General features: G+C 45.5%; 4 protein-coding genes, 1 long non-coding RNA gene and 1 pseudogene across 9 annotated transcripts; 4 read left to right on the top strand and 2 right to left on the bottom strand.

Moving 5' to 3' along the window:
• The first annotated feature begins 6568 nt into the window (after positions 1-6568).
• Positions 6569-39047, top strand: ORMDL3 (ORMDL sphingolipid biosynthesis regulator 3). 3 transcript variants are annotated; one of them, XM_028702743.2, is made up of 5 exons: positions 6570-6757; positions 18364-18421; positions 22529-22720; positions 29510-29661; positions 31560-39047. In XM_028702743.2, the coding sequence occupies exons 3-5, from the start codon at positions 22547-22549 to the stop codon at positions 31693-31695; spliced, it is 462 nt and encodes a 153-aa protein (XP_028558576.1). In that variant the 5' UTR covers positions 6570-6757; positions 18364-18421; positions 22529-22546; the 3' UTR covers positions 31696-39047. The 3 variants fall into 3 exon arrangements, with proteins under 3 accessions (XP_028558574.1, XP_028558576.1, XP_028558575.1); XM_028702742.2 differs by having other exon boundaries at positions 6619-6757; positions 18367-18421; XM_028702741.2 differs by lacking the exon at positions 18364-18421 and having other exon boundaries at positions 6569-6757.
• A 7302-nt stretch (positions 39048-46349) lies between these two features.
• On the bottom strand, positions 46350-47521 carry LOC114581993 (developmentally-regulated GTP-binding protein 1 pseudogene; annotated as a pseudogene).
• A 370-nt stretch (positions 47522-47891) lies between these two features.
• GSDMA (gasdermin A) lies at positions 47892-65441 on the top strand. Of its 2 annotated transcripts, XM_028702738.2 has the most exons (12): positions 47893-48647; positions 50314-50419; positions 53310-53558; positions 54530-54719; positions 55499-55664; positions 55779-55872; positions 56930-56968; positions 59481-59534; positions 60898-61064; positions 62053-62203; positions 63029-63102; positions 64451-65441. In XM_028702738.2, the coding sequence occupies exons 3-12, from the start codon at positions 53342-53344 to the stop codon at positions 64676-64678; spliced, it is 1380 nt and encodes a 459-aa protein (XP_028558571.2). In that variant the 5' UTR covers positions 47893-48647; positions 50314-50419; positions 53310-53341; the 3' UTR covers positions 64679-65441. The 2 variants fall into 2 exon arrangements, with proteins under 2 accessions (XP_028558572.2, XP_028558571.2); XM_028702739.2 differs by lacking the exon at positions 50314-50419 and having other exon boundaries at positions 47892-48647.
• LOC114581995 (uncharacterized) lies at positions 53875-68451 on the bottom strand. Its single transcript, XR_013390409.1, has 3 exons — positions 68326-68451; positions 62921-63064; positions 53875-55847 (listed from the first exon to the last, which is right to left on the bottom strand). It is a non-coding gene; the product is annotated as an uncharacterized LOC114581995 (long non-coding RNA).
• On the top strand, positions 68387-79093 carry PSMD3 (proteasome 26S subunit, non-ATPase 3). Its single transcript, XM_028702737.2, has 12 exons — positions 68387-68677; positions 71245-71435; positions 71855-71992; positions 72439-72575; positions 72683-72873; positions 74380-74483; positions 74638-74752; positions 75518-75637; positions 76132-76235; positions 77186-77341; positions 77602-77652; positions 78580-79093. The coding sequence occupies exons 1-12, from the start codon at positions 68497-68499 to the stop codon at positions 78655-78657; spliced, it is 1566 nt and encodes a 521-aa protein (XP_028558570.2). The 5' UTR covers positions 68387-68496; the 3' UTR covers positions 78658-79093.
• A 25387-nt stretch (positions 79094-104480) lies between these two features.
• On the top strand, positions 104481-116307 carry CSF3 (colony stimulating factor 3). 2 transcript variants are annotated; one of them, XM_028704080.2, is made up of 5 exons: positions 104481-104820; positions 107550-107704; positions 109551-109658; positions 112424-112570; positions 113531-116307. In XM_028704080.2, exons 1-5 carry the CDS (start codon positions 104805-104807, stop codon positions 113681-113683), a joined length of 579 nt encoding a protein of 192 aa, XP_028559913.2. In that variant the 5' UTR covers positions 104481-104804; the 3' UTR covers positions 113684-116307. The 2 variants fall into 2 exon arrangements, with proteins under 2 accessions (XP_028559913.2, XP_077773406.1); XM_077917280.1 differs by having other exon boundaries at positions 104812-104878.
• The last annotated feature ends 8419 nt before the right edge of the window (positions 116308-124726 follow it).

The following is a 124726-nucleotide window of genomic DNA, read 5'->3' on the forward strand; positions in this document are numbered from 1 at the left end:
GCATCAATTCTTCGGCGATCAGCCTTCTTTATGGTCCAGCTCTCATTTCCATACATCACTACTGGGAAAATCATAGCTTTAACTATACAGACCTTTGTTGGCAAGGTGATGTCTCTGCTTTTTAAGATGCTGTCTTGGTTTGTCATTGCTTTTCTCCCAAGAAGCAGGCGTCTTTTAATTTCATGGCTGCTGTCACCATCTGCAGTGATCATGGAGCCCAAGAGAGTAAAATCTCTCACTGCCTCCATTTCTTCCCCTTCTATTTGCCAGGAGGTGATGGGCCCAGTGGCCATGATCTTTCGTTTTTTTGATGTTGAGCTTCAGACGCTCTCCTCTTTCACCCTCATTAAAAGGTTCTTTAATTCCTCCTCACTTTCTGCCATCAAGGTTGTGTCATCTGCATATCTGAGGTTGTTGATATTTCTTCCGGCAATCTTAATTCCGGCTTGGGATTCATCCAGCCCAGCCTTTCGTATGATGATAAAGCAGCCATTGAATAGCAAGCTCTGGACTGGATACACAGTGAAATAATCATACCAAGACTTTTATTGTGAGACAAAGAGATCTCTTATCAACCCGAGATAAGATTAATGCAGGTAATCATAGGGATACTTGCTTGGGAGCAAGTCCCATAAAACTCAGTGAGACTCCGGCTGTATACACAACGTATATTCAAAGCAAATGTCCTCCCTGCAAAAGAATCCTAAGAATGGTTGTTTGTTAAGGGTACTGGGAAGTGTAGTTCCATGAGGGCTGTACTATAACTCCCAGGATTCTTTGCGGGAAGCCATGTGCTTAAAATATATGGGGTGTGTTTGCGTGTGTTACATTAATAGAATCAGATCCTAAAACATTTTTAGGGGGGGGGATAAAATCTGCCATAATGTTTGATGAGACTCCAGGAATGATTCATGTTCAAATGTTTGTACTTTTTTCCTCCTTTTTTTTTTTTTTTTGCACCCTTAGAAATATCTGGGATGAATGTACTCAAAAAAACAGCGCCAGGAGGATAGTCATTTCCTGTTGTCTTACAAACTATATTAACCTTATTCAAAGCTCTCTCTCTCTCTCTCTCTCTCTCTCTCTCTCACTCACACCCACACCCACACACCACTCCCCCCCCAGTGGCGGAGCCGGCAGGTGGGGTGGAGGAGGGTGGGGGCGTGGCTGGCACGCATCCTGGGGGCACCCCTCGCACCCCTGTTCCTCCGCCAGTGCTCCCCCCACCAAAAAAAAAAAGCAGCAATACAACATTAGAAGCAAACCCTTCTGGCATCATTCCTAACCTAAAGTAGATAATGAGGTTAACTACATGAATGAAATTAACTGTGCATATCTTTTGTCATGTAATTAGTGGCAGAGGGGAAGCCTGAACAGTAGGGAGTTTAACTCCACCTCTCCCTGTCCTAATCCTTACTTGCTACTACAACAACAATTGCCTATCTGAAGTTGCTATTTGCATCCAGGGAAGGCCGCAGTGCCATTTAATGCTTGTGGTGAACAATTAAAAAAACAAAACAACATCTACAGTATTCAACATGAGTAGGGGCAGGAGTGGGGGGAAACTTCCTAGTTTCTCCCGAAGTTAGGAACACATGGAAGTGGGGACAAGGCTATGACACAGTGGCAGGCAGTAAGTGGAACCCCTTTGTTGATCACAGGGCAGTGCAAGCCCGCATAGGAGTGTTTAGGGGTCAGGACATGCTCTGAACTGTTGCCATGAGTCCTTTGTGGATCATGGCTGTCCTGCCTTGAAATCGCTGCAGCTGCCGAGTTCCTACAGAAGCTTCTGACGACAAGCAGAGTGGTTGCTGCTTCCAGAAGCTGGGCCATAGGTTAAAGAAATTACACGAGCATTTTACTACTCTTTCATAAATCCACACACTTCCCGTTCACAACTGGCTGTTTTTCACGCCAAAGCACTTGGTGAGTGTTCAACGGCTGAAGCTCAGCAACAGGAAGGCCTGGAAGTCCACAAGCAGCCTAAAAAAACAAGGTGAACTGTAATTAAATGTACCTGAAGGAGGAAACCAGATACCTATTTCCTATAAACAGACATGCCATTAAGTTATTAGAAGCACTTACAGACTCTTTCAAAAAACCTCCATGAACATGTAGCCTAAATTAACCACATTAGTTAATTAAAACAAGCAAACAAACAAACCTAAATCACATTTCCTTTTTCTCAAATCATCATGGCTGTACCTTTTCCTGTGCATGTCTCGTCCTAGATCTCACTACAATGAAGCAAGTGTTGAGATTTCATGACACCTTACATTTAACCCCCCTGCCCAAAATAATCATAGGAACTGTAGTTTGCTAGGGGGTTCTGGGAACGGTAGCTGTAAGGGGCAAACTACGGTTCCCGTGATTATTGGAGAGGGATGTGTGGAATGTGTTCAGAATATATAGTGAGAGCCAGTGGGGCATAATGGTTAGTGTGTTGAACCAGGAAGACCGGGGTTTGAATCCCCACTCAGCCATGATGCTCACTGGGTGACCTTGGGCCAGTCACCATCTCTTAGCCTAACCTACCTCACAAGGTTGTTGTGAGCATGGAATGGGGAGGAGGAGAACCAAATACAATGCTTTGAGCTCCCATGAGGTTAAAGGTGGTATAGAAATGTAGTAGTAGTAGTAGTAGTAGTAGTAATAATACAGTGGTACCTCGGGTTAAGAACGTAATTCATTCTGGAGGTCCGTTCTTAACCTGAAACTGTTCTTAACCTGAGGTACCACTTTAGCTAATGGGGCCTCCTGCTGCTGCCACACCACCGCTGAGCAATTTCTGTTCTCATCCTGAAGCAAAGTTCTTATCCCAAGGTGGTTCTATTTCTGGGTTAGCAGAGTCTGTAACCTGAAGTGTCTGTAACCTGAGGTGCAACTGTAATAATAATAATAATAATAATAATAATAATAATAATAATAATATGTATGTATGTAACCCAGGTCAGTGAAGGAAAGGGCCTATTGAACCCTTGCCCCATCCTTTAACTCTCTCCCCTTGTTTTTTTCTTTTTCTTGGCTGGACTTTTTTAAGGTTACTGGAGAAAAAAGGTAGCTGGTGAGAGGTTAGGGACTGAGCAGGATTCCACCCCATCTCCTTTCCTAATCCCTCTCAATATGAAATTCCCACCCACTCCAGCTTAATGCCTTTCTGGCATGATCCACCAGCCCAGTAACCACCCCATCTCATTAGTTAGCCCCACAGAGAAGACTGCAGATTTCCGTAAAGAGAGAACAATGGTCTCTGCATGCCCTCAGCAAATCACTTCAACAGGCTCCTGAGTTTTAGTCAAAACCGGTCTGAGCCATAAAGCCAGTGGCGGCCTTGGCGGGACTGTTTGGAAGGACATTTTTCCCCCTGTAGGGAAAGGGGAATGAAATGTCAGAGAGCAGCTGGAATAGTAGCAGGTGGGGGGTGGGGGGCTCTTCTCATTTCTAGGAAGGCCCCAGGATTCCTCAGCTGCTTCTCTTCAAAACATAGCGGGGTTTGGTATTCTCCCTGCGTGAATTCCAGCAAATGAAAGGCAGGCTTCTCTGAGGCGCGACACTGTGAGGTGCGGACAGGGAAGAAACCACAAATAAATTACCAGCGGGTATTGGATACCATTCAAGACCAAGGTGGTGAAAGATTGGCTAAATGAGGCAAGCGAGGACTAAGAAGAATGCCACAACCGAGAAAGCTGCCTTATGTTGAGTCAGGCCAAGGGTCTTTGAAATCTTCTGAGGAGGCCTTTCTCTCAGTCCCCACCATCTTCACAGGCACATTTGGTGAGGCCACGACAGAGGGCCTTCTTAGTGGTTGCCCCCAAATTGTGGAACTCCCTTCCATGGGAGGCTAGGCTGAACCCCTCTCTGCTCTCCCTTCCCTGGCAGGCAAATACTGTGGTACCTCGGGTTACAGACACTTCAGGTTACAGACGCTTCAGGTTACAGACTCCACTAACCCAGAAATAGTACCTCGGGTTAAGAACTTTGCTTCAGGATGAGAACAGAAATCGTGCGGCGGCAGCACGGTGGCAGTGGGAGGCCCCATTAGCTAAAGTGGTACCTCAGGTTAAGAACAGTTTCAGGTTAAGAAGGGACCTCCAAAACGAATTAAGTTCTTAACCCGAGGTACCACTGTACTCTTTTTGTTCAAGCAGGCCTTTGGCTGCTAACTCAGCTGTTGTGGCAGGGTCTTTTGAGGGAGGGTACTGCTTCGAAATGGTTTCCAGTGCGACTTTGAACAATTTATTCAATTGTTTATTCAATCTACCTGGGGATGATGATGATGCTATTTGTATCCCTCCCATCTGACTGGATTGCGCCAACCACTCTGGGATGCTCAAGAGAAATCAACAGGTGCAGCTTTTCATGACACAGGCCAGAGGTTGCCAACACCAAGCAGAGTCTTCCCTGGCACCCAAAGGATTCCCCATGCCCCACTGAACCAAGGCTTGAAATATTCATTTAGCTGGGAGTTAAGAGAACAGGTTGGGGGGGGGTGCTAGGTTAGGATGCATGAGCAGTGTCCACAACACTTTGCAATGTGCCACGGGTTCAGAAAAGGTTGGCAACTCCCAGCATAGGCAGAAATGAGCATGATCACCTCCTGACACCTGCAAGTTTAACAACTGCTGAAATTTGTTGTTGTTGTTGTTTAGTCGTTTAGTCGTGTCTGACTCTTCGTGACCCCATGGACCAGAGCACGCCAGGCACTCCTGTCTTTCACTGCCTCCCACAGTTTGGTCAAACTCATGTTAGTAGCTTCGAGAACACTGTTCAACCACCTCGTCCTCTGTTGTCCCCTTCTCCTTGTGCCCTCCATCTTTCCCAACATCAGGGTCTTTTCCAGGGAGTCTTCTCTTCTCATGAGGTGGCCAAAGTATTGGAGCCTCAGCTTCAGGATCTGTCCTTCCAGTGAGCACTCAGGGCTGATTTCCTTCAGAATGGAGAGGTTTGATTTTCTTGCAGTCCATGGGACTCTCAAGAGTCTCCTCCAGCACCATAATTCAAAAGCATCAATTCTTCGGCGATCAGCCTTCTTTATGGTCCAGCTCTCATGTCCATACATCACTACTGGGAAAACCATAGCTTTAACTATACTGACCTTTGTTGGCGAGGTGATGCCTCTGCTTTTTAAGATGCTGTCTAGGTTTGTCATTGCTTTTCTCTCAAGAAGCTGCTGAAATAGGGCCAGATTTAAAAAAAAAAAAAAGGTTGGCAGTCCTGTTTGCTTGTTTGTCAGTAGTATTTTCATGCTGCCTTTCCAGACCAAAGTCCTCCCAAGGCAGATTATGTACAAATTTAGAACATGAACTACAGATAAAGATCAATTAATTAAGATGATAAAACTAAAGCAATAGTCTAAAGCTCTCTCTACAGTCCAGCATGTCAAGTCCAGTAAAACAATTCAAAACCGTTTAAAGCCGAGACTGCAACAATTTAAGCAACATAGTTTTTGGCACATCTCCTTTCACAGAAAGCAAGAGTGAAACTAAAGGGGTTTCAAGGCCTGTTTGAAGACTGATAAGGATGGGAGCCACACAAATGTCCCCTGGGAGGGAGTTTTGCACTCCAAGAAGGCTCTGGGCCACTTCAGACTGGTGGGGGGGGGTGTTTGGTGGTTATATACTGAAACATGTCACTGATGCAACAATAGAGCATTCGTGGTGGATTTATAGTGGACCATCCACATGAATCATTCTGCTTTATCGGTTGCTTTGCAATGATTCCCCAATGGTACCACCTTATTGCCATCTAGAGGGCGACTCCTGCACTAAAGCTGAAGGAAAAGCCCCACAGAATATCTGCAAGTATAAAAAGTTACAGGATTTCAGCAAGAAGCTATGGGGCATGTACCCATTGGACACAAAGCACTATGTCTGTCCTGGAACTTTTGCAAGTGGAAATAGTAGTGACAATGGGATTGTGTATGGCCACACATCACAAATGTGTATAACCTCACGAGCATAAATCATCAGAAATGTACCATAAAAAAGACGTCTGTGATAGAATGCAACTCAGCTTTCACTGGAGGTTGATGTCTCTGCACTGGGGAGAGAGTCTCCAAATTTCCTAGGCTGTAATCGCCTCTACTGAGAATTAAGTTTCACTAAATTAAACTGGAGCTTACTCTCAGGCAAGTGGAGTTGAGATTGCAGCTTTAGGCACCTCCTCAGTGCCTATCCTGCCTCCCCTAGCCTTGCCACGGGGGGGGCTGGGAATCCCGCATTTTCCTCGTGGCATGTAGTTCCATTCAAACAGTGCATCTTACCTCTTTATAAGCATGCCAGGGTCAAAGACTAAAATGCAACCCTAAAATTGACTGAAGGTATCATCATCATCATCATCATCATCATCATTTTGTACAGGGGATCACAGACAGTGCAATCTAATAACTGCACCGCCTGCACAGACGTAATCCCCAGAAGTTAGTTGAATGGGGAAAGGCGGCGCAGGATTGCAGCCAGAAAACACCTGCGAGCCCGTAGCTCATTGGAAGGAATTTGGGACTAGCGGCTCCCTGGAGAACTACATTTCCCAGCATGCTCCACCGTCCGCTGGTGATGATGTGTCCGGAGAGGCGGTGCTTGCGAGAGCTCCTTGCTGTGTTGTCAGCTCTTGGGAAGAGAAGTGTGAGCTACGGGGAGCGGGGCTTTCGAGGGAGAGGAAGACCCCCACTTCGTGCACCCCCTCCGCCCCCCACCGCCGTTGCCTTTCCAGGCAGCCCAGATCTGGGGGCCACGAAGGAAGGAAGCCGTCCCTGCTGGTAAATGAAATGCATGGGGGGTGGGGTGGCGGTGGGGCAGAGAAAGGGATCCGTCTGCTCCAGCCAAAATCACAGCTGGGGGGCGGAGGGTGCTTGTAAATATGCCAAGGAAGGAGTGGGCGGCCAAGCGAAGGAAGTTTTAAAAAATCTGGGCCTGGAGGGGGGAAGCACCTCGGAGAGGAAGGGATGCAAATATATGGTAAATGGGAAGCGGTTCTGCACAGTTGCTTCGGGGAAACGGTGTGTGGGTTAAGAACAGCTGCTGTGGGTGTTGATAAGGGAGACGGTGTACGTGTGAACGCTTTGGAGCGCTGCTCTCGTTCAGAGAAGCTGGTGGGTTGCTTTTAAAATGTAGCCTGGGGAGGAGAACGACAGAGTCTCTGAAGTTGGGAGTGACGTGCTTGCTCCCGCTTTGGACATGCTGGGCCTAATTTAAGAGTGAGTGGAAAAGTCTAACCCAGCAGAAGCGGGTGCTGAATGTTGTGGGTTCGAGATACGCACACACCTTTCTGGGTATCTGAGCCCACGATTTAGTTTGGAGCCTGGGAATTGCTAGTGTCGGCCTTGTTTAAAACTCCTGCACCGAGCTTTGCTGCTGCGTTTTAGCGTGTGCACCTGTTTGACTTAAGCCAAGAAGCCTGAAGGTTGTCGGGAAAGCATGAGGAGTTAGGACAGGAAGGGGAGAGGGGATGGAAATCTCCCCAAGTGTCTGCAAAAAAACAAGCAAGCAAGAGCAAGTTTCACTGAGGTCACATCCACACCAAACATTTAAAGCACACTCAAACTGCTTTAACAGTTGCGCCTTCCCCACAAATAATCCTGGGAATTGTAGTTTTTAAAGGGTGCTGAAAGTTGCTAGGAGACCCCCTTACAGAACTACAGTTCCCAGCATCGTTAACAAAGTACAGCCCCCAGGATTCTTAATGAGAAACTATGGCTGCTAACCTATGGCATGGATGTGACCTAGATGGCTATGTTGTATTCTAGAGTTTTGGGGAGTTTGTTTGTACAGAAAATGTGTACAGCTCTCTGTAATGTTGTTGGAGGTGTGGGGAGCATATGTGTGACTTCCTTGGAACACCCAGCTTCTATATAGGACAGGAAGCAGGTTTCTCTTTCACCATCTCTGATACGTCTGCTGAAGCAGCCAGCTCTATCAGCTCATCTGCCTCAAGGCAGTACTCCATTTCACCCCGAGATTCATATGCTGATGCGATCAAAAACCCCTGTGGTGCTATGGATAAAATTAAATATTGCCTTTGCTCAATGTACCTCCCTTTCCCATATGTTCTGCAGCAGAACATAGTGCAACATCTTTTGTGGTTTTTACTGGGTTCCTTCAAGAGCAAGTGTGGACCGTATTGAGTTTGTGCCATGAAAGAGTGAGGTCCAAACCATACACTTTAAAAGTGCTCATATGTCACTTGAACAGTCATGGCTTCCCCTGAAGAATTCTGGGGAATATAGCTTATTCCCCTGAGGAATTCTGGGAACTATAGCTTATTGAGAGCGCAGAGATGGGAGACCCACCACAGAGCTACAATTCCCAGCACTACAGTTTCCCAGGATTCTTTAGGGAAAGCCATGACTGTTGAAGTGGCGTAGGAGCGCTTTTAAGTACATGGTGTACAGGGCGACTTCACTCTTTGATGGCACATCAATATATGTAGGGTTGTAGATGTGCCCAACAATGTAGGGCAGTAGAAACTAATAGGCCAGTGTTGTGGCACCTTAAGACGATTTGCATTGCAAAGAAGCTAACCAAAGCAAATTGGAATCTATTTGCAAATTGGAATCTATTTGCAATGGGTTGGAGAATCTGGAGGCAAACATTGCAATTTATATGCAATATCTTTAGCCGAAAGCCCCAGAGCAGGAAAGGATCGGGAAAGTGAAACCATTAGTGGAACTTCCCTACAAATCTGACCTCTTATCCATATTCTCAGTTCCAAGAGAAGCAGGACAAATGTTGACTATATATGGCAGAAATGTTATTTTTGGGAACTATTCACAATCGCTCTCACCCAGTCCTCCTTGGAGCGTTGCACATCGTTTTCAAACCATTGTGTTTATGTGGCGGGGGGGGGGGGGGAGAGATTTGAACAAAAGACTGGATCCAAAAAAAGCAAGGGGGGAAAGCAGAGATGGTTATTTCAGCTGTCACTTAGTTTGGATATAGTCTTGCAGTGGAGTAAGGTGGCAGAGGATATACTGTGGCAGACTTCAGGAAAGCAGATCACTCCCCAGTGTAAAAAAACCAAAAGGGCTATTGTCACTTTACGCATGCAGAATGTCCCCGGGTTCAAGCCCTGGGTATCTCCAGATGGTGCTGGGAATGTCCCCATATCTAAAACCTTGGAGAGCAGCTGCCAGTCAGTGTGGACAGGTGGTCTGACTCGTATAAGGTTCTTAAAAATGAAAGGCTTCCATGCAAACAGCTTATTAGCACACTGGAGACTGGGCTGGACTAGAAACTACTGTAGTTGTTTACTTGCAAGGCTCTATGAAAAATGGCACCACCCGCCCACGTGTAGCTCCAAAAGGAAAAAGGCTGCTGTAATAACTGTGTAATGACAGACAAACTGCCCTGTGAGGAATATGTACTAGAAGGCAACTTTATATATCTGGTAAATAAATACTGACTTGGAATTCTACCCTGCCTCATACTTTCGCTTGGGCAGCCCAGGTTATAGATTTGGGTCTAAGAAGTGGGAATTTACTAAGCTGGGAAAGATAGGTTTGGTTTATTTTTTGTGGGTTGGGGGGTACCTTAATCCAACATGTGGTAGATGATGTGTCTATTGTTTGCTTTGGATCCTTTCAAACAACCTAATTCCTCTTGATTGACTGCAAAAGACAATGCCTATTGAGAATAAACTTGCTTGTCCGAAACTAGTTCCGCTTCATCCCCAGTGTTTGGCCATTCCTTTTACCCCCAATAAACCTTCATGATGTTTTTTTATTTTATAGCTGTTGAAATCCGTTTACAATCGCATACCTGTTGGGGGGGGGGAAGGTTTGGAAATTGAGAATACGATGGGCTACAAGGAGGCTGCTATTTCTGGAGTTTGAAACACGACCCTAACTTCCTTTATGGAAGAAATCCTATCTGTGAATGCACTGTGTGCTGCCTTCGCTTCCTCCATGCCCACAGTATAGCTTTAGTGGGTTGTGTATAGTCTTAGTCCTACGCAAGAGTAGACCTACTGGAACGAATGGGCATGGCCAACGCTGGTCCATTATTTTCAACAAGTCTTGAGCAGAATGCTGTTGGGTGTGACCCAACATGATTCTGTTTATCCAGACGTTTTGGGTTCTCTCCAGTCGAGTGGGATGGCTAGAGTCATGCTGCAAAAAGGTCACTTAGAAAGAGCCAAGTCAATAGTCCAAAGAGCACCAGCTTGAGGCACAAGTGATGCTGCAGTTAAAGAATCACCAGCCACCAGAATAAGAAGAGCCCTTAATTATCCTGTCCTATGGTGCACTTTGCAAGGATGAGACGAGCAAATAAGTGTGACTACTGCACCATGCATGGGCAGAGGCGGTGGCAGGACAAAGGGATGGAGGAGATCTAGGGACACATGACACAGCTGCAAATTGACTCAGACCATTGGTCCACCCAGCATTGCAGTGTGACACTGCAGGATCTCACCCTGCCCTGCCACCAGAAAGGTTTTTAATTGATGGTTGAGCATGGCACTCTCTGCATGAAAAGCCTGTGTTCTGCCATCGAGCTAAGTTAAAGAATCCTCAGTCCAGGCTCCTCCAGCACAGCCAAACTCTGGTTCAAGAGAGCTTTAAACTGCATTTAACTCGGGGGGGGGGGGTTACCCAGCTCTTTGAATGGTTTGGTTGCCTTTTTTAGCACCTTTTCCCAACGCTACGGTATCCTTTTTGAGGCGACACCAGAACTGTGCAAGGTATGTGCAAGATAAGGCATTATTGACATTGGAAGATTCGTTTTCGATCCCTTAGAATGAAACTGGCCTGGTTCCTCACAATGATCGGTCATAGTTTATTAAGCTGAGGTTTATTAACTCGTAGCTTGTTTGACCCTGCTCAGCAGCTTAACGGTGGTTTGTTTGCCACCAACAAACCATAATCCGAATGCATAGTTTCTTGTTTCGATTACAAGCGTTTTATTTGTTTTAACTAGGGTTTGGTGTTACGTGCAAACCTGGCACCCTTCCTTAACCCATGGTTTGTTTAGCCAGGCCACCCCAATCCACCCTGGATGCTCACAAAGCTGCAAAGACATGAAAACAAAGTAAAGTTTGGAGGAACGAGCTGTGGTTAATAATTGTCTGTGGGACAACTTGCAGTTAATCATGGTTTACTGTCATCATATTGTTGCAATAATATGGTCAGATGTTTATTTCCTTAAAAAAGAAACCACCTTTAAAAAGTTACACAACCCATGTTGTTTGATTAAATTGGTATCCTTGCTCAGATTAGCTTGCTCAAGCCTAGTTAAATTTGCATAGAACAGTTACATTATGTCAATACAAAATGATCCTCAACTGAGACTGATGAATTAAACTCCCTCAAATAAAAACCAGGACTTAAGAAATCAAAGGCAGTTGCTTAAACAAACAGCTTAGCAAATAAAGACATCGAAATGTTAGATCTGGAGGTTTCAGTTTTTGGTTGAAATAAGCTGCCCAATATAGTCTAGTCTCAATACTCTTGTATTTTGTTCTGGTTGGCTGAAACACAAGTTGCACAAGTTTAGCTCGGTGAGCGCAGAGGCTGAGCAAAACCAAAATACCTTCAATAGGAGTATATACAAAGACCACTTAAAACAGATTTGTGATCCATGGTGCTGTTTAGGGAGCCTGGGGCATACATGTCTCTTTCCAACGCCACTCTGGAAACTACAACAAAATGTTGCAGTGTGGAGTGTTCCCTGTTGAGAATTCCAGCCATTCTATTCCCCCTCATTCCCCAAATCGTTGGTATTCCACGCTCACTAAGCATGCCTAGTTCTTATTGGAGCTGTTTCTGGGGTTCCCACCACCCCAGGCTTTCCTTTCCTGAAGTTTGTATCATAAAAGGTTTTGGGATTTTTTAAGTTCTGCAAACTTTGGAGTTCTCCCAAGCCTGCTAATACTTTCTTCCTGTTAGCTTCAGAGCAACAACACTCACGTCTGGAATGTTGGAAACACAGTGGTACCTCGGGTTAAGAACTTAATTCGTTCTGGAGGTCCCTTCTTAACCTGAAACTGTTCTTAACCTGAAGCACCACTTTAGCCAATGGGGCCTGCCGTGCAGCCGGCGTGTGATTTCTGTTCTCATCCTGAGGTAAAGTTCTTAACCCGAGGTACTATTTCTGGGTTAGCGGAGTCTGTAACCTGAAGCGTCTGTAAGCTGAAGCGTCTGTAACCTGAGGTACCACTGTAGAGGGAAACAATCAAAGCCCTGCAACAAAATGTTGCAGGTTATCCCTGGTAACCTGAACCTGCAGCTGAGGGGGTTGAAAAATAAAAGTTACCATCAAATGCATATGCGAGTTCCTGTTCTAATTTGGTCTTCTACTTCACGTGCAATGGAGAAAAATGTGGGTTTTTTTACATTTAAAAATGGAACCAGTCTGCTTGCAAGTTAATGGAGCATGAGGTTTCTGCAGGCAGCTGGGTGCTTGGCTTGCTGTTGGAGGCCAAATAGTCCCATCTGTGGCCTGAAATACAGCAATGGGTCTACTTTACAGGGCTGCTGAAAGCTGTTCTTCTCCAGCACAGCTCTCCAAGCTGCAATAGGAATGTAGCAGTGAACTACACTGCGGGGTTGTTGTTGCCCAACTTGCAATGTGGGGATTAAAGTAGCAGACACCAATGCAGATTTGTTGGAAACCAATCAAGAGTCTGGCCTGCAGTATTTGATATGATTGTCCATAGGACTGTCCATAGTCACTCTCTCTCAGATGCAGCCAATTTCAGCCTGGAAGTATAAGGACAGTGGTCTTGCATTTGCTTTGAAATTTGCATTAGCGGCGTTGGAAACTATTCCATTCGTTGCTGCCTTTTTGGTGCGTGAGAGAGAGAGAGACAGTGAGGAAAGTGGACAGACACACTGATACCTAGCCCTAGCTGAGTTACAACCTTGGATTTCTCTACTGGCGTCTATGGGCAGTTCTCAGTTCTGTCTCTGGGGACATTCGAAAATAGCTGCTCAGCGTAAACCAGGAAGTGACCTAGCTGGACTTGTTCCTTCTGCCCTTTATATCAGGGGTGTGGGACGTTTTTGGCTCCACAGACCATAGTGTTATCAAGAGCGTCCTCGCAGGCCAAATTTGACAGGTGGGCAAACTACATGAGTGAGAATTTTGAGAATATGCCTGCGAGTTTTGAGATTGTTCTGTAGGCCTGAAGTTCCCCATCTTTCCTTTATCTGTCCCTGCAGTCATCTTCCAGCCAGTTCATTCCATCTCCCCACCACTGCCACACCCCTGACCTCTCAATATTCCATGGCATTTGGTTATGATGGGCCCGTCTAACTTCTGTGTACGCATGCCTAGGATGGCATTGCAAACGGCCATCTGTGCTAGTTTGCATGCCAAAGGAACAAGTCCTGTTGGTGTTCCTTTAAAAGAAGGGACTCATCACGAACATTGTTATTACGAGGCATTAAAAAATAGCCACTTTAAAAAAAAACCACACCTTTGCTATTTTAGAGTTTCACGCAAAATGATCTCTCTGTCTCTCACTCACTTCTCCCCCCCCCCTCCCCAAATACACAACACATGACAAATAAGTATAAATGTGTATCTATTGAGAAATTGCTTGGATCCAGGGTCTCCTGTCCTCATTTCATGCTTCAATGCAAAGTTAATAAATTCAGTGCCTCATCTGTCCTTGTAGTTCTCTGGTTAATGTAACCTGAGACAGGAGCGCATTCATCAGGCATGCTTGCTCTGGTGCCAGCTGTTTCCAGCTGTTTATTTGCTACCCACCAGCGCCACTTGTGCTCTCACTATATGCAGCCAGATTTACCATTCTGATGGTTCCTAAGACTTTTAATGAACACTCTTCCTTAAATGGAGTTCACTTCATATGTAGCCTTGTCGCCGTTGAAAGCTTTTAACACGATCACTTATTTATCCTTTGCAATCAGAGGCTTTAAAAATTAACCACAACAAACACTGTCAAAATAGGCCGGGTTTTTGTTTGCAGTCCGAATCTGAACATGAACAAAATCTTATCGAAGAACCTGCTTCTCCCAACCCCTCTCCAAAAACATATTCTGAAATGGAGCTGGTTTAGAATGGTGGGAGAGGCATCCGAAAAGCGAAGAGCAGGTCTTTTGGAGAGAAAAAGTGAAATTGGTGTGATATAGGGACATTGCTTTCCCATGCTGTCATCTCTGGTTGACAAAGGTTTTGAAGCGTTCTTTCTCCCCAGCCTGCCCCAAAACACAATGATAGCAGGATGAGTACCCCGCTGTCAAAAAAACCTCCATCACACCACATTTTAGCTTGCTTTCAAAACGCACACTGTGAATGCTTGCGAGCTGAGCCAGGAAAGACCCCACTAGACCATAGCTGTCAACTTTTCTCTTTTCTTGTGAGGAAACCTATTCGGAATAAGGGAATTTCCCTTAAAAAGGGGGGAAAGTTGACAGCTATGCACTAGACCCTGCGAAAACAAACAAAACTATAAGCTCCAGTGTCTTCAGCTGATATGGGAGAGTTCCCTTTTGGATCCCAAATATGGTTCCACATGAGTGGAACGAACCACTGTGTGCCCCCATAAAAATAAAGGGCCCTTAGAGCCAGCCACTACTTGCCATCTCTGAATGTCTTCTTGATGGCTGTGGCAGTCCTAGAAGAGGGATGGAGGACTACCTGTGGTTTTTCAGGTGTTCCTGGATTCCATCTCCCATCTCCCATGTTTCTGTTAACTAGAACAACATCCTCAATGACCATTTGTACCACTTTCAGGCTTCGGGTTAGCTGTAGCCATTTATTTCCATCTTGGCCATTGGCCTTGTGGTTGCTGGGGGGGGGGGAGTGGGTTTTGGGAGTCGCAGCAGCGCCTGAAAGGCCTAAGGGGTCCCTATCCTTGAGGAAAACAAGAAAGCCAGTATAGCTTCCCAGAATAGGTGCTCTGTCTGGCTCTCCAGGTACAGATCGAGCTTTTTCCTGTGGCTCATTTCATTTGCTAAACAGGCAACATCAGTAGGAATACTGGGCATTAAGAATGCAACTTCAGTGCCCTAAAATTCAGTTCAGCCCAGAGGATCTAGCTGTTGCGTTTACTTAAACTGCACTGACATGAGCAGATCCATGAATGACTTTGCACAACCAACTAATCCTGATTTGTAATGGGCTTGCTCCAGATGCAAAGAGGCCTGTGATAAATCAACTTGTTTCAACCTGAAAAGGTACTATTTAGGTCTTATTTTTGATGTGCTGGACCAGCACAACAACCCTGCCAAAACGTTAATGGAGTTATAGCTATCTATAGCCCTCCCATCAGATGTCAATGAAATAAACATCTATCTAACTTTTAGAAGACATCTGAAGGCAGCCCTGATTAGGGAGGTTTTTAATGTTTGATGTTTTATTGTGTTTTTAATATTCTCTTGGGAGCCCCCAGAGTGGCTGGGGAAACCCAGCCAGATAGGTGGGGTATAAATAATAAATTGTTATTGTTATTGTTATCTATTGCCAGTTTTTACAGTGGTGCCCCGTAAGACGAATGCCTCACAAGACGAAAAACTCGCTAGACGAAAGGGTTTTCCGTTTTTTGAGTCGTTCCACAAGACGAATTTCCCTATGGGCTTGCTTCGCAAGACGAAACATCTTGCGAGTTCTTGCGAGTTTGTTTCCTTTTTCTTAAAGCCGCTAAGCCGCTAATAGCCGTTAAGCCGCTAATAGCCGCTAAGCCGCTAATAGCCGTGCTTCGCAAGACGAAAAAACCGCAAGACGAAGAGACCCGCGGAACGGATTAATTTCGTCTTGTGAGGCACCACTGTATGGTCTACCCATCACCCGTTGGTCCACAGGCAGGTTATGCAGGTGGTGATGTAGTCTAAACCACTGAGCCTCTTGGGCTTGCTGATCAGAAGGTCAGTGGTTCGAATCCACACAACGAGGTGAGCTCCCATTGCTCTGTCCCAGCTCCTGCCAACCTAGCAGTTCGAACGCACGCCAGTGCAAGTAGATAAATAGGTACCACTGCAGCGGGAAGGTAAACGGAATTTTTGTGCGCTCTGGCTTCCGTCACAGTGTTCCATTGCTCCAGAAGCAGTTTAGTCATGTTGCCACTTGACCCGGAAAGCTGTCTGTGGACAAACACCAGCTCCCTCGGCCTGAAAGCGAGATGAGCGCTGCAACCCCATAGTCGCCTTTGACTGGACTTAACCGCCCAGGGGTCATTTACCTTTTGCCTTTACCTTACATACATTTTTAAAAAATACAACCCAATCAGTCTTCAAGGGCAGCCCCAAGTACAGTGGTCAAGTTAGACCCTTCTCTGCAGAGGAAGGACCATAGCTGCTAAACCAGCTGTCGCTGGCAGTAAGCGCTTCTCGTCACCAAAGCTACTTGATGATTCACAAGAGTTTTCAAGGATCTCTGGTATCAGTGCATGTGTAAGCAGCATATTTTGGGGTGGATGGGAGTGTAACTCTTTACATTTATTTATTTTATGCTTATTTATTGCTGCGTTCACTTCATAGGAATTTGCAATGGTCAGGATTTGCGGCGTCAACTCGCACGTTTGAACAGCTCGCTACCCTGCCAAGCTAAACGTCGCCTGGCAACCTTGGCAAGAGTATTTCCCACCCTGGCAAGGCCACAGGTTCTTGGCTTGCCTGTCTTTCATCCCAGGATAAGCAGCTGCATAAATAAAAGTAGCATTGCTTTTCCTGGTGGGCAGAGCAGAAAGTCCATCTTATCTCAAGTGATCATTTTAAGGGTTTTCTTGCATTGTTTGCAAGGGGCAGGTACATACGGTGTGACTGGTCCCCACTGGGAGTTCATGCACGTTTGGGTTTGAGGTGTGGCTTTGCTGGCAGAAGAAGCCGGACTGCCATGTTTTGAATGATGGGAAGAAACAGCGGGCTTCAAGCCCAAACTAGAAAAAGTCCCACTCAAAGCAGATCCATTGAAATTCATGGACCTAGGTTAGTCGTGGCCATTAACTTCAATGGGCCTGTTTTGAGCAGAAAACTAGCATTGGATCCAACCCAGTGGGGTTAAATACCAAAGCAGATGCAGTACAGGCGGTTTAAGGGAATGGCTGTGGCTCAACTGGAACGACTGTAGCTCATCGGTAGAACATCTGCTTTGCATTCAGAAGGTGCCTGTTTCGACTTGTGGCATTTCCAGGTAGGGGTGTGTGAGATCCATGTTTGAAACCCTGGGGATCTGTATACACCATACTGTTTCCTACATTGCAGGGGGCTGGACTAGATGACACTGGGGATCCCTTCCAACCCGACAATTCTGTGATTCTATGACCTTGCTGGACCAGAGGTCTAACTCTGTATAAGGCAGCTTCCTTTGTGTTTCAAATATATAGAGAGAATTCAACAGTGCTTAGTTTCAGTTTTGGTTGTTCGCTAGTGTTGCTAATACAGTGGTACCTCGGGTTAAGTACTTAATTCGTCCCGGAGGCCTGTTCTTAACCTGAAACTGTTCTTAACCTGAAGCACCACTTTAGCTAATGGGGTCTCCCACTGCTGCCGCGCCACCAGAGCACAATTTCTGTTCTCATCCTGAGGTAAAGTTCTTAACCCGAGGTAATATTTCTGGGTTAGCAGAGTCTGTAACCTGAAGCGTATGTAACCCGAGGTACCACTGTTTTGTTTTGTGGATTAGGAGTGCTGTATAGTGGTACCTTGGTAGTCAAATGGCTTAGTTGTCGAACAAATCGGCTCCCGAACATCACAAACCCGGAAGCGAGTGTTCCGGTTTGTGAACGTTCTTTGAAAACCGAACATCCGGCGTGGCTTCCAATTGGCTGCAGCAAGCTCCTGCAGCCAATTGGAAGCCACGCCTTGGTTTTCGAACCGTTCTGGGAGTCGAAGGACTCCTGGAACGGATTAAATTCGAGAACCAAGGTACCACTGTAATGCTTTGTGAATTTTATCATACGACTTTTCTTGCATTTGTGCTGTTTCGCCTTTTTGTTGTTGTTGCTTTGTTAATAGTGTTTCATAGAAGGCAGTTGTGTTTTACTGGTGGTTTGCAATCGTTTCGCTGTGGTTGTGATGTTCTGCTATGTTATCACTTATCGTATATAAGCCGTTTGGGACTCACCTGAGAGAAAGGCGGAATAGAAATGTAAGAAACGAAACGAGTTGTTCAATAAACACAGCAAAAGGGGAGGACCTTCTCATTTTAACAGCAATACGGGTGCGTGGGTAAGGGGTGCTAAATCCCACCCACCTACAATTTACAGTACCACCCTGCAGCACCTCTTCCCAAGCACCATTTGTCAATCAGTCCATCACTAATGGCTGAGCCCAGACAGAGATTTGGGAGTGGGGAATGGGGTTCTGCGTGCTGCACACCATTTTTCCTTTTTTTGTTTTGTTTTGCTTCTAACAATGTATTTTCCTTTCTCTCTCCTCCACCACCCTCACCCCGCTTTCTATTTAAGCAGAACGGGAGCTGTCTCTAGTTCCACTCTGGTACGTCAATTCTGCCCTGCTGGAGAGGTAAGCAAGGATTAAAGTTTGACAGCTTATCAAACGCTCTCCCATATTTGCGCAAGTCCTTGGTTGGCTGCGGTGGTATGAAACCTCGGTCAGGAAACCGCTCCGTTGTGTCTGTCTTTTACGAGCAGAAAAAAGAAAAAGAAAAATTGCTTCAGCAATCTGAACTTTGCTCTCCAATGCAAGGAGATGTTTTCCTGTGCAATCCCAGTTTTGAAGCCTCGGGGGACAATTGAAGTCCCCTCCCCACCTAACCATAACCACAGAGCTAATAAAGGCTAGGTTTCAGGGCTGTCAGGTCCTTACCTCTCCTAACACACATTTGCCTGCTCGGGGACACGACTTTGCGCCGTGCTGTAGTCATCAGTAAAACAAAACTCCACTTGCAAATTTTTAAAAAGCCTCATAAAATGCTTTGCCGAAACAGGTTGTTAATTTTTATAGCTCGGTATTTTCTCTCTCTTTCTTAATTGGTCTTTTAAACTAACGCCCAATTGCTGCCAGAGTTCCGGGATAATAGCTGGAGCCTCTGCAAGGCAAATGTTCATGAATAGAGAGGGGCGATGGTTGTGTGTGTGTGTGTGTGTGTGTGTGTGTGTGTAGAGAGAGAGAGAGAGAGAGAGAGAGAAGCTCTTGGACAGAAGTAGTGTCTGATAATGCCTTTTATTGGCCTGCTTCATATGCTGATCTCGGATCAGAAGGGTGAATAAAGAAATGTTGTTGCTGGTCACATTACCTGTAGAACTCCCTTTGGGAACGAAAACTTATGCACCAGGTATCATGTTCTTACTTGTACAAGAATGTGAACAGCAAGTAATACAGGAAGCAGACTGAGTCAGGCAATTGGTCCAACTATCTCAGTATTGTCTGCACTGACCGCTAGCCGCTCCTCCAAGGTTTCGGACAGGGAAATTTCCAGTCCTACCTGGAAATGCCGGGAATTGAAGACACGACATTTCATACACAAAGCAGATGCTCTTCCACTGAGCTGTGGTCCTCCCTCCGTGTACAAACTACTAGATCAATGGGGAATCCACACTGCAGTGAACAAAATCCATGGAAATGCTGTCCAGCTATTGATTTTTCAGGTGTACAGTGGCACCTCGGGTTACATACCCTTCAGGTTACATACGCTTCAGGTTACAGACTCCGCTAACCCAGAAATAGTACCTCAGGTTAAGAACTTTGCTTCAGGATGAGAACAGAAATCGTGCTACGGCAGCGGCAGGAGGCCCCATTAGCTAAAGTGGTGCTTCAGGTTAAGAACAGTTTCAGGTTAAGAAGGGACCTCCGGAACGAATTAAGTACTGAACCCGAGGTACCACTGTATAAGAATGGGGGAAACCCAAGACGCCAGCCAGAAAAGTGGAACGTATGAATATGTACGTTAGAAGCAGAGAACCGTGTCAGTCCAAGATTATTCTTTCTTAAAAACAATATTGGTGTCTGGATAACACCACTAGAAAAAATGCTCTGTGCTTAAAAATGGGTGAGTGGGTTGTGTCCTACTGTCAAGCAGGCTGATGTGCAGGTGAAGGACCTTGTTGGGTAAATTCAGCCTAGAATGGGAGGTTCTATAAATAGCTACAGAAAATGTGTCTGACTTTGCATCCCAGCTGCGTAGATAGCAGCCCACAGACAGGCCAGATGTTTGGGATCTGACTGAGATTACATGAAGCTTGAAGGACAGAACAGCTACAGAAGCAAGTGCTCTCGCTCTCTCCCTCTCCCTCCCCCCCCCAAAAAAAAATTAAAGTGGCCAGGACAATGCAGAAGGCAGAACTACAGCTCAGGCCCAAGTCTAGATGCATTTGTGAACATCTGGTGTCCACGCTGCCTAATGATGCAAGAGGCCGGACTGCAGCTGCCTTGATAATTAGGGCACATTCGCTGTAGAGAACAGATAATTGAGACATTTTGGAAATGGGTGCCATGGGAAACTCCTAGGATAGAGTAGGAAGAAGTTAAGTGCAATGTGCATATTCTGACAGCTGCGATTGCATTGCATGCAAATTGGATGCTCATTTATGGGACTGCTTTGTAAGGATTGCTGAGAAGAATTTAAGCAAAGCGGAGAGTGGCTGTATGTAGCTCATTGTAGGAATACCTGCTTTGCAAACGGAAGGTCCCAGATTTAATCCTCAGCATTTCCAGGTAGGGATGGGGAAGACCTCTGTATGAAATCCAGGAGAGCCATTGCTAGCCTTTGCTAACCTGGTGTCTTCCGAGTGTTTGAGACTATAACTCTTTGGCCCCAGGCAGCACATCTGGAGGTCGCCAGGTTTGTGAGGGCTAATGTAGACTCTACTGAGCTAGGTGGGGCAGTGGTGTGACTCTGGAGTAAGCCAGCATCCCATGCCCATTCAAAAGTGTTGCATGGATGCTGAATGGCATTACTAAAGAAGAGGTCGGAACCAAGGCAGTTTTCAAACTTCTTACACCTTCTGAAACCTGTGGCTGGTCCCTATTTCCTGTATAACTGTGCCCCTAGTCATGCTCACTGGAGAGGCGGTGGAGATGTCTTTTTAAAAATATTACGATGCTGTGTGTGTGTGTGTGTGTGTGTGTGTGTGTGTGGCAGCGGAGTCTGTGCGCTGGTCCTCGCCCACCCACCCCCCAAAGTTAAATATTGAGCGGGAGATGGATGTGCCTTGACCTTAGCGCATAGAACATGTAAGTGCCGGTTGCCAGAGCGCCATCCCTTCCTTGCCACCCCTTTCGCCAGCCCTCTTATCTAAATAGGAAACGTTGCCTAATGTGTGTGTTCTGCCTTTGAGTTGCAGCTGTTCTGTCGTCAGGACAAGTGGATTCACTGTGAGAGCAAACATTGCTCCATCTGCTATATGCATGTATTCATTTACTCTGCAATCGGAGGCTCTGCCTTGCGCTGGCAAGTTGTGGCTAGGGCCCAAACTAGATGGGGCTAGCCAGCCCTCGTGCGGCTGATTCTTCACCCCACCCCACCTAAAAATAAGCAACTCCTGCAGGGGTTGAACCAGATTGCAGCTGTGGTGCTTTAAACCCTTTGCACTTTGCTACAGTCAAAATTTGAATTGGGCTGGGTGTGCGCATGCACTCGTTCCTTCTCTTTGCAGCAGGAGGGAGGTTTCACGTGGTGCAAGCAACAGGGATGGGCCCCCTCTTGATTTGGAGCATAACCACAGTGGGGTGCACACAGGGTTGGAGATGATCTTCCCCATGCCAAGGTATTGCTCCAGCTCCCCCCCTCCCCCCCACTTGGCTATTTGTTGTGGGAGAGGGAATCGGCCATGCAAGGGTTAAAGATGTGAATGACTTCATGCCCCGCTTGGCCCCGGCACACCTTCGTAAGCCAGAGCACGGCAGGGCATGCTGTTCCAAGGTAAAGACACGCCGTGTGCCGCAGATAAAATCAATACGTAATGGCAGTGTGCTTATGTGATTGTGGTGACCGTCAGTGTGAGGGTTGTGGGTGTTGCGTGTATTTAAGGATGCCTCGATGTGTTTTGATCGGCTGGAGAGTTCTAATCCGAGCTCTGTTAATGATAGGACCCTATGCACCGTCCCTGCGGTGGTATCTGTTATGTATTAAAGTCACAACTCAATAGTATCCATAGGAAGGGAATTACAGGATGGCCTCCCAGGTCTACAGGAAGCCAACTGAACAGGGATGTGGCTGCCCAGATGATCTTGGTCTGCAGCTCCCGTCTCCCCTGATCATTCACCCTGCTGGCTGGGCTTCTTGGGTGGCTGAAGTCCAGCAACATCTGGCACATCTGCTACTGAGCATCTATAAGGGCCGTCACCTAGCCGCATTCTGAATCAGCCTTGCCCCTTGGTGGGATAATTAGGCTTAACGATATCAGGGTTGGTTTATGGAAAAATACAAAAACTGACCCAGGCCAAAAACAGATGGAGCCACCTGTTCCAGGGTTGGAGAACCCACAACTCTCCGGACCTTGTTGGACTACAGCCCCCATCTGCCCTAGCTGTGGCATGGATGATGGGAGCTGTAGTCCAGCAACGTTCCAAACGGCCGCAGATTCCCCCAGCCCTGGTCTTTTTTCCCCCTATTTGGGAGCTTTCCCTCATCCTGCTAACCCATCTGTGTCCCTCTGTGTTCTCTTGCAGGGCCGCCGAGCTGGAGAGATGAACGTGGGCACAGCTCACAGCGAAGTGAACCCAAACACCCGGGTCATGAACAGCCGGGGCATCTGGCTCTCGTACGTCTTGGGCATCGGCCTTCTGCACGTGATCCTCCTCAGCATCCCCTTCTTCAGCGTCTCTGTGGTTTGGACTCTGACCAACATCATCCACAACATGGTACGGGGAGCCCCTTTGGGAGCAGCTTTGAGTTCCGGCGTTGGGCATTGTAGGCAGAGGGTGCTTCTGCAGGCAGCGCAGGGAGGGGGAAGCCAACACAATTCCCACCCCCTGTACTCCCTATAACACAGGGGTGGGGAATCTTAGGCCCAGGGCCAAGTACAGCCCTCCAGAGCTCCCTAACTGGCCCTTTTCTTCAGCCCTCCAAGAAATGGCCACCTAGGCTATATGAATGTCTGGTGTCTAGACCAGGCAGCCGGCAAGTATCCATCTAGATGCAAGTCTGACGCTATCAGCTGGATTGTCCAGAGAGATCCATCAAATTGTCAGTGCCAAGGATGGGATTGTTGCTGTGAGCATGCAAGCTGAGCAGACAGTCACTATTTTAAAAAAGTGTTTGTGGATTCATCCTAAGCATTGTTGTGCCTACCTGCCAGGTATAACAGACATTTATTTTTTATTAGGGTCTTGGTGGTGGTGGTTTTTATATCTGCAAACCAATCCACTTTTAGTCGTGAAATGCTTCTAACGGAGACCTCTTTTCTGACTTCATTTATCTTGTTCTTGCAGTCAGTGTCCATTTTACAATATCTTAAAGATACAGTACTGCAAATGTGCCCCCCCCACACACACATATACAGGCACACAGCTGGCTCAGCTTTGACAACCTCAGCATAGGAAACTATGTGATGTATTATGCCAAGAACCAGTGTGGTGCTTGCATGCTCCCTGCACCACCCCCATGCACCGGCTTTTAGCATTTCTATCACAATTACTTTAAACCACTTCAATGCCTGATCTGGGAAACCATGGATTAATCTTGGTTCACTCACTGAGTGTGGTTATACCACAGTTTCCCAGTTCAGGTGTAATGGGAAACTATGGTTTAAATTAACTCTGGACCACTAAAGCTTGCTGCAGGAAGGGAGTGGGGGGTGGAGCACAGGGTTTATTAAGGATTAGTAAGCCGTCTGAATTAGTAAGCCGCGGTTCGAATCCCCGCGGCGGGGTGCACTCCCGTTGCTCGGTCCCAGCGCCTGCCAACCTAGCAGTTCGAAAGCACCCCCGGGTGCAAGTAGATAAATAGGGACCGCTTACTAGCGGGAAGGTAAACGGCATTTCCGGGTGCTGCGCTGGCTCGCCAGATGCAGCTTGTCACGCTGGCCACATGACCCGGAAGTGTCTTTGGACAGCGCTGGCCCCCGGCCTCTTAAGTGAGATGGGCGCACAACCCTAGAGTCGGACACGACTGGCCCGTACGGGCAGGGGTACCTTTACCTTTTTAAGCCGTCTGAGAAACCTCATACATGCTTCTACCCCACCTCCTGCTTTTGTTTTGTGCAAACCTGAGACTGTTAAGGGGAGAAAATCCTCCCTAAACCCATTCAGAAAACAAAAAGAACATCCCAGTTTGAATATTACACCAGTTTGAAAGGTCATGGCTTCCCCCTAAGGAATTCTGGGAAGTGTAGTTTGTTAAGGATGCTGATAGTTAACAGGAGACCCTCAACAGAGCTAGGCTTTCCAGAGTTCCCTGGGAAAGAGGGATTGATCATAGGGGGTTTCAGCAACCTGAAAACAAACTGCAATTCCCAGCATTCTGTGACAGTTCACAGTGCTGTAGTACAGTTTTAAAGGTACAGTGGTACCTTGGGTTACAGACACTTCAGGTTACAGACTCCGCTAACCCAGGAATAGTACCTCCGGTTAAGAACTTTGCTTCAGGATGAGAACAGAAAACGCATGGCGGCGGCGCAACAGCAGCGGGAGGCTCCATTAGCTAAAGTGGTACCTCCGGTTAAGAACAGTTTCAGGTTAAGAACGGACCTCCAGAATGAATTAAGTTCTTAACCTGAGGTACCACTGTATACTGCAGATGGGGAACTAAAGCTCACAAAACAGGCTGCACAAGGAGCAGGTGTGAAACTACAATTTGAAATAGCCATAATATAATTTTAAGGATGATGACTATGGTGTGCCTTAGCAGGGGCTCATTCTCCCTCGTCCTTAACATTGGTCCATATTTCTGGGCATCTCCTCCCCCGCCCCAAACCCTCAGTTAACCTTAATCTGCTTAGCCTAATATCCAGACGCTATCTCAGCGCAGACATGGCAGCCTGCTGGCTTATGCCCTGTGCTCAGAGTGGTGCATCATTTTGCATCTAGTCAGGGGCGGTGGGGGTGGGGAGCAGCTCTCCCGGCGGGTCACCCCATCTGCTCCGCATGCAATTATTTCTTCACTTTAGCAGTAAAAACAACTGAGAGTGACAGCTATGTGCTGTTTGGCTTCCTTCCCCTCTGATATATTTAACGTGTCGCTGGCCCTGTAGGGTGTCTAGATCAGGATTGTTAGGAGGGTTTTTTATAACGGCGTCAGCGTAGAGAGATGCACTTGCTGTTTTTTGTTTCCACACAGTGGTTGTATTCCAAAGCATATGCATTCATCTAAATCCAGGGAGTGAGGAAACTCAGGCCTGGGGGGCTGGATTTGGCCCTCAAGACATCTCTGCCTGGCCCTAACGTCCCTTCCCAGGCCACACACCCTTCCCAGGCTACACACCCTCACTCAGCTGACTCTGCGCCCTTGTCTCATGATTTTTACTGGACCGAAATGTGTCTGCTTGCATGCCTGGATGTAGGCAAGAGTTTGGCCTCATCCACCACTGGTATGTGGCCCTTGGAAGACCCCCCCCCCATGACAGAATGCGTCCCTTCATTGCCCCTGATGTAAGGTGCATCTAAGAAAAAATGTGGCAAAAAGAGAGAGAAAGATGCGATAGTGTTGGAGGAGGCAACAAGACGGGATAATCTTGACTGGATTTGTAGGCTGATGCACACACACGGGGTCTCTCTTTCTCTCTCTCCTGGCCACCTACTGCGGAACAGCGAGAGAGACCCTAGCCGACATTCAGCCGGACCCCAGAATGAGTGAATTGACCTCAGTACCCACTGACATCAATTGAGCAACTTCGTTGTGACTCAAGTCACCCATTGGTTTCAATGGGACTTAAGTGCCACCACCTTATAATTTGGATCCACCCAATGATTTCGCGTGGGAAGAACTGAAATCAAAGAGGATAAGAGCTGGAAAGAATTAACACAAAGGAGTCCGGGCACCTTGGCACCGGTTATCGCCGTGCTTTGTTATCATTGCTTCATGATAGGATGAGCTTAAGATGATTTGCAACTGGGAGTCGCCCGCTCACAGATTTTATCTGGTGCTTTTGTTCTCTTCCAAGGCTTCCCCACCCCCGCTATGTAGGAAGCAAACACTGGGCGGCCGCCAGATTAAAATTCCAAAGTGCAAGGGTTTCTAGAGTGCTTCTGTATCCTGTTCCGTGAAACTCGAAGCTTGGTGAAATTGGGGCGTCTGCCGCTAAAGGATTGTTATTTGGGCAGTTCATCCTCCTCCTGTTTAATACGGACATATGGATTTCTCACACCCAGTGCTTATTATCACACCCATTTACTCCATCCAACTTAATTGCAAAAAGCTACAGCCACCCCTAATTTGCTTAATACCACTTTAGCAAAAGCTTCCCAGCACCTACTGCATTAATTGGAAATGTGGGGCGAGCCACACTTCTTGTGCAGAGCGGATAATTATAATAATAATTTATTATTTATACCCCACCCATTTAAAAATACATTAAAACCTCAGTCATTAAAAACTTCCCTGAACAGGGACGCCTTCAGATGTCTTCTAAACATCAGATAGTTGTTTATTTCCTCAACGTCTGATGGGAGGGCGTTCCACAGGGCGGGCGCCACTTCTGAGAAGGCCATCTACCTGGTTCCCTGTAACTTTGCTTCTTGCAGTGAGGGAACCGCCAGAAGGCCTTCGGCGCTGGACCTCAGTGTTTGGGTAGAACGATGGGGGTGGAGACGCTCCTTCAGGTATACTGGACCGAGGCCGTTTAGGGCTTTAAAGGTCAGTGCCAACACTTTGAATTGTGCTTGGAAACGTTTGCAAAGGTGTTCAGGGTAATGGAGGCACACTGAATAACGATGCACCCTTGTGCATTTTTTCATAGCATGCAACCCCTGCTAGGTTACAATGAAGGCAGGGTTGTCTGGCTTACAAGCATAAGAGCCCCGCTGGGTCAGGCCAAAGGCCCACCTAGTCCACCATCCTGTTCTCATGGTGGCCAACCAGATGTCTATGGGAAGCCCACAAGCAAGGCATGAGCCCTCTGCCCATTCGTGAGTCCCCCCGTGGGTGGTATGCAGAGGCAGGCCACTTCTGACATTGGCGGTAGAACGTAGTAGCTGTTGATGGCCTTTGTGTAATCCTCTTTTAAACCCAGCCGAGTTGGTGTTCATCACTACAATATGTGGGAGTGAGTTCTGTAGTCCACCTATGCTCCGTCTAAAGAAATGGCATTCTTTTGTTGGTGGCGCAACCACATCTGGCGCAAGTGGGGTGGAGTTGCCAAACCCCTGGCAGGCCACGATCCATGACTGGTGGGCTGCATTTCGATTGGTCGAGTCGAAGCGTGGAGCCCTGACATACAGCTGTATTAAATTTCCCACACCACACATTTATTCATTCATAAAATTTTGTACAGTGGTACCTCGGGTTACATACGCTTCAGGTTACATATGCTTCAGGTTACAGACTCCGCTAACCCATAAATATTACCTCGGGTTAAGAACTTTGCTTCAGGATGAGAACAGAAAACGTGCTCCAGCGGCGTGGCAGCAGCAGGAGGCCCCATTAGCTAAAGTGGTGCTTCAGGTTAAGAACAGTTTCAGGTTAAGTACGGACCTCTGGAATGAATTAACCTGAGGTACCACTCTATATCGCTTGATTGTGGGGGAGGGGGGAGAACTCAAAGCGGTCTACAAAGCAGGTAAACCAATAAAATCATCACTTAAAAATTTACAACCATAATTTAAAACAGCATTTCCCAAACTTGGGTCTCCAGCTGTTTTTGGACTACAATTTCCCATCATCCCCAACCACTGGTCCTGCTAGCCAGGGGTGATGGGAATTGGTAATCCCAAAACAGCTGGAGACCCAAGTTTGGGAAATATACAGAAGGTCAAAACCACAACAGAAATAGACTGAAATAAGTCAAAACTCATACAAACTTTCTAAACATTTGGGTAGGCATTTCTGCATTTCTAAACTAAACAAGAATGTCTTTGGCAGGTGCTGAAAGGAATACAATGAAAGCACCTGCCTTGGTATCAATAGGCAGGGAGTGCCAAACTAAACGAGTTCTTACAGATGCGGTGTCGGGTATTATGTGGCACTTTATAGAAGTGCCAATTCTGTTGATTGAAGTGGTCAAGTGGGCACATACGGTAGCCTAGCTGCTATACGTCCAGAATTCCCCAGACATATCCGGGATTCGTCCATCGGAAATAGCTTCCATACGGAATTTCCGAAAATTGGTAAAAATGGCAACCCGAGTCAGTGGTGGTAATTTGTTGGCAAATTTCCTTTAAAAAAAAAAAGCCCCAAAACTTCAAAGCTCAACAACTTTGCCCACAAAAAAGCTCAACAGCTTTTATGTCCGGACTTTGACTTTTTGAAATATGGCAACCCCAACATTTGGGTAAGATGACGTCATAGGTAAACAGGTCCCAAGGTGTTAAGAGCTTTATATACTAATAGTAACACCTTGAACTCTGCCCAGTGGCGGATCGACAACCAGGGCAGAGCCCTGAGCACAGGTGTTACGTGCTGAAAAGGCATTCTGCACTAACTGTAGCTTCAGGGTCAAGGGCAAAGGAAGCCCCACACACAGTGCATTGCAGTAATCTAACCTTGAAGCAACCAGTGCATGAACTACTGTGGCCAGGCTCTCCCGGTCCAGGAGCAGCCCCCCCCCCCTTTGTGTATTACAAATGGCAAGCTACCTCCTACACACCTGTGACAAGCACATGTGCGTCTCAGTTGCCGCTGCCTGCTGCAATAACCTAGGGCAGATTAGGAATTTGCACACAGGGCTGGCTCAAGGCATTTTGTGGGTGCGGTGTGAAATCTGAATTGGCACCCTCTCTCTGCCCTGGGTACCATTGGCCACGCAGACGCCAATAACCGGTGTGGCACAATTCGTGACCTAGAAGTAGATCTGTGTAGGAAATCTGTCTTGCATAGAGCGCCGGCCCTCTGAAAAATTATGTATGTGACACTTTGCCTCCAAAAAAGAGCAGGGAGGGGGCTGCCTCTTGAGGCCCCAGTTATATTTTTATGTGCATTACAGCATCTGATTTTTTTAGCACTGCTTTGTAGGCAGCAGTAGTGGCAACAGCTCCCCCTGCCAGCACAAATGTATAAATGACGTGTTCCATGCTAGTTCACTGCTCAATGCTTCCTCTTGCTTTTTTCTCCTTTCTTCCTTGGATCAGGTTAGCCGAAGCATTTTAAGGCTCCAAATACTGCAGCTTCTTTCCTCTGCCACGTTTTTAAAGGTCGGTCAATAGTCCTCTTTGCGGCACTGCTTCTAGTGGACTTCAGCCAAGCACCTTAGATCGAGGGTTTGTAGTAGAATAATAATTATCCTAAATTAGCACTGTATCTGCACGTTTGCCCTCTTTCCTGCTAGGCTACCCTTGCTTCTCATTGAAAAGTGGTTATTCATTGGCTGTGCAGGAACCTTTCCTTCAACACAGCACATCTTTCGCAAGGACGTTGCTGCCTTTTCAACCGGTTAAATCGGGACCCGAAAGAAGAGAGAGGAAGAGATGAGCGAAGTAGCTCAGAATAGGGACGGAATATTATTCCCCACCGCCATGTAGCCCTTAAAAACACACGTGTGTGTTTGTGTTTTCTTACAGAGCATGTACATTTTCTTACACACTGTGAAAGGAACGCCTTTTGAGACGCCTGACCAGGGCAAAGCCCGGCTGCTGACTCACTGGGAGCAGATGGATTACGGGGTGCAGTTCACCGCGTCCCGCAAGTTCCTGACCATCACACCAATTATACTGTGAGTGTAAAAGAGGGCTTGGGACTGTACTTATAAGGCTAGGTGCAAATCGCTTCTGGATCAGGCCAGAAGCCTGCCAAGCCCATCATCCCATTCCCACAACGGCTAGTCTGATGCCTGCGGGAAGCCCGCAAACAAGAAATGTTGCTGTTCTCCATCAATGAGTATTTGGAGTCATGATGCCTGAGGTTGGCATGAAACCACATTGACTAGTAGCCATAGGTACTTACCCTCCATGTACTTGCCTCACCCTCTTTTTAAGGCTGTCTAAGCCCTAAGCCCTGGAAAAGACCCTGATGTTGGGAAAGATGGAGGGCACAAGGAGAAGGGGACGACAGAGGACAAGATGGTTGGATAGTGTCTTCGAAGCTACAAACATGAGTCTGACCAAACTGCGGGAGGCAGTGGAAGACAGGAGTGCCTGGCGTGCTCTGGTCCATGGGGTCACGAAGAGTCGGACATGATTAAACGACTAAACAACAACAAGTCCTAATGGCCACCCCCACAACTCATAGCAGGCCAGTTCCATAAATTAACTCCACACTGTGCGAAGAAATGCTTTTCAGACCCACAGCACTCCTTCCTATCCTTGTGCCCTTAGAGCCGTGTTTCCCAAATTTGGGTCTCCGGCTGGTTTTCCCCAACTACAACTCCCATCATCCTTGACCCCGCTGGTCTTGCTAGCTTAGGGATGATGGGAGTTGTAGTCCAAAAACAACAGTACCTTAACATTCTCTGGGTAGTGAGCAATACGATTTGCAACATTAAAGAAAAATCCCTGGAAAAATGAAAAGCTTTTCACCTGGCACCCAAAGAATATACCGTATTTTTCGCTCTTTAAGACGCACCAGACCACAAGACGCACCTAGTTTTTGGAAGAGGTAAACAAGAAAAAAAATATTCTGAATCTCAGAAGCCAGAACAGCAAGAGGGATTGCTGCGCAGTGAAAGCAGCAATCCCTCTTGCTGTTCTGGCTTCTGGGATAGCTGCGCAGCCTGCATTCGCTCCATAAGACGCACACACATTTCCACTTACTTTTTAGGAGGGAAAAAGTGAGTCTTATAGAGCAAAAAATATGGTATATAAGATGTATAAGACTGAATCAGGTAAGTGTTGGAGATGTAATGAGACTGAGGGTACTTTCTATCATATATGCTGGACCTGTAAAAGGGTATTGGGAAATAATTCATAATGAACTGAAAAAAATGTTTAAAAGTACTTTTCCAAAAAAACAACAACAGAGTCCTTTTTGTTGGGGATAACTCAGACAAAAATTCCTAGGTGTTGGAAAAGGTTATTTATGTATGTCACTACTGTGGCTCGTGTTTCGTTAGCCCAAAAATGGAAAACGAGCGAAGTCCCGACTGGCAACTTAAACTGATGGAATACGCACAGCTTGCAGACCTAACGTATAGAATAACAGAACAAGAAGAACATAACGTTTAAAGAAGACTGGAGAATGTTTATTGAATATATGGGGGGGGAATTGTGTACATATGAAAACGTGGGCAGCATAATTAAGATAAATTCAACAGTGCAAATAAGTTTTGATGGATGTAATAATGGAATACAGAATGGTTTAGTTTATATAAAATGTGCAGGTGTTTATGCTGTGCAAAATGAACCATGGAAAGAGAGGAAGGGAAGTCATTGATATTTTAAGGTTGTTTAAGTGAATATTCTAAAAGGTAAAACAGAAATTTAATAAAAATTATATATCCATAGAGAGAGAGATTATATGCATGATATAAAAATGTTGTGTGTGTGTATGCATGATACGGGCATCCAGCAAGCCTCCCTAGGGAGGGCATTCCATGTTTCAACTCTCAGCGTGGGCTAGTTGAGGGAACTGGGGCATACGCGATTCAATTCTCTCCTCCTTTTCTTTCCTCCGCAGTTATTTCCTTACAAGCTTCTACACTAAATACGACCGGATACACTTCATCATCAACACCATCTCCTTGATGAGTGTCTTGATCCCCAAACTACCCCAACTGCATGGCGTACGCATCTTTGGGATTAACAAGTACTGAGCCCAGGTGTCTTTTATATTCCCTTCTGGTGAGCTGTGAGAGGCCAGCAACGTGAGAACCCTGTTTCCTTCGTTCCGGCTGCGTCTTCAGGATACACTTCCACACAATGGCTCCTTTTTAAAAATTTAATTTCTTTTTAAAATGAGCACATGTTGCGCAGGATTCCAAGATCCAACAGAGAAGGCAGACGGCTCAAACGATGCTTGAATCCTGGGTGTAGAGTTTAGCTTGGAAGAGAGACAAGGGCTGGGGGGGGAGCTTAAAACGTATTTATTATTATTATTGTTATTATTTTATTTTTCAAGAATCTGAAAATAGATGCAGACAACACTGAAATTTGAAAGGTACTCATAGCTTGCTCTCTGGGTAATGGAAGACATCCAGCCCAGAAGGCTTGGACAGGTATAGAAAGGTAGGAGCCTATGGCAAGGCGATGTTTAGGATGATAGCAAATGCACTTTAATATAAAGTTGTTCCCCTTTGGAGGGGAGTTGTGACTTGCTCATCGAAAGGGCTATATCAGAAATTTTGAGATGCACACTAGGTATAGATTTATTTGTGAGTTTGGAAACCTTAGCTGATCATTTATAAATACATTTTAATTATTTGGTAGGCAGTTGGGACAGATTCTCATTCTTTCTTGCAGGGGCATGAACCAGGTTTTCCCCCCCAGTTACAAAAGCAATGCTCTTCAGAGTCTTCTTTGAAAAGCCTTTGCCTATATATATATATATATCTCAAAGCTTTTCCCTCTCTGAGGTTGAGGGAGTGGGGAACTCCACATGGCAGGTTGAAAACACAACCCAGGGACGAGAAGAAAGAGGGAAGAAATGTTTTGACACTTGCCTTGCAGTGGTTGCCACATTTCGACAGTCGCAACTGCCTCATTGCGGCGTTTCTTCTGGATGGGAGAGCCAATGGCTGAAAGACCGGTCTCTTGAAGCATGGATGGCTTATTTTGACATTATACAGTAACGGCGGTGGAGAAGACACAAGATGAGGCCAAAGGACCCAGGCCCCATTTTCAGCATAAGTTGATTAGGGTTGGTTAGGTACCACTCTTCGTCGATTCATTTGCTGATTCATGCCAGCACTGGGGTTCAGAGAGAGCTATCTTGTTGCTGCCCTCTGTGATGTCTAACTGAGATGTTGCTTGTTTCCTGGGCAGCCTCCACCCATGTGGCTTAATGGGCTTTTGCTTTAGTGCCCCACTGTGTCAGAATAAAAAAACCCTCTATTGCTCTCTGTCACCTAGAATGCAGATATTTTGGTATACGTCTGACTGCTGGTTGGCCTGCTTCCTAAACACCGGTACAGCAAGGAGGAGGGTTTTCTCCTGCTAATGGATTAGTAAGTGGGTTTATTTCTTTCTGATGCTTCTGTTGGATTGGGGGGGGGGGCGGGCGGGAGACAGAAACAGACTCTGAGAGCTATAATACATTATGTCATGTAATCGCCAACAGCCTTTTAAGGTGCAGGCTGCAAATCAATCATGCGGACATCAAGAAAAACGTGTGTTAAGTTTTGATCATCAAGATCATAGGTATGTGAGTTTGGTTCTTCTTGTCAATGTTGTGTCCTGTAAAAAAACAAACAAACGATTTCCCTCCCCTTATCCACCCCGCCCCAGGAAATGCACACATTGCTAGCTAGGATATGAGTTTTATGATGGGATTTAAACAGCCTGAGTATTTCCTGGAATCTGTTTCTCAGGCTTGTTAGCTTGGCAACTGAAATGTTTCCTTACCCCACTAAACTGGGGAGGCATCTAAACATTTGAGGCCGGTGCCAATAATTCGTAAGCTGTTTTCCCAGCTTTAGAACTGTTTGGGACACTTCCCTGAAAGGAGGCGGAGGGCATTTTAAACACCACCTCTGCTTTTGGCAGTATCTAGAAGTGATGGCAGGGAAAGCCCACCTGGTTTCTCAACGGCCACATTAGCAGTGGTGATGCTGTTGGGCTTTGCAGCAAGCAGAGGTTCTGGGTTGGGCAAAGAGGTTTAAAAGCCTTCCACCAAGCCCAGTATCATTAAAGGGATGGGAGTTGCCCCCTTCTTTCTCTTCAGATGTCCTTCCCATTATCTGATTTGGTACAATCTACGTAATAAAACAGATGATTTTAGCTGAGGTTCCTGGATTGCAAGGGCTTGGACTAATTGACTCTTGGCCCCTTCCAACTCTACAGTTCTATGATTCTATCCCTATCCTTGACCAGCGGTTCAAGGCAGCTCAACAGACAAAAATAAAAGCCGCTTTACACCTGCAGCAAAAAATGTAAAGGACAGTTAAGTGGCTATCCGGGGAGGCAATGTGTACTAAAGTCCACAAAGCTTCAGAGACAATGATGCAAGAAACAAAGGAGATTGAAAATGTGGAGGCAGAGGTGGTGAACCTGCGGGACCTCCAGGTGTCGGGGGACTACAACTCCCATAATCCATGAACATAGGCCACGCCGGCTGTGGTTGATGGGAGCTGGAGTTGAATGGCACCTGGAGCATGTTCCCCACCCCCAGTATTGAAATAAATACAGTGGAGCAGTGTTTGGCACAGCTGCAGCCAAACGTTGCTTTTGGGCTTGTCACCTGTATGTTTTAGCAGCCTTTGTGACTAGTAATCTTGGAATCGAAGGTCAGGTTCTGGTGTACTTGGAGCTCTCCCTCCAGACACAACAGCGAAGAGCATCAGCCCTTGCAGTTTCCTGTCAGTCAGAGACCTTCTCGGTTGGCCAGGTAGAAGGACCAGGTCCTGGTGTCTACCTTTGGTTGCCTGACAGAGCAGGACCTTATTCCTGGTTACTCCTGAGGCTGTAGTTCCTTAACCTGATGGAAGTCATCTAGCCCTTGCCCTAGCCTAACAACTTGTCATGTTGTTGTTGTTTTGATTGGCACTGACAGTTATAATTAAGTGTAGATACGTGAGTTTGTGAATTAGGAAGGCGATAGTAGCTTCGAAATTACGGACAGGCAATATATACCACTGTTGATGATGACTGGTGTGGACCAGAGCTTGTCATCTAGGCACAGAGAGGGAGGCAGGGTCTTCCGGGTGTAATTCTTCTCTGAGAGAAGCAAGTGGCCTTCCCTGCTCAAGACACCTGCCAGCAAAGTGGGCTAAGAGGATTAACATTGTAAGCTTTTCACCCAAATCCCAGCGCTAAGATGCTTTGACCTCCGTTAGAGCCTGTATTTTTTAACTTCCTGTCTAAGGCAACTTGAAAGCAAGGTCCTTTTTAAAATATTCATGAAAAAGGAAGAAAACCAAATTTAACGAAATGTGAAAAATATACCGAGGCCGGGGAACAGACTTGGCATTGGGTTCTCAGAAAAGCGGGGGTAATAGGCATTTTAATTTTTCTTCTTCTTGAGTTCAGTTCAATTAGTAGCTTTTTCCAGCACCAGATCTCCCCATTCTACCTCCCATTCTTTATTCTGTAGAAGAAAAACAGCTACTAATATGTCAAAATAATAGTGGAATGCTGAACAACCACTTCCCAGTTTTCATCAATTCAGTGGAACCAGATGAGCCCAGGTTAAAAGTTGAAATTCAGCACCGATTTTAATAAATTTTAATCAAACGCACAATTTTAACCCCAGGTCTTGCTTTGATGAGGAAGCAAAAATACCGGGGGAGGGAAACAATCTGCTTCAACGTAGATTTCTGCAATAGAAGTTGTGCTCATTACTTGATGATACGTGTAACTCAATATATGGATAACTTAAAGGGCTTGTGTATTTTTTAGCACTATTCCAATATATAGGTGGTTAAGGCCTTAAACACAGATCTAAGTTGCACTCTTCCGAAAAACAGAATGTTCTTTTGCAAGGGTATAAATCAGTGCCCTACTAAAAAGGAAAAAATATAGAAAGAGCTCATTAGCACTATGTCTACACACCAGCCAATTTTCATGTCATTCATTGCTCTGCAAACTTCTGCTCCTACCACTTCGTTTTCATTATTCTGAGTACTGAGGGGATTGTTCAGAATAGCCCGTTCACCAGCCACAGTGCTCTCAAGGTATTCTAGGCCTGCCTTAGCAACCTGAAGTCCTCCAGATGTTTAGGATGTCCATCAGCCCCAGCCAACAGGGCCCAGAGCTCTAGGATGAAGGGAGTTGTAGAGCAACAACATCTGGAGAGTACCAAGTTGGGGAACCAGCTGTTCCAGGCCGTGTCTCCCGTTGTCAGTAAGAGTTCCTGTTACAGTTAAGCAAAGGGGGTGGGTTTAGCTTTATGAAAATCTAAACAAAACCCTTTACAATGTGAGCTGCCAGCTCACTCTTCTGCCAATAGTTATTGCTGCTAGAAAAGTGAGCTCTAAGAAAGCTTACGTTGTCCAGGCCAAAACCATATGAGAGAATCAGCTGGCAGATTGTTCCTTTACATTAAAAATATTAAATATTTGTAGAAACTTTCAAAACCAAGTGGAGAAAAAGAGAGCCTGGGCTGTGGTCAATCCTATATGCTCATTTGCTGAGGACTTGCTCAGTCCTGGCTTTGTCAAACAGAGCAAGCCCAGTTAATATGGCATGAAACCCATTTGTTTTCCATACTCCCCAATGAAGCTGCTTCTTGGTGCTGACACGAGAGTTCATGCAGTTTCCTTGTTGACCACTTTCTGTAACTCGGTACTGTAGAAAGAGCTGCTTTGCTAAGTCTTGGCGCTCTCCATAAAGAAGAAGGTTTCTGTATACTATAAAATTTAATAGTTGTGGTTTCTGTGGGCAGCAGAACTTATTAGAGACGATGCACCATCCTATCATTTTTAATAATTTGGAATCACTTCTATCAGTAAATTGTTCCCCTGTGTGTGTCCCTAATGGAATCTCCCTGGCAGAGGGCAGGGGACATGCATAACTAAGGATGGCAGGGGACTGGGGAGGTATAATTGTCTTGGCTGAGTTGTGTTTTAACCAACCCAATTAGGCCCACTGGGCCTTTTACGAAGAGCCCCAAATCCGTCCTCAGTTTGCCTTGGGAGCAAACAGAGATTGAGCCCTTCCTGCTCTTCTAAAGGAGGTGCTGGGCGGGCGGGCGATAGCATGCTCCCTTTAATTCACTGTCCCAAAGGCCAATCTCTTCCACCAGCACCCTAGTAATCATTTTGAAGGGGACTCAGAAAGCAGTGCACCATTTGCAATATTGTCTCGGGGCCACAAATCTCTCCCCACCCTACATGGCTTTACGGGATAAATAAATGCTCTCCATCATTGAAGTGGTGAGTGGAGAGGATGGGATTTCCCACACAAATGTTGCATGTGAACACATTTCTCTTGGAATAATTGTAGGTACCAAGGCTGCTTTGCCCAGGCTGGCGTAATTAAGGTATAAAATGCATCTTGAGCCTGGTGCATCTCAGAGACTGAGCAGAAAGGCCATGCACTGTCTAGGGTTTCTGTTGTCAGGTTCTGTGATTAGTGCAGGAACAATCTGAAACATGGGCCTGTGGTGGTCAAAGCTTCAAGTTATACTAAAATCATGCTTGGCATTTCCCATGTGTATGCAATAAAAAGCTGAGGTTTACCCCTTCTCCCATGTGCTACTATCCTCCTGAAAATTACCCCTCTGTGAAGTTGACCCCCCCCCAAGCTGCCATTATCTGCAAACAGCAGCTTCAGGCAAGAAGTGTGTTTTCAGTGATTGAATGGTGCAGTAAATTGCACCCCCTTCCCTGCATTATGGTCCCTATCTGGAATCACTCCTTCTCGCACACAAAATAAATAGATTGTAAATAAAAAGACACGGGGAATCTCAACACGGGATTCAAGGACTTAATGTAGCATGTTGATAGAAAGAAAATATGGAGCCTATCTGAAACAAATCAAGGTTTTCTTGTGGCTTTTGACGTGGACACTATGGGGTCTGTGAACACCCAGGACAATGCACAGAGCAGCCTAGAATAAATGAACTTTATTACGGTCACAGGCCAGGATAAAACACAGAGCAGCCTAGAGGAGAACAACCCCACTCCTAGCAAGCAGCTTCCATAGCGTGCAGGTTCCACGGAGCAGACTGAGTAGCTGTGTGCTTTGTGCCAAGTCTGGAGCCAAAGTGCTGGCAGATACCTAGAACAGGTGGACCTCCTGGCCCTGATGGGCACCAACTTGCATCACCCTTGACCAATGGTCAGGGTGATAATGGGGGTTGTAGTTCAGCAGTACCTGGAGGTCTGTAGGTTCCCCCTCCCTGGGCTAGAGCAGATGATCAGGGCAGAAATAGTTTCTCAGAGCGGAGTGTAGCAGGTGTGAAACGATTTGCAGCAGAACTGGATTTGTTATTTGATGATCATCTAACGGTCAACAGAGTTGCTAGTGTCCCTACTCAAATTGCCTGCGGTTCCTTCCTCCAACCGGCACCTAGGGTGGCTTGGTGAGTAGGGAATCTGTGCCTGAACGGCTGTGCTCCTGATCTGATCCCTACAACAACAACAACAAGGCTGTTCCTGATCATGAGAACCTTTGTAGCAGCAGAAGTAATGATGGAACACGCAATCGCGCAATGGCCCACTCAAAGATCAGTGGAAAGGAAGCAACGTCTTTCCAAGTTGCCACAAGAAAGTTTTGCTCAAAATAAGTAGAACTGGGTTGTGGGGCTGCAAATGGCCTGCTCCCACCCAGATTTTTGTACCAGGTAAAGCATAGTATCATATGGGCAGGTCACGTATATGTGACCATGCAGGGAACAGTGTAACAATGATTAAAGGGTCCCTGCCAAAGGGGCATATGTAGCATTTCTGGAACTCCAGAAATGGAAGGAAAAGGGAAAAGACCAATGAGCTCTTTTCACGACTTAACAGCAAGGTGCTGTGTTTACTACAGGAGCTAATACTTGTGGGTTTAATTGCTAATTTGGCATCAATTGGTTGGTGAGGTCTAGGTTTTTCTCTTAGCTTTATAGGCTGTTTACTTCATAAGGGTTTAATTTTAAAAAAAAACAATAACTATTTTAAAGGTATGGTAGTAAGCTCTTTAGGAGGGCATGGTAGCTGAGTTGTTGCCACAAACTGCATTTTATGATATGTCTGTGGATTGTTCTTTAATTGTAGTGAATTAACCTATTGTATTGATTTACCATTATCTGTGAAATATAATTTTTAGAATGTAAGTGTGAATGTTCTTTTCAGTGAGTGTTAAATGTTTTACACCTTTGTGTCGAACATAGAATTACGGTTGTGTTGGTTTTATTTTTTTTATCTTCTTTTGTTTTCTGGATTTGCTCTCGTTTTGTCGTGTACATGTGAGAAAAGAAAACTTTCATCTGGAGAACTTTCTAAGACAAAGTGTGAATATTATTTTTATGAGTCCTTTCTACAGTATTCAAAGACAAACCAATTAAAAAAAATCAGTATTCATGTAATATATCTTGAATGTATTCCTTGAATCTGTACAAATATAAAAAAAGCTCTAATGTGTCAATGAGCACTGTCCTGCTCTTCCCCTGAGTAGGGGAGGATGCCTGAAAAAGACAATGGTGTTTTGACATTGCGTTGAAGGTTCTTGGCTGCTTCCAGATCAGGGCCTTTTTGAGTCGTTTTTCATCCTAATGATAGTGACGTGGGAAGCTGCCTTATACCGAGTCAGATCATTGGCCCACCCAGCTCCGTATTGTTTATACCAGTGTATCCCAAACTTGAGTCTTCAGTTGGTTTTGAACTACAACTCCCATCATCCCTAGCTAGTAGGACTAATGGTCAGAGATGATGGGAACTGTAGTCCAAAAACAGCCGGAGACCCCAAGTTTAGGAAACACTGGTTTATACTGACAGGCAGAAGCTTTCCAGGATTTCAGGGAGGGGTCTTTTTCTAGCCTGACCTGGAATTGCCATAGGAGCTTCTCAATGCAATGCAGATGCCCTACCTCTGAGGTAAATACAGATGGACCCAACGACTCTTCCCCCTCACACATCTTTTGGCAACTTGCTTGCTCTGTCTCTCTACAAGTCATCACCATTTAACACACACACAAAAATCAAGGCACAAAGCACTTGCACATTAGTACCCATTTTTTCAAAATGTGGAAAAGCAACCCATCCAACACAAGTGGTAGAGGAGCCTGTGAGGAAGGAAGGAATGGCAGACTTGCTGCAGCCTTACTGAATGAGGAGATTTGTTGCTGGCACAGAACATCTGAGGGAATCAAGAAGAGCATTGATAAAGACCACCGAAATTTCTCAGGGGAAAGGAACGCCTTTCGAGTTTTCGCTGGGTTTTCCTGAAGAGCCAAATTTTGTGGTGCGCTTGAAGGTTCCGCTGAGGAAAATTGCCTTTCAGTCAGGCAGCCAATATATTTTTATTCTGCCAGGCTTTTAAGATTTTTTTAAAAACTGTGTTTAAATTATCCTCCTTTTTATGCTGCCTTTCAGCAATCCTTTTAAGATATTCTTCTCAGTTGTTATTGTATATATTTGTTGTAACCCACCTTGGGTCACTCTGAGGGCCAATAGGCAGCATATAAATGTTATCTTACAAGAGCCCAAGTAATTTTTTTTTTTGGGGGGGGGGACAATAAAAATAGGCTTTTAAGTTTTAAATTGATAATAAAAAGTATGAAATGCCACAAAGAATGCACAATATTATATTCTTGCTCTTGATCTTTCATGTTTAAAAGGAAGAGGCAGTTTAGAAACTGTTATTTGGTATAGACACACCTCTCCAAGAGAAATTAATAATTGGAGCTGCTGTTGTAGTTAATAGGCAATTACTTATTCCACACTAAAGAGTCATTTTGTCAACATTATTCTATGCACGGAAAATAAAAACAAATAACGTTACAGTTGCTATCAAAAGAAGGCACCCTTCTCCTAGCTTTCAGTATAATGAGCTTCTCAGCATGACTATATTCAAGCAAAACTCTTAGGAATCAACTGTCACAATGTGAGTGAAAACTTTATAAAGGCAATGATGCTAATACGAAATGAGACAACATACAATTTCAGTGCCTGCAATCTCCCCATCAACTGCAGGAGTTTCAGATATTAAGAGTAAATTCATTAGCTTAAAGCCACCATTCTTTAGTCTGTCAGCATAACTATCTCAAATGAGTTATGCAATTTGAGTGAACAGAGTTAGGTTTAGGATGATTCAAGTTCCAGGACAAAATTCTACTCCAGCTCAAGATACTGTATACCTACGCAAATTTCCTCACCATCATGCACCTAAATGATCATGACAACATTCAAATGCCTCCTGTGAAATATGCTACGGTTTGAATTCTTCAGAACTTATCAGCTTTAAGGGAGAAAATCATAAAACCTCGGGGACAATATGCTGATATTTATAAATAAAGCAAATCTTTCTTTTTTTAAAAAAACTAATGTTACTACCCCCCACCATTAATAATAATAATAATAATTTATTCCCAGGGGTTGACAGCCTTGAGCATGCTCAGTTCCAACTTTTCTGTGGAAACTTTTGGGCCACCAGGTGGCAGCCACATAAGCATATCTTACAGCCACCAGTAAGAAGAGTTTGGATTTGATATCCCACTTTATCACTACCCGAAGGAGTCTCAAAGCGGCTAACATTCTCCTTTCCCTTCCTCCCCCACAACAAATACTCTGTAAGGTGAGTGGGGCTGAGAGACTTCAGAGAAGTGTGACTGGCCCAAGGTCACCCAGCAGCTGCATGTGGAGGAGCGGGGAAGCGAACCCGTTTCACCAAATTAGGAGTCCACCGCTCTTAATCCCTACAAGTAAGGCAGATCCTCCTCGCCTGTCATTTCCGGTCCATCTCACTCACCTTCCAAGTGGGTCACCAACTTCTAAGAATGAAGAAGCAGCTTCTGTGTCCGCTCTTTTTCTTCACACACACACAGCTATGGCGCTCTGCCTCTGCAGAGTTACTGCTGTGGACCATATGTGAAACCCCAGATGACGGATCCCATTATAGTTGGCCACTGGCCATGCCTATTGGGGCTGATGAGACTTGCAGCCCAGGGACTTCTGGCAGGCCATGGGCTAGCCTCCGCTGTTCTATACCAAATGGAGGGTCCCTTATCCTGTACCCTGTTCCCACTTCCCAGGTTCCTCCCCTGGTGCTGCAAAGAAAGAAGGATGGAAACTTGACCCAGAACTCTCCTTTTAGGAAAGAGGATGCACTGCAACATTTTGCTGCCCAGCCCGCTACCTCCATGTCCATGTCATTTTCAGTAGGCCTACTCAGTTTTGCGCAGAGCATTCTTGCACCAGACATAAATTTTCAGTTGTGCTGGTCTTTCCCTTCTTGTTTCCTGGCGGTGTCTTGTTTTGCTGCATACGCAAAAGACAAAATCAATCTTCCAACACGGTATGAGTTCTATTTTTCATCATCTCTTTCACAGTGAGGCAATGAAATAAAAAATATACATGAAATGTCCTATCTATAGTTCGTTTGTTTGCTACATTTTTATCCCACCTTTCGTCCAGGGTGGTGTACATAGTTCCCCACCCCCCATTTTATACTTACAACAACAGGTTAGGTTAGGCTGAGAGAGGCAGTGATTGGCCCAAGGTTCATGGCCAAGTGGCGATTTGAACCCAGGTCCATCCAGCACTCTAACCACTGCCTCAGGCCGTACTTCTGTAATTGAGGAGATAATTTTGCTTGGTCCACAGACCAGAATTGTGAAATCGGGTGTTGCAGCAAACCACCTTATTTCCCTATAAAAATTACAGTATGGGAGAATGTGAGCAAATGTTTCAACTGAGCCACTTTTGAAAGGACAAAGTGTCAGATGCCAAGGTGGCTCAGTAAATTGACCTCCCATAATTGCCAACATAATTGCCAACAAAGGTCCGTATAGTTAAAGCTATGGTTTTCCCGGTAGTGATGTATGGAAGTGAGAGCTGGACCATAAAGAAGGCTGATCGCCGAAGAATTGATGCTTTTGAATTATGGTGCTGGAGGAGACTCTTGAGAGTCCCATGGACTGCAAGAAGATCAAACCTCTCCATTCTTAAGGAAATCAGCCCTGAATGCTCACTGGAATGACAGATCCTAAAGCTGAGACTCCAACACTTTGGCCACCTCATGAGAAGAGAAGACTCCCTGGAAAAGGCCCTGATGTTGGGAAAGATGGAGGGCACAAGGAGAAGGGGCCGACAGAGGACGAGATGGTTGGACAGTGTTCTTGAAGCTACTAACATGAGTTTGACCAAACTGCAGGAGGCAGTGAAAGACAGGAATGCCTGGCGTGCTCTGGTCCATGGGGTCATGAAGAGTCAGACACGACTAAACGACTAAACAACAACAATTGCTGATGGCAAAGCATTGGGGAAGTGCTATATGAAAACAAGCAGTACAACAGAATTTCCTTCCTATTTTATAACATTAAGAGAGTTGCTGGGGAAATAATGCAATTGCAAAATAATGCTATTTTACAGCAGTTATTCATGTCTTCTGTATCACTTCTCCCTCACAATTTTGCCAGCTGACTTGTTTCCTTCTTCCTCTGTACTAGTCAAGAGTCTATTTTACACCATTTATAAAAATGTCATGACTTAGCATGGGGGGGAGGAGAGAGTTGATTCAGCTCACATTTAAATCCAAATGCTGTATATCAAATCTGCACTTTCCAAAATAACATGATAGCTGAGTTTTCCAACCAACCACCTTTTCCCCCAAAAAATGCATCATATTAGGTGAAAGTCTTTGCAAAAAAGGAACACAAATGTGTAATCACACAAAAAGTATGTTGATTAGAAGAAATTCACACTAAAACAGGCCTAGGCAAACTCCCATCATCCCTAGCTAACAGGACCAGTGGTCAGGGATGATGGGAACTGTAGTCCCAAACATCTGGAGGGCTGGAGTTTGCCTATGCCTGCACTAAAATGTTGAAGTAGTTTTCATGGGGATTTTTTTTAAAAAACAATAATCACAAATGTAGAGAAATGTAATTAAGACTTGTAAAATGAGAAACAGAGAAGCAAAACTGATGGATTGTTGCATCCGTAGGCATGACTCACAAATTTACTTCACCTAATTTCTCAAAGTTGTGTCTCATGTTCCCTTGGAAAGTTGAGAAACACTTGCACAAGGCTGAGGAATGCAGAGCTGCCACCAAACTGTGCTGAAAGCAAAACTTTAAGGAGGATTTGAGCCTGCCATTTTTGTAGCATGTCTTTTAAAATTAATTCTTAAATTTCCACTAAATGCATTTTTTGTTTGTTTAAGTGCCATCGCACAAGTATTTTTAAAGGATTTTGAAAGGCGTATGTAATAAAACACTTTGCCACAAATGAACAGACTGGTTAAAAATCACCTAAATTTGCCATAGTAAAGGTAAAGGTAAAGGTACCCCTGCCCGTACGGGCCAGTCTTGCCAGACTCTGGGGTTGTGCGCCCATCTCACTCAAGAGGCCGGGGGCCAGCGCTGTCCGAAGACACTTCCGGGTCACGTGGCCAGCGTGACGAAGCTGCTCCGGCGAACCAGAGCCGCACACGGAAACGCCGTTTACCTTCCCGCTAGAAAGCGGTCCCTATTTATCTACTTGCACCCGGGGGTGCTTTCGAACTGCTAGGTTGGCAGGCGCTGGGACCGAGCAACGGGAGCGCGCCCTGCCGCGGGGATTCAAACCACTGACCTTTCGATCGGCAAGCCCTAGGCGCTGAGGCCTTTACCCACAGCGCCACCCGCGTCCCTAAAATTTTTTTGCCATACATGCTGCTAAAAAGGTGTTGGCTAGAAAGGTAATAGTGGACCGCAGGGTTCAGCCAACCCAACGTGTCACTGAACACATCAAAACACTCTTTTCGGACAGAGGAGTAGCACTGAGGCAGCCAACGTCTGCAGAGTTTGCACTGCTTTTCCATTCTGTGACTCCCAAAAATGAGATATTGTGACTTGTAAAACAAAAGAAAATAAAAAGCAGCAGAAGGAAAACAAAAGAGAAAAAATGATTTTATGACCATGCAATGTGGATCAACAAAGAGTAGCCATTCTAAGGCATATGGCTAGTATGGAAGCCTCCTTTATTAGATAAACAACAGATAGGTTGAAAACAATGGGTGTTGAGAGAGTTGGCAGGGACCTGATCAATCCGTTGCTGAATGATGTTCACATGCATTCCCCTCCCCGATTCCGCTGTTGCCTTTGGCCAAACAGGCATTGAAAGTTGGTGTGGGACTACGAGAACCTCTCTGACTAGAGGCAAGGCTGGGATGAACTAAATTTGTCGGTACCATGATAGCCCTGCTATATTACTTTCCACTCTGTTACGGTGAGGGGCAAACCCCTATCATCATTAGCTAACTCTAGTAACCTTGCACAGCAATTCTTTCCCTGAAGTGAAGCAAGATTTTTATTGTAACTGCTATAATCCTTTTTCTTACCAGAGCCAGAAGGAAGGATTGTGAAATCACTGCTACGGTTGATGGTAGCTCAAAAGCCCAAGGTTTCATCAGCGTGGGAAGGGGAGAAGTGGAACTAAAATGCACAGCATTGAGATAAAGGTTAACACCAGCTTGGTCTTACTTCACTGCTACTTGCTGTGATTGATGGAAGTATATAATTCCTAGATTTCATAAGCATGGAAAGAGTGAAACCACATTTCACAGTTGAAATAATGAGGGGGGGGGGGGCGTTTCGAAAGCCTGGTATCAGCACACTGTGCTATAAATGCAAGCCAGAACTGGAAGGGCAAAGCAGAGAGGCCAAGACAATGGTACCAGTTTTTAAAAGTGATCTATTAATTCCATCTACTCCAGAGCTCTCGGTCATACAACACATTCAGGGATATAGTTGCCGAAGACAGTTATTGCATCAGCCTAGTAGCACAGAGGGATAGCAGAGAGCAGCAATGGTGGACTGCTTCTTTTGGCTTGCTGCAGACATTTTGCCCCCAAATATCTCTTTCCTTAAAGTTCTTACAGTTTTCCTGCCTCTAGTCCTCCAGTCCTCTCTCTCCATTTACTCTGCCCAAAGTTGAGTGACAGGCAAGCTGTTTGGCCTGATTACAAGGCTTTCCAGCCTTATTGGAATGCCCTTGCCCTTTCTGGAAATTCCACGATGCAATTTGAGCCCGCTGATGCTTTGCTTATTTATCACAAGCTTCCAAGTAGATAGCTCACCTCTTGGCTTCTCAAAAGCAAAATCTTGTTTACCAGAGATAAGCTGCTAAAAGCTATCGATGGCTAAGAAGAGCTTCACTCATTTGTTCAGCTTGCGATTACATTAAAAATAGTAATGTTATATGGATAATAAAAGTATAAGGGTAATGTATACATGAGTATCAGACATATTGTACAAAATAATATCTGGCTGATTATGGTCTCTGCCTCTTATTTTGGGCAGGGACCTGCCTGCTTCTCTGTGATGCTTGCTTTGGAGAGTGCTAGGTCCTCCTCTGAAGAGGATTTCTCTAAGAGGGACACTTCAGTTACAGAGTGTACAGATTTGAAAGGTTCAGAATGCCATCTTGTTTCAAAGTGCTACACCATCCTAGGAACACGTAGACCAAAACTTGTCCCTTAATCTCAGAAACAAGTCCATGCCAAATTTGGTTACGATATCCTAAGAGGTGTTCCGAATGCATAGACAACAGACAGACAGACAGACAGACAGACAGACAGACTGATTGATTTATAAAACCTTTCCAAAATATAGAGATAATATAGAAAGATTAACATTTTAGTCCCTTAGAGTTAGGAATAACACTTTCTTTATTTCTTTTTTTTTAAATTGCCCAGTAGAGCTTTTTATTTCTTCACTATCTGAATGACATCTTCATCCTCCAAGGTATGATCCTTTCCAACTTTCTGTGGGTTGTGCTTGACCGATGAGCCCCACACAAGTGCATATTTAAACTCTTTAATCAGGTTTTTGTGGATCTTCATGCAGAAATCCTCCACTGTGGTCCGAGAGTAAGGCAAGACTACAGGAGAGCTGTAATCTGGTAGCTGCCCTTTGGGCTTTGTGTAAATTCGCACAAGTTTTAGGTAGTCCCAGATCTTCTCCAAGAGGTCATCAAAGTTCCACCGGTGGTGAGCAGAGATTGGAACACAGTGAGGCACTTTGTAAATTATGTCTAGTTCCTCAAGGGAGATCTGGTTAATTTTGTTCAGCACATAAATGCATGGGATGTAAACTCTGTTTCCTTCAACCACATCGATGAGGTCGTCTGCAGTAACATCACTACGCAGCATGACATCAGCATTGTGAATTTTATACTCCGCCAAGATGCTCTTCACAGTTTCAGTATCCAGCTCACTCTGTGGGCAGGTGGCTGTGAGATTGATGCCTCCTTTGTCTTTCTTCTTAAAGCCAATGTTGGGAGGTTTGCTGTTCAGTCGGATCCCAAAGCCCTCAAGCTCATTCTCAATTATCTTCTTGTGTCCCAGGGGCTTCAGGACATCCAGGACTATCAGAATAAGGTTGCAGGTTCGAGCAACTGCAATGACCTGGCGACCACGACCTTTCCCGTCTTTTGCACCCTCAATAATTCCTGGAAGATCCAGAAGCTGTATTTTTGCTCCTTTGTATCGAATCACACCAGGCACCGTGGTCAGCGTGGTAAACTCATAGGCAGCGACCTCCAAGTAGACTCCAGCAAGGTTGCTCAGCAAAGTGGATTTCCCCAAGGATGGGAAGCCCACAAAACCAATTCGGGCATCGCCAGTCTTTGCAACATCAAAACCTTCTCCTGGACCACCCCCTCCACCTCCCTTCGGGGTGATGAGCTCTCGGCGCAGTTTGGCCAGCCCCAGATGGTGAGCTGTGGCCTTATTCTTCTGTGTGTGGGCCATCTCGGCCTCTATCTCGGCGATCTTGGCCAACGTCGTGCTCATGATGGCGGTGGCGGCGACAGCGGTGCCTCACGGACGGCTCTCCTCAGGCCTGTGGCCAGGAATAACACTTTCCATTCCAACATTTCTCAGTAACTTCAAGGGATGCAGACCCACAGAGAAAATCAAGCTCCACCCTCTATGCCTCCAGCCATTTTTAAAATTTGGGTTTTCGGCTTTATCCAATTGATTTAACACCGATGAGATAAGCGAACAAGCACGTCTGCAGATATTCTTGAACTACAACTTCCATCCTCCCTTCAGTGGCGTAGCGTGGGTTGTCAGCACCCGGGGCAAGGCAAGTAATTTGCGCCCCCTAACCTGTGGATTTGCGCCCCCTAACCCGTGGATTTGCGCCCCCTAACCTGTGGATTTGCCCTAACCCCAGATGTTGCGCCCGGTGCGGCCGGCCCACCCTGCACCCCCCACGCTACGCCACTGCCTCCCTTAGACCATGTTGGCCTGGGGCTGATGGGTGTTGAGAGTCTAACCACAACTGGAGGGTCAAGGGATCCCTCTCAATATCTCTGTATCTCAACACCTTTTGAAATTGAGCTAACCTGTTACAAACAATGGTAAAACCTTAAATCCTTATCACCTTACTTGTCCCTTCATTTATTCATCTGTCAGCATGATTGAATAGTGAGGGACAAGTCTGTCAGTTTTCATTTCTCACTGCTTCTGATTTTTCTCCACATTAGTTTGTGATTTAAAACAACAACACTCTAATGAAAATTTATCAGCATTCTAGTGTAAATTTCTCCTATTGCTGATATTTTGTATGCAATTTTTTCTAATGTGCATACTATTACAAAGTAACTTCTCCGTGTGTGTTCAGCTTGAGCATTTTTTAAAGAAATTGCAAATTAGGGAAATTTGCTTTAAAGGTGAACTGATTTAAAAGGAAAATTAGGTAAATTTGCTTTCAAATGTGAATATATGTTGTCCTCCTCTCTAGGAAGTTTGACAGTATTAGCCAAGAAGAGAGGGAACTAAGTTACTGTCACAGGCAGATAATTTAAAGTAAAATTAAACCAAAGACATTCAAAATCTGCTGCAAAAGGAAGTTGAATTCCCCCGCTTATTTGCAACAGAAGTGTCGAAAACAGAAGACATGATACGCAGAAGTAGTTGTGATTGCTTAAAAACAAGGAACCATCCTTTTCTGAAAATTCGCTGTCCAAGTACAGGAGAGGTAAGAAATATTCAGAGTTTGCAGTAAGAGATTTGAGTGGGGGTGGGGGGCTGGCTTTGAAAACGTATTAGCTGTTTCTTTGTTCAATCTGCTGTTGAAGCAGAGATCCCTGTGATTCTTAGTGGCAGGTTCTCTATGGGTTTTCCCCCCAGTGACCAGTAAATGAAGCAACAGCAAACAAGGGGAATCACTTTTCCTTAAATGTTACAGTTGATAAGGTTTGGGTTCTCTCATCACTCGGCAATCTCAGTCTGTGAAAGGGACTACTCAAACAGATTGCTGAAGAGGACGCAAAAATTAGCCATCTGGACTGCTTCCAACATATTTAAAAACATAATAAAATGCACAGTTTAGACATTCCGACCCCAAATTTTTGAAACTATCTCCACCATCACCTTACCCAGATCCAGCCTTAGCGCTCCTATCCTTGGAGCCTGGTACCAACTTCATCCACCATGCATAAATCTCTTGTGTTTATGCTACTTGCCACAGCCAGGAAGTCGTCAGTGGTTTCCCACTGGAAATCTGACTCACCTCCTTCCTGAGAGGAGTGGCTAGTGAAAGTATGGAACAATTGCACTGTCAGAACACCTGGCACACAAACGGAGAGTCCTTAATGGTTCATCAAGAATAGACCACTTTCATTCGACTTGGTATAACACTTTCTATGTTAACTCACCCACACAGCCCACTAAAGCCCCTGCTCCACAGGGTAAATATGTGGAGAGGCTTTACTGTGAACTAATTTGACTCACCTTTCTCTTATATGTGATAAATCCTGATTTCGCCCTCCCCTCTGTATTCTCATTTCATTTGTCTATTTTTACATTCATTATTCTTACTGCATTTTGTATGTGCTTATGTCAATAAGCATTCTGTATGAGAAACAACAACAGCAGCAACGTTTCTTATTGGGGTTTTTTAAAAAAAATAATAAAATATTAAACAATAAAAGACTTCCCTATGGAGGACTGCCTTCTGGTGACTTGGCGGGGGGGGGGGGTCAGATAACGCCATACCCTACATCATTTCTCTGAAGAAAATAGGGACGTCTTAAGGAAAAGCGGGACACTCTGGAATCAAATCAGAAACTGGGACAGCTTCGGAAAATCCGGGGCTGTCCCTGGAAAATAGAGACACTTGTGGAGTCTGTTACTTTAATATTTTAGAGTTGGGCACAACAGTTTATATTCCAGCATTTCTCAGTAACTGTAAGGGTTGAAGATGCATGGAGAGAATCAAGCTCCAAACTCTGTTTGCTCAGCCTGCTTTTCTAATCTGATCCCCTGCTTGCTAAAAACTGGCTTTAGCATGGATAACAAGCACTCGCAGATTTTTTGGACTACAGTTCCCATCATGCTCATTCATGCTGGCTGGGGTTGATGGGAGCTGGAGTCCCAGAACTTTTTTGTACTGACTGACTCGCTCAAGATTCTGTTACACAGCGCCTTTTGAAAGTGAGCTCTTCTGTCCTAAACAATCTTAAATTCTCATTATCACCCCATTGGCTCACCTCCCCTGTCCCCATGACGGATTTGTGAAAGCATTCCTAGGAAACTTGGCAGCATTGACGAAAAAAGGAGTGAAATAAAGTAGTGGGAGTATCTAACTCCCTGAAACAGAAACCGAAACCGGAAAATCATAATCTGTTTTGATTCCACAACAGTATTTGCAGCTGAAGCGTGAAAATCAACAGGAAATATACAATTTCTGAAAGCCAAGGAACCAGCCTTTTGCCTTTTCTCAAAAATTGCTGTTTAAGTACAGGGGAGGTAAGAAGCGCTGGATGTTTCTATGAAGAACAATAGATCGGTGGGCAGCTGAGTTATTTCCCTGTTGCTTTTTTGTTCGGCTGAAGAAGGGGTCTCTCTTGTTTTTAGGGACGGGATCTCAGTGTTTTTCAGTGATCAAAAGGAAATCAGGGGTGGCTGCTGATATGTTTGTGGTTATCTGATCTCTAAATAGTCTCAGGCTGTGAAAGGATTTATTCAGATGGCTTCTTGAAGAAGCAGCAGCAAAGAAAGAAAGAATAAATTAGAAGCCAGTGTTTAAGATGCCTCATGGGTAGCCTGAAGCATTTCCTTTTAAATTTCTCTTTCAGAAATGTTCTCGTTCCTCCCATTTGTCACAGGGTGGAGTCAGACAGTGCTGCTGTAGTTCTTTTCCCAATGTTAAATACAGTTTTCCATGTTTCTGCATCAGTTTGTCACTTTTTTTAAAAAAAGAAGCCTAATAAAAATTCATTGGCATTTTTAAGGCAAACGTCTTTTAATTTACACATTTTGTATATATTTTTACCCAATCTACCCATTTTTGCAAGCATTTCCCCCTAATATGATGCATTTTGTATATAGTTTTAGTTGTGTTTTGGTTTGCTTATTATCACTGCTTTTTCCTGGGGGGGACGCAGGGGGACGCATACCCCTAAACATTTTGTGAATCTTTGTACTTTTGTCCATTTACTGTATTTATTTTTCCCAATTTGAACTATAAAATGGTGATTTTCTTGAGTCAAAATGAGAGTACACCTAAACATATTTTTTGGGGGGCGGAAAAGCACTGCTTCTGTAAAATCTGAACTGAACCAACTCTTTTCTCTATCCAAACCCCAGTGGCTAACAGCAGATTGCAATTTAAATGTCCTACAGACCAATCCCATGCATATCCAGTGATTTTCCCCCCAGGGAGTACTCAAGGGTATGCAGTACCTGCACCTCTTATTGTTGTTGTTAAAAAGTGTTTCACTTACTGTAACAACTTCATGGTGAGTTATTTTTCAAGAAAAAAGCACTGTGCATATCTACTCAGAAGTAAGCTCCATTGAATCCCACTGAATTGCAGCCTTAGTAGATTAATCTGTGTTTTTCTTTTGCTGTTATTTATGCAGCTTTGGGGGTTTTTGTGTTTTGTTTTATGTTTTATTTTTACTCATTTATTCTAAGCCGTTCAGAGAATGTCATTTTAGCAAGCAGCATTGAAATGGCGTAAGTACATGATGAAATAAATAAATGCAATACAGTACAAGCCCCTGGTCCACCAGGCTGGAAGGGGATTTGAGAGGTGGAAGTGTCCCTCTGCGCAGCCCCTGCCTGCCTCTGCCAACCTCGGCCAACACAGAACCGGCCTCAATGTACTCACCCAAATAGCAGGTGAGCAAACTTCCTGTTGCTGGTATCCCTGTTGGCAAGGAGGTGGCAGGACTGGGCTAGCAAAGGATCCTGAGCTGGCCATGCTGCCACCATATGATGGCAACATGTAAGACTTGGCACATCCACACACACACACACATATATAAATAATAAATCATTTTCGTATTATAGGGGGGAAGTCAAGGGCTTTCAAGATTATGAAGATATAGAACTGGGATGTTGTTGTTGTTGTTTAGTCGTTTAGTCGTGTCCGACTCTTCGTGAGCCCATGGACCAGAGCACGCCAGGCACTCCTGTCTTCCACTGCCTCCCACAGTTTGGTCAAACTCATGCTGGTAGCTTTGAAGACACTATCCAACCACCTCGTCCTCTGTCGTCCCCTTCTCCTTGTGCCCTCCATCTTTCCCAGCATCAGGGTCTTTTCCAGGGAGTCTTCTCTTCTCATGAGGTGGCCAAAGTATTGGAGCCTCAGTTTCACGATCTGTCCTTCCAGTGAGCACTCAGGGCTGATTTCCTTAAGAATGGATAGGTTTGGTCTTCTTGCAGTCCATGGGACTCTCAAGAGTCTCCTCCAGCACCATAATTCAAAAGCATCAATTCTTCGGCAATCAGCCTTCTTTGTGGTCCAGCTCTCACTTCCGTACATCACTAATTCCGTACATCACTATCCTATATATAGCATAACAGTTAGGAAATTCCAACAAGCTGAAGAAGTAAAGCAATGTACTTGACAGAGGTGCCTTGAAGGATGTGTGGTGCATCCATTCTGGGCGGGGGGAACCCCTCTCGGGACCCCAAGATCCTTGACAATTGCCTTCTATTCACTAATACTATTTTAGGGGCAAGATGTTGGAGAGGGTAGCGGAAGCTGAGCTGCAGGCACTTCGGGAGGAAACCCATTACAGTTGTACCTTGGAAGTTGAACAAAATCCATTCTGGAAGTCCGTTTGACTTCCAAAATGTTTGGAAACCAAGGCGCGGCTTCCGATTGGCTGCAGGAAGCCTGCAGCCAATTGGAACCCGCGTCCGACATTCCAGCTCCAAAGAACGTTCACAGACTGGAACACTCACTTCCGGGTTTACGGCGTTCAGGAGCCAAAATGTTTGACTTGCAAGGAATCTGACTTCCAAGGTATGACTGTATCTGGAACAATTCCAATATAGGTTTTGGCTTGCTTTTGGCATGAAATTGGTCCTGTTCAGCCTGAAATGTGCATTTTTCTTGGGGAATGGCTTTTAATTCCATTGACCGAGGTATCCTCCTGGCATCATCTCTGTGAATTGGGGGATTGGAAGCACCATTCCACAGTGGTTCCATGTCTCCCTACATGACTGGCCTCAGGGAATAGCATTGGAGCAGAGACTATACACCTATTTCAAAACTGCTTTGAAGGCTGGAAGGAATTACTGTTTGGAAAAGGGGAAGGCATTCTGCAGCAGATTGCAGCAGATTGCACAACACACCCTACACAGTTTACGTGTTTGTTCCTCTTCTCGTTGTTTCTCCATCAAGGTCAAACAGCAAGTCTTGCATACATCTCAGAAATGTTGTTTCATAAGGCAACCAAATCTTTGTCCAAGGAACTGGACCCAACAGGAGATTTGATCCCAGTACGAAGTGTTATAGACCAACAGCACTTTAGGCCTCTCTGCCTGGTTCAAAGAAAGAGAAAGCAGTCGTGGTGGCAGACCAACCGTTTTCAGAGAACTGAATACAAGCTAAGTGATGTGCTGTTATCGGGAGACCATGCTGCAAAGCTAGGTAATTTCCAATATTTACAAAGCTATACGTACACATTCAGAAGGAAGCCATATTGAGTTTAATGGGACCAGGTAAGTGTGTAGAACAGAGGTGGAAGAACCTCTGGCCTTCCATTTGTTGCTGGCTTCCAACTCCCTGAATTTCTAGCCATGGACCATGGTGGTTGGGGCTCATGGAAGTTAAGAGTCCAACAACTTCTAGTGGCCTACAGATTCCACACTCTGGTTTAGATGATTTCAGGCTCATTCTCCTTCACACATTCTTTACAGGGCTGTGTGCATTCCATGATTTGGCAAGAAAAACGCAGGGTGCGTAATTCAATTTCATGAGCATTTTAGCATTCTTTTAGAGCGTATTTCTCATCCCATTTTTCTCAGTGGTTTGTGGTAGTGCCATAGTGTTTTGAAACCTTTACTCACAGTTATGCTGTTTTATCATTAGTTTTGACTTGGATAGAACCATAGAGTTGGAAAGGAGGGAGCCAACGGTCATCTAGTCCAACCCTCTTAAGGGAGTTCATAGATGGCAAATTTCCAACCCCCTCCTTCCCACTCTGCCCCACAAAATCTCTCATAGAATCTTATTTATAATTAATGTTATTCTGCTTTCCATAATTATATTCAGGGGTGTTTTTTTCAGCTGGAACTCAGTTCTGGCACCCCTCATACGAGAACAATGAGGCATTCATGATGAGTTCTGGCAACTCTTTTTCTAGAAAAATAGCACTGATTATATTGTTTTTAAAAACCACTTATTGGAATCTTCAAGCCTTAACACCATGGCAAAAGCATACTTTGCATTAAGGAAGGAGATACTGGGTTGCCCTCCAGTATCTCCAGGGCTGGGAAACTCAGAGAACCACAGCTAGACAGGGTAGAGAAGACAATGAGCCAGATGGACTAAAGTTACGTTTGTTGTTCTAGTGTCCCTTTCGTTGTCATTGATTTTTCTCATTTTTTTTTAATCTCCAGAAGTCCAAGATTCAGGTTCAGTCACTGTTGTGGACCACGTCGATGGAAAGGTGGAGGGAAATATTGGTGGGCGGATTGAAGAGACAAGAGTAGAAGTGGTGGCGGCTGTTAGTATGTCTCATTCGAGGTCTGTGAACGTGAGAAAGATATATGTCCACCCCCAGCTCCTTGAGTCTGCAACAAGAGATGGGTAAGGCTGGAAGAAAACAGTTTTGGATATTGACCTCATATACCCAATGGAACTCAACACCACCCATTACACTTTCTAAGAGACCACCTCCTTCCCTACAGACCCTCTCATATGTTAAGATCAGTAGAGGGGGCCCTTTTGGTTGTTTCACTTGCTTCAGAAATGTGGGGGGGGGGGAGGCAAAGGACATTATTTGTGGCAGCCTCTAAGCTGTGGAATTCCCTCCCCACAGAGGTGTGTCCAGTGCCAAAATTTTTAACAAAAAAACCTGGATGTACAATTCCAAAATATAAGATAAAAAACAAATAAAATAAAACCTACATACAGCAACAGTGTTTGTGTTGTGTAGGCTCCTATGATGTAAGTAATGGGCCCCGCCTGCTAGCCTGCTCCCTGCAATATCACTGGTTTGCTCATTTCTATATACAGTCATACCTCGGGTTACAGATGATTCAGGTTGCGTTTTTTCGGGTTACGGACCGCCGAAACCCAGAAGTACCGAGGTACCACTCACATAAAATACCAAGCTACTGAGATGCCGGGTAAAAGTGACATGGTCACACTCCTGTGTCACATTTCAGCAGGGCAATCAAGGCTGATTCAGTCCCAAAACCATGCTTGGACTCAGAGGAAATGGGTCCAGAGTGAAAAAATCCTGTACAGTATTTAGAACGACGATATAGATTGCAGAAGATGCACTGCATGTAGTTTGTATATGTGTTGCTATTTTATGCACTTTGCTCTGTTGGATAACGGATGCATATTTTCTTCTTCTTCAGGAAAATCAACTTGCAACATGAGTTCATTAAACAATCAAAGATGATTCAAAGGGACCTGTTTGTCATCAATGAGGCAGTGGAGACCGTGGAAGAGACAGAGTTCAGGGAATCCAGCAATGCTGAAGGCAACATCTTTTACGACACCTGCATCAATCTGAAACTGAAGGTCAGGTTCGAGTTGCGGCCTTTCATTAAATAAGGGGTGGGGGACGAACACGCACATCCTTGCAGTCAAATTTTGTTCCATGTGGTTGATCCAAATTCTTCTTTCATGTTCTAGGGTGGCAGAGGCAGTAAGAAAGCAATCATCGTTCCCAAATCCTGCATTCTGGCATTCAGAGCCAAGCAACTGTTATTTGGAGAGAGAGATGCATGTAAGATACTTTTTGTTTGAGACCTAGACCACTGTGACTTAGCTGCCTTGCTGAGGTGGAACTCGTGGCGAAGAAGGGTTCCTCAAGCAAAGCCTCTCCCACCTTCTCCCTTGCCCAGCGGCGACACAGCAGCCCTGCAGTGCTGCCTGTGGGTCTTATTCTCCAGTAGTTGCTGCCACCATCCTCCCACTTACTCCTGCAGCCCAAAATGGGAGAGGACCTGGGATGCACCAAAGCAATTGCCTTTAAAAAGGCTCTGAGTCAGGGCACCCAGCACTCCTCAGTTCAATCCACACAGATGAGTCTTGATGCTGATATTCAACACAGCGTCCAGTTCTATCTCAATACTGGCAGAAATCAGAAGTGATTTCAGTGAGACTTATAAATGGGCCCTGAAGTGAAGGACATGAGACAGGAGTTGATCATGCAGGTGAGCTATGCATAAGCAAGCTGCCAGCTAGCTCTGCAGAGGCTCTTTTTATTAGCACAATATGCAAAACCAGTCAGATACATTTGGGACTGTGCCCTTTACACATCTTCCAATCATGCGATCGTGGGGTGGTACCAAGTTATTTTGGCACCTGTTTCCACTGCGTTACTTTCCCCTTGAACAGTGTTTAAACAACGGAGACAAAGGCCACAGACAGGGCACGGCAGACTACTAAGACAGCAAAAGGTTAGAGGACATGGCGTTCAGACAGCTGTGGCTTGTCTGTGGGCGGAAGTGTGCTTCACACCCACATTCCTTTAGGGCCCAAAATGTCTTGGCTCCTCAGAAAAATTAACTTGTGGAACGAAGGTTTCTCATCTCCCCCATAGCCCATCTCACATTATTTCAGAGAGCCTGTTTGTGGGGCACGGAGGTCGTGGGAATGGGAAACTTTCCTTCTGTGAACTTCCTTAATTTAGCCATCTTAGGACCCACTGTCTACTTTCCTTCCCAAATTTATATATCACTGGTAAGAAATAAATGCTCACACATTTGAATATTAAAACAAAATGCCATTATTATTCATACACTTTATGTAAACTAGTACCTTTTTGCTCTTTCTCCCAGCTATTTCACACTATCCATCCAAGGGAAGAGGAAGTTTTGGTAAGCACATTTTAGGAGTTCCATTTTTATTTTTTTACAGACGTTTGACAGTGTGATAGAGATGGCTTGAGAGTGTCATTGCTGTATTCACAGCACATACATTTTTCTCTGGCCTAATGTAATGTCTGAGAAAGGGGGGGAAATCCTGTGTTTTCATTTGATTCAACTTGAAGCAGGGAATAGTTGGCTGTTGTAGCAGGAGGTCTTGTGAAGCAATGACAACAACACCATGGGTAACAGGAGCTGAATCATGCCAACTTTGGCTCTTTGAAAACTGTCTCTATCCTAAATTAAAATATGTTCTTAACAGATATACTTGATGGCAGAGAAATCCAGCATCTAATAGAGATGTGTGGTGATGGCAGTTATGTACATTGGTATGAAATCTTTATTTTCCTGAAATGTAAAGGAACTGTGAGGGGAAGGATCAACAATCTCTATATGTACTTTCTCATTTCTCCGGATAGAATAAAATGTGTTCTTGTCACATACGAACTGCAGTGCGGTCCTAAGCATATTTATTTAGATGGGCCACTGATTTAAATGGAGGACAGTTTCTGGATTTCATTCTGTGGAAAATTGGTTTGAAGTATTTTTATACCACTTCTAAAAGTTGGAAAGCTTCTCAAAGTGGCCCATAAAATAAAAGCATGAAAAAGTAGCACAAGTACATGCACATTAACTAACTATGGTAGACTCTGTACTAGATATGTTAGACTACACACCTAACTGAAAGTAAGCCTCATTGAACTTCAATAGGATTTTATTTTCAGTAAGTGAATATAGCATATGATTGCCCTGTAAACTTGCTTATCATAACACTGATTTGTGAATTACCACTGTACTTATTTTACATATAATTTTAAAAAAGTATTTTACATTTAAGGTTTAATGTAAGTAAGCAGTTATTAAAAATTTGCATATACAGTGGTACCCCGCAAGACGAACGCCTCGCAAGACGGAAAACCCGCTAGACGAAAGGGTTTTCCGTTTTGGAGGCGCTTCGCAAAAGGAATTTCCCTATGGGCTTGCTTCACAAGACGAAAGCCCATAGGGAAATCTCCGGGGACCTCTTTTAAATGCTAGCAGTGGGGAGCAAAGCCTTTTCCCCCCCTCCGGCCTTCAGAAGAGGTCCAGGAAGGCTGGCGGGGGCCGAAAGGCTTTGCTCCCCACCGCCAGCATTTTAAAAGCAATCCGGGATAGCAGGGAAGCGCTTCCCGGTATCCCGGACGGCTTTTGAAGGCAGGAGAGGTCCGCGAAGCCTGGGCGCGCTGATCTCGGCGCGCCCAGGCTTCGGCATGCCGGCAACTCTCCGCAAAGCCTGGGCCAGACAGCTTTTGAAGGCAGGCGGGGGGGGGAGCAAAGACTTTCGCCCCCCACCAGCCTTCAGAAGAGGTCCTGGACCTCTTCTGAAGGAGGTCGGGGGGCAAATGTCTTTGTCCCCCCTGCCTGCCTTCCCAGGAGAGCGGAGAAACGCAGCGCGTTTCTCCGCTCTCCCGGGAGGGCTTTTAAAGGCAGGCAGGGGGGACAAAGACTTTCGCCCCCCGCCAGCCTTCAGAAGAGGTCCAGGACCTCTTCTGAAGGCTGGCGGGGGGCAAAAGTATTTGTCCCCCCTGCCTGCCTTCCCAGGGGCTTTTAAATCGCCCCAGACAGCGGAGAAGTCCTCCGCTGTCCCGGGGCGATTTTAAAATGCCGCCCTGCCAGCATTTTAAGATCGCCCCGGACAGCGGAGAAGCCCTCCGCTGTCCCGGGGTTTTTTAAAATGCTGGGGGTGGGAAGAAAAGCCCTTGTCCCCCCCCCCCCAGCCTTCAGAAGAGGTCGGGGGACAGACTGTCCCCGGACCTGGTCTGAAGTCGGTTTCCCTAGGAACGCATTAATTGATTTTCAATGCATTCCTATGGGAAACCGTGCATCGCAAGACGAAAAACTCGCAAGAAGAAAAAACTTGCGGAACGAATTAATTTTGTCTTGCGAGGCACCACTGTATCTGAAGATCACAGGGCGGTTCACAAAATAAGGGACACAAATTACAAAGAAAGACAAAAAGCAAACCAATAAAGCCCCTCCCACAGTTAAAAGGGCAAAGAATGTTTATAATCAGCCAAAGGCCTGGTTACAGAACAGTGAGAGCATTCCACAAACAGACTTGTCAGAGTCTGTTGTTGTTGTTGTTTTGCATTTCTTTCCCCATTGACCCTACATTTCTCCCCCACCTGCCTACATCCATCTGCCCTCTTATGATGTTGCTGGATCACACCATCTCTGACTATTGGCCAGGCTAGATGGGGTTGGAATCCAACAACATTTGGAGAGTCACAGGTGAACGCTCATTGTTTAAGGTGCCTGGAGACTCTGTTGCGTTACCTAATGCAACTTTTAAAAACTTCCAAAATAGACCATGAAAAGTAGTTGGGAGCTTCCAATTGTTCACCATGCAGCAGTTAGATTATTAGAGGTGTGCTCATACTGTGTCAATACATTAAAATTGCACTGATTCCCTCTTTGTTTCCAGATGGAACTATTCGAGTATGCGGAAGTAGACAATGTGATTCAATTGAGAGAAAATGTAAGTAGATTTCAGAATGGTAGGTTGGAATTAAATGTGGGTCTTGAGGTGGGAAATCTGAAAACTACTGTTTCGGCTAACTTTTTAATTGATTACCTTTTTTTTACATTGCAATGCCTCAGTAAATATGTTTTTGAAGATTCTGAAGGAAGACAACAGATCTTGTCCCGTGTGGGATTTAAAAAACAAATGCCACTAATATTTAGGCAAAATAAAACATTCATTGTTTTTATCAAACTTATTTTATCAAACTTAAATATTATCCTGACCTTCAGATATAGAAAATGTTATACGTTCCTGGACACCAAAATCAAATACTTGGCAGATGGCATCAAGCATATTTATCTCTTGCCCTGGGCAAAAATGTGGAGGGGGAATGTTAACATTTCCAGAGTACCAGCATCAAAGCTGCATGTACCATGGGAGGCAGGCACTCCAAGGCTTCTCTAGATGACCTATGAGGTTTATGAGTTTGATGCAGCCTTCATCCTAGCACCCTCTAGCTATTCTTGACTACAACTCCCATCAGTCCCAGCCAGCAAAACTGATTGGGGGTTGCAGTCCAGAATAAATGTTAAATGGCTTAATTGAACAATAATTTGCTTTAATTGAAGTTTTTTGGTGGGCCCCAAACTTTTTCGTAGGCTGTTGGGAGTTTTGTGGGTCCTAGGCACTGTTGGAGATTCATTCCCATGTCTGCAGTCATGGGATTGTTGTCTATCACATGACGGTGTATGTTTTCATTCCACAGTGTGGGAAGTGACAGAGACAGGATGTTTTGTGTTACTTTGTTCCATGAAGTGGGACTATTGTCCTTTGTTCTTTCTCCTTGCTATCTGATGAGAAAGAGGCAGGAGCTAAGTCAGGATGCTCCGAGTGTATTATATGTAAATAAACGTAGATTAGCCAAATGCTGAGCTACTGAGTTCTGTTATGCAAACTCTGATTACTCTGCGGATCCCTGAGTGTGCTAATGCATTAGTCGCTGCGATGTTCGGGCAGATTAAAGCTTTTGAAGCTCCCAAATGATCGACCAGGAAGGAAAGAACATGCCAATCGGGCATGTGTCTCTGCCAGGATTCTACACGAGAGTAGGACGCTCCTAAGAGGCACTGCATAGATACAGATAATCCAGCCCTTCAAGGGGCTAGTTCTAGTTTTGATCGGAGCAGTAACACTGAGGGAATTAGAGTTTCTTATTTCTAACCCTACCACAACCTCCAGCATTGCTAGTAGTCCTACAGGGAGAAAAGGTATCTTACAGGTATTCTGAGGTTATTTTCAGTAACATGGAGTAGTATCAAACTTGTGAACCCTATGTTTTGTCCCTTCCCCTAATCTCTAATTCTGTCCATACTGCCAGTGATCTCAGGAATCATCAGAGAACATAAGAGTAAAGACATACAGCAGGAAGTTAAGACAGAATTTGTAATATTCTCTTCATTATCTGCGATGCTGCGTGGCAAATTTCTAACTGGCTTCCTGGTGATAATGAGAGAGAATGACTTGTTGCAGGAACTGGAGCTCCAGGTAAAGTTTTTTTAAAAAAAATTTTTTTACTTTGGGATTTCATTTATATATCACTCTTAAATTAACATATTGCAGAGTGGTTCAGAAATAATAATGTAATACACACAAAGAAATACTAGTACAAACCAATTCATTACTTTTAAAATCTTCAGAATTGTTCTGTAAACAAAACAAAACTAAAGCAGTGAAGTGAGGTGTTAAATAAAATGTTCAACAGATTAAATGTTCCAGACCTGAATTAGAGACTAAAAGGCCCAGGTTGAGGGGGAGGGAATGTAGCAACAGGTAGACATGGCCTCTCAACAATCAGGGGTTTGTATGACCAGTTATAAATGGGAAACACATCTGAACCACTTAGGGAGAAGTAGGACAAAAAAATAAAACCAGTGGCTGTGTTGAACATTAGGAAAAGGTTTTTCAGGGTGTGGGCGAGGGGTTTGCAACTGAAAAGATGATTTATCATACAGTTTCCAGTTGCTGGTTGAGTCCTTCCTTCGGATCTGGCAGTTCTCTTATCTCTTGCTTTCAATGGGGTGTGCATGAACTTGACTGCCCTCCTTTAACCTTGCCCTATTGACACGATGGGCCCCTCTCATTACAATCTTCTACACACACACACAAAATATGATATATATATAGAGAGAGGTACAAAAATTATCTACTGTAGTTACCCGATGTCAAAACTTTACTTATTAGCAACAGTCCAGTCTATCATTAGGCCCTCAGCTCCCCCACTGCAATACTACCTGCCCAATAGAGTCATGCTTTTTCCTAATGTTTCTAGGCTTTATGGATTGTGCCACATCTAAATAAAAATGGCCAAATTGTCCAAAGTCTTGATGTTCACAGCCATTTACAAATAAAGCGATACTCATCACCTACCAAGCCCTACTTTTGCATATGTGCTACGCATGGCCAAATCTCAGGTCATATGTTAATATACCCACCATTTGACATTAACATCTTTTGCTGTAACCTAAACTCTCAGCTGGAAGAGGCTCTTGAAGGCACCGGTCAATTCAAGCTGAAGGCTGGCAAGCCAGAGCTGAAAGACTTGGTGGAGAATTTACAAGATTCCAGTGGGGCCATTTTCGCTGACCTTGTTGCGGCAGTCCTCTACTTCCTTTACGCTCTAGATGGTAAGCATTATCCCTCTCAAAATATCAGAATCAAGTATTTGACTTGAATGGAGAACATTTCAGCCCAGGAATAGCTGAAAGTAAGGATGGAAGGACAGATCATCTTTAAGACAGATGCCAGAACTCAAGGTGGTTGAAAGCTCATACCTGCCCCACAAAATTTGAGATATGGCGGTATTTGCTTATCATTTTCTAGTTGGGATGCTCAAGGAATTCAGTCTTTGCAAGCTCCAACCTGATGAATGTGCAGCCTGGACCTTAGCTATCCATAAGCTTTTACACTTTTTCTTACAGTTCTGATTATGACAGACAACAATGGTTCAATGATTTGCAAATATTCTTTTCCATGTCACAACTACGTAAGACAACTAAATGGGTTACTTTTATAAATTCAGAGTGTTTGGGCTAGGCAGAGGTATCCTACAGGTAGGATTAAGGATTATCAGTGGGCAAGGCTCAAACTGTAGGACTCCCACTCATCTCAAACAGCCCTGCAATCTTCAGGACAGATGCTGGAGATGCCAGACTGTGAGAACAGTTATCTTCCATGTATATATTGATCCTGCACAGCTCCTTTGCCAGATGTGGACATAATCCTCCCCCAAAAAATGAGCTCTTAGATTCTCTGATCCCTAAACAGAGCACTTTGAGAATATTTAAGGGAGATAGCCGTAGAGGAAGACAAGTAATTATTTTGAGAACAGTGAGGCAACTTACAGCTGCTAACTGAAGATCCTCAAAATCTTTGCCAGGTCTCTGCTTTGGCCTTGCATTTCACAGAATGGAACCCATTCCTGAAACTGACAATATTCCTCACTTTTCCAGAATTGACAGAGGAGCAGCTGATACTCCTGGTAGAATCTGTGGAGAAGAAGATTGTTAACAGTCAGCTTGCACTGGTAAGGGAGAATTCCAGTTAGTGCTTAAGGCAGAGAGAGAGACCACTAGAAGATACTTTTCCTGGAAATGGGCGAGGTTAAAGATATGCAGAATGTCACTACTGCACATTCACAAGTATAAGGTTTGTGCGCATCCTTGGCTGATCCATCAGATCAGCACACATAACTCTTCCATATGGCTGTGAGTAAGTATTGTAGCAACAAGTCAAGCTTAGGAATTATTTTTTTAAAGGCAGCAACCCTTTGTGTGCTTACTGAGGAATAAGTCCCACTGAATTTGGAGGTGTGTGCTTTCTAATAAAAATGAACAACGTAATACTTACTGTACAGTATAAACTCACAACAGGAATTCTACAGTGATGCATGCTGCACCTTTTGTTAATGTAATGAATTGAATGGGCATAGCAAAAATGGAATTCAGTGTTAAACAAGTGTAAAGTGATTAACATTAGTGCCCAAAAACTAACCTCACATAAATGCTAATAAGGTCTGAATTGGCCAGGAAATCAACCTTCAGGTTGTAGTGGATAGATCAATGAAAATATCAACTCATTGTGCAGCAGCTGTTCAAAAAGGTGAATTCTGTGTTAATGAGCAATAGGAAAGGGATCAAAAATAGAACTGCCAGTATCATAATGCCATTACACAAATCTATGGTGCAACTACACATGGGAATATTGTGTACAATTCTGGTCACTGTAGAAGCTGAAAAGGTTTCAGAAAAGGGCATAAAACTGATCAAGAGGCTGGAGCACTTCCACAGGGAGAATAAGGTTACAACATATGGGGGTTTTTAGTTTATAAAAAATGCAAGTAAGAGGGGAACATGATAGAAGTGTATAAAAGTATGCCTGGCTTGGGGAGAAAGTGGATGAAGGCATACATACACACACAACTCTCATAATACTAGACCCTGAGAGTCATCTGATGAAGCTAAATATTGAGAAATTTAAGACAGACAAAAGAACTATACTACAGAATTTGCCATCCACAGGTATAGCAATGGCCATGAACTTAGATAGCTTTAAAATGGAATTAGGCAAATTCATGAAGGGTAAGACTATCAAGGCTACTAGCCATGATGGCTATGTACTAGCCTCCAATGTCAGAGGCAATATGCCTCTCATTATCAGCTCCTGGGAATTACAAGTGGGCAGCTTGTTATCTGTAGGCTTCCTTATAAGCATCCGGTTCACAACTGTGAGGACAGAATGCTGGACTTTGGCCTGACTCAGCAAGACTCTTATATCCTCATTATGTCTATTGCTTTTCAACACTGATACCATTCATCAAGTAATGGTATTACACACCAGGAAGTTCTGATTTTGCCTTTTTCTTGTTTGCAAAGGTCGGAAGCATCCTAGATGACTTCAGCAGAAGAGAAAAAGTGTTTACCATAGAAGCCAAGTTCTTAAGCGAAGAGGAACTGAATATAACTGGAGCAATCATCGAAATGAGTGGAGTCACGGTGCAAAAAAATGGATCCAGTCTTGCTGGGACTGGAAGTCCTGATGCTTTCTCAGCTCTCTGTGCACTATATGCAGCTCTGTATGCACTCAGTACCCTGTCTACCTAGGTATCTATGTGTTCAGAAGTCAGTCTCACTAAAGTCAATGGAGCTTACTCTCAGGAAAGTGAGTACAGGGTTGCCGTGTTAGTCTTTTATCCTCTTTGCATTCTGACCCTCTAGAATCCCACAGTATCCACTTTGTTTACGTCTTTAAGTCTAATGCTTGTTCATGGATAGAGGCCATTGCTTTAATTCAGTGCCTCTGCTGACTCCCTACTATCTAACATGTATAACTATGGATCAGTTCAGATTTAATGAGGAGCCATGGTTTCCTTCCGTAAGAATGAGCTGAAGATTGCCCCTTCCACCTTCATTTGTGCCTGCAAGAAGACTGAAGATTTCTGATATTCTAACCATCTTCACTCAGAGCCATAGAACAGCCTATTGGAATGTGAGTAGTATTTCTACATGTGCCTTGATTATCTTCAAAAAATACTAGTATGAGAGTTTTGTGGAGTTTTGTTACTACTATCCAGAAAGAGAGAAAATGAACAGATGACCTAACTCTTGCAGAAGTTGTGTGTAGTGGCTGCTGGATCCAGATTTTAAGTCAAAACACATACTGTATTAAAGATCTCTTTTCTTTTAATGTTGGTGTTTTATTAATCAGCAACAGTTAAGTGGGAGAATCGGGTCTCATCCAAAGCTATTTACAAATCTTACTTGCTACTTTTTCCTCCATAAGTAATTGCTACATTATAGTCACAAAAGTGAAGGAGCCATAACATCGTTTTGTTACAAACTTACAAAATAAAACATGGTCTTTTGATATAGTGTCTCAGATTATTACGTTACGTGTTTTTGTTTTGCTGTAAATCACCCTGAGATTCTCAGGTGAAGGGCAGTATAATAAACAAAGTTAATTTTCAAAGCAGCATACACATAAAATCCAATCTTTTTTTGCAAATGGCACAGGTACGCCATATTTCACTTTCATCCAGAATTTTCAGTGCAACCTTAACTCTGGCATAGCAAAAATTATGCTACAGGTTCTCGGCAGTAAGATCAATCCTGTTTAGCACCTGCAGGTATTTTTATCTTTATCCATACAGAATCAGAAGTGTGGCCTGAAGCTGGAACTTTCTCAACAGATGGCTATCCAGTCTCTGCCTGAAGACCAGACAGCCAACCACCCCTCTAGGTCCAATTGCCAAACTGCTTCAAACATCAATATGTTTACTCAATTTTTAATCCACACTTCAGTTCTGTGGGTGGAACTTGATATCCGTGATAGGGAGCTACTACCACAAAAAATGGCAGCCCTGATTTAAGTTCTGTCTCAGCTCATTGTAATGCTACTGATCTTCTATCCACCTATTTCCCTGGTTTTGCCAATCTTAGCCAATGAGGTGAAGCACAGACAGGAACGAACCTGGGATTGGCTTAAGCAACCTTGCCCTTCATCAGTGGCAGATGCCCAGCAGACATCTGAAGAGTGGTACTTAAAAGGTGTCATCCATCTGGTGGCTGTTTGTGGTACAGCTCTAATGAACATAGGTCCTTTCTTTTGGGATTATGTGAGAAGTGTAGCAGCAAATACAGAAGAGTAAAGCAATAAATAACATGTCAAGGCGGTGAGAATGCTCTTTGAAGACTAAAGGTATATGCTTGGGAGAAATTACAGTCTGAAACTCAAAAAACAGGAATGGGTGGGAGAGGTTTAGATGGGTTCTTCTAATAATTTTCAAATGAATAACTGGAAATGGAAGTTAAGGAACCTGAAAATGTTGAAAATCTGGCATGAGAATTACATTAGTGAAAGGATCCTGACAACATTTAAGTTAAAAATCAGAATCTTAAATTTGTAGCAGTGAAATAAGAGTTGATAAAATAATTTATTTTTGTTGTACTGTGACTGTATTAATAATTTCCTTGAGCACCCTCTAGTGTTGGTACAATGGAAATGTATTCACCCATCATTGCATGCTTAGATGTCAAACCTTCTATGATGGACCAAGCAGATAATGTGGCTGGTCCTATTGGATCAGCATTAGTTCATGTCTGTGGCTCAAATCAAGATGCTGGTCTTTACCTTTAAATCCTCAATCAGCTTGGGACCTGGGTGGCTTAATGATTTCCTGCTCCTCTATGTGTCCTTCCATACAAATAACATATTCCTGCTGCTGATAGTTTTTAATGTTGTTTATTGGGGTGGTTATTTTAGATAGGAAGGGTTTTTGTATAATGCAGGGGTGGGTTATTGATGTACTTATGCAACTTTAATAAATACTAATAGACTACAGAGGATAGTATTACAATAATTTTACAAGCTGTAGAGGGGTGTAGAACTAAGTTGACAGGTGGAGGTTACAGAAAAGACTGGGGACAGATGAGCATGTTTGGTTCATCATGAAGAAAGCACATGACGGCAGGAGAAAGGGAGCAATTGTGTATTTACAATAAAATAGACTGGCTCTATTTAAATGAATTCTGTCCACAGTACAGTGGTACCTCGGGTTAAGAACATAATTTGTTCTGGAGGTCCGTTCTTAACCTGAAACTGTTCTTAACCTGAAGCACCACTTTAGCTAATGGGGCCTCCCGCTGCTGCCGTCACACGATTTCTGTTCTCATCCTGAAGCAAAGTTCTTAACCTGAGGTAATATTTCTGGGTTAGCGGAGTCTGTAACCTGAAGCGTATGTAACCCGAGGTACCACTGTATTTCAAAAGCATCCTTCTCCCGAGTTGGATACTATACTTGGCCCTGCTTCAGCACTGATCTTAGCCTGCTGAGGGAGAAATGTAGTCCCCAACCCAAAGACCAGGGAAAGGAAAAGAAGAGAAGGTCACTGACTGGCCCAGCTGCAAATGCAAGGCAGTGAAGTTTGCTGGCAGATTCCCGAGTTTAATGCGGCCAGCTTTGTTCTCTGTGCTTTCTGATGCAGGGGGGATCCTCAACTCCTCCCGGAATAAACGGTTCTTTTTTTATTAAAAAAAACAACAACCATGCACGATTACTTATGCAGCACGACACTCAGCACCCTTTTGTAAAACGATAATTTTTTTAAAAAGATGTAGAATGATTTTTAAAAAAAAGCTTTAAAATGATGCAATGTGAGGCTGCAGTCCTGTTACTTACAAGAGAGTAAGTATGCATAGGATTTCAACGTTAATGAATCCATTGTTTTGGGGCTTGTTATTATTTGCCCCACAGAGGGCGGCGGGTTTCCACATTCTTTCTGTCTCACACACTGCAAGGTTTTTAGCGGAGGCAATTTGAAAAAGATCTATTATTTGATTATTGATGTAAACCCCCAAAACGTATTTTCTATAGTTAAGTTTTTACCTCTATCTTCAGTACGTTTTATTTATTTTTTTATTGCCATGGCTAGTGGCTGATGCAAATAAAGATTCTTCTGGTTCTTATTTCCACACACCCGTTAGGAATATTGTAAACCGCCCTGGAATCTTTTGATAAAGGGCGGTATATAAATTAAATCAGTAATTTAAAAATTTATTACTGTTTCAGTTCGAAGGCCCTTCCCACCGCCCCTCCCGCTTGCTTGCCTGGCTGCCGGCCTGCCCCCTCCTTCCCTCCACCCGCTTTCATGCACTTCCCTCTCGGCAGGGGAAAGGAAAAAAAGGAAGAGGCGCAACCCGGAAGCCGAGGCGCGGCGTCGCAGCCCGCCGTTCTCTCTCTATGGTTCCCTACCATGGAGACGCGGGGTGAGGGGTGGGGACAGGGAGCCAGGAATCAATCCATTCGTCCGCGTCCGTCGGTTCGGCAATCGGCTCGTCGAGCCTGCTCGGCTTTTCCCGTCGTCCTCCGCGATAGTTGCTCAGTCACGGCCGTAGCCGGTGTGTGTGTGTGGAAGGTGAAGCCATGAAGCAGGAAGGCGGCTCTCGGCGCCGCGCCGGGTCGGAGAAGGCCAAGCCGCCGCCCGCGGAGCCCCCTCAGCCTCCCCCGCCGCTCGCCGACGTTGAGATGCACGAGGAGGCGGCCCCGGCCGAGCCCGCCTCGGGGGAGAAGTCGCAGCGCGAGCTCGACGCCGTCACGCTCGAAGGTGAGGTGGGGGGGAGGGGGAGGCAGGAGACGGGGCGCGCGGGGATGGGCGTGGCTAGAACGCCTCGCGGCGGCGGCGGCGGCAGCAACCCCCACCTTGTGGGTTCGATGAGGGCGTGGCCAGCGGAGTGCCGAGCGGCTATTGGCCGGCCGTGTTGTGTACCTGGAGAAAGGTGGAGAGGTGTCCATCCACCGCCGGGCTGGAGAGGCGGGGCTAAGCTGCAGCAACGCCCACCTAAAATAGCCAGGTGTCCCGTGGGAGGGGAGACTTGGAGTATACAGCGCGGTGCAAGGTTTGGGGGGGGGGCGTGGGGGGTTTAGATAGACATAACGTGCAGTATTCCCGTGTACTAACACCTTGGCCACCTGTGTAGCTTAGGGAGGGCAGCGTGTTAGCAGGTGTTTAAAAATGTGCGTAAATGCGGAGAAGATCCTGCAATCCCAATATCACCATACCGGGATTCGGGGCAAGGTAGTGGTTTTTATATATCCCAAGTCTACATCATGTTTACTTCGGAAGATTTCACCCGTCTGCTTCCTGCTCTGCAATTTGCATCCAAGTAAACATGTAAAGTCATCACTTGTGTGCTTCTTGGAGGAAGAGATTGAACACACACAAAGTTCGTTGCCATCAACAACAGGTGATGTGCTGCTCCAGTTTCCATCTTCCGGTTGTGTTGGGTTAGCAGGAATGGACCCTGTAATATAACACTGTAACACTGGAATTCCTTCTCTAAAAAGACTTGCCTGTGCTCATCCTTGCATACTAATTTACATATGTTTATTGAAAGTTCATTGCAGAGTGGCTTTGTTTGCTGCTGCTAATTTTCTGTCATTGTATGTGTATGACTGGGCTTACTCTGTTTTAGATCTTCTTTTGTTTGGTTGTTATGAATCTCCCTGACAACACAATGAAAATAAAAAAGCCGTTGTTAACATTTGAATTCATTTTCTATAAACATCTTCATTTGGATACCTATTTGGGTGGCATATTGTGATCTGTATGTGTATATTAAGATGGTTGTATTGCTTGTTGCACTGTGAATGTGAGCTGATAATTTTCTGCTTGCTTTGCTTTTTCCCTTTTTTGTTTTTTCCCCCTTTAATAAATGTGCAATAAAAATTATTTAGTTTACAGCAAAGTGTGGAGAGAGTAGGCTGGTGAGTGGACCTGCCTGCTGGAAGAAAGTGAGCATTACTGAACCACTCAGCAGCGCTTTTGTAATCTAGATATTGATTTCATGCCAGTGACATATTGACTAAGGCTGCAGTCCTGTACATAGTAACCTGAGAGAAAGTCTCATTGAACTCAGTGGAGCTTTCTTCCGAACAGACGTGTATAGGATTGCACTCTGACCTCTGTAGCACAAAGATGGGCTGGTTTCTATATTGTTGCGGCCGTCCAAAATGTGTTAAGTTTTTAAAGCAAGCTTTCATACTTGGGAACACTCCAACACTACATACACTCAAATGGATAGTGTAAGTGTAGCTTACAATTTTAAAAGATGGAGGAGAGTGGCTTTGCAGAGGAAGAGAGGCAGAAGTGTGTCAGAACTGAGAAAGCAGGGCCATCAGATGACCACAGGGGTGCATCCTGGGCATCCAGAGCAGTTCACTGCAGAGGAGCCTCTGCTTTAAGATCAAAAGTACAGTCGCATCTTCCACCAGCCCACTCCTTGCTGCAGAAGCTATGGGTTATTGTGGCAAGTCTTCATTGGATGTACGAAGTGGGCACAAAATTGCTTGCAGCGCCATTCATGGGAGTCAGTGTGGATTGGAATCCAGTTTACACATAAATGGTAATACACTGTTTATCTTCCCTGTGAGTACAACAGGGATTGGCTAAAGTTATCCCAAATGAGGGATATTACTCATTTGACTTCAAGAAGTGCTCTTGAATGCACAGCCTTAAGAATGGTTTTACCATGGTAATCCAGTGGGTCTCTGAAACACTGTTTTTCATTGATATGCTACTTCTACCAAATGACATGTTTACTTCTCTGTAACTCCCAAACTGGCCATAACTACTTTGGTAGCATCCCTGAATCTCACCTTGATTCTACTGAATCTGTCTGGAGCATTTTCAACATCGGTACCTCGCGCATTTTGGCAGCTTCTAGCATCCCACCGCTGATGCCTACTTAACATTGTTTTTTCACCTGACCCAGTGCTACACCAGTACAGACAGTGCTATCAACAGAGATAGGATGTTAAATCGCCATCATAGCACCACATAACCCTAGTAATCAAGCACATACATTGCTTATGTAGACTCATCCACCTAAACTTACAGTTCCTCCAGATATACCCTTCCTAGCAAATAGCTTCCTTTCATTGATTAGGAATCTGAGTTAACTTGCTGTTTAGAGGCGCTGAGACCCTTGTTTTAGAGTCCGTAGGTTGCCTGATATAACTCTAGGTGTATTCTTGGGTTTTGTGGTTTCAGCTCTGTTTTGTTTTGAGGTTTTTGGTCAAATGTTCAGTTGCTCTAACCGTTGGTAGGAATTGACCACCACACCATATAGCTTAGCCTATTCATCTAACGGTGCTGTTTGTTGACCATTGCAGACATTAAGGAACATGTGAAGCAGCTGGAGAAAGCCGTATCTGGGAAGGAGCCGCGCTACGTCCTGCGTGCCCTGAGAGCATTGCCCTCCACTTCCCGACGCCTCAACCCCAATGTGCTCCAGAAAGCTATCAATGGCTTTTTCACATCTAACAGTGCTGTGCGGGACTTCCTCATTGGCTTCCTGGAGGAGGCAAGTCACAAAGCAGGTTCACAGGAGGTTTGGGTACTCTTACCAATAAAGCGAGATGAGCGCTGCAACCCCAGAGTCGTCCGCAACTGGACCTAGTGGTCAGGGGTCCCTTTACCTTTACCTTTTTTACTGAGGCTTGGTGCATGTTTTGGAGAACTCTGACTTCGGCATCCTTCAAATGATTCTTTGGGGCCCAATTCAACATTGCTCTGTGGAGCGCTAGTATCATTTTGGTTTGCTGCTCAGTGTTGCCTGTGACTGATTTCAAGATTTACTAGCCATTCAGTTGCAATAAGTGGGCAACATCTGGTCTCCTTAGGCATTAATCTGTAGCATTCTGTGAGAATCAGAAGGTGGAGTGGGATGACACCTCACTGCTCTGATCACCTCTCTCTTTGTCTCTATGTCACACTTTATAGCTTATGGACACGGAAGCTGATCTGCAGTTCCGGCCCCGCACAGGAAAGGCAGCCTCTACTCCTCTTCTGCCAGAGGTAGAAGCATATCTCCAGCTACTCCTGGTCATCTATCTGATGAATAGCAAGCGCTACCAAGAGGTAATGAACCACCTGCTCTTGTGTGCCTCATTCCCCAGTGGAAAGCAAAGAACTGCCAGTGTTCGGATACGGATCTAGAGGGAGGGCAGAGAAATAAGCGAGCAAAATTAGACACTATCCTTTGTCACTCAACCCAAACCTAGCTAGACACTTAAAAGCTGTAGCTTCAAACCCAAAATTGTAACTTAGAACACCAAGTCTTGGTATAGACTTGGGTGAACTCTGGAGATGAGCAAGGGCTCCGCTAGGCCGATTCTGACCCAGTAATTTATGGCAGCCTGCTTTGCTCCCACCAAGAATATCCATGAGGGGTTCTTCTTGCAGACCTTGTTTCAAAACTTGTGTTTTTAAACAAGCACATGTTGCCCTGGAGCCCTAAGTGTCACTGTGAGGAACTCATCTATGCAGCCTTGCAAGCCCACCACATGAATTCTCTCTCCATCCAGGCCCAGAAAGTTTCAGACGATCTGATGCAAAAAATAAGTCCTCAGAACCGCCGAGCCCTTGATTTGGTGGTGGCCAAGTGTTACTACTACCACGCTCGCATCTATGAGTTCTTGAACAAGCTGGATGTGGTGAGGAGGTAAGCTTTTGATGTTGCAATTTTCTGGCCTCCTTCTTTCCTCCTCCACAATATTCTTACCCCAAGCATTCTCCTGACACAGCCTCTCTCCATTCCTTCTTTCAAAGCTTCCTTCATGCCCGCTTAAGGACAGCGACACTTCGCCATGATGCAGATGGCCAGGCTACCCTCCTGAATCTGCTGCTGAGGAACTACCTTCACTACGACCTCTATGACCAGGCAGAAAAGCTGGTCTCCAAATCGGTGTTCCCTGAGCAGGCAAACAACAATGAGTGGGCCAGGTACCTCTACTACACAGGTGAGAGTTGGCACTACACCACTTTTTGAGATCCTGGGTGGCCTGGGGTCAAACATGGAGCTCAAAATAGGCACCTGTGTAACTGGTATTATGTCATCATATCTCTCCCCAGCCCCCCAAACACAAAAAGTGAAATAGCCGATCCCTTGAAAAGCTTAGGCATGCTAGCCTCTCCTATAATTTACCGTATTTTTCGCTCTATTAAGACGCACCAGACCATAAGACTCACCTAGTTTTTGGAGGAGGAAAACAAGAAAAAAAATATTCTGAATCTCAGAAGCCAGAACAAAAAGAGGGATCCCTTACTTTTCCAAGAGGTTTCCTGTGCAGAACATGAAATCCCCATTGTCCCTCTGATTTCTGAGATTCTTCAACAGTTACACAAGTTATGATGATGCCAATTTCAAAACCAGATAACACATTTGATACTTGTTTGTTGTTGGCACTGACATCCAGGTTCATATGTGAACCCATCAAGAAACCTGTAGTTTAAGTCTTTTAATCTCAGGGTTGTGGGTTCGAGCCCCACATTGGACAAACAATTCCTGCATCCCAGGGGTTGTACTGGATGACCCTCATGGTCCCTTCCAACTCTACAAATCTATGATGCTAAGGTTGGTTGGATTAAGATTCTGACAACAGAAAAAACTTTAACATGTTCATTTTTCCAGCTGCTTAAGGCTTCAGAGCAGAGCAGAGCAATTTCTCCCTGCCCACTGTGCTTTGTGTTAGTGTTTTTCTACAAAAAGCTATTTATTCACTTATTTTCACACATACTGCTTTTCTTCCAAATGGGGAACTCAAAGCAAATTACAGTTTTAAAAGCATAATGTGGTGAAACAAATACCGAAAATTCAGCCCTAAAAACATGTGCAGGGGCTCCTGGCACATGCATTGCCCAGAGACAGGAAGCTGCAGGAGGCGCGAAGAGGCAGCTTAGTCACTCATCAGCTGGGTTTTATATTTGCTGCACTCCAGGGAATGCAGCTGAGAACCTTCAACTCTCCATCGGCTGTCTAAGGCATAGTATACTTGCAAAAGGGAGGAAGTAACAAAGTGATGGACATTAAAAATGTAAATGAGAAAACAGGTCACTATTTTCATCTGCTATTGTTATGCTGCTCAGTATTCAGTGAGACATAAGGTGGAGAGGGTAACAAAGCTTTGATTCACCTGGGACAACAAAGAACTTTGGGCCAGACTTGGCTAGGGTAGCTCAGATTTGCCAGTACATGAACCGAGTGCCGTTTTTGCAAAGTGTAAGTTCCCTTCTAGCCACAAACCACATGGAGAATAAAGATGGGCAGGATCGGCATAGGTGGCACAGTGCCCAAGAGTGACTGTAGCAAATACGCCTTTCTTAAGGAACCTCCTATCCCGTTCTCCACTCCACAGATTCCTGTGCAGTGCAAAATCAACCCTGGGCGGAGGTGTTCTCTGGAGGCAGCTTTATCTTGTTATATCTCTGGCAAGCCGTTCTAGTGCTGATCTTCTATCCTTTTCCAGGACGCATCAAGGCCATCCAGTTGGAATATTCTGAAGCTCGAAGAACCATGACAAACGCCCTGCGGAAAGCGCCACAACACACAGCTGTTGGCTTCAAACAGACGGTGAGTGGGGACTAGCACCTCCAGGTGGCGCTGTGGAGTAGCGATGAAAAGGGAGTGCGTCTGCTACTTGTACACAGAGCTCTCCGCAGTCCCGAGTCTTGCTTTGTGGTTGAGACAGCAGGACAAAATTGCATCTCTTGCATCTGTGCCCTAGGTCCATAAGCTGCTGATAGTGGTGGAGCTGCTATTAGGCGAGATCCCAGATAGACTGCAGTTTCGGCAGCCGTCTCTGAAGAGATCTCTCATGCCATACTTCCTCTTGACGCAGGGTAAGTGGCGCAGCTGGTGAAGACACAGCAGCCCAACGGTACTGCAGCACTGGAATCCCAACAAAAAACCCTAGAATGTGGAATAAACACTCTTTAGTAACAATGCAATTCTTTCCCCCCCCCCTCCATTTTAAGTGATTTCAGCATCTCTCTTACTAGACAGTCCATTTGAATATTTATTTCTTGCATTTGTATTCCACCTTTTATCCAAGGGGGGTGTACATGGTTCTCCCCCTCCTCATTTAATTCCCGCATCAAGCCTGTCATGCTCTTACAATCAGTAACCTCTTTGATTTGAAAGGTGTTGCACTAAATGTTCTTGTTGTCTTTTCACATAAGGTGTGCATAATACAGTGCATTTTTTTAGCAGAGGGAGGCCCTTGTGGGCACAGAGCAGTGGCCCACTTCCCATCCTTCAAGCACCACCAGCCATGCAAAACTGGTGGGGACAGTGTGCGCACGGCATTGCCCACCCACAAGCACTTAAAAAGTCAGGGTGATGGTTTGTTTGAGTTTGCAACACATAGCCCTTGTACTTTGTACTCAGTTTTGTGGTGTAGCCCTTAGACACACTGCACAGTAATCCAAGGCCTCAGCAAGGGGATAAATTTACTGGTGTGCAGGAGAGGGAGTTAGAATTCCTAGGCTGCAGTTACTTACACACGTACATGCACACACCACATGTATGTGTGTGCATGCAGACCATACATCTGTACACCATGTTTCGCCTTTGTCATCTCTTGAATCTCTCTTCTTTCCTCGCAGCTGTTCGGACTGGGAACCTGGCCAAGTTCAACCAAGTCCTTGATCAGTTTAGTGATAAGTTCCAGGCCGATGGGACATACACCCTCATCATCCGGCTGAGACACAATGTGATTAAGACAGGTGAGCGACCACCAAATCCTCGAGTCATGATATGATATCACATCTCATGACAACATGGGGGATTGGGTTTGGAACGGTGTTTGAAATCCCAACTCGGCTGCACATCCACAAACATGGGAAGCTGCCTTCTTCTGAGTCAGACCACTGGTCCAGCTAGCTCTGTATTGTCTACACTTAACTGGCAGTAGCTCTACAGGATTTCGGGCAGCGTTCTCTCCCTTTCGTACCTGAAGACTCTTGAGCTTTGAAGCTGGGACCTTATTCCTGCAAAAGCAGGTGCTCTGTCACTGAGCTTGATCTGTCTTCACTATAAACTTCTGGGTTGCTACTGAATGTATCACCTTCCTTTGGGGTGTGCCTGCTCCTGCTCCCTGCTCCTGCAGAGGCTACCCCTTGAGCCAGAGGGGAAAGATGGCAGATACCTGGTAGACGCCCCTTAAGTGTGTTCACCCCATTTGCACTTTTTAAAGGTTGCCTTCCTGTCTCTTGTGTAGGTGTCCGCATGATCAGCCTTTCGTACTCGCGCATCTCCTTGGCTGACATCGCCCAGAAGTTGCAGCTGGACAGCCCAGAGGATGCTGAATTCATTGTTGCCAAGGTGAGTGCCTGCAGCGTTGCCTTGGTTACTGAGTTGAATAGGAATCCCTATTTACCCTCTCACTTGGTGAGGCTGTTAAAGCTCTGACCACCTCTGGGTCCTCAAACAAATGCCATGATGTATCTGCCAAGGATTAGGGGTTTATCCTTCAGTATCTCACAAGATACTGAAAAATACCAGGGGTTGGGCCACCATAATCCAGATAACTCTAAGCTCTGATTTCCCCGGCATAGAATATACAAGCTCTAAATGTGTGCGCAGGAAATATGTGAGGGACCTTTCGGCAATACAGGCTGTGTCAGGTAAAGGCTCACACTCGTTTCTCCTCCTCATTCGGCCCTGTTTACTATTAGCCCGTCTCTGCCCACAGTCTACACAATGAGCAACTGGGTGAGGCAGTTTCAGCCTCAGTAGCAGGCTATGAATTCCCTCAAAGTTCCAAAGGATTGAGAGGTTATTGCGGTGTGTTTTGTGTCTTAGTTCATGTGAACTAATAAAATAGGAATCAGTTCTGAATGTGTGGTGGTGAATGCTTTTCCCCAGAAAGACCCACCATAACCCAGCTGGAATGTGAGGGTATGGCCTTTTGGAAGACTTGCTTGTCTCTCAACGCTGGATTAAAATCTTAGCCTAGAATCATGGAATCATAGAGTTGGAAGGGACCCTGCTGAGGGCCATCTAGTCCTACCCGCTGCAATGCAGGAATCTCAGCTAAATCATCCATGACAGGTGGCCATCCATCCTCTGCTTAAAGGCCTCCAAGGAAGGACAGCTTCTTACCACCAGAAAGTTCTTGAGCCGGAATCTCCTTTCTTGTAACTTGAATCCATTAGTTCGGGTTGTAGCCTCTGGAGCTGGAGAAAACAGAATCATAGAACGGAAGAGTTGTCTTGCCTCTTGTGGATGTAGTCACTGGAAGGCAACTGACGATGTGCTGCCTTGTTCCCCAGGCCATTCGGGATGGCGTGATTGAAGCCAGCATCAACCATGAGAAGGGCTACGTCCAGTCCAAGGAGATGACTGACATCTACTCCACACGGGAGCCCCAGCTGGCCTTCCACCAGCGTATCTCCTTCTGCCTCGACATTCACAATATGTCTGTCAAGGTAATGGAGCAAGTGTGCAGCAGTTATCTTACAGCGGGCATTCCCGGGCCTGCCTGCATTTGCACTGGATAAAAAAGTGGGACTTCAGTCCTGCTGTTGGAACTCTTGCAGCGTGGTCCTAGGCATGTTTACTCAGAAACAAGCCCGTTGTTTGCATTGTTTGTACTTCTGCCATTGAAAGTCCCTATGGCAAAGTTTCTTGCCGTGAGGCCCCAGTTCATAATTGCCTGCCTTTTCTTATTCCCTCCCACTGTTTCTAGGCTATGAGGTTCCCACCAAAGTCTTATAACAAGGACCTGGAGTCTGCAGAGGTGAGGATTCCCAAGCCATGTGTACATTGCACTAAAGGGATTAAAATTCTGTGCCAAGAAAGCTGGATTCTCTGACCTATATAAACTATGTAAATCAAGCATATTTGCACCATTTAATCCATCGTGTTTGCTCTTCTGTACAATTTATTATAGTTTCACTAGACAGAGAAGGGGCAAGGACACTGAAGCCCTGCTAAAATACTTCAGCAGCTTTCTGTGATTGCCACAGATACCACCCGCTTGCTTCCAAACATATTTTCATAATCAAAGGCTAGATTTTAAAAAAATGAAAGTTGTTATTGGAAGGAGTTAACACATCTTACAGCTATTTGAAGTTTTTCTTGCAGCAGATTCAGGCACACCTGCCTCCTTGCTTTCTTGGGTTTACATTTCCTTGTTTTTGTAAATACTTTGGGTTTGTCTTTGCTTGTACAAAATCTGAAAGAGACTCGTTAGTTTTGTGTGCTGATGTACTTGTTTAGGATCCCTTTTAACACACACCAAATGCGCAGAGAGGCATGTCTGTGGGGGGTGGGGTGAGGCAGACTAGCCTCTGTGACCCCACAGCCTCCCTTGTTCATTGTGGGTGGGTTTTCAACATTTTGATGCTCTAAGTAACTAAAGTGTCGGGCAAGCCACAGGAAGAGTGCCGCTTGTTGTTTCAGCGTGGCCAAAATAGTAGCCAGCAACATAAAAGTGTGCATCTTTTACGACCTCGTTCGTTCGGAGTAAATAGCCCCAGAAACATAGTTCTCGTTCAGTTTAAAGATATAGTTCCCCTATAATACATATTTACCCATAGGAACTTTAAAGAAGAGAAATGTGAGGTTGTATGAGATGCCATCCTTTAGCTCTCCTTTTAGGGAAGTGCCTTTTCATCTCAACCTGCAGAGCTCCCCGTTCACACGGTTCCCTTTTGCTTTGCAGGAGCGCCGGGAGCGGGAGCAGCAGGATCTAGAATTCGCCAAGGAAATGGCAGAGGACGACGATGATGGTTTTCCTTGATGCTCTGGGGGATGGCTGCATATATATTTTTTCGTTTTTTTGTTTCTTGCCCAATACAAACCATTGTCTACTGGCTGAAACCCAGAACTTGCCTTTCTTTCTATATCCTGCATGTTTGGGGGTGGTGCAGAGGAGGGGAAACCAAAACCTTCTTGCTGCTTGTGGTGGAGGAAGCAGCACCCCAGATTAAAGGGGTGGGCCTCCCTCTAAACTAAAGGCCACTTTGTGGTTTTCAGTCATGGATGTACCCGCAAGGGCCTAAATGAATTCACAGTTGTCCTTACTGGTTTTTAGGTGGACGGATGGGGGTGGGGGAGACGAATCTGGTGGCACTGTGAATCACCTCTTCAGCTCTAGCTGGGCAGAGCAACTGCAGTTGGAGATTTTTGTCAAACTTTGTTTAGGGCTTTTAAATAAAAGTTTGGGGGAAATGGAATGTGCCTTTTGTCCAGGTTGATGTTCAGTGCAGCAGTCTCGGGGTCTTTAGAAAGGTGGGAGCTTTCTCTGCTTAGTAGACGATGGCCTGGAAATTTGAGAACTCTGAAGTTACCGGCAGCAGAATACTGGCGTCATTAGAAATCGGTGAAAGACAAAAAAAAAAAAAAAAAGGAACAAGCAACAACGGAAAAAATGAAATACATGAAAAGTTAAAATTTCAAACAAATGGGACCACACAGCCCACTTTCACCATCTGGAATAATATGGTATCTGCAAATTTGGCCGCCTGATTGCTCACCTTTTCTTTCAGATAAGTTGTGAACATTTGTCCTAATACCAATTATGAACTGGCGCTGATACAAATAGGTTTTCCCAAGGATCTGTAACTTCCTCCTTGTGAGAACTGTCCATTTACTAGTACCTTCCATTTCCTGTTCTTTAACCAGTTACTAACCCATAAGACGAACTGCCCTTTTATCCCATGACTGCTAAGTATCCTTGGGAGCCTTTGGTGAAAGTTCCAAGAATATCATCAACCCCTTGATATGTTTGGAGGCCTTGGATTATGCCTGTTGAAGATGTCCCTAAGTTGTACTAGCACTGACTACACATGTCTGCAGAGGCCAAATCTATTATTTTCAACCAACCTACTCTCTGAATAAAGCAGCATTTGTTAACTGATGATGCTCATTTGTGACAGCTGCAACTGCTAATATTGATTCATTTATTAAAAGGCACAAAAGCAAGGCATGCTCCCCTTGCCTAACCCTGCACACAGGCTTACTAATTAATCCTTAATTTGAGCCAGAAACCTATTTCCAGTGTTGAAACCTCACATCTACATGCTGCTAAGTACGCTTAAATTATCTGTGGCTTGCTTGTGACTTTGGCCACAAGCTCTCAGGGCTATCTAAAAATGTAACACATAAAAAAATAATTTTTCCAACTTGTCCAAATTTATTGTGTTATTACTCCCAAAACATTTTACTTTTCATTTATTACGTGTACGGAATGCACTTTTATTGATAATCCCAGAACATTCACTGAATAATGAACACCAAGGGGGGAAACTTCCCTTTTAAAATTTGGCAATATCCTCTTTGGATTTAAGAAGCTGCTTTAATCAGAATCGGGTCTCTGGTCCATCTATTTAGGCCTTCGCTTCTGCAACTGGCAGCAGTTTAGCGACATCTCAGGCAGGCAGGCAGGGAAGCATCTTTCTCAGCCTTGCTGCCTTTGACATCATTGAACGAGGACCATCCACATGCTAAGTGTTATTGTCAGGGGTTCAGGAGCAGAGGCAAGGGCAAGGGAGGAAACAGAGAGCGAAGGGGAGGAGGCAGAAGAAAGGAGGAGCGATGACGACGACCCGAGATCTCCGAGTCTCTCCAGTGAGTCGGAGGATTCACAGAAAGGAGCACCAGTGGCCAAGGCAAGGGGGGAGTTTAGGGGGGCACCCCAGGGAGATAGAGCCAGAGGGGAATCAGAGGAGAGCAGTTGGAGATCGGGTCCAGCGTCACCGCCAGAGAGCAGGGAAGAGGAAAGGAGCCAGGGGGCAAGCGCTGGCAGCTCACAGCAGGAGGGAGGGCACGAGTCAGGGGTGGCCACACCTCCATCTGGGAGCGAAGAAACGGTTAGACGGAAGGTGGAAGGTTGGGCGCGCGCGCCAAGTTCAAATGCACAGGAAGGAGGCGCAGTAGGCAGCCCGGAAAGAGAGCCGGGTCCTAAAGCCCGGCGCAAGGAGACAGGAGAGTCCGGGGGGTCAGCGTCCGAAGAATCCCGGAAGGAAGAGACCCAGGGGGGCAGAGGGACCCAGAGAAGAACAGTCAGGCGGAAAAGGTGGAGCAGGGCTAGGATATTAAGTTGGTGTACGAGGGGCGGAGATTCAGACGGAGCTTCGCCGATCTAGCTACTAGACGTAGGGTTGCACGCAGCAGCTTGAGAATGGAAACTGTAACTCAATAAAGACTTTTACTTAATGACCGTTGGCTAGCGTGATCCTCTGTGAGCTAGGATCTTGAAGCAACCCTGACAGTAAGCTCCGTCTCCCGAATTGTGGGCATCTACAGCCTCGAGGAGAGGAGAGAAGCAGGTGCCTACTAGTGAGCTCACGAACGGCAGCCGACATGACGGCTGAACAGCAGATAGCGGAACTCAGAGAAGCAGTGTCACAGCTGAATGCCGAGGCTCTCGCATCCAGGAAGAGAGAGGAGGACGCAGCTGCCGCCTACAGGGATCTCCAGGTCAGGTTGGAAGTGCTTACGAAGCAAGGGCAACAGACACCCAAACCAGAGGGGATTGGGTTGGGGAGACGCACAGGCGGTCTGGTCTCTCACTTCGATGGGAACCTGCAACAGTATCCCAATTTTAAAGCAGACGTACTGTGTGCACTGCAACTGCTGAGTAAAGATTTTAGAGATGAGCAAGAGAAAGTGGGGTTCATCATGTCTTATTTGCATGGGGATGCCAGAGCATGGCTGCGCAATTTATGGAGGGATAACGATCCGGCGCTCCAAAATGCGAATGCCTTTATTAAAGCGATGGATGCGTGTTTTTTATCAAGCATTGACGTGGATCTTGCTCGGCAACAGATTCATGGACTGAAGCAGGGAAGGGCCAGCGTACGGCAGTACCATGCCCGCTTTTTCGCCTTGGCCAGTGCCCTAGAATGGGACAGAGATGCGACCCCTGTAAGAGACCTTTTCTGGGAGGGACTAAACAGCTCTGTAAAAGATGAGATTGCGAGGGGGGAGAGACCCCGGACAACCCAGGAGGTCGTGCAGAGGGCGCTGGCAGTGGGGGTACGGCTGGAAGGACGTCCGTGGAGCAGGGACGAAGGGCGTGGAGGGCGCGAAACAGCCAGGGGCTCCTCCTTCTTTCCCAGAGAAGCAGCACGTACGCAATCCACGCCTCCGCCAGGGGGAGGAGCTGAACCGATGGAGGTTGGAGGTGCCAGGGCTCAGTCAGCAACCAGAGCCCTAGCACCAGCAGCAGTGAAAGCGAAGCCTCCTAGAGGGAACAGGAAGTGTTACGTCTGTGAGGAGCCAGGGCATATGGCGAAAGAGTGTCCCCAGAGGCTCCACAAGCTCACTGCAGCCTCAGCAATGGCGACTGCAGCAACGCAGCAAGGAGAACCACAGCAGGGAAACGACGCTGTCTGGCTGGAGGAAGAGGCACTGGGGCCCAGCCAGACGTATTAATGATGCAGTCCCCAGAGATTTTACAGCCCGTGAACCCCCTCCCGCCCAAACCAGTGGTGAGGCTCACCGCGTCGCTCCAGCTGCCCAATGGCATCACCATGGACGTGCCAATCACCATTGACTCAGGCAGCAATGCGGACTTTATGGGGCAGGACTTCGTCAACCAGCATGCTATACAGTTGCTGCCGGCCACACTGCCCCTGCAGGTGGTCACGGTGGATGGCAGGGAGCTGCTAGGAGGGCAAGTGGTGCAGCAGACGCCACCGATGGTGATGCGACTTGGGAATCACCAAGAAGTCATCAGCTTCAACGTCACTCAATTGTCGGACACGCCCATTGTGTTGGGCATGAGTTGGCTGGACAAACACAGCCCAACGCTGGCTTGGTACCAGAGGCAGCTGACCTTCGGCTCTTCCTTTTGTGCTGAACACTGCATCGTGCCCAGGCAGGAAGGAGAGGAAGAAGAGTCACAGCTACTGCTAGGCACGCTGCAAGCGATTCCCCACAAGTACGCAGAATTTTTGGAAGTTTTCTGCGAGAAGGAGGCAGACAGGCTACCCCCTCACAGGCCATATGACTGCAAGATTGACCTGCTGCCAGGGGCGGCGCTGCCCAAGGGGAGACTGTATTCCATGTCAGAGGACGAGCTGCAAGAACTCAAGGAGTTCATAGATCATAATTTGGAGCGCGGTTTCATCCGAGAGTCCAAGGCGGTGGGAGGCAGCCCGGTGTTCTTCGTTAAGAAGCGGGATACGCCCCAAAAGAGGCTCGTAGTGGATTACAGGACCTTGAACAGTGTGACTAAGCCGTCGGACTTCCCCATGCCCCGAATTGACGACCTCCTCGCAAAGGTGCGGAAGGGCAGAGTGTTCACCAAATTGGATCTGCGAGGTGCGTACAACCTCATTCGCATGCGGGAGGGAGACGAGTGGAAAACAGCCATGTTCACGCCACTGGGGACCTACGAATATAGAGTTATGCCTTTTGGATTGCAAAATGGCTCCCACGTTTTTCAAGCATTCATGCATCACGTGTTGGCGGGACTTCTCTACAAGACGTGCGTCTGTTTCTTAGATGACATCCTGATCTTTTCGGAGTCGCAACAGGAGCATGACAAACACGTCAAGGAAGTACTGAACAGGCTGAAGCACCATAGGCTCTACGCCAAGCTGGAGAAGTGCCAATTTGACGTGACGGAGGTGGATTTTCTGGGCTACAAGCTGTCTGACAAGGGGCTCGCCATGGACAGCGCCAAGGTTCGAGCGGTGTTGGATTGGAAGAGCCCGCGCAACCGGAAGGAGGTCCAACGGTTTGTCGGCTTTGCGAACTTCTATCGCAAGTTTATCAAGGGCTTCGCTATGCAGACGGCGGCCATCACTGACACGCTTAGCTCCAAGAAAAAGAAGTTCATTTGGACAGAGCAGGCGGAACAGTCCTTTCAGGCACTCAAGCGTCTCTTCGCGTCGGAAGAGCAGCTGCTTCATGTCAACCCCAGCAAGCCAATGAGGGTGGAGACTGACGCCTCGGACAGAGCCGTGGGGGCGGTCCTGCTGCAGAAAGACCCGCAGGGGGTGTGGCGACCGGGAGCGTTTTACTCCAGGAAGCTCAGCAAGTCCGAGCAGAACTACACCATATGGGACAGGGAGTTGCTGGCCATTCATGCAGCGTTCAAGGCGTGGAGGCACTTTCTGATCGGCGCCAAGCACACGGTGCAGGTTTGCACGGACCACAAGAACCTAGAGCACTGGCGCACGGCACAGTTCCTGAACCAGAGGCAGATACGTTGGGCTGAGTTCTTCGCGAACTTCGACTTCCGAATAGAGTATGTCCCGGGGGACACCAACATCATGGCGGACGCTCTCTCCCGCAAGCCACAGTATCTGGAGGAAGCAACGCCAGCGGCCGCCATGCACATCTTCGCACCAACAGTGTGGGCGTGCGCCGCGGCAACCGTGGATCTGGAGGCGGTGCGACGAGCGTTGCAAGGGGACTCCTTCGCGCAAGCAAAGATCTCAGAGGTGCAAAGGGGCAATGCAGCGGCCGACGGTTTCCAGCTAAGAGATGGATTGCTCATCCGTAAAGGGGCCATCTACGTGCCGGGAGACGAACTTCGCGCCAAGGTGCTGCAGCAGCTGCACGACGCGCCCACTGCAGGGCACTTCGGCAAGGAGAAGACGGTGGAACTAGTAGCCAGGGATTTCTGGTGGCCTGGAATGAGAAGGGAGGTCGCGGACTACGTGGCGAGGTGTGACACCTGCCAGAGGGCGAAGCCAGTGCTTAGACCGCCGGCCGGACTGTTGGAACCGCTGCAAACTCCGGCCGAACCTTGGGAGAGGGTGGCCCTGGACTTTGTCACGGATCTGCCCAGCTCGAGGGGCAAGACGGCAGTGCTGGTGGTGGTGGACTTGTTCTCCAAGATGGCACATTTCATTCCGTGTGCGAAGGTGGCCACGGCGGAACAAACCGCCAAACTGTTCATAGACCACGTGTTCAAGGTTCACGGTCTGCCACGGTCTATTCTGTCCGACCGGGGGCGGCAGTTCATCTCAAATTTCTGGCAGCGGCTGATGGGCTTCCTGAACGTCAAGATCAACCTGGCGTCGGCGAGACACCCGCAAACCAACGGGCAAGCAGAACGGGTCAATGCCATCATGCAGCAGTACTTGAGGTGCTATGCAAATCAACAGCCTGCGACGTGGGTGGATTACCTGCCGCTCGCCGAGTTCGCTTACAACAACACGAAGCACGTGTCCACGGGGGTCACACCGTTCTTCGCCAACAACGGGAGGCACCCCAGAACCTTCCCGGGACTGGAAAGGCTGGGGGAAGGGGAGCCGCAGACGGCAGATGCGTTCGCGTCGGAACTGCAGGAAGTCCACGATCAGCTGAGGCGCCACCTGGAGCTGGCCAAGCACGCATACAAGGTACAAGCGGACAAACGCAGAAGGGTTGGCGAAGAGCTACACGTGGGGGACTGGGTCTGGTTAGCAGCCCACGCAGTGCCGGCCAGGTCGTTGGCCAAGAAGAAACTAGGGCATAAGCAACTGGGGCCCTATCAAGTCGAAGAGCAGGTCAACCCGGTGGCCTTCAGGCTGGCGCTTCCGGAGGGTTCCAGAATGCATCCGGTATTCCACAGATCGGTGCTCACGCCCTACAAGGCACCGCACAGGTTTCAGGAACCCGGAACGGCGCAGAGTCCGGCCAGAGACAGAACAGGGCACGCAAGAGTGGCACAGAAGGAGCGCATCAACGAAGTCACAGAGATTTTGGATTCCAGATGGGGGGAAGAAGGGGTAGAATACCTTCTCGCCAGGGAGGGCACCCCGGCCAGTGCGAACAGTTGGGTGCCGGACTACGCCTTGGATGAACCTCTGCTCAAAGACGAGTTTCATGCCCTCTTCCCACATAGACCGATGCCAGCAGACTTTTTCGACGACTGGCTTTTCACACCCACGCTTTCGGGCAGCACGTTCCGGGGGTTCGACTCTGACGAGGACCCGATACGAGACGTCCGTTCCCCGGAGGGGTCGCCCTCGGGATCTGCCTCAGAACCCTCGTATTGGTGGGACGACAAACCAGAGGAACAGTGGCGCAGGAAGTGGCAAGAAGGTCCAGGCCGAGCAACGCCGCCTGGAGGAAGCGAGGGAGAGACGGACATGGACATTTTCGGGGACGATCCAGGTTTCGAGCACGGCGGCACAGAGATGGAAGCAGAGGTGACCGTCGTCGACGAGAGAAGGGAGGAAGAACCGGAAGACTTCGGAGGGAGGCCCGCTACGGGAACCGAACGGTACCCGACATTCGTCTCCTTGACGCAGCAGCACCCAGCTCCAGCACCGGAAGGAGGGGAAGGGGGAGTGGGGGGCTTCGAGGGGGGGATGGATGTCAGGGGTTCAGGAGCAGAGGCAAGGGCAAGGGAGGAAACAGAGAGCGAAGGGGAGGAGGCAGAAGAAAGGAGGAGCGATGACGACGACCCGAGATCTCCGAGTCTCTCCAGTGAGTCGGAGGATTCACAGAAAGGAGCACCAGTGGCCAAGGCAAGGGGGGAGTTTAGGGGGGCACCCCAGGGAGATAGAGCCAGAGGGGAATCAGAGGAGAGCAGTTGGAGATCGGGTCCAGCGTCACCGCCAGAGAGCAGGGAAGAGGAAAGGAGCCAGGGGGCAAGCGCTGGCAGCTCACAGCAGGAGGGAGGGCACGAGTCAGGGGTGGCCACACCTCCATCTGGGAGCGAAGAAACGGTTAGACGGAAGGTGGAAGGTTGGGCGCGCGCGCCAAGTTCAAATGCACAGGAAGGAGGCGCAGTAGGCAGCCCGGAAAGAGAGCCGGGTCCTAAAGCCCGGCGCAAGGAGACAGGAGAGTCCGGGGGGTCAGCGTCCGAAGAATCCCGGAAGGAAGAGACCCAGGGGGGCAGAGGGACCCAGAGAAGAACAGTCAGGCGGAAAAGGTGGAGCAGGGCTAGGATATTAAGTTGGTGTACGAGGGGCGGAGATTCAGACGGAGCTTCGCCGATCTAGCTACTAGACGTAGGGTTGCACGCAGCAGCTTGAGAATGGAAACTGTAACTCAATAAAGACTTTTACTTAATGACCGTTGGCTAGCGTGATCCTCTGTGAGCTAGGATCTTGAAGCAACCCTGACAGTTATGTTCTACCGTGTAGCACTGGTATTTGCATTCTTTCCACCATGAATTGATATTCTATAGGGGAAAAAGCAACTAGCTATAATCTCCCTCTTCTTTAAGTTTTCTTTATTTTAAGACCTGCCATCCACAAAAGGACTTTTTAAAAAAAATGGCACCAGTGTTTGTGGACAAGTGTATCGGCCGCCTGGTTCCCTGCTGGGTGCGATGGTTGTGGTCTAGATAGACTGACTGATAACAAGTGGGAGGAATCTGCAGCAAGGATTTATATAGTAGGCACCTATGACACTGGGAAATGCCATGTGATTCTAGAAGCAATATATAGGTTGCTAGGTAAGATGTTGAAATCCAGGACATTTCAGATGCTACCTGTTCCAAGTGTCATGGCTGCCTGCTTCCTCTCTCATATTCAGCGCTGAGATTCAGATCTGCGTTAAGCCATAGCTGCGCTTTGTATCTCAATGGGGTGGGTTCTGTCTTCACGTTGGTTAACAAAATCCAAGACAATGAGCCAGGATCAGACCCTTGCTAAGCTAGATGCAATCCATAATTGTGCCATAGGAGGAACTCTACTAGCCTGTGGCTTCAAAAGCCATGGTATAAGTTTATAGCAGTGATGGAGAACAATCACTGATGATGATGATGATGATGTCTGACTTCCAACTCTGATCAGCTGCAGCCAGCATGGAGTTGGAGTCTTAACCATAGCTGGAGAGCTGTAGGTTTCCCAAGCCTGTGAAACCAACATGGGGAAGTTGTGGTATGCTAAACAGGAACACTGGTAATAGGAATAATGGAAGCGTGATGGGCTCCAGAGAAGAAGTGGGATACAATACAGATTCTATAGAACGTTCATGGAAGGGTGTGTCAAGGGTGATACGGTTCTTTGTGTCAAAGAGTGCATAAACGAGAACATTTTAGCAGACTGGGTAGTAATACCAGACTAAACATAATTCTGAACAGACGAGATCCTATCAATTCTTATCCTGGACCAAAAAACTGTGGGTGAACTTCAGAGTGAGAAAAGTAATTGGGCAGTCAAAGGAGAAAGTGCAATAATGGGTGACACCATTACCCTTACATAAGCTAAGTAAATGCATGTTTGGGTCATGATAAAGGCACAACATATTTAGAATAGATGCCCTAAATGTGACAGTGGGGTTGGTCACCCAAAGGAAATGACCCTGGACTCAATCCCGAGAGGTGACCAGAACATGGTGTGAGATGTAAGAGTTGGTGAGCCCATTTGGGAACAGCCGCTAGAGTGCTATCAAATTTAAGGCATACCGGTATGTTGCTTCTAGCAACATCACACGTTTTTCCATCACATCACTGATTTCATGATGTCAGCTTTGCTGAGTGAAGCCTGATGTTGCACATTTCGTTGCTCCCCTCCCCCGGGCATCCTGGGGGGAAATTTTAGACAGTCCTGGATTTCCCAAGATGGATTGATCACAGGATATAGAAAGGATATGTCTCCAGGCTCTGTCATGCGAAAAGCTTTCCCTGATGATCAGTTTGTGGAGTAATAAAAGCACAGGGGTCTTGGAATTTTCCTCAAGGTGGCGCTTCCAGATATTGCACAAACTCTGGTGACTGTAGGGATGCTTCACACGTTATATTACAGGCACACCTAAGGCAATAGTAAGTGTACGCTTGAAAATGTAAACTGAATATGGCAAACCAATAATTGCCAAGAGGTACTCCCATCACAGGACAGACTAAAGCATAATAAAGTCACTACGTATTGCTGTGTCTAGAGCATGTTGCAGAATCGTTGTTGTTGTTGCTGGCTACCCATCGAGAGACAATGGAGTGCGCCTCTGGGGCTGATATCAAACTGCTGTGTTAGCAGCACCGAAGTGACACGGAGATCCTGGGCTGCCCAGTCGACACAACCCCCTTTTCGCCTCACTGATGTGGCCCTAAGGAAAGCACAGCAATACGTTTGGCGCCAGCTTGGCTGCAGGAGTTGCCAGAAGGAGGCATACAAGGCACCATCCAACCATCTTAGGGACTCCACTCCAGATTTGTGTAGGGTTTAGAAGAAGAAGAAGAAGAGTTTGGATTTGATACCCCACTTTATCTCTACCATAAGGAGTCTCAAGTGGCTAACAAGCTCCTTTCCCTTCCTCCCCCACAACAAACACTCTGTGAGGTGAGTGGGGCTGAGAGACTTCAGAGAAGTGTGACTGGCCCAAGGTCACCCAGCAGCTGCATGTGGAGGAGCGGGGAAGCGAACCCGGTTCACCAGATTATGAGTCTACCGCTCTTAACTACTACACCACACTGGTTCTCAGTTTACTCCTTCCAAAGATATTCTGCAAGGCAGCAGAGGTTTAGGATGAGAGTTCCCTTCTCCTAGATAAACTACGTTCCCAGGTGGACAAGTCCCATTTGCTCCTCACTTCCCTCTGCAGCATGTGCAGAAACTACTTTCTTGACCATCTGACCCACTATTGGAACACTGTTGCAGGATACGCCCTCAATAACACACCAATCTGGAGAGGCCCTTTCAGGCTGCAATCCTGCACATACTTACCTGGGAGTAAGTCTCATAGAACGCAATAGAACTTGCTTCTGAATGGGCAAGCATAGGATTGCACCGTTAGAAGCTAATTACTTCCCTACGCTGAACTATTGCTTACATTTGTCGAACTTCTTCCCAACAGATATGGGAAAAGACCCCTCTGTACAGGCTTTTAAAGCATCATTGAAGACCACTTAATTGAGGCCACCTTTAACCGAGATGCTGATTAGACATCTCAACTGCTTATGAAGCCGTAGCGCTGCTGGTGTGAAATGGATTTCAATTGTTCCCATTGGTTAATTACTGAGAACTAGTATCGCAGACTCTGGCAGCCAGCTGCGGCGGGAAAGTTGACATGTAAGACGAAGATGGCAAGAGGATCTTGTGGTTTTTAGCTATAATGCTATAAGGAGTATGGGGGGGGGGAATGGACTATTAATATACAAACATTTAATGTTACATTATTTTAAGATTAAAGATTAGGATAAACAAAGAGGGGGAGGATTTGCTGAACTAACAAATTGAACTGGAATACAAAAAGGGAGGTGTGAGGAGGTCCGGGAAATAAGCAAATGAAAGAAAGTGATGTAAAGATGGAATTGTGTTTTATCTATTTTTACTTTGTATTTTTCTTTTTTCTTTTTTCATTTTGTAAAATTCTAATAAATATCTTTTTTAAAAAAAGAAGAAGATGGCGAGAGGATCTGGCTCAGCTTTAGATTTTGATGCTAAATGGTTTAGCGTTCCACGTCAGATGGACTCCAGCTTCCTATCTGCAGCCACGACATGGAAGTAGCGCTTTTGCCATGAACCACATAATATTTGCAAGTTCATTCTCAGGAAAGCTTCGATTTTCACTCACCAGTATTCCCCTTTCATCTGTATTCTGATTCATCATTTGCAGCTGCCCATCCACCACTTCCGTAGAAGCTTTGATTTAAGATGATTCACCTATATATTTGTCTATTTTGCTAAATAAGGGGGGGGGGAGCTGAGGATGTTGTCATCAATTGCTTTGTTTCTGCAAGTTTCACAATCACAGCACTTCCTTCGGCCTCACTTTTCTTAAAAATATATTCATACGTTTTTTGGACAAATCTACACATTGGGGGGGGGGGGGGCTTGCAGAAATGATCACATTGCCTGAATGTTGGCAAATGGAAAGGCAATAGGGGGCAAATATAGCATTTCCCTGTTTAAGTATTGCTGCATCTTTTGAGAGGGTGAGAAACGTTAAGAATGATTCATGTTTCGTTTACCAGATAACTACTTAAACAAGGTAATCTGCTGATGAGCAGACTTAGCCAAACACCTCTCCTTTCCTTGGAAGCAGATAGATTTGTGTCTGTGACGTCCATACCATTTCTCCCACATCTCACTCAGGGTCAAAGCACAGCTACACACTAAAAGCTCTCATTCATTCATTCATTCCCCACCCTTTCACTGAAGGCAGCTTATAGATGAAAACAAAAACCGCTTTAACCATAGAAAAATCAAACATTAAAGTACAATTAAACATTGATAGAATTAAAACTATCCATTTATTTCTATAGATATATGTATGCTTATTTTTAACATTAAAAAAAAAGTTCAAATTATTTAGGACCAACTGCAGATTGGGGTGGGAAGGGTACCTCTGGAAATAAGCACATTGCTTAAATGGTGTCAAAGGCAAAAGCAGTGGGAGCAAATCCTTGTTCAATTTAGTGGTGTAACATTTCCCCCCAATTTTGGTATCATTGCATTAATGTTTTAATATGTCTTCCAAATATATATACACACACACACACACACACACACACACACACACACACACATATATATATATATATATATATCTGAAAATGTCTCATAGCATTAAATTAGTCTGCACCAGGCGTCCTATTGGGAAGACCCAGTTCTCTGAGTGCATGTTCTGGAAGTTGGGCAATAGGGACAGTACAGGATTCCTATTGGTGTACCGACCTCCCCGCTGCACCAAGGATTCCCTGCCCGAGCTGCTTCAGGTTGTGGCGGATGTTCTCCTAGAGACACCTAGCTTGGTTGACCTGGGGGATTTTAACATCCATGCCGACACGACCTTACAAGGGGCCGCTCGGGACTTCGTGGAAAGCATGGCCTCCATGGGGCTGTCCCTGAATAAGTTTGGCCCAACTCATAGCCGCGGACATGCCTTAGACTTGGTGTTTACCTCTACGGATGTTGGTGATCTGACATTAACTAAAAGCGAAACAAAAGAAGTGCCATGGTCAGATCACTTCCTGGTGCAACTGGACTTCTCCGCGACCCTTCCCCTCTGCAGGGAGGTGGGACCGATTCGGATGGTCCGCCCCCGCCACTTAATGGATCCAATTGGCTTCCAGAGAGTGGTAGGGGATGTTTTATCCCAAGTTGATGGCCTTTCAGCTGATTCCCTGGTGGCCCGCTGGAATGCGGAGTTAACCAGGGCTATTGACTGTCTGGCTCCGAAGCGCCCTCTCCGATTGCATGGAGCCCAGACAGCCCCGTGGTTTTCCCCAGAGCTGAGGGTGATAAAACAATCGTTGAGATGGCTAGAGTGCTGGTGGCGGAAAACTCATTCTGAATCAGACCGGACACGGGCTAGAGCTCAACGTCGAGCCTACCAAGTGGCAATGGCGACGGCGAAGAGGGCCTTCTTCACCGTCTCCATTGCATCTGCAGAAAACAGCAGCAGGAGACTTTTTCAGGTGGTTCGCAATCTATCGGAACCACCTGCACCATCGGGGCCTGGTAGGGACCCCAAGATCTCCTGCAATGCTTTTGCAAAGTTTTTTGCAGATAAAGTCGCTCAGATTCAGAAGGAGGTAGACTCCACCGTGGGAGCAGGGCCAGGGCGGGAGAGTGCTAGAGTTCTGTCTAGTCCTGTTACATGGGATCAATTGCAATCTGTTACCTCCGAGGATGTGGACAGGCTGCTTGGACAAGTGAAACCGACCACCTGTCTCCTTGATCCTTGCCCATCCTGGCTGATAAAAGTGAGCCGGGAAGGGCTGGGTGATGGGCTCTGCGGGGTGGTGAATGCTTCCCTCTGTGAGGGAGCCTTCCCAGACCCACTGAAAGAGGCAGTCATTAAACCGCTTCTTAAAAAAAACATCTTTAGACCCAGCCAATTTGGCCAACTATCGCCCAGTCTCAAATTTACCATTCTTGGGCAAGGTGATTGAGCGGGTGGTTGCCAGACAACTCCAAGCACGCCTGGAGGATGCAGACCATTTGGATCCCTTCCAATCGGGATTCAGGCCTCACCATGGGACTGAAACTGCCTTGGTCGCGCTGGTTGATGATCGCCGGCGGGCTAGGGACAAAGGTGAGAGCTGTTTCCTAGGTCTGCTGGATCTCTCAGCGGCCTTTGACACCATCGACCATAACATCCTTCTGGACCGTCTAGAGGGACTGGGAGCTGGGGGCACTGTTATACAGTGGTTCCGCTCCTTCCTCCTGGGCCGTGTCCAGAAAGTGGTGGTGGGGGATGAGTGTTCAGACCCCTGGGCTCTCACTTGTGGGGTGCCTCAGGGTTCCGTCCTCTCCCCCATGCTTTTTAATATCTATATGAAGCCGCTGGGAGAGATCATCAGGGGGTTTGGACTGGGTGTTCATCAGTATGCAGATGACACCCAGCTCTACCTCTCCTTTAAATCAGAACCAGTGAAGGCAGTGAAGGTCCTGTGTGAGTGCCTGGAGGCTGTTGGAGGATGGATGGCGGCTAACAGATTGAGGTTGAATCCTGACAAGACAGAAGTACTGTTTTTTGGGGACAGGGGGTGGGCGGGTGTGGGGGATTCCCTGGTCCTGAATGAGGTAACTGTGCCCCTGAAGGACCAGGTACGCAGCCTAGGAGTCATTTTGGACTCACAGCTGTCCATGGAGGCACAGGTTAATTCTGTGTCCAGGGCAGCTGTCTACCAGCTCCACCTGGTGCGCAGGCTAAGACCCTACCTGCCCGCGGACTGTCTTGCCAGAGTGGTGCATGCTCTAGTTATCTCCCGCTTGGACTACTGCAACGTGCTCTACGTGGGGCTACCTTTGAAGGTGACCCGGAAACTGCAATTAATCCAGAATGTGGCAGCTAGACTGGTGACTGGGAGTGGCCGCCGGGACCACATAACACCAGTTCTGAGAGATCTGCATTGGCTCCCAGTACGTTTCCGAGCACAATTCAAAGTGTTGGTGTTGACCTTTAAAGCCCTAAATGGCCTCGGTCCTGTATACCTGAAGGAGCGTCTCCACCCCCATCGTTCAGCCCGGACACTGAGATCCAGCGCCGAGGGCCTTCTGGCGGTTCCCTCATTGCGAGAAGTAAGGTTACAGGGAACCAGGCAGAGGGCCTGCTCAGTAGTGGCGCCTGCCCTGTGGAACGCCCTCCCACCAGATGTCAAAGCAATAAATAACTATTTTACTTTCAAAGGACAACTGAAGGCAGCCCTTTTTAGGGAAGTTTTTAATGTCTAATGCTGTACTGTTTTTAACATTCAGTTGGAAGCCGCCCAGAATGGCTGGGGAAGCCCAGCCAGATGGGCGGGGTATAAATATATTATTATTATTATTATTATTATTATTATTATTATTATTATTATTATTTATAGAAGATAGGTTTTTTAAACAACAGCAGCAAACTCTGAATCCTTTTGCCCTCAGCCCAGATCTCCTGCCCCTCTCTTCCCTTTTCTCTAACTTAAAAAATACAAAACCCTTTGCATACATTGCAGCTGGGTGCAATGCAAAGTTCAGTGCTGGGGAGATTCCAGGTACCTGCCATTGCAAGCCACAGGAGGGGCTACGCCACACATCACCGCTGGTTACCAAGAAGGAGAGGGGCAAGGCAGCAGGTATCATGGGCTCTATGCCTCCAAGCAGGATGGGAGTGGGGGAATGGCAGGATCCGTCGGAGGAGGATCTGATCCAGATCCCAAGGGGTGGGGGTGGAGGAAGTTCAAGGAGTGACTTGGATAAATGTCCTGCCCTGGGGCGGCTGGGTGTCCCAAAAGCAGAGGGGGAGCTGTCCAAACCAGTCAAGTGCTGAGGAGCTGGTGGGCTGGCCAATTGGTGGAGCCAGCCAGATCAGAGGCAGAGATAGTTAGCGGGTTGGATTTGAGGCCCGTCACCAACAGATGCAACACCCCACCCCAATAGAAGAACTCTCTTGCAAGCACAGTTTTCTTGCTTGGGGTGAGAATCACGCGAACGACTCATGCCTTAAAAGAGTGAGGAGAGAGCATGCCAAGTATTGGGACCAGGTCTTGCGCTTATGCCCATCCGTGTCTCCTAGATTCCGCCTATGTACCTTTTGAGCCATGTATCCTGATGCTCAGGCAGTGTGCTGATTTCTTTCATAAAGCCTTCAGGATTTACCAACCCGTGTCTTTCACCCAAGGGTGGGGATCCAGGGTGGGGAGTGAGGGTGCTCAGCTCAGTGCAGCGCCAATACAACACTCCCGACGTTGCATTTGCACCATGCCAACCAAACTGCCCACTGCCTTGCTCTCGCCCTCAGTTGCCAGAAGCAAGGTGCGGCGTTCGAAGGCTAGAGAGCAACATAGCCCCACACCACACCACCCTACTGGCTACTCCTGCCCAAAGGCATCCATGCACATTCCTTGACATATGCAATGTTTATGTGTATCTGTGCCATAGGCCTGCAGCCCACATCCTGTAAGTACTTAGCAATATCCCTGGAGGCAGGGATAAGAGGACACCTACTAGAAAGGTGAAGGTGTGCCAAAGGGGTGAAAGGTTCCCTTGTATTCAGAAGCCTTTCTCTTGGGAATTACAGGGATAGAACTAGCCAAATTGTATAGAAATTTATTCCTGCGTGCGACCACAGCGGCGAGAATGTTACTTGCCCCAAAATGGAAAGAAGCAGAAGTCCCCGCAAAGGAAGAAGGGATACAAAAACTTATGGAATATGCAGAAATGGCAAAACTTACCAGAAGAATAAGAAATCAAGATAACAAACATTTTTATAAAAGAATGGAAATGGTCTATTGAATATTTACCGATAAATTGTAAACAGATAAAAGCACTGGGTGGATTACTGTAATAACCTGCAGCTACATAAGAGTATATATTTAAAGAAGATAAATAAATGAGTAAGTTAAGTTAATTGGGACATGCAGAAGATATTAAAAATAAACTTAAGGAACCGCAGAAAGAGGGGGAAGGAAGTCAAGTTTTTAAATGTCAAAATGACTGCAAAATCAGTGAGATAGACAGATAGATAGATGATGATAGATAGATAGATAGATGATAGATGATAGATATAGATGATAGATAGATAGATAGACAGATAGATAGATAGATAGATGATAGATAGATAGATAGATAGATAGATAGATAGATGATAGATAGATAGATAGATAGATAGATAGATGATAGATAGATAGATGATAGATAGATAGATAGATAGATAGATAGATAGATAGATAGATAGATAGATAGATAGATATAGATGATAGATAGATAGATAGATAGATAGATGATAGATATAGATAGATAGATAGATAGATAGATGATAGATAGATAGATAGATAGATAGATAGATAGATAGATAGATATAGATGATAGATATGAAAAGTATAAAAGTATATTTTTAAAAAAGGTTCCCTTGCATCACTGCACACGCTTAAATCAAAAGAGTATCACTGTTGTGATCACTATCAGCCCGACTGCACCTAACTAGACATTGCAGGAGCACATGGATGCCACCAACCTCCTTCTTCTTTCCCTGTCTAATTAGTAGTACCTAGCAATACAGGTGCCTGATGTGATGTCACTGCACTTGGTCTTTCCCTGTTTCAGCTCCATTCAGAGTGTGGGAAACGTTGAGAATGATGGTAACACTTTTTTTTTTTACTAGGCAACTACTATGACAGTGTACTGTGATTACTACAGTGGTAGTTGTGCTTACTACTACAACCCTCCTTTCCTTGGAAGCAAAGAAATTTGTGCAGTCTATGCATAAGACTTCTCCCGCATCCGTACTCAGGGTCAAACTAGAATTCACACGAAAAGCACCGCTGCTGCTGAAAAACGTTCTCTCTCTCTCTCTCCTCCCCCTCTAATATCTAGGAGAACTTGATACCTGAGAATGGCAATGAGATTGCACCCACCAACCACCAACCCCTGACCTCACATTCAGCATCAGTGTGAAGGGGCTGTACACATATGTAGAAGAACACACAGGGGGAAATTATTGTGCAAATGGAAAGCTGATCTTAGCACTACGTCGGAGACAACTAACTGTCTTGCTACCAGCCCTCTATCTTGCCAGAACTGCATCCTCCGTGTGACCAGACTGTGGAACTGCCTCTCAATCTTGCCTTTGACCTGCTAGATGTGCACCCAAGTCCCTGGCCAGTTTGTGGGCCTTGCTGCAGACTCTTCTCCAGCCTGTCCTAGCCTGAAACTTGTGGAAGTGAATAAATCTGTGCACTTCACGGTCACAGCAGAACATGATTGTTGCAGCCTCTGGCTCCTTCCACAATTCCCTGCATTGGGGTACGAGGCACCTCCAAAACCCAGCACTCAGTTAAATCCCATGCAGTCACAAGTCCTTTCTGCTTTTGGTATGACACCAGTTCCTTATTTGCTCTTACTCACTGGCACAGGGGCTGTTTTCAGTGTGCACATGTGGTTTTTTAAAGTCTGCTTCAGTCATATCCTCTTGCAGCTATATCCTGTTAAAACTGAACAGGTTGGAACAAGAAATGACAGAATGATTTGAAAGGGGGAGAAAGCAGCAGACACATTCCAGGAACAACAGAACGGCAAGTGGAAGCAATTGAAAGGAGGCAAAGTAGCGTCATCAAGGAAGGTGTTCTGAGATGTCCTCTTGCGCATTTCTATGTGGACAGGAAACAGGTCCCAAATACACACACACACACACACACACACATATATATATATATAGTGGTACCTCGGGTTACATACGTTTCAGGTTACATACGCTTCAGGTTACAGACTCCACTAACCCAGAAATAGTACCTCAGGTTAAAAACTTTGCTTCAGGATGAGAACAGAAATTGTGCTCCGGCGGCGCGGCAGCAGCAGCAGCAGGAGGCCCCATTAGCTAAAGTGGTGCTTCAGGTTAAGAACAGTTTCAGGTTAAGAACAGACCTCTGGAACGAATTAAGTACTTAACCCGAGGTACCACTGTATATCCCAACAGAGCTCTCTCTCTCAGGTGTTTATGTATCTGTGTTTTTATTTTATTTTATTTTATTTTAAAACCAAATATTTGCAGGGAACTCATGGTTTCTTCAAGATGTGGATCCTTATATTACCCTACAGGTTGCTAAATTCCTAACAGCCGTCCTCTCGCACAAGAGACGGAACGGAATGTTAGCTGATTATTGATAGTCACAAGAATTTTTTATAATGACATCAGATATTGTTTTTAGTGTAGTGCCAAAATTTTTTAATCTTAATCTTAAACTTTTTTATGAATGGCTAATATCCGTCCTTGTGAGTTGTGAACTGTGTTATACTACTTGTGGTTTGTATGAGCCCGCTGTTTTATTTGATTTGTTTTGTTGTGTTGTGCTTCATGATGGGCGTAATAGCCGAATAAACATTTGTTGTTGTCATGGTGGCTCAAAAGTCCCGATACAAAACCAGTGTGGTGTAGTGGATAGAGTGTTGGACTAGGAGTGCTGGACTAGGATGTGGGAGGCCAGAGTTCAAAGCCCTACTCAGTCATGACCTACCTCACAGGGTTGATGTGAGAATACTGATATGGAAAGAACCATGTACTTTACCATGAGCTCCTTCGAGGAAAGGTGGGAAATTAAGGTAAAGTAAAAATTTTGGAAAGTGATTTGTCTGTTCTCTATGGGTTCGGCCAACTCCCAGAATATAATTTACAAACTTGGCACAAGAGTTTCCGAGCTGAGGGCAGCATTCGTCATTGACATCTGGATGCCAGGTGCCATTTTGAATCAAGATGACAGACCAAAACATGACTTTAGCTTCGACCAATATTTAGTGCAATGGATCCAGACTCACAAATTGCACTATCCATTTAAAAATCACTTTTTTATAATAAAAAATTCTACAAATCCCCAGGCAGCTGCAGACATTCCCCACTAGTAAATAAATAAGTCTTTTTCAAACAGCCACATCCATAGGAGCCAACTCCTTGGGGCCGAGGGGTCCTCAATAAAATATTTGAGGGAGCTGCCCCCCCCCATATTTTGTTCAAGTTGGCACCCCTGCTCACATTTTACCAGCTGTCTGAAGGGGCTTGGTGCACCTTACTTGGCAAGGCATTCCACAGAGTAGTTGTCTCAATGGAAAATGTCCCAGCCCAGACAGAAGGAAGTACTTCTTTACATAGTACATAGTTAAACGGAAGAATTTGCTACCACAAGCTGCAGCAATGGCCACCAACTTGGCAAGCTTCGAAAGAAGGTCTTTAAAAAATTATGGGAGATAAGGCTACAAATGGTTATGAAGTATTATTTATTTATTTATTTATTCATTCATTCATTCATTCATTCATTCAATTTAGATTCCTCCCTCCCAAGAAGGGACGCTGGTGGCACTGTGGGTTGAACCACAGAGCCTAGGATTTGCCAATCAGAAGGTTGGCGGTTCAAATCCCCGCAACGGGGTGAGCTCCTGTTGTTCGGTCCCTGCTCCTGCCAACCTAGCAGTTCGAAAGCATGTCAAAGTGCAAGTAGATAAATAGGTACCGCTCCGGCGGGAAGGTAAACGGCGTTTCCGTGTGCTGCTCTGGTTCGTCAGAAGCGGCTTAGTCATGCTGGCCACATGACCCGAAAGCTGTATGCCAGCTCCTTCGGCCAATAAAGCGAGATGAGCGCCACAACCCCAGAGTCAGTCACGACTGGACCTAATGGTCAGGGGTCCCTTTACCTTTACCTTTATCTCCCTCCCAAAGCAGCCCAGGGCAGCAAACACACCAATACCGTAAGAAATAGTCTATAATCACATTCTCCCAGCCCAAATATTTTCAGGGTTGCCAGGATCAGTATCTTTCAGCCGTCAAATGCCTGCGTGAACAGGGATGTTTTTAAATTCTTCCTGAAAGTCCGTATTGAGGGAGACAGACACACCTCACTAAGAGGACATTCCAGAAATGGGGTCCTGAGGAGGTTGATCTTGATACTACCTCCAGTGTCAAAGGCAGTAGGCCTCTGAATACCAGTTGCTGGGAATCCAAAGTGGGAATAGGGCCATTGTGCTCATATCCTTCTTGTGGACTTTCCTGAGTTGTGTGGCTCGCCACTGTGAGAATAGGACGCAGGACTAGGTGTGCCTTTGGTCTGACCCAGTAGGGCACTTCTTATGCCCCCCCCCTACCATTCCCTTGCAATGTTTCAGGAGGCCCAAGGGGGCCTGTACCTATTAAATAGTGGGTGGACATAGCAGACGACACAGAGATTTCTCCAAGTAGTTCTTTATAAGTAAGCTGGAACTGAACTGAACTGAACTGAACAGCAAACAGCTCAGCCACCCTGTTTTTATAGGCAGCCGGCTGTCAACATTGCAACAACAACCCAGGGTTTCCCACCTAAATTAACCGACGTGGACCTGAGTGAAAACTATATACATGATACCCCTGGCAGCCAGGGTGAGAACTTCAATACATAACAATACCCAAGGAAATGGATCAAAATCCTTTCCCACATGCCAGGCTCCCTATTTTCTCAGGTGATGCAGAAAAAGTTCCCTCAGAGCTGGTTCAAGACATTTTGCTGCCTGAGGCGAAGCAGGAATTGATCCCCAAGTCAGGATGTGTCGCATCCAAGACCAGGCAATATAGTTCGGCACTTAAACAAAACCCGCCTCTCCCTTCCTCTGAGAGTAAAATTAATAATAATAATAATAATAATAATAATAATAATAATAATAATGAATCAACCAACCATTTGCTGCTCTTTCACAACACCTAAAATTGGCCATCTGTGTTTTATTCCTGAAAGTAGACAATTTAAAACCACTGTCTAACGGTGCAAGGTTCCAGGAGAAGGTTTTCCAGGATCAGCACACACTGAAAAAAAAGTTACTGTGACTTCTGGTGCTTTGTGGGGTAGACAGTGAGATTGTTTAGCTACAAATAAGTAAGTTGAGCAGGGAGGAGACAGCAGACACTCAAGTAGTCTAAAGAGCCAGTCCTAAAGCAGTATTAATTCCAAAAGCAATCATTTCCCCATTTGTTTCCCTTTCCCACAGCTGCTTCCAGCCAGCCAGCTACAGACCTTGGGCTCGTCCTTTATGTGTTTACCCAGCTCTGCATAAGTGGATGATGCTGTGTCCATACAAATCCCAGTGCAGTAGCCACCAGCTATCAATGGCCATTAAGCAAGGACCTCTGGCCATCCATCTGCACAAAAGCATCAAGAGAAGGTGACTCTGCAAGACAGAATAGTATGCCCTATAAGCTGGGCTGGTTTTGAGACATTTTGGCTATTTTGTCCTGGCACCCACTTATATCAAGGTAAGAGTAATATTTGGAAACCCCCACCCAAAAAAAGTGCAGCCTACAGCAATGTGTCATACAAGACCTACATCCCTGATTTTCCCCACTTCTGTGGTTAACGTGCAAAGTGGGGTGCAAAAATCTTCCCTACAGTGAGACCCCTGAATCCCATGTCTGTTCTTGCTTGAATAGCAGTTTATGGCTGCTCCCCCCCCCCCCTTTCCTCTTGCTTCTACTGCAGTTCAAGGGAACTGGCATCTAGCACCAAGTGTTCTTCCTTTTTAAAAAGATTTTTTATTAAGAATTTCCTGTAATACAGTAAAATTGCGACTGCTCCAAGTGTTCTTTCTGACAGGGACAAGAGACCAAGCTCCCACGAGCAGCTCCTTTTCTGGGTGATGGATGGGTCTTCCCCTCGCAGCAATGCTCCTCCTAGGAATTTGGGGATCCAGCCTCACAGTGGCCTTTGATCCCAAGGCCAGCGGCAGAGACCGGAGTGTGCTTTTACTCCAGCTTGATAGTCCAAAGTCGTGCTCTCGATGAATTTTCTCTGCATCGTTTGTAACAAAGCTGGAGAACACTCCAGTGGACTGGAAGGATGAGGGTGTTTGAAAAGAAAGGAAATCCAGCAAAAAAATATAATAATTCACAATGTATTCTTACTAGGTTAAAAAAAACACAGAACCAGTTTCCTAAAAGCAGTTCCCCACATACAAAAGCTCGCATATCAGGGAGAAAGATTCCAGCCCAGTCCATTTGCTGCTGGGCTAGTTTTCTACTTGCAATGATTATGATTATTATTAGTAGTAGTAGTAGCAGTGTTTCTCTTTATGATGAGGAAGAATTTACATAGAGAACTAGTAAAACAACCACAACTAGGATTCCTTAGTATCAGTCTGGATTGGAACAGTCATTTCTCACCTGTTCTGCTGTGTGAGTAGACCTGGCCACTTCTATAGGTAGGAGGGCAAGCTTTGGGAGATAATGTAATCCTATCTTTATGTTCACGCAAGTCCTTTCATAACACCTGCCCCCCCCCCACAAGCCCAACCTAGGTACAGAACAGGAGAACGCCAAGGCTAAACTCAACCTCTTCATTCTGTAAGCTAGCTGTTAATACATGGAAATACTGTATATATATTTTTGATAAAAATTATTTGTCTGGTTAGATATTTGGTTTATTTATTTAGTTAATACAAAACAATTTTTATACTGTTCTTGAAAACAGCAGAGACCACAAAAACATATTACCACCCCCCACCCCAGAAATCAACAAATAAAACCAAAGTCAGATTAACGTTTAGTTGTCTAACGGTGCCCATGCAATGAACAAGAAAATGTGAAGGTCCCTAGAGAGAAAATCACAGCCACATTGCCCCCTACTCCTATCCTGCTGCTGTCACACGGCTGTGAGCTAAGCCATGGTTTGGCTCAGCATTACATCTGAATGTGGGCTTATAGTTTATCTCACTCTGGCAAAACCATAATAAGCCAAAGCTTGTTCTATGGATAAGCTGTAGCTAAGGTTTATTCTATGGCTTACTGCTCATAGGTTGCTCGGGAGAGATAAACCATGAGCTTGGGTTTGAGAGTAACAGGAAGGCAAACCACGAGTGAAGTGGCTTTCTAGGAACCCACATCCTTACTCATTCATGCGAAGCCACGGTTTGGCTGAGCATTATGCACAAACTGGACTGGTGAGCATCATGGCTGAGTGGGGGGATTTGAGCCCTGGTCTCTGAGACTCTGATCACTATATGGCATTGGCTTCCCATGCACTTAGCTACCAATCAACCATCATGTCAGGGAGGGAACTAATTATGACAAACTTTGGACAACGATTATAAACATGGTTTGTCTAATTTATAATGACAGGGAAGTAGCATTTATTTATAAATTTTGTAAACTTGATTAAATAATTAAAAAAAAGCTCTCCAAGTGAAATTATAGATAAAAACACAGCTGAAATCCAGAAACCAGTTAAAAGCAAATTTACATAAAGCCACCATGGTGCAAAACAAAGATAAAACCTATAACCAACAAATCTGGGAACTAAATCATGTGTCTTGCTGATAGGCTTCCTAAAACAGAAAAAGTTTCCAGTAGGCTTCTAAAACAACGTAGTGAGGGGGCCAGTCTGGTATCAATGGGTAGCCATTTCCAAAGTACCAGTGCCGTCAAACTAAAAGATCGACTGCTCATAAATGCGACATGGACAGTATGTGGCACTTTAAAAGTGAAAGTTCCATAAGCCAAAGCAAGACAGCTGCTTAAGTAAACTGGTCCCAAGCCATTAAGGGCTTTAAATACCAAAGAGGAATAACACTGAGAACAGTCCAGTAACGAATCAGTAGCCAATGCAGATCGTTGCAAGGAAGTATAAAATGCTGGTAGGATCTTACTTCCTGATCAACTTCAAAGGAAGCCCCACATAGAGTGCATTGCAATAATCCGGTCTTGCGAGTTCCCAGTGCCTCCCGTGATCAAGTTATCCTGGTCCAGGAATAGTTGGACCAGCTGAAGATGGTGAAAGGCACTCCTAGTTGCTGAGGCCACTTGAGCCTCAAATGACAAAACATGGCACCCTCAGGAATAGAAATCACCCAGGCAACAGACCACTTTATCCAACACAAAATGTAAAGCAGTTTTAAACTACTGATTTGTGGCAACCTTGTGGCTAGTCAAAAGCTTTTCATTTGATGAATATGTAACCCCTGTAATAAGCCAAGTGTTGGAAGTGCCTTAAAAATGTGGAGACAACCGTACAGCGGATTTTCGCTTTAGCTAACGTGTTTTGGAGTCAAACTAATACCCAGATAGAAAGTTGTTTGGCATATTCTCTTTACCTAGAGACATTACTAGGTTTTAAAACCATCTATGTAAATGAGCTAATTCAGCTAAGGACACAGGAGTTTTATTATATACCAGCCTCTGCTTTATATCAGATTTTTGGACTACAGTTCCCATCAGCCCCAAGGCAACACAGCAGCCTATATAATTGTGACTGTGAAGATACTGTATGCAAGATAATGGGGACAATCTGTTGTATACTTCTTAAAGAGAGCTAGCTGCTTGAGGAGATGTGAAGTATGATCTGGCACTAATGTCAAATCTGGTCAGCTATGTGAAAGTAAGAGGGGGGCGGAATATGAAATGGTTGAGAGACCACTACCATTTATTAATTTCTGGTTTGCAAACAGTAGATTTCCACATATGGGTGCTTCCTTAACTTGGCTACTATTTGTGGTGCGTCCGTTTTTCTGCATTATTGTTCCAGCAATTCTTTTTAAAAACAAAAGGGTAACAGTTTTTAAATCTAACATACATTTTAACCAACATAGGCATTACATTTCAACCACAGAACCAGGAAATGCAATCCATTTAAATCAAATTTAAGCAAAACACCTGAAAACAGCCCAGGTCACTGAAACTCGCATTCCGCAGGAGGGGGACAAAAGGAAGTTCCCATTGCACAAATAGGGTTAGCTGTGAAAAAGTAATGATTGGAGTCCTGCTAACTAAAATCTTGGATCCCCCCCCCCCAAGTACATTATGAAGATCAGAGCCCATTACTCTATTTACTCATCGACCCACAGGATATCTCTTTTTTTAAAAAAATTACTCCCCTTTCTCAATTTGCGTTAATGGCCACACCTTTAATTCCATCGGAGGAATTTCCCCAAACTTCCTATAAATACCCCTAATGGCTGAAGGATCTTTTCACACTCCCCTTCGGACACAGAAGCAGCCAAGCCTCTCCTGCTCCTGGTGTGTTCCTTCCCGGCAGAAGTACAGGCAAGCCGTCATCCGGCATCTCGAGAGGAGGAGAGAAAAAAAAGTGGGAGGAGGTCCAGCGCAAAGAGATTCAAAGGCTTTTGAAGGATGAGCACAGAACGAAGTAAGTAGAACTTTGGTCAGCCCGTTCTAGGCGCCTGGCGCAGAGGTGGAGCGAGCTGGTAAGTTGCATGCTTTGGGAGAAGCGCAGCTGGATTTTATTTATAAGGAGGGTAAATCTATTTACCTACTCCCTGCTGAAAGCCTGTTTCATACATTTATAGGGCGGCGGATGGGAAAGGAGGAAGAGTCTCAGGTTTAGCAGAAGAGTTCTCTCCCAACCCCCCAACTCTGCGTTACGCCCAAAATAGCAGGTTTTCTTATGGAAAGGATGGTGGGCTGTTAGGTTTAAAGTGGTTAAGGTAAAACCAGCTTGGAGAGATTTTTTAAGGCTAATAAACCTTGGGCTTGTTTGTTTAGGTCTTTTCTCTGAGCAAGGGGCTGATTCCTGGTTTTAGTCTTAAAGGGGCAGGGAGACTACTCTTCGCTCAGATTTCCCAGCCTCCCTATTTAATCCACGGGCTCCAGAAGAAAAGCCAAGTTCTTTCAAAAGTTATTATCGGTTATATTTCGTATCGTTCCTCAAACGAGCTCGAAGGAGACACTTTTTAAGTTTCACAAGAGGTCCGTGTGACTTTTAGGAAAGGCGGAACAGCGTTAACCTCTGGAACTGCCTGCCGCATGATTCCCTGATCTCCACGCTACTTTAGCAGTCCTTTTCGGGGTCTTGAATTTGCTTTCTAATTTACTTTCAAGTCTGCGGGAGGAGATCTTGATCTCCCCAGCAGGTTGCAATAAAAACCGGCCAGGATTCACTCCGGCTTGCTTTAGCAAACAAACGACGGCAGCAAAACTCCACCCTAAATTGCACTGCAGAGCTGGGTCTTTGCGCGGAGGACTGGGAGCGTGGTTTAGTTTTGGTACTCGAAACAACTTCCAGGGGTGAGAGTTAAATTCTCAAGGTGCTTTCTTTTCCACCCGGCTCAGACTACTTATTGAAAACACAAGGGGACACACACATCCCTCCGCACCCTCGCAAGCCTGAAGTCCGCCGCCTCTAGTAGCTAAAAAGTGATTTGCCACGGGCCACCCAATCGAGCCGAAACCACGCCCCGCGCGCAGGCGCGTTTCGGCGGCTCCCGCTCCCACGCCGCTTTTTAAACCAAAGGGCGGCGGGCCAGAAACTTCGGAATCGGGATGTGTATAAGAGATAGTTTGATCCTCTGGGTGGGGATGGGTCCGTCCGTCCCCCGACTCTTTTCCCATCTCCAACCCTTAACAGGCGCATAAACTAACGCGCCCCAGTTCTTTTTTGCGCTCGAGTAGGGACCTTTGGATTTTTCCCCGCGCATCCTAAATGTGTGGAGAAGGGGATTTAAGACTTCACCATGGGGCGGCTGCTGCTTATTTGAGAAAATAACTAGTGTGTGCGCGCGAATTGCCAGCCCCGCCTCCCCCTCTAATGAATTTATTTGCAAAAAATAAAAAGCCGCCAAAATGTGCTGGGCAAGGAGGTGACTTACTGCGAGGAGAAGGGAGAACAAAAAATTCGGCAAAAGTACCCGCTGCGGCCCGGCAGCAACACGTGGAAGCGGGAGTGCTTTAGCTACTTCCCCCGCCTGCCGGAAGATAAACGTGACCAAGGGGAGATCCCTCCAAAGGAACAAGATCCCTTCCTTTACACCCCTCTCCTATTTGTGCGTAATCAGCCGGTAGAGCACGAGACACTTGATCTCGGGGTTGTGGGTGCGAGCCCCACGTTGGGCAAAAAATTCCTGTTGCATGGGGTTGGACTAGATGACCCTGGTGGTCCCCTTCAGCTCTACAATTCTATGATCTCCCTCGCCTCCTAGCCTAGTGTGGACCAGCCCTTTGGGGATCAAACTCCAGTTAAAATAGAATGTAGGTTTGCGTTTTATCACGCTAGGCCAGCCAGCAAAAGCCTTTCCTTTTGTGTCTCTTAAGGTAAAGGGACCCCTGACCATTAGGTTCAGTCGTGACCGACTCTGGGGTTGCGGCGCTCATCTCGCTTTATTGGCCGAGGGAGCCGGCATACAGCTTCCGGGTCATGTGGCCAGCATGACCAAGCTGCTTCTGAACCAGAGCAGCGCATGGAAATGCCGTTTACCTTCCCGCCAGAGCGGTACCTATTTATCTACTTGCACTTGACGTGCTTTTGAACTGCTAGGTTGGCAGGAGCAGGGACCGAGCAATGGGAGCTCACCCTGTCTCGGGGATTTGAGCCGCTGACCTTCTGATCGGCAGGTCCTAGGCTCTGTGGTTTAACCCACAGCGCCACCCGCGTCCCACTTTGTGTCTCTTACTATTGATTAAATTGAAAGCTTAAAATACAGACCAGGGGGCTTGGAACTTCTCTGAGGGCCATGTTGGCACAGCCTTCCATCCTCCTTGTAGCTATGGCTCTGAGATGAGTAGTACATCTAGTTTCCCAGTTTTGTAACTGAAAGTGGGTGAGTGACTCTTGGATTAAAGATGGAAAATGAGTGTGTATTTATATTTTTTTTAAAAAACCCATGTGTTTCTAAATCATGTTTTCCCTGAACTTGTTTGAAAGGTATTCCTTCCTATCATGTAGGAAGATGAAATGCCCTTAAAAGTGGGAGTGGGAGCCTGGGAGATTTGACCTGCAGGATGCAGCCCACTGGGAAGTTCTCTTGTACAAACTCATGGAGCCAGTGATACTAGTGCTGGTTTAATTTATATCAGTGAAACTATTCTTCCATTGTTCCACTGACTATATGACCTCATTCATTCTCTCCCTCCCTCCTCCAGGTGTTATTTTCCCCCTGATCAGCATTGCACTGTGGGGATTGATGTGCTCAGCTACACCCCTGCCGGAGACTTCCGGGTACCCAGACTCCGTCCTCGACAATTTGGAATTTGTGCTTAGGATTAGGAAGGATGTTGCTAAAATGAAGAATGATCTGGTGAGTTGTTGCGAGCAAAAGAGGAAAATGCTGGGCAAGGAATATTGCAGAGATGAAGGTGTACAGTTTGTCTAGAGCAGCCTTTTTCAACTTGGTGCCCTCCGGGTGTTTTGGAACTACAACTCCCATCAGCCCCATTCAAGTGCAGTCAGGGGTGATGGGTGCTGTAGCCGAACAACACTCGGAAGCCAACAGGTTGGATAAGGCTGCTCACGATCAAAGCCTAAGTCCATAGCTTATGCACACTGGCAGAAGCTGTGGATTTAGGCAGCTATCTAAAAGGGATTCCTTGGTCAATGATATAAAAAGCTTCCTGAGACATCCTGAAGGACCAATTCCAGTTCTCCGTATTATATCCCTTATTTACCCACCTTTTAAAAATGTGTCAACTCCTTGAAACTGCCGCTGTGAATCTCAAAAGTACAAAGATCGACTGATGATCCCACCCCCCCAAATATTGTGCCAGGATCGGTTTGAGCAAAAGGTGGAGCCCGGTCCTGAAAAACTGCCTAATTTATCCTGTATATAACACACCTCCCCAGTAACATAACAACTTAGAAAGTGATTGTGCCCTGACAGTTATTATTTTGCAGCTCTTGGCTTTGAACCACTGTAAACTCCAGTACAAATAACTTATTCCCATCGAGCTGAGTTCTCGGATAAACAAAATAGTTGGCAAGTTGTTCTGGTATGGGACTCCGTTCCCGGCATTTCCTTGAAATTGCAGCTTGCCCCGGAGACTTAACCTCACAGAGAGCGTAGCTTTCTCCCTTCTAGCGTTGTGGAAGTCTCTCCCGGCCCTGGCCCCATTTAATCTGAACAAATGGCATTGATCTTACCTTTCCCAGCATTTGTGAGGTTGTGCCAACCTGGAAAGGTCACCTTCCCTCAGTGACAAAAGGAGAAAAATTGTTTGCAGACAGTGAATAAAGCTTTGGCATTCTCGTTGGCTTCCCTCAGAGGGCGGAGGGGCTAGTTTGACTAGATCTGTCAAATTAACGTAAAAATGCATTTAATCCTCCTCTTATCCAAGCCTAACTTAAACCGGAAGAAAAATCACGCTGTGATGAATGCCAGTATTTGCTGCTCAGACTGCCACCCTTTAGCTAGAATCAGATTCTTTGGTTTGGGTTTTGGGTGTGTGATATTTGCATGTTGGTGCTTTCAGTAGTTTCAGTGTGGCATAATTTACTCCAATTTTGTTATGAAAAAAGGGCAGAGGTTTCTGCAGGTCTCTTTCCAAACACTAAAAATAGTATTCATCAGTCTCTTCCTCTGACTTCTGAGAGTTCATGCGCTCGAGAGCATAACTTGGCTTCCTATCATAAGGACTGGAAACTTGGTGGTTTGCAAACGCTACACTCATAAGTTATAACCGTTCTGCACTATTGTAGTGTTCCTATAGAATTCACACCTCCCTTTATTCTATGGGATAATTTACTGCTGCATTCCAAGTGATCCCATAGATGTTAATCTGTCTATTGACATGTGGTCCTTTGCTATGGACTCCTTATTCAAGTGAAGGCACTAAATAACAGGGCACGTTAGGTTGTTGTGAGGGCAGGGCAGAGACAAGGTCTTGCATTAACAGAATGAGTACGGTAGATAAGGTTTCTGTACTCTTACGAACTGCAAGGCTTGGGTGGTGGGCAGCAAGTATTGGGGAGCCCTTGCCTTCCTGGTAGTATCAACAATGCCTTTTTAAAGTATTGTAAAATATACAGGTGGTGGGAGCTCATGGGGTTGCCAGGAGGGAGCAAGCAAGCTATATATCTATATTGGCTACTGGGGCCTTTGTCTCTTCTGATCTCAACTCCTTGTTTCTCCCTCCGCCTGCTGCCCACAGCGTAAAGAATTCAGGCTTGGCAGTGACAACGAACTGCAACTGGTGCAGGAAATCCTGCGCATTGAGCAAGTTGATTATTCCCATTGTCGGAAAGACCTCTGTAACAAGGTAAGTGGAAGCCACCGTCCGGTAACAAGCCCTAAGCAGTTATATTTCCCGTTCCTGTTAATGTGCAATTATATTTCCCACCCGCTCCCACCGCCCCAGAAAGTTCCAGGGGGAAAAACAACAAGAATTCAATAAGGTGGGAGGGAGCTTTGCAATATCTGTTTACAAATAATGCAGGCAGCAACAGGTGGAAGGAAGACAGAACCAAAAGGAGTGTTGGGTCCTCAAAGAAGTGAGCAAGCGGCTTCCTGCCCGCCTACCAGCTATGGAAGCTTCTTGCCAGGCTCCACACCTCCAGCTTCTTCCCACATTTATCTCTCATGCCTGCTATGGGAAACAGCAAGTGTCTGTCATTTCTCCATTTTTCTTTTGGCTATAAAGCTGTAGGGAAATGCTTAGAGAACTGAGGCCATTTCATTTGGGGGACAAAACGATAGCACACTATAACACGGACAGTGGCCAGTTTGTGACACCCTCTGTGAACCCCATCCTTGAGTGAGCCTCCTCCTCGTTGCAATAGGTCTAGGGGGCTCTTGCTAATGCCCCCCCACCTTGCTTGGGTGTGGTCCTTCAGCAAATGCCTGCCTGTGCGTCCAATGCAAGGAGATGTGTGTGTGTGGCAATAATGCTATGTGTTTTGCATGCCTTATCCTTCATTCATGTCAAAATCTTGGTTAAGATTGGCAGTCCAGGCCTGACGTAGTAGTTGCCTGGCCGACTGCCAAAAATACACTTTTGAGGGTTAAGGGGGAATTCCTGTTGGTAACCAAACCAGATGTCATCCATTTCCCCTGGTGCTGCAATCGTGACTCGGCGCGTTTGCAGGTTAAGCAATGAGCCAGCAAAGTAAAGGATTCTGAGTGGATAAGATTAGCTATGTACTTAACAGAAGGGCTTGCTCATGAGAAACAGAAGGATCTGCCTTTTCTGATTGCGAAAGGGTGGGGTTGGCGGGAACATAACTTTAGAAGAGGAAAGAATCTCGGGGGCATCTGGACAGCCATGTGAAAAACTATAGCATTACGATTTCCAGGGGGTAGCTCTGTTTGTTGGAGGCAGTAAAGGGAGTTTTATGGCACACTTAAAGTATGCTGTACTTGACTAATTTTGGACAAACTGGTTGTTATGTGGAGGGGAAGCTTTTTAGGGGGCAATGTGTATTAACACGGCAAGCTAGCCATGATGCTTTGCCCGGGTGGGGGCTCCTTCTCATTCTGAGCGGAGCACTGGACCTCTGCCCCCCAAGTCCAGCCCTGATGGCTTCACTGCATTTATAATGTCACAAGCTTTTGTGGATTAGATCCCACTGCACCAGAATATCTAGCATTAGTATGTTCACTGATATATTGGACAACTTTATTACAAATCAACTCGGAGCATTTTTTCTCCACTGGGCTACTGACTTATAGTAATGACTTCCCTCGCCACCCACACAATAAAATTGCTGGTTATAGGTGCAATCTTAGTGTTTTACACACAAACAAACAAACAAACAAACAAACAAACACACACCCCTCTTCCAAATTGAATTCCTATGTGCCACATGGATTCTGTTTATATTCAATACATGCTTTCTCTTTAGAACTACATATGCACATTCAGTTGAGCATGGACAATGAAATTGGTAGCCATCAGCAAATTAAAACAAATTACACTTTAAGGCTAGCTGTTAAAAAATCACTGAGGCTAATATGTATCTAATCTAGAAGCCCTGCCCACTCATTACAAAGTTTGGTTATAGTTAACCAGTGACAAACGAAGAAGACTCCATACATGCTCAGATACCCAAATACTCTTCCCTAGGTCCCCTACTAGCACTCAAAATGAGTTCTGATGCTGATCACTCAAATGAGGTTTGGTGAGGGGGTATCCTTTTCCAGGGGATATTCGGGCACACCTCTGTAACATGTTGTGTATTCAACTTCTCAAGAAGAGAGGAATATTACCAAATAGCCAATAAGATAAGAGCATGCAGAGAAAAAAAATCCCCTTCATGTTTTCTTAGCACACAGCAAATATTTCTTAACAATCTTATTGCTGCCGGCCTGCTCAGCAAAAGCTTGAGCAATAACATAGATGTTGGACTCTATGCCTTTGTACGTAAGGAGTGTCAATGTCTTGGCTTGCCTACTATGGGAAAACTTTTTCTCCTCTTGCTTACTACTTCTGAGTGACCCTCTTAATTTTCCCACCTTAAGTTAATAATTAAACCTGTAGCCTTTTTCTGCTTTGTTCTCTGGCAGGGGAAACTGAGCCTTCTCCTTTATACAAACTTGAACTGTTCATTTGTTCTTCTGCTCTCCCTCCCCACCACATATGATCAAACTGAGCCACTTCTAATATCTCATCTCACATGGTTTTACTTATACTCACAACGCACCCTAAATTGGGTTGCTGTGTATAGTGTTTAAGAGTTTAAACTGGTTTGAGAGGCATTGCTTTCAGTGATCCACATCAGGTGTGAAGAAATTTGTGTCCCTACTGAAATACAGCTTCCTACCTGGAAGCACATTTCTGCCTTGCTGTAATGATCTTGCTCTGTAGACGCAAAAATGGATTGACTGTATCTTAACTGCCCTGAGAATGAATGTCCTAAATAATTTAAACAAGCCCCCTTTTTAAAATACTGCCAACACTCTGGATGTGAAAAATAGTGGTCTCCAGCCTAAATGGGAACCAAGAAAAGTTGTGTGAGCGAGAAAGAGAGATCTATCCAGACAAAAGCTGTAACCCTTCTTCCCCACCCTTAAATCTTGTTCTTGCAGGAGGATTGCTTCAACCAGATACAGACAGGCCTCAGCACCTACCAGCACAGCCTTTCTCATGTTGCCCAGATCCTGCCAAGTTTCTCTGAGAGAGTGACTGGCCTCCAGCTGGACCTCTCAAACCTCTCCACCAACATCCACCGGCAGGTGAGAAGCTGGCTTACTACTTGCTCAGCTTGGGCTGAGGGAGGGGGCAGAACAGGTGGGCAGGAGGTGGGAAGAAGCCCTTGCATGCTTGCACCAAGTTCTGTGGGAGCAGGAATATCCGTAGCCATTTTAGCAGGGTCTGTTATCTTCACTTCATAGTTGCTTCCCCTTCTGGAAGAGTGGTGATGCCCCTAGCGGTGGCAGCAGCCGTGCTAACTGCAATTGCACCAACCCAGATGCATATTCTGGCATGGCTTGTCTTGGTTGCTATTGTATCGGTGTTTCTTCCACCGAATTCCATGGGCAATGCAGAGACAGAATATGGAAGACTAACTGCAGGTGAAGACTGTTTTTGAGACAGGCAGCTCATCCCCTCTGCTTCCCTTGGCCTCATTCCTTCTTGATTTCTTTTGGAACATATTGATTAGCATGTCAGGGTATTAATTTTAGATACCTCTAGCTGTCATTGTGTCCTTTCTTCAAGGAACACATGATTGTTAAAGGGTGTAATTGTTTAGGATAATTCCTGCTCATGGAAATCGATGATCCACAATCCCCTCCTCCTTAAGACACAGCCCCAGGAACTTCAGTTCTTTTCCCCTTCTCAGTGTTCCCAATTTGCAGGCATGAGGAGCTTTGTAGACCTGAAGATGCAATTCCCATTATCCTGGACCGCTTGCCATGCTGTCTGAGGCTGATGGGAATCCCACCCTGATCTAGAGTTCTCTATATTTAATGTTGCAAAGACTGGTACTCTGTATGTCAAGGAATGTTTGATCTCTCTATAGAAGGCTTCTTAGCTTCTCTAAGCTCTGGGGTTGCAAGGTGCAAAAGGGTACCAAGTTAGGCCATCCAGCTGTCAAGAAAAAATGATCCTCCAAGCACTTAGCAAACAGCTGCATTTCAATAACGGATGTGATTTCTCTTCTCCCCACCCCACTTTCTATCTCCCTGCTTCAGATACTTGAGAGTGTGGTGACCGCTGTCACCTTCCCCCAGGGAGAAACCCTGGACTTGCAAAATCAGAGAGCTATCGGAAGCTATCTTGTCGTCCGCAACCTTGAGAAATTCATGGAAGCGATTGCCCGGGCATTGAGGCATTGTTATTCATAATGTGAAGGGCTAGAGGATTCTCCCATAAGACCCTGGAGTGGAAGGGTCCTGGGCATCCTAAGGAGGACATAATAGGTGATAACAAACTGAAACAAGAGGATGTACGCCTTCTGCCTGGACTCCTCCCAACCTACAGAATTCCAGCCTCCTAACTTTTTATTATTTATTTATTGTATTTATTGTAAAGTTTTAAAAGCCGCTTGTTATCATGCAAAAGCAAGAAAAACAAAAGGCACAAGAATATTTAAAGAAGCAGCAGAACACCATATGCATCGTTTTTAAGAAGTCACTCTGTGCCCAGTTTGATGTTCTGCTGCTACCAGCAGGAAGTAACTCTTGTTAACTGAACTAATCTTTTATCTTTTTTATAATCAAAAGTCAAGTACAGTCCCATGTTCTGATGTCTCTCCAAATTACGGTAATTGGACAGCCTTCTCCATGTTTGGGCATTTAGCATTTCTGTTTGTGCCAGACTAAATTCCTTGGGGTTTTTTTAAACTAGCCTTTTTAAGAAACTGATGCAGGACATCTTTAGCAATTGGGTGTTGTTGTTTTTATCAGTGTTGACTTGAGACTCCTGCAACAACTCCATGGGTGAACTATTGCTATCCTCCAGATGTTGGACTCCAGTTCCCATCAGCCCCTAGCTAGCATGACCAGTGCTCGGGGATGATGGGAACTGGAGTCAACCCAAGACATTGGCTACTTCTGGAATTGGCTCATCTCAAGCATTTTGTAGAATTGCAATTTTGGATTCGGCTTTTAATGAAATGTACTCTTCCTGCGATGCCAACTTGACATTTGTATGGAAAGATCTTGTTTGCTTAGCTGGATTTCTTGTGAAATATCCTTAAGAGTCAATTCCTACAACTGCGTGTTTTTAATTTATTGTGCTTATTTATTTTATATTTTTATTTATTGTATCTTAAAAACAACAAAAGTTCTGTATCTTAAAATTTGCCCTCAGACCTTTAGTCATTTCTCTGGTATTAAGAGTATTTATTACTTATTTAATATTTATACCGATAACTGTCAGATTAACTGTTTGATAAGAACCTTTGTTTATCAAAGGCAAGGGAGTTTCAGCAAGTTTTACGTGTGCATCTTGCAACACTTACAGCCTTGCTGTGGCGCACATGTCAAGATGTATGCAATGTTAAATCACTGTTTAATATTTAAACATTAAGAGTACTGGCTATTGGTAGTCGGACCGAACTGCAGGGGGGTGAACAAGAGTATCTAGTTCCCACCTCTGGAGTCTCCTGGGTACATGCTGGGCTGTGCATCTTCTTGTACTTGTTATAGATAAGTAACACTGAATATGAACCATAAGCACACATACCTATTGTTGGAGCAGCACCAGTAGATGATAATTCTGAAACTGCTATGAACAGTTGCTGTATAATCAGTGGATCCCTGATTTGGCCAGAGGCTGCCATCTAAATTTCCCACAATCCTCGTGTTGGTGGTATTGTGAGAAACTAAAATGGCAGCTAGACTCCGCTACTACATGGTACTGCCTACAGTACCATGTAGTACTGGGCCGTAAAATAAAGTTAACAAAAACATATGTACATCAGCCCTTGCAGTTGCATGAAGCAACCCACTTCACCCTGTTGAATGGTAGGGCTGGTCCTGCCTTCACACCGCTGGTGGGGAACCTGTGGCCAGTTACAGGCTGCTGGACTCCAGCTCCCATCAGCCCCAGCAACTGTAGTCAATAGTCAGGGATGATGGGAGCTGTAGTCCATTAAACCTCTGGAGAGCCATATGTTTCCCCACTCCTGCTTTAGACAGAGATGTATCTAGAAACCAAAGCATTAATTGCTCGTTTGCTATGTGATTTATTCCTGTAACGTTCTATGCTAGAGGATGTTTTGTTTTTACTGAGGTTTTTAATAAATGTTAACTTATGATTGTAAACTGTTTTTGTTATTTAAATGAATTTGTTTTACACCAACGTAGATCATCAATCTGTGCAGAATTCCATTTTGTATTTTGTTTAAAATCGCTTTGCAGTTTGCTAGAGAGGTACAATGTTGCTTGTAGATTTTAGTCCGCCACCGAGGCTGTTTTTTCCTTCAAAACTGGACCAGAACTCTTGCTAGCTTCACATTCTTCCATTACAAGCCTCTGCAACAGAAGGCAGCTGGAATGATATGACTTGTAAATGTCATGAGGTGATAAAGAAATATCTGGAATTTGGCTAAGAGCCTAAGCTCAGCTGAAGCATTCCAAAGCATTTATTTTTGAAGCTGTTTAGATTTTCTGTCGCATCACTGCAGGAGTAGTTGTGCTTTCATTGTAACTGTAAACTGCACTGAACACCCCACATGATTAGAAAAGGCAGGATATAAATACCTATTTATTTGACAATGATGCTAAATGGAATGGACATGGTACTTAAAAATTTTATTTATATTTTTATTTTAAAAAGTAGAAATAATTGGCCACTGGGTCATTGATTAGTGCTTAATATTTCTATTTAGAGTCTCTCAATGCTTCCATTGTAATACCAATCAGGTTTTAATTCTGTTACTACTTCTTCCAAAAATGAATTTTATTTATTTTATTTATTATGATATGGTGTATGCAATTTCCGAGTAGAAATAAAAATTAACATTTGTTCAGTCAAAAATGTGGTGTTTAAGTTTATTAATGTGTTGAGACCCAACTGAAGCATGAATGAAAGCAAATGAAGTATTGGAGTAACTAATTCATACGAGGCGGGGGTATAAGTTGGGGGAGCTGAGATGTCCCCAGTTAAAGTGGCATTGTTCACATGCCAAAGACAAGTCTTATGTCTAGTTTCCCCATCTGTGATCTAGGAATAATCATAGGCCACCTTATCGTGAAAACAACTGCAATAATGGATTGAATCCAAAGGCAAGAATTCTACACCCACATGCCTGTAAGCCCTACTGGATTCAATAGGATTTACATCTGAGCAGAAATGTTTTGAAATGCACTATAAGGTGTTCTTGGGTCCCACTGAAGTCAATGTGAAAATTTAATCACAACTGACTGAAGATGCATAGATTTCAGCGGAATTGTGACTAACAGTGCAGTATAACCCCGTATATAATCTATTCAGAAGTAATAATCTCACTTTTCCTTCATTCTTCTTTTCCTGTCACCCTTATTCTGTGCCCATTTGGTTCTCCCTGGGAAGTTTGGGAACGCTCTCCATTCATTTAGGGTTTGAGTTTTTTTGTTTTTTGCTAAAGGGTGATGTTTTGTTTTGTTTTTTGGTACTACTACAAATCTCAGGCTTAGACTGCTACTACTTCCCTTTTCTATGTAGGTGGTGCTGTTTTGGCTACACTGGTATGAGCAAGAGAAGACTTAAAACTGGAAACAAAAGGAATCATTATCCATTACTCTGTACAGAGAGTAATGCCCCACAAGAGGCTGACAAGGCATCAGATATTTTGTTTAGTGGGTTGAGAGCAGAAATGGGGGGTGGGGATGGGTTGGTTTGAAATCAAGGCAAGGCAGGGACATTTTCTGAAGAAGCAAAGCAAGGGGCTCATTTTTCAGCCTGAGGGTCGTGTTTCCCCAGGGGTAACCTTCCAGGGGCCAAATGCTTGTGGTGAGCAGGGCCAGAGGCAAAAAGGAGGTGTTGCCAGTGTTATAAGGGGGGGGGGGGAGTCATTTTCCCTTATGGGGTATCCAAGAGCCTGTACAGTGGTACCTCAGGTTACAGACTCCGCTAACCCAGAAATAGTACCTCGGGTTAAGAACTTTACCTCAGGATGAGAACAGAAATCGCACGGTGGCAGTGGGAGGCCCCATTAGCTAAAGTGGTACCTCAGGTTAAGAATGGTTTCAGGTTAAGAACGGACCTCCAGAACGAATTAAGTTCTTAACCCGTGTTACCACTGTATAGAGTCCTTAAGTGGGTTCCCTATTGGTAGGAGAAAATAACAGAGGCCAGCCAAAGAATATTGAGAAGCAAAACAGCTAGTAAGCCTGATCTTTATTGCAATAGAAAAGTACTGTTGCAACAGGGTCCCCACTCCTCACACACAGGAGGGAGAGAACCCAGATCAATGGTGCGCAAGCCCTTACATAGACTTTGGAAATTGCCCACCCTGTAGCTCAAGACCACCCCGAAAAACATCATACATACATCACAGAAGGAGGCAGTCTACAGCAGAAATCCTGCCTGCCAGGACACCTGATAACGGTCACTGATTGCTTTACCTGGGCAGTCTGGCCATTCTTTTGTGATGGTTAATAGTTTAGTTCCTGAATCCAGGTCACAGGCTCACCCTATTCATACACAAATACGCCCTTGACACAGGATTTGTAAGCAAACGACAATGGGGAGGCTTTCCCATTTCCTTTCTCCTTGCAGATAAATATTTAAGGTCACCAGGAGAGTCAAAATGGCTTCAGGATTGCTCTCCCGTACTATTTCAGACATGTGGTTCATATACTTATGTATATGTTTGCCTTGTACATTTATGAACATTTAATTTAGATCAGAGACCTTAGAATTGTTATAACACCAGAGGCAAAAGTGAGCAGAGAAACGGATGCGACTCTGACCTTTGTACCAAAGTCAACATTCCAGTTACACAAAAGCAGTAAGTTTCTATGCACACCCTACATATATCTCGCTATACAGGAAACCCAGAGCCATGGTCACAGTCGAACATTTTCTAGCTAGGCAAAAGCGCCTCAGGGATGTGTAGGCATGATCCCGTGAGTGGCTGTGGCCTGAGGAGGCGGTTCTCAGGCTTTGCTGAATTGGCTTTATCCTGTGAGCTGGTGCTTCTGTGTTTTATTTTGCCCTTATATGGCTTTATGCTGGGATGCAGTCTATAAATTTGTACACAATTAATATGAAAAATAAACAGAGAGGCCTAGAGGGCTACACTGGGCCCTCAAGTTTGAGGCGTCTTACCCCTGCCATTAAGGTCCCCTTAAAGAAGATGCAAAATAGCCCTCAGAGGAAGGGATTGGCACCATATGGTTAAAGCACATTTATACTACTATAGCAGTCACAGCTGGGAACTGTAGATTAAGGGTGCTGGGGGTTGTAGCTCTGTGAGGTGTAAACTACAGTACCCGAGATCCTTGAGGGGAAAGTTATGACTGTCAAAGTTTTAAATGTATGGTGTGGATGTGGCTGATACCAAAGGAGTGGCACATAACAAGCCACGTCCCTTTTCTCTCTCTAGTTTGTAGTACTGTAGTAAATATAATTTAGGCTGTGTACATGCCATAAATCCATTTATTTATTAATTTATATTTTCCTCCTTCCCTCTTGAAGGAGCCCGGGGCCGTCAACTGATTCCAAAGCGAAAACATTCTAAAACAATTACATTTAAGGGCATTAAAAACAGTGACCGCTATTCCTTCTGGCAATCCCGGGATTGCCAGGAAACCAAATTCTTCAGTTACCACATGCCTGGGTAAATTTAAAGAGCACTGCCTCAAAAGTGGGAACTCTAGTTTGTTCCTCACAATTCCCAGCACGCTTAGAGAGAGCTACAATTCCCAGGGTTCTTTGTGAGGGTGGATGGGGATGTACTTTAAACATATGGTATGTACACAACTTTATTTTGGTTCTTCAAGTTGTGTTTGGAACATACCAAATATACGAAGGGGCACTATTAAAAAGATGTGGCTGAAGAGAAGATGGCTGCAGGGCCAAGGATGTTTATTATTGCTGCTGCTGCTACTACTACTACTAAATTTATTACCCACCCTTCACAAGCAGGTCCCAAGGTGGGTAACAACAATATAAAATTCAGAATTAAAACCAGTTAAAATAGAATTGTCAAGATTTTTCTCCCTACACATGACCCTCATTTGATGGCTAACACGAAATGTGACAGAAGAATCACTAGGCTGAGAAGCAGAGCTGGCCCAAAACATTTTGCTGCCTGAAGGATGAAATGGCGCATGCGTGCGTGCATGCGCGTGTGCGCACACACACACACACACACCTAAAGAGGCTGACTGGAGCAGCCTATGCCTGGTTTAGAGAGCCAGTGTGGTGTAGTGGTTAAGAGTGGTAGACTTGTAATCTGGGGAACCGGGTTCGCGTCTCCGCTCCTCCACATGCAGCTGCTGGGTGACCTTGGGCTAGTCACACTTCTCTGAAGTCTCTCAGCCCCACTCACCTCACAGAGTGTTTGTTGTGGGGGAGGAAGGGAAAGGAGAATGTTAGCCGCTTTGAGACTCCTTCGGGTAGTGCTAAAGCGGGATATCAAATCCAAACTCTTCTTCTTCTTCAGCTGCAGCTTTACCACACCTGAATGCAGTAAGCTAGCTTAGGGCAGGGACTCATCCCTGACCATGGGCCATGCTGGCTGGGGTTGATGGGAACTGGGAGTCCAGCAACTTTTTGAGGTTACCATGTTGGCTACTTCTGGCTAAAAAGATATAGGGCAAGGCACTGTGGCACATGCCCCTCCGAACACCTCACTGCCATTCCCCATCCCCAGCACTTGCCATTTTAGGCAGCCACCTCACGCCACAGTTGTCCACATATGACAATGACCACACCCACAAGCTGCCTCTGTACATGTGCAAGTAGTTGTGTGAAAGGGTGTACGCCTGTTCATTTGTACCATTTGTGTATATTTGGTGAGTGTTACATGTGAAGATGGTACAGGCTCAATTATTTGCAGATTGTACATGGATTGTGAACTAACAGTCGATTCCTCAACTGTTAATAAACTGTTAATAAACTGCAGAGACAAATCATTTTACCCTGCAACATTTTTTGAAGCTCCAGATAGTCAAGGCAAGAATAACAAGAAACACCTTCAAGTCGCTCTCAGACATGTTCTAGACTAGCTGAACCTACTCTGAAGGCAAACAGTGTAGCACTTCCTGGGTGCTGAGTTATCAGCTGGATGGCTGCCAGGGCCATCTTGCTCCTTGAGGTGATGGGGCTGGTGTGGAATGCGTCCAGACTTAAACCTGAATTTGTCACACACCTGAAATAGATTTCCAGCAACACATTTAGCACCACATGTAGCTACACCCCAATAACAGCAAAAGAGGAGGCGGTTCCACCCACAAACTTCTCCAGGTTTCCGATATAGTCATCTTAAAATCTTATTGACTTGATTTGAAGGGAGGAGGACCCATGACTCAGATCTCCCACTGCTTTGTCTGCAGGTTTACAATCCCAGTTTCTGACTCTGACCACAGATCTCAAGTCACACAGACACTATACCTTTAAAGCACATCCCTCCCGCTCCCACAATCCTGGGAACCAGGGCTGACCCAATATATTTTGCCACCTGAGGCAAATCAGCGGTGGCAACAGTCAAGCCCCCTGCCCAGATCTGGGTGCGGCCGAGCTGGTGGCCAAGGGTGGGAGAAGAGGCAGCAGCTGGGATACTGAGAATTGTGAGGTCTATATTCCCTTCACAGAGCTACAACTGTCAGTTTATTGTAAGGAAGGATTGATTGGTAGACCAGTCCTAGAACTGTAGCTCTGTGGGATGAACAGGGGCCTCCTAACAACTCGGGTGGGCGCTGTGGGTTAAACCACAGAGCCTAGGACTTACTGATCAGAAGGTCGTGGTTCGAATCCCCACAATGGGGTGAGCTCCCATTGCTCGGTCCCTGCTCCTGCCAACCTAGCAGTTTGAAAGCACATCAAAGTGCAAGTAGATAAATAGGTACCGCTCTGGCGGGAAGGTAAACAGCATTTCCATGCGCTGCTCTAGTTCGCCAGAAGTGGGTTAGTCATGCTGGCCACATGACCCGGAAGCTGCATGCCGGCTCCCTCGGCCAATAAAGCGAGATGAGCGCCACAACCCCAGAGTCGGTCACGACTGGACCTAATGGTCAGGGGTCACCTTTACCTTTTAACAACTCTTAGCATCCTTAACAAACTGCAGCCCCCATAATTCTTTGTGGGGAAGCCACAACTATTTAAAGTGGTATCGTAGCACTTTAATTGTATGGTGTAGAAATGGCCTGAGCCTTTCAGAAGTGCAACACATTCGTGTATGGTTCCTGAGACAAAGAAACCTTTGCACTAGGATTACTCAAACTCGGTCACAGGGTCAGATCTCTGTCGAAGCTTGTTGGTTCATACCTACTTTTCCACTTCCTGGGCAGCTTGCCATGACATATCAGCCCCAGACCAGAAAGTTTTCCAAAATTGCTACACTATTCAGTGGCACTTCCTGCTTGCTGTTTGCCTAGGTTGCAGGACCAGAGAGGTGCAGAAAACGAAAGGTTAAGAGCTTATTGTTGGAAGGTTAAGACCAAATACTGGAAAAACAGAAAGAAAGACAATAAGGAGAGTGGGAAAGCAAACAAGGAAAAAACCCTTAAAATGCAAAGCAGAAAGAGGAGATGGGGATGGGGAAGTTTACTTGTTTCCAAACATCAGGATTTAGCATTATGTTGAATATCCTAAGTATGTAATCCAGACAGCTGTGCAGTTAAGCAATTTGGACTTTGGACTTAATGGTTTTTTTGGGGGGGCTCTTTACTTACGGCAGGTGCCTTTAAATGTTAACATGTACTACTTCACTCACTTCAACTGATTTTGAACCACCAAAAAAATATCCCAAAAGGAGGATGTGTTCCGACTGTGTTGGGTCTGGCATTATTCTTATTTCAAGCTGCTGGCAATCTTTTCATCCTGACAGTGGTGCTTTCTGAGTTTTGTGGTTGGTCACAAATTATTTGAAGGGGCCAGTGGAATGTTTAAACTAATTGACTGTTATGACGGAAGGAACATGACTTTGGTTGAGGAGGCAAGGAAAGCTGGATTTCACAGATATGATCCAACATACAACCACTCTAGTGGGTTAGCGGAAGTTGAAAAGTTGGGTACTGTGAAGTTGTTCACTCTCCCTCATACTTAGCTTCCTGCTTGAAATTTGGGCACCAAAATGAGCATGGCACCCCACCCTACTTTGAGGTCCCTCAGACATCTGTGGGATTCTTTGAAGTCATTCCTCATTGTTGCCAAATTCTGACTTGATGACGTATTCTGCCAGGCCAAGTTCTTAGAAAGTGAAAGGATTTCCTTCTGCTTTCCACACATTCAGACAGATCCCTGCAGAAATCAAATTTTCCTAACCTTGGTTTTGACAAGTGCATCAGCTTGACTTAGCTTCAACAGGCTGGGCCAAGGGAAGGAAAGTCTTGAGTTGCAAAATGTTGAGAAGTATCTGAAGCTACCAACAAAAAGAACTGAACTTCTCAACAGGAGAGCTTGGTTGTCCCACAAACCAACATTGCTTTCAGTTTGGGTCAACAGGTCAACAGGACAAGCTTGCGACCGACCATGAATTTGGATAAAAAAAGCAGTTTTCGAAAATGTATAAGTTTCACACTGGCTTGGAATACTCCTTAGTTATCCATTTCTATTTGTGTTGACTATTTGTCCTAACTTGATGAAATCTTGCACAGACAGTCTGCACAATGACAGCTGTAAGATAGTAAAAATTTTAAATGTTTGGATTTTGAATGAGACAGACATTTAAAGAGTTTTTGCTTGCAATTGTCACCTGTTTCTCCACGGTTTGTGTGCATCAGTCATCTCTAGTTTTACCTTTTGCTGGTTTAGAGTGTATCCAAATGCAAGGGAAATAAAACAGCTGCTGGACTTTCATATAATTTTGCCCCTGTATCTTCAATAAAAAACATGTAATACACTATAGAAAAATAGAACTCATGTAGTGTTACTCAATATAACATGGTATCAGGTGCTACTTCTGTAATCTGAAAGCATATACAATACTGTTCTGATTACAAAACAATAAACATGTCCCTGTTTTGAGATGTAGGTATTTGGCAGCTGTTTGGATTTTCAGATTTGCTAATTTGCTGGGGGCGCATGCAGATACGGCCCACAGGCTACTCACTTCTGCTGTTGGGTCACTGCAGTCTCTAACAGGAAGCTGGGGAGGGAGAGGGGCTGGCAGTTTGCTTCATTTGGGCTATGTTCTTTTCACATTCTTATCACACCCTGTCATGCTAGAGCCTAGGCTCTGCAGACGTACTTTCCGCATGCCAAAGGCCTCCATCATATTTCAACTCCCTAGATTTACAACTATGGCCTCTGTAGTCCCTTGCGCTACCAACGTCAATCAACTGCTGTCACAGGCAATAGACCTTGATCATCCCCTCCCTGGGCTGTGGGATTTATGGCCCACTCTTTCGTTTTTAAGAAGTCACTCCAACTCTAGGGGGTTACATAAGAATTGGACGACCACTCATGCTGCTATTTATATCTTGTTCACAGGAAATAAGAAGGGGGGGAAACAGACATAAGCACTCTCCAATACAGAGTGTAACCACTTTATTTTGAGTCACCCTGAGATTAATTTCATGCGTACTTGCTCCAGTGCAAATCCTGGCAACCAACAGTGTTCTGGACGATGAACTGGGGTCAGTTGTTGCTTCCTCATCCAGCCAAACAGGAAGGAAACACAACCCAGACTCCAAGAACAGCATCGACTCCAAATCCACTAGGGTCCCTTTTACACGTTTCACCAAGCCAACCAGGCAAAAGGCTGACCATCCTACCGAGTTCAGATCACAATCCCCATTAAAATTTGTATGGAATACATATCAGCAGAGTCCAGTTTGCAGCGATTGGTTGGCAATCGCTTTCAGGCTAGCTGTGCGCTGGCTGTGTGCCTGTGTGTGATTGAGACATGGGGGTGTTGCCGTGCGCCAGCCAAACAAATATTCTAGAATCTGATTGGAAACCCTGCTCATTCCCAGTTTTTCCTTTGCTCTTCTTTGTACATCACAGGCAATTCCCACAAGCATGGCTTGCAGGTGGTGAGGTTTCCTTACCTCATGCTTAGGTCCTGCTCGTGTCCAGAATGCCTCAGACTCTCTGGGGTTTCATGATTCATATTGGGAAGCGCTTGACGCAAATGTGCAAGAGCTGCTATGACACCCAGGATATCCTGAATGAAACGGCTTTAGGAATACCTGTAAATTACACTCAGATATTACTGGATTCAATGGGAGATCAGGAAGGGCTTACTGAAGATCCTGGGAATTTCCTAGCCCCCCTCCCTATAAGGTATCAGG

This window comes from Podarcis muralis, chromosome 13 (assembly GCF_964188315.1).
Source record: "Podarcis muralis chromosome 13, rPodMur119.hap1.1, whole genome shotgun sequence".
In the NCBI taxonomy this organism is placed as follows: Eukaryota; Metazoa; Chordata; class Lepidosauria; order Squamata; family Lacertidae; genus Podarcis; species Podarcis muralis.

Bases quoted from the DNA above. Each gene is read 5' to 3' on its own strand.
- ORMDL3 (XM_028702741.2), top strand. From the start codon at position 22,547: ATGAACGTGGGCACAGCTCACAGCGAAGTGAACCCAAACACCCGGGTC. The intron at 22,721-29,509 runs GTACGGGGAGCC...GTTTTCTTACAG, and splicing joins CCAACATCATCCACAACATG to AGCATGTACATTTTCTTACA. The intron at 29,662-31,559 runs GTGAGTGTAAAA...TTTCCTCCGCAG, and splicing joins ACCATCACACCAATTATACT to TTATTTCCTTACAAGCTTCT.
- GSDMA (XM_028702739.2), top strand. From the start codon at position 53,342: ATGTTGTTTCATAAGGCAACCAAATCTTTGTCCAAGGAACTGGACCCA. The intron at 55,873-56,929 runs GTAAGATACTTT...TCTTTCTCCCAG, and splicing joins ATTTGGAGAGAGAGATGCAT to CTATTTCACACTATCCATCC. The intron at 61,065-62,052 runs GTAAAGTTTTTT...CTAAACTCTCAG, and splicing joins TGCAGGAACTGGAGCTCCAG to CTGGAAGAGGCTCTTGAAGG.
- CSF3 (XM_028704080.2), top strand. The intron at 107,705-109,550 runs GTGAGTTGTTGC...TGCTGCCCACAG, and splicing joins CTAAAATGAAGAATGATCTG to CGTAAAGAATTCAGGCTTGG. The intron at 112,571-113,530 runs GTGAGAAGCTGG...TCCCTGCTTCAG, and splicing joins CCACCAACATCCACCGGCAG to ATACTTGAGAGTGTGGTGAC.
- PSMD3 (XM_028702737.2), top strand. From the start codon at position 68,497: ATGAAGCAGGAAGGCGGCTCTCGGCGCCGCGCCGGGTCGGAGAAGGCC. The intron at 68,678-71,244 runs GTGAGGTGGGGG...TGACCATTGCAG, and splicing joins CGACGCCGTCACGCTCGAAG to ACATTAAGGAACATGTGAAG. The intron at 72,874-74,379 runs GTGAGAGTTGGC...ATCCTTTTCCAG, and splicing joins CAGGTACCTCTACTACACAG to GACGCATCAAGGCCATCCAG.